Here is a 133,955-nt window from a genome sequence, read left to right as displayed (position 1 = left end):
CGTAGGAGCATCTGCTGGACTGGCACTCATTTTACTGCTCAGTATTGCATAGAGACCTTGTTGAGTTCTCCAAATCCTTTTTTCAATGTGTTTTATAAGTGAAGAACATCAAGGTTGTTAGATTATCTGCTTGTTTTGAATTGAGTTTATTTTAAATCAGCGTAATATGAAATATCATTAATGCAAAGTTGTCATGAAAATGATTAGCTGCATTGCACTGGTTACCAGACCTCTACAGAGTGTGGGAGGGTAGGGTGAGGGTCTGATGAGTGGGGCCAGAGCTTTGCCAGGTTGGGGGAAATAATGAAATAATCAACAATCTCTCTTAGGAATGCCAAAAAATCACTCTCGTTGGCAAGGGATGAACAGAGAGATTGCCTGGGACTGTTGCAATAAGAGACGCTGATGCTATGAGAAAAAACATTCTTGCAAATTGACAGGAAGAAAAGATCTTCCTGAGCTCAGGAAAGGAAAAACAAAACAAAACAAAACAAAACAGCAGGCTGATGTGGCTGAGCAAGCTTAAAAAAAACAAAAAAGGCACCAAAAATCCCTAAAACCCCACCAAGGTGCTAAAACCTCAGCCAAGTGAGGTGTTGACAAGGGATCCAAGTTGATAAATAAACAGAAAGGAGCTCTCCCTTGCAAAGTCTGAATGACAAAGAGAGAAAACGAGGAGCTGGAGAGTGTCTCCTACCATTTTCATCACAAAAGCTGATGGTGGGGGGGAGGTTTTAACACGGCAACAAGTCTGACTTTCTCTCTCTTTCTCCCTCCTTTCTTTTTTTCCTCTCTCTTATAAACAGAGAGGACAAGAGGTCATATCCCCAGGGTTTAAAGAGACACTTCTTCCCCTTCGAGGGAGGGTGGATGTTCTTTCAGCCTGTTTACAAATTAGTCAAAGTTATGATGTCTTAATGTAGTTGCTGGGTGGCCACCTGTCCTGAACTGTCTCTTGGTGCGTTTACTCCATGTGCAGGAGTGACACCTGCAGATGGCTTCTTGCTCAAAGTCCAAGGCTACCTATCAGTATAAGGCAAAGTGCCAGGAGTTGGAGCTGTGGTGAGATGCTTGCTCTCATTTTGTTCTGGCGTAAGCATTAGTGAAGATTGGAGATTGGTGTATAGCTCTGCAAAGCCCATGGGATGCTTTAGGTGAGGAAGGGCTGTGGTCGTGGCTGGGGTGGTGGTGTGCTGGGAGCTGTATGGACCCCAGGAGCAAAACAGGTGGGAATTTCTGCAGGGCGATGTGCAGGAGTAAAAGCAGGGACTGCATCACTCTGTTTTGCTCTCAGCATCTTGTTTGCAGGATGAGGAGCAAGCCTGGATCCTCCCATTCTTCACACCACTCTAAAATGTTGTTTCCAAACCCTGGACATGAAGCAACCAGTATTTCAGTGGGGAATGGTCCTAGTGATGCTTGGTGTTTGCTGAGCCTTCCCACTTCCTATGTGGGCTTTTGGGTGGCTAATAAAGGTTGAGCTCTCATTGCAGCCCGTTTCTCCCAGGGGGAAAGGAGGGGAAACACAGTAATAAGGTCTTTCTTCCCTACCTGTACACTTATTTTCATACAACTTAATCTCCCTGAAACTTTTATCTTTCTGCCAAATTTGACTGGGATTGGCCGAGGGGTTCAGAAGTTGGAGGGGAGGAAATGAGCGGATAGAGACATACAACATAATCAGTTAAACCAAGTTTCCCAAGGAAACCAGACTTCAAATGCATTGCAGCCCTTTGCAAGTCTTGCAGGAGCACTTACAAACCCCAGTCATGAGCCAGAACCCCCCAGTGCCAGGCACTGTATGAACATATTCCTCAACACAATCCTTTCCCCAGGCCAGTGCTCAGGAGTTTAAAACAAGGAGTTGAAGGCACGTAAGGTTGGCAAGCAACAGCTTTTCAATATGAATGTAGAGCAACTCCCTTAATGTGGGTTGTATTTGGCTGGATTCAGCAAGAGCAGAGACGGGCCCTGCTGGAGTTGTTTTTTTCATGGGAATGGCAAGGAAATCACAGGGCTTGAAGAACTTTGCCTCCTAACAGCCCTCCTTGGCTTCAATCCCTACCCAGAAATACCATTGGCTCTATGGAGTAAGAATGGTGTAAAAACTGCAGGGCTTGGCCCTATTGGCAGCTGTGCAATTTTTTTTTTTATTATTATTTTTATTTTCCCTCCAAGAAAAAGGGTTTATATTCCTTCTCTGCAGCCACATCAGGTAGAAAAAGTGGCTAGGTCTCCACAGGGTGCTGGGTCACCCAAGTGCCATTGTCCTGCTGGAGTCACAGTAGGAACGAGCTGGTAATGCATCAGGAAAAATGCCCTTACTTATAAACATGTACTAAAATCTGGGACCTACTCTGGTTCCACTATACATCATTTCTCTTTTTAGGGAGCTGTAGAGCTCCCACTGGTTCCTCATGGCCCCGACTTATTGGCTTCAGGTGGGACTTCACAGGGACCAGTGGACAGAAGGGAGAGGTACTTTTTGTTTGTGTTCCCGTGGTAAGTGAGGCCTGTACTTTTTTGGTGAGATTTGGGTCAGTTTAGAAGTCCCATTTTCCTGGAAGCATTTGGCCTATAATTTCCCAACCCTACAGTTCCCAGAAAAGAGAATGTTCTGCTCCCAGCCCCGAGACATGGAGGCAATACTGCCTTCGTCAGAATCTTCCTGGAAAAGCACTGGAGAGGTCTGAGATCTTCAGCTACCACTTACGAAAGTCCTGCAGATGGTTCATGTCTGCCAAGTCCTCTCCTGAGGTACTTTCTCATCCTCTCCTCACCTTCCCTTAGTGGACTCCTCAGAGCTAAAGCCACACAAGTCTGAGCCTGCAAATTCAGAAGACATCGAGCAATAAACCATTGACACTTCAGACATCAGGAGTCAGCTCTTTCTGCCTCTGTTTCCTCCTCCCAAACCCCATAAGGTTTAAAGGAATCAAAGGCATTTGGAGTCATGATTTATTTATTTATTTTTCTAGTTTCTGAACTTTCAAAAAAGGTGGGAAAGATGGTTTGTGAAATATTTTGCACATCATGAAACTTAGTGCATGTTTGCACAAAATGACATGGCTCCAGAAGCCAGTTGATTGAGAAGAAAATTAATAAATAAAAAAATCCCCACTAAGGGTTGAGATATTTGCTAACTTAACTTAGAGATGTAGATATTTGGAGAAGTAGTGCAAGAGATGGAGAAAGTCACAACTATATTTGGAAGAGGTAGGCAGGACTGGTCATAAAGAAAATAAAATTTTGGAAGTATTTTCATTTTTGAAGAAAATTCTATCTGCCTACAGCTCCTATAATTTCTTTGCAATTTTAAGTGATGTTTTTGTGCAGATCTGGGGGAGGGAGGAAACTAGAATAAGCCCCCACTGGCTAGCTCAGTGTAGCCAGTTAAGGAAAGGTGGGGAGGGAGCTGCTGGTGGGAGAGGACAAGCAGCGTCCAAACTGGCTTTCAGCCATACCACTGGTCCAAAAAGCTGGCACTTTATGCACTGTCTTGAAACATGACAAACTCTGGAGCTCCCTCGGATACAAGGGACAGTGAGTTTTAGGATGGTTGACACAACGATGTTCTCATCTCAGCTAAGCAGCTGGAAAATGGCCTGAAGCAAAGGACCCACTGACCTTGTTTAAAGCTACTGAGGGCATTTCCCAGTATAAGGTTACAGCTGAAGAATGGGCACAGGTAGCTTCTTAAGTGAGAGTTAGGTGGCAAAAGCTTAACACCTTCCTCCTTTACCAGTATAGAGGTTGCAGGAAAGGAGAGGTCTCTTGGATTTGTGTGGGCTTGGAAATGTGTCATTGCTTTGGATGGTTGGATGAAATATGCTCTCATGAGCTTTGCACCATCAGACACCACAGCTCTTCATTTGAACCTACTCAAATGAACCTACTTTAAATTCCTGCTTTTAGAGTTTGATTGATAACCTTAATGCTGCTGTCCATCATGGACAGCATGATGGAGGGGACCAACATTGCTCAATTCCTGCAGTTATTCAGTGGTGGCGTCCTTGAACAGATGCAACACCACATCAGCCAACATGGGATAAAAGAAAAAAAAAAATCATTTTCAGGCTTTCTGCATCATCCTGGATGTAAAGTAGTGGCCTGTCACCTCCTTTGGACTGGGGGTTACTACAACATCATGGACCATGAAATGTGGAATAGATTTCTCAGAATCCAGGAGGAGCATTGCTCATGGAGAAACTATGTAGCAGCCCAGCCTGGAAGAAAAATCTAGTAAAATCAGAAAGAAAATGCTGAAAATGCTGAGGGAGATGGAAAATGAAGACAGGAAGAACAAGAAAGAGGAAAGAGAAAAACATCTGGGCAGGGGAGAAAACACTATTTGCTGTTAAAGGAGAAGAAGGAGGAGGAACTATCCAAGTCAAACATTTTTATTAAAATATAGGTTATGGATGTGGCAAGAAAGTATTAAAAATCTACTGATGGTTTAGTCTAAATGGGGTTAGATGGACATTGAGAAAGAGAGGCAATTAGCTTGCAGGCTGGTGAATAGCATCCAAAGCAAGAAGCAGGTGATGCTGCCTTTTAGGAACCTAGACTCGTGGCCACCACAAAGGTTGTCGCCATGGACTATCACCGCTCTGAAAAAAGCTGTTGTCCTATATGGTTAGATGCAGGAAAGATTTAAAAAATACAAAAAAATAAAGAAAAAATAAAGAAACAATAGAAAAACAGAGAAAGGGAATAAGAATATATCTAGGAAGAAAGCAAAAATGATGTTTGGAGTACTCATGTTCTAGTCACCCTCTGTCAAAATTTAAAAAAAGAGTGAAAGAGAGAAAAAGAGGTTCAGATTAAAAATATCAGGGTTTCATTGCCAAGAGGTTGTGAGTAAGAGATGTACAACATAATGAACAGGATAGGAATCAGTCAAGAAGCTATAATTTGTTCTGACTCATGATACCAACCCAATGGAATTAAAAGCAACAAAATTAAAACCAGTAAATGCAGACGCATTTATATGCATAGCTAATGACTAAACTAAGGAACTCACTGCCACAAGACAGCACAGGTATTTAACAGGATTAAAATAAAATTAAAAAAAAAAATCATTTACCAGCAGAAATGAAAAAGCTGCTTTATACTCTGATAAATCAAATAATTCTAGATTAATTTTTGGAGAAATGTATTATCATTCTTAGCATGGCTCAGAGTCTCTGTTTTGGGCCTTGCTAGAGCCTTCACAAGGATTTTTAGTTGTGGCTTGCATTGGATGCAGTTTCTTGCAACTGTGAGGTTTATTTGTAGTTCCCAAAGTGATGGCACAGACACAGACTAAATGGAGATGAGTTTGCAAATAAATTTCTCTTTCTTCCTCCTACACTCACCAGAACATGGACATTCACTGAATACATGGGATAATTGTAGAATATTAATGGATGTTATGTCCAAAATTAAAAATTCCCATTGTAGATGAGCTCCCATTGTCCTATGTCCATCTGGAATGTCAAAGTTTTAATCAGCTAAAAAATTAAAGCCAAATCAATCGATCCCATTTGTGTTTGTTTTTAAGAATTTTATTCCTTGGTCAAATTTGGAGAAGAAAATGTGCCACTGTCTTGAGAACCACAGTGAGACACATCTTGTGAAGCAATTTTTCTTATTATTAGAGTAGGCCCCTAAAGTTACAGCCACAATGACAGCCTTACTCTGTGGGACACCTAACGTGTTTTTGTAATAATTATTTGTATTCTGATGACTTTGTAAAACTTGGATTGTTTCATGTTTCTCAAGAACAAATGGAGAATGAAATATATTTTCCTCAACCATCCAAAAAGCCTACTCTGAAGATGTACTTTTCATTCCCCAGTGTTGTCTGTATGGCACTGACCCCCTCCGTGGGCTCATGGTGCTCATGTGGTCCCCTGGAAGAGTAGAGGGCAGTGCCCTCAAATGGGGAGCAGACTCCTTCTTCCTCAACTCCTCTTCATCTGTCAGTGCCCTTTAGACAACACTATGGACAACATTTTCTGTCCTCCTGGCCCCTTGCTCCATCACGGGCATGGTTACGTCCACATGAGGTCACTAAAGAAAGCCACCCCTTGTAGAGAAGGAAAAACCTGTGATGACCACCAGGCTGAGGACTTAGCTGGGTAGGGACATGCATCTCCACCCATGCTCTTTCAAACAGAAAGGCAAAACATCGTGTTCAGATGTGGCTTCAACATCTCAGAGCCAGCTCTTCAGAGATGTCAGAGTGGTGGTTAACCAAGGCGAGATAGGTTCCTCTGTGTCCTGAGGCCCAGATTCTCAAAGGTTTCCTTCTATCATCCAAGGCTTTTCTACCTCAGGAGATAAATATAAGTGGTGAGAATGCAAGCATTGGGCCAACCATAATTGATCAGATTAGTTGCCTACTTCATTTAATAGCTAACTACAAACTGTGCCCAATTAAGTGCTCTCCTTGGGAATGATCTTGTGGGAGATCACTCAGACACAGAAGTAACGGGTTGCTTTCTGCCCTGGAACGAGAATGCTTTTCTCCTTGTCATAATGCTGGTTTTTATTTATTATTTATTTTATTTTATTTTATTTTATTTTATTTTATTTTATTTTATTTTATTTTATTTTATTTTATTTTATTTTATTTATTTTATTTTATTTTATTTTATTTTATTTTATTTTATTTTATTTTATTTTATTTTATTTTATTTTAAATTGAATTGCTTTGCAATGCATTTGCATTTGCTGTTACATACCCCTATGCTTTTATAATATGCAGAAATCTGTAATCCATTTTGGTATTGGAATAAATTATTGGCTGTCGTCTTGCCTCAGTATCTTGCAGTGCTGACTTCCACTGGTGAAAAAAATCACTTATAGTCTTCAGAAATGTAGGTGTATTTTACAGAGTGCCTGGATCAGCATTGCAGGCTTTTAGCCAATGATTCCCAAACTGTTAGCTATAACCATGGCCAGAATGTGCCTATAATGTGGGATTTATGGAGGGAAAGAAGGGTCACCAGCAAAATACTCTGCTCAATCCTGGTAAAACAAGGACCGAGGGATTCCCAACATGGTTTTTGGGCAGTACCAGCAGTTGGGACGCTGACCCAAATTTGCTCTTAGCCTCTGAAGGAGCTTTGCTGCCTCGCTGAGTAGGTTTGATTAGGTTTTCACGGTGCGTTGCCAGTCATCGTCCGTCCCCGCAGCCCACCGAAATGTCCTCGCTGAGAAGGGTTTCTCCAAACTGTTATTTCTTCTCACTCTCAGATGCCCCTCAGAGCTCAAGTTTTGCTAAATGTGAACAGTCACTGCCATCTAGTGACCGCCAGGGAGCTCACAGCCTCTGGTAATCTGGCTTCTTTAGTGTCAATTGCAAGAGACATGGGAAGGGAGGAGACCATTCAGCCTCAAAGACCCTAATCCAAAATACTTTAGGGTTGCATCTGGAGCAAGTGCTTCGCTGTCTATTGGCTTGCCTTCTTTTTGGGCAGGTAGAAAGGGAACAGGAGCTTCACTGAAGCATCCTTAATGGGTCCAGTCTATCAGGGTTTGCACTAGTAGCCCAGATACTTAGGAAAAGCTGGGCTGAGATTCAACTCTTCAGATTCAGGTGTGACAGAATATGTGAGCACATCCGAATAGCCCCTGCAAGACCCTTTGTAGGAAGCAATGTGCATTTTTGAGCTGAGATTTGTCTCACTGCTTGTAGTTGTCTGCCTCTGGGTGACTGAATCGTGCCCTGACTTCAGCAGCAGCACGGACTCGCTTTCTACCAATGCTCAGAAATAAGTCTGGATGCTTACACAGTTGATATCTACACCCGGCTGGAGGTGTCTTATCCATAGAGAGGGTGTTTTAGTAGATGTGGGCACCTATTGCCTGTTCAGCTCCTACAGTTGTCCTTGAGCTATGGGTGAGTCACATAGGTTGCATCCAATGGTTTCAATTAGTAGACTGTTAAAGTCATTAAATTAATTAATAGCTCTGACTTCTGCAGCATAAGCTGGACCCACTGCTAGGAAGGAATGTGATTTGAAGGGGCTGTTTCCCAGTTGTTCATTCTCAGCATCCCGTGAGATGAGTTCCTTTAGGATGGTCCCAAGCCTCTTCCCAGAACCAAATTTCTGACTCATTCTCAAAACCCTGTGGGACACTGGATTAGCAAAATGGGACCAAAATTGCTACCACATCCTGGCTCATTCACGGTGAAAGCTGAAGTAAGTCTATGTTAATCTGTCTCCATTGCACTGTCTTTGAGAAGCCCCAAACTGAGCTAGTATCTCATGGTATAATCACATAATACTGCACAGATGAGGAAAAGGGGTGGATTTCCAGCTTTTCTGGGCAGGGACGAGCTTTTGTTCTACACAAATTAGCTTTAAAAATTGGTGTCCTGCATTGACCATCAGGCAATGTCCAGGCAGAGTGCTGCCTGCCTGCTGGAGCTGGGCTGGGAAAGGTCCCTTCTGCCAGAAGATGGCACTGGTTCTCCATGGAGCATGGAGTGGGAACAGGTGCATCTCCGTCCCGGCAGCTTGTGCTCCTCAGCTTGGGGTAAAGCCCCTCTTCAAGGTGGTCCCGAGTACCTTGTGGGTTGCTGCTTGTTAGAAACGTAAGTGTAGCTTTGTCTCCACCTGACTGGAGCCCAGGTTTTGGAGATACAAATCTGCAACATGAGAAATGCCTTGCACCCCAGATTCCCTCTTTGCAGACACAGTCCCAAATCTAGACAGATTAAAGGACAATTATGTTGGGGTGAGCATGAGAAAAGCAGGAGACTAAGGACTGTTATCCAGTGATAGTTGAGCATTTCAGTTTGGTTTCAATGGTCTGTGTGCTTGGGATCTGTTCTGTGGCCAATAGATGGGGCCATTTCCAAACCTACCACCTTCAGGTCCACCAGAGAAGGTTCTCCCAGTTCTCACAGATGTGGTTCCTTGGTGCCTGGCAAGAAGGCTTCCCATGTATAAGGTTGTGAAGTGCTGTCATGGGGGAAGGTCTGTGCCTGGGTGAAGGATAGGATGGAAGGAAGGAAGGGATGAAGGAGACCTTCATCCCTTTGCAAAAGGCCAGAAGACAGACAGGAGCAAGTCTCCTGTTACTCCACTTCTTTTCCATTGTAAAAGCCTATCAGATCTCCTCCCAGTATAGCCTGGAGCTACCTGAGGGCAGCACTGGTTGCTCAGGGGAGAAATTAGGCTGTCCTATGTCCCCAGGAATGAACAGCACTGAGCTTTCCCCAGCGCTTTCCACACCCACCAGTGCCAAGGGTGACCCATCCATTTCCCTGAACTCTTCACCTTCAGAGATACTACAGGTCTGGTCTGTGCCCCGAGAAAATTGAGCTATTAATAATTTGGTGACTCAGGGCACTTGGAAGAGGTCATCAGCTGCTCTTCCTCTCTGTACTGGTGAATCACAGGACTCCCAGAGCAGCATCTGGGAGCAGCAGTGGATCCGCTAGAATGGTGTAAAATCCCAGTTCTCCCACTTCTGGGGGAAACAGAGAAACACTCGTTGGAGAGGAAGACAAGAACTCCTCTTTTCTTCCAGTTTCAGTAGTTGTTTTCACTCCCACGGACACTAAAACCTCAACACATAGAAAACTGAAATAAAGACACCCACAGCAGATTTTTCCTGCTGATTAACTGCCCTTAGACATGATGAAGTGGCCAAGTTAAAAAGAATGGTGCTCTGACTTGCTTCGGCCCGCTAGCTAGCATTTGGTGAGTGGATTTAATTGTCTGAACTTTTGAATTATTGCCTATGTCCTATGAAAAAAAGACATCAAAGAATACCCTTGTCAGCCTCACTTTTAATCCAGGGCATGTCTGAGCCACCAACCATAATTCAGCACAGGTGACCACTTGCCCTATAATTTTACAAGGCTACAGCCAGTCGCATTTGTGGAAGTGCTTCTGTTTCCAGCCCTGTGTCCACTAACAGCATCACTCTTGGTCAGAAATCATCACAAGACAGGGACAAATGGCCTTGGTGTCCATCAGAAAGGAAAGTTCAGAAGGACAAGATGGCCCAGGACATCTCCATTGGCTACAGAGTGATGGGGTGGTGTTGCCTGAGAGCTAACACGAGGCTTCCATTCATCAAGTGCAGGACTCTAAAATGATTTTGAATCACTCAATACTTGCAGTTTAACTCTCACTAATAACATTTTCGACATGATATTGCTCCGACCTGAACAGATACCAATCCTGCCCCAAAGCATCCAGACACATACAACCAAGAGGAGAAAAGATTTACACCATTTGGGAATACATCATTCATATCCATGCCATATGCACCTATTAGACCAGGCATCCCATCAGTGCCCTATGTCTCTGTGAACTTATGCACACTGCAGATTTAGTTAAATGCTCAGCTGAGAGATCCTCCTTTCCTAGAGGATTGCACCGCATTCGTTTCTCCAGAACAGGGAAAGGTGAAGTTTCAATAAGCCCTTTCCACCATCTGGAGATAAAAGTCTTCCTGGCTGCCAAAAAATAAGAAGAAACCTCTCCTCAAGCGAGGTTGAAAGTCTTGGGTTTCTCAGGGTAAAAATACCCAAATTTTTCACTGCAATGAATTCTGTTCTATCCTAGTTCTTCTCTTCCATGTCCTGCATCCTCTCTCAGGGCCAGTTAGTTCATCCTGAAGCCTCTTCCCAGGCTTTAGACTCCTGTTGTCCAAGACTACAAGACCAGATACTTTCAGCACGAAGGCTGCCCTCAGCAGCTAAACCTTCATTCCTTGTAACAGCTGGGCCTGCCAGTCCCAGATTTGCTGTAACTTGCAATTGCATGAGCCCTTACACATTTCAGGATGGCTTTGCTTCAAGACAGGACCTGAAAGAAGGATGGACTAGGTCCAGCCTGTGCGAAAAGTGCCAGCAAACCTTGGCCAACTCGTGCATACTTCTGAGGATTTGAGGCAGGTGGGTAAAACAGAAGAGAATTGCTTTTATCTGCCCAGCAGCAAAGGCCGGCAGAAACATGCTTTTGGAGGCTGCACATGCCTTTGGCTTTTTAAAATGCCATGGTGAAGGGAACTAAAGGCAGACATTTTTTTTATTTTTTATTTTTTTGGCAGGAAGCCTGACTGCTGCACCCTCTCCTGAACATGGGGTAGCAAAGACCTAGCAGGCCACCCATTACAGCCCTTTTCTGCCACCATTGTGGTGGAAACTCTATCACAGCCCTGTTCAAATGGGGCCAAGCTCCGTATTAATTGTAGGATGACAGAATAATTCGGATTGGGAAGGATCTCAGGAGGTTTCTGGTCGAGTGAGGGGTGAGGACAGATGTGAGGAGATGGCTGGGAGGCACTTGTTTGTCATGAAGGTGGGATGCAGAAAGAATGTAGGGCTGGAGAAAAGAATACCTGGGCTGATAAAAAGGTTAAGAAGGGGATTAAGAGAAGCTTATGCAAGCTGATTACGGTGATTTTTGTGTTTTCCATCCACATTGCTGTTTGCCTGGCTCCAGCTGACATTAACCATCAACATTGCGCTTAGGAACCACAAAATCTCTCAGCAGATAACCCGGAGGAGACTCTTGGCACACGGCCGATGGACTGCGGTGTTCTGAGCCTTGCCACGGCTCACCCACACTAATCACAAGCGTGAAAGTATGGTCACGGAGTGGCCAAATGCTCGAGTGGGTGCTGACAACCAATTTGGCCTCACCCTTTGTTGATGTTATAGGTGTGCTCTGTCACTTTGGTCACCGGTGAAATCAGCATCGTCCACGTGCAAGGCACCCCAACGTGACAAGGCTACATTTCAACGCAAAGGTTTAATTCCCCACAGCCTGACACCCCTCTGAGCATGAGGAACCGCCCCAGGAGTGCTGTGCTGGGGCTGCTGGTAAATCAGGGGTGCAATGGCATGTTTGGGAGTGGATGCTTCATTGGTTAGTCCCTGAACTATGGCCTAATATGTGTGAATGCTGACAATGATTTACAGGCCAGGAGCGCTTTGCATGCTCACACACACACTCACAGGTGCTGAAATGCCCCATGTGTGTTGACAGCTCTCTGTCCTGGCATGGGACACACAGGCTTTGCCTCTTCAGTGCCACCAGCTGTGCAGGGCAAGGGGGATGAGCAGATTGCTTCCCTCTTGCTCTGCTTTGAGGTTTGTCAGCAGGGTAGGGATGAGGATAGCAGGCAGGTATTGGGGAGCAGGCTGCAGAATGGACATGGGGTGAGCCCTGCACCCCTGAGAGAGGCCACCACATCACATATGAACTCCCATAGTCAGAAATGCCATGTCCCATTCTGAATTCATTGGGCAGGATGGCTGGGTGTGCAGTTTTTTGCTCCCAAACCTGAGGCCAGCTCCAGAGCCCTGTGGCAAAATTCCTGCCACTAAGTATTACGAGCTGGATCAGGTTGTCTTCATCTGAAGGCAAGCAGAGTGGCACAAAGCACAGCCTGATACCTGTGTGGCATCCCTTCCAAACAGGGTGGCTGCCCCAAGCTGATCAGACCTAAAGGTGGCTCCCAGGGAAACTGCATTTCCCCCCCAAATGGGCTGGAAGTTAAAAATCCCAAGCAATTGCATACTGGTATACATACACATGTATTCTATGATCCTTTTTCATACACTTGCACTGCTTTCTTGCAAAAATGAAAATCTTGGGCAAATGTTTCTGGGCAAAGCACCTGACCTGTGACTCGTACACAGGGTCCCGTGTTGTGGTGTGACTATTTCTGAGCAACACACAGAAACAGGACTGAATGTTCAGAGCACACCACTGAACATTTTCCTAATAGCTCATCCTTGGAAATCCGGCACTGGTCCACAAAAGATGGACAGGAAAAGTAAACTGGAGATAAACTGGAAATTAGTGATCAGGGCTCCCATAACCTCCCTGGCAGGAAGGATGCAAATGTAGAACCACAGGGAGGCTGTTTTGTGGCTTCTTCCAAGGTCAAAATTTGCTTCTCACACCAGGTCAAAGATGAGGATATTAGACAGTGATGTGCAAGTTACCTGCCACTTGTGGAAAAAAGCATCCCCAAAAAAGGCAGTGATGAATCCAATGAATTGAAGTGGTATTTCCATGCATTCAGGCAATTCCACTCGGCTCCATCGAGTCCGGCACGTGAATAGAAGATAAGCAGTCGCTGTGTGTTTGCCCAGATCAGCTGGCTGATTGCCCATGTCCTTCATGACGGTGGCAAATGCCATGGTAGCTGAGTCCCTGTGCTGACATCAATCCCTGGCAGGAGCAAGAGACCCAGAGACACCAGCACGTGGATGGCTAAGGCACTCCACAGTCCCCAGTGGCCAGGTCTCCACTGGTTATAATGGGAGCTCAGATGTTCACTCAGATGGAGACCCCAAAGCTGGATTCAGTTGCCTTGATGAAGGAATCTAGTGCTATATGAGGCACCCTGGGGCAATCAGGACACCTTGAGCCTGGCCTGCAGTACACAGGGATTTTCAGATACCTGCACTCAGATGGAGTGGCAGCTGGAGGCTGGTGGGACGTGCTGGAGAGCATTTTAGGTGGTAGCACATACTTAAACAATTGAACTGTGCCTCCAGATGCACATAGCAAAATTCAGGCTCCTTTGTGCATAACCAAATCCAGCCTCTACTGCTCCTGCAAGGTAGAGGTTAATCCAAAGGCATCCTATTGTCAGCAGAACCTTACCTGCAAGTGGCAATTGTCAGAAACCAACCAAGCTGGTGAATATCTGGTAACTGGGGGCTGGGGGCAGGTCTCCAATGTTGGCATCATTTTGTTAGCTATGAGCTCTCTGACCAGCAGTCTGCTATGAATGAGCTGCACTGGGCTGTAGCCAGCCTTGCCTCTGGCCATACAGCTCCAGAGCTCACATGGAGCACTTAGGGAGAAAGTATAATATAAAATCGTTTGCTATGGGAAAGTAAGTGGCTGATATTCAGAAGGGGAATCACCGAAAACCAGCATCCAGGTAGTTTTACCCACAAGCTTTTTTTACAGCAATGACATTGTAAAGAGAAATCACCCTGTGAAGAAATGGAAGTTTGAACAGTATTTATTTATTTATTTATTTATTTTAGCAAACAATTACTGTGACAAACACATTACATCTGTAGGAAAGAGGAGTGTGGTTGAGAAGAGACCTGGTTATTTGCATTGAATTGCAATGCTTTGTGCTGGGTACTTTTGGGAGGAATACCAGCCTCTATCATCCCTGGCCTATCCAAGAATTTCAGTTCCTGCCCTTTTCTAACAATGTGAAGACGAGAACAAGCTTTGAAAGAATGAGACAGGGGAGCTGCTGACTGGCTGCAAGAAGCAGCAGTGAAATCTGAAGGCAGGTATGGTGTTATAAATGACCAAGGCTGTCTCCATTTAATATTTTTTCTGTACACTGCAGACTTCTTTGACAGAAAATGAGGTGGAATTTGAATTTGTGTTGGATTTTAAGAATTGCTACTTCTGCCTTTTCTCCCTTGGGTAAAATATTGTTTGTTGAACAGATTTATTCACTTTGGTTAAAGGGGGAGTTTTAGCTCCCTGGGCTAAACATTTTGCTGAACATTTTGCTGAATGTCCTCAGGTCCCTAGGGCGGGAGGCCCAATCTGCTGTTTTATGAGTGACCCCTTCACACTTGAGCCCGGTCTGTGCTGGTCAGCCTGCAGACGGGTCACACTAATGTTTAACTCCAACCTGTGTCACTGCATTCAGAGTTTTCTCCCCTCCAGATGAGCAAGCAGTTTATTCCCTCACTTTCCCAGCAGTGCACGTGGACACACTGACCCCATCTCCCCTCGGTCTCCCCTGTACCCAACAAGTCTATTGCCCTTCACTGGTCCTTTTTTTTTGAGCTCTTTTTTCCTCTTGGTTGCTTTCTCCTCTCTAGAGGATCCACATGAGACAATGGAAAGCCTGAGGCAGGTCAAGGCTTATTTTTGCCAGGAAGCACATGAGGATTCCTGCCTTGGGATGAGTAAAGGGTCCTGAGTTTTTGTATGTGCTAATAGGCCAAATCTGGGACTACAGGGTGAGAGGGCTCTGCTTCATGCAAGAGGGAGGTTAATGTCCTTGTAGTGTTTGATCCACAGTGCGGTTAGTTATTTTGGCCAAGGCAGTGGGCTCACCTGAGAGAAGCAAGGCTCCATCCCACAGGCTCCTCTGTAAGTGCTGAAACCTCTGGCACAAGGACAAGGGGAGGAACTCATGTCTCAAACCAGGGCATAAAGATCCATGCCAGCTCAGGCCGTAAGTGTTATCTCAACCTGCTTCCTTGCGGAGCAACTATAGCCTGCCTCATTCCCCCCGTTTTTAGGATGTGAGTTAAGCACATCTTGTCTCTGGAGACAGGAACTGTTACTGCTGATCCTCCTCTTTATCCTCATGGCCATGACCTCTCCCCATCATCCATCAAAATGTTCACTGCTTGGCGACAAAAAAAGTTGGCGAGGCTGAGGTGTCGGTGTGCCTCTCAGGATAGGAAGGGGACCTTTACTTCAAAGGTTACCCATCTGTGACCTGGAAGGCTTGAAGTACTTCCCAAGTGAAAAGTGTCCCCTGGGAAGGAACAAACACTGCAAGTGTTTGTAGACCGCTCTCCTATTGCCTCTTACCACCCTGGATGATGACATGAAGTCAAGGCTGTTGTTCCTAAGTGGGCTTGAAGTGTGTTGACTGTATTGGGTCACGAGCATTTCGAGACTGCTGTGGGGAGCCCTTTGTCTGGCCTGTAAGGTGTTATTGTCTGAGAGGTGTCTTTTTCATCTAGGTTAAGTGCCATTTCCCCCAGCCTCAGGTTGCCAGGCTGTGTGATTTACCAGACAGGGAAGTCACCACATCCTATTGACAGAGACGGGAACGTGTTGTTGGCAGTTGTAAAGGATGTCTCCCTGGCATGCTGGTCATTGATGATTCCTTCCATCGCCTCCTAGAGACACCCTGGGCAGACACATGTCGTGCTCTGGAAGTGACCATCTGGAGAAAGTGGGGCTAAGATGCTCAGCTTAGGCTGCTGTCAAATTAGGGGAGCTTGGAGTGAAATCTCCATTGCCTTCAGCCAGATAAAGACAGAGACTTGTAGGTCAAGACATAATTATACACTTTAATTGCCTGAATACAGTAGATCAGAATATTGAACCCAGTGACTCCCGCCTTGACTTTGGTAACCTCTAAATTCTCATCTGGATGACTCCAGGTGCTCCCAGGACTTGAAGCAGCTGTGTAGTTACTGTTTTAGAGATGTCCAAACAAAAGAAGCTTCCAAAATGACACCAGGAAATCAGGGACAACTAGATCACCTGAAACTGAGGTCCAAAACATCTTTGCTGGGTCTATGCAGACAACGCAGGACCTAGGGGTAGGATTTATGAATTTGGGATCCAGGAGTTGTATGATTTTTAAACAACCAGGAGGAGAGGTATTACTGAGACTTTGAAGTCCTAAGTGGTGATGGCTCTCAAACTGAGCTGGTGTTTAAGAAATGTGAGAGTGAATTCTGCATGTCAGCTTGCAGCCATTTACATTGTGTCTGATAGTCATAAAGTGCTGTGGGGCTGACACATTCATTTCATGTGAATCAGTGTCTGTTCATACACACATTGCTGCATGTGCAAAAACATGTTTTTGTATGGACACACCTATGTATTCATGTGCTATTGCTCCAGATGTTTCCACTAAGCTGGAATCAGAGCCCCACAGCCCCACATTTCTCCTCTCTCCCATTCTCCCAGTGTTGAATACTTTCCCTGCTCACAGCTGGGAAGTTGGCCTGTCGCATGCGCTGGAGGCAAGGAGCACTATCTGCGCGGGTTTACTCGTTGAACAATGTGAGTAGATGATTAACCATTAAAGCAACAGAGTTTGCTGACCCATTAACCACATAGGAAGGCCCTCTGATTTGCCAAACAATGGGTCCCATACAGAAAGCACCCCGACTTGCCCATCTTGCCAGCACCACTGCTGACAGAGCCATGAGGATATTGCCATGTAATGGCTCGTTTTGGGCTCCCACGCAACAAATCATGTGCCACAGGCCGGTGCTCCCCACGTTTTCATGGGCACTATGTTGACCTTGGAAATTAATCCTGCCAGAATCCATGCTCTGTATGTAAGCCCCAGGAGGCTTAGTAGCTGCCGTTTGTTTTGCACCTTCACTTCTGTTGCTTTGCAGGGGATGCAGAAATGCTGTGGCTGAGGTCAGCAGCATTGTAGCACAAGGTTTACTCATCAGGTTCATCACAGGTGAAACATAATCAGTTCTTGCATGGGGCAGAATTAATCACTCCTTTCTAACTTATCATTAATAATTAATCCCCGCATTGTGTGCCATCATTGCCATATTTTTAGATGCATCTCCAGTCCAACTGTCCCATCTGTATTTTTGCTCTATGAATGCTCAGTTATCCAGTACTAATTACCTGTCATTCTTCTTGGTGTGTGCTGCTGGAAATTCAGGGAATTGAATTTTCCACCTCTCTAATTTCTAATGAGAAGGAAAATTTGTGATGTAATAATATGATGGGAGAATCTGTTTGATCAGGATGTTATCAAAGTCATGATGAGACAAAACACCTGATACTGTCACAGAAAGATACCTTTTTTTCTTCAGGCTAGTACATGGATGTAGACTGGATGGGTGTTCTGCAAGCTGTAAGTCTGTTATATGGGATACCTGGGTTCCTGGGAATAGTGAAAGAGGAAGTTCCCCAAATACAGAACTAAGTCTGGGATCATCAAAAGTGTCTGAGAGCTGGATTGCTAAGGTTGTTTAGTATAATAAAGGAGAAAACAAAAGACAGAAGACAAAAGATCTGTTTTAAGACAAGGAAGAAAGAGAAAAAACATGGAAGTCCAACATTTGAACAGAAATTTCAAAATTAAACAGATATTTGAAACAAATAAGGGGAAACACTTCAACCTATTGAGCTTAAATTCTACTTCCTTTTTCCCCAAAATGGCTTTATAAATAAAACAAAACCTTCATTTCCAGAAACCCCTAGAAACCTTGCCCAGCTGTTTCAAACTGATGCACCTATACTTTTCAAAGGCATGGACAGTTAGAGTTAAGCACATCTTCAGCTCAGCTCAGGCAGCAGATGCTCTGCATGCACACAATATTACATCTTTGGATGCTAAAGGAACATTTTGCAAGATACTTTAAATCCCCAGTGTGCTCAATATGCCAGTGTCAGGCAGGGTGTGGGTTATTTTGCTTTCTCATGTGCTCCTGGGTCTACTTGCCAATACTCTGCCTGGGTTGCTCAGTAAGAGACTCAGTGTATTTTGGCTCTCGAGCCCTAGTCTTCAGGGCTATGGCTCTGGAGATGTTGTCTCAGTCAGTCTTGCGTGGACTACAACTGCTGATCCAGGAGGGCCTGAGTCATATCTGCCAGCTACATGCTGGTGTCTTGGATATCCTAGGTTCTCTCACATGGCCTAAGATGCTTGTATTAAGACAACTGATTGCCACGAATGGATTGTACTGACTAGAATGAGGCCTTAGGTGCTTAAAGGGAGAAGAATTACCATCTAGGTCCCATGACGCATATTATGTAGATCTCCAATAGCTATAGTGGAAGCCTGCCGTGGGTGTCTAACTCAGATGGAGTCATCTACATGCAACTCAGTGAACCTCATGTAAGGATTGGGTGGAAGTTGGATTACCCAGACATATACCGACTGCTGGATTTTGGGATAGATCTGGAGAGACCCAGCTGGTACCTCCAGGATGAGGATTCTACCCTATAGACTGCACTCAGATGGCAATGAGCTGTGGAGAGGGAAAACAACATAAGGAAACAGTGAGATGAGATTGCTCAGCAAGCACTTACACTGGATCAAGCAGTATGTGCTATTATCATCCTTGTTCATTGCGATGGTCTCCCACCATCAGTGATATCCGAATGCCTAAATATGAAGGCATCACTCTCAATTCAGCCCTGAGTCATTGCAATGGCTGTATTTGGAGACCACCCCAGCTGCACCAGCTAGCTCAGCAGTGATATTCAGATTTTCCCCAGAAATGAGTTCCCTATTGAGATCTGCATTTTTATTCTGCCTCTTAGGTGGAAAGAAGTGGTAAAGGATTTCAGTGGTGGGCTGGGATAAGGTTTGCAAGAGCCTGAGCAGCAGCTGGCACATTGCAAAATGATTATTTCATCACCCTGGCTGTGCAGGGAGGAATTAAACACTGAACAAGCAGGCAGAGAACAGGACTAGCAGCTGACAGGTAGCATAGCACACATGATCCTGTACTCTCTGCTCAGGCAGTCATAACCCTAAAAACATTTAAGTCTTTACAAGCAACCTGGGTGTCCAAGCTCCATTTACAGCCAATGGAGACACTAAGTGTAACCAATGAGGTGGGATTCAAGGGTCCAGACACGGTCATCTGGTATTGTTTGAGATGCCCCAGAGTGTCTTGGTGTCCTTCAGCTGCTGTTGCAGGAGACAGATGGATCTGGGTCCCACTGATGGTTCTGTGTTTTGCCCAATATCCATCCAAGAGTATCACTGCTGACCAACACAATGACTGTGATGCTGACTTCTGAGCTTGAGGGCTTTATTTATTTTATTTTATTTTATTTTATTTTATTTTATTTTATTTTATTTTATTTTATTTTATTTTATTTTATTTTATTTTATTTTATTTTATTTTATTTTATTTTATTTTATTTTATTTATTTTCAAAAAGCTCACTTTGCTCATGGGAGTTGAGACTCTCTCATGGGAAACTTCTGCCCTCTGGGAGCTCATAAGCCAAGATCTGTCAGCCTACTCACACCTTAACACAGGTAAAAACACCCAACTCCTAGACTCTCTGGCCAAAGACCAGAGAGAGGGCAACCTTTAAGACAATGACATTGGAGTTGCAGCCATAAATCCTAAACCTGCTTTACTAGACTTTAAAAGAAAACTAAACACCATGAAATAAAACCCTTTTATTTGCAAGAATTTCCCCCCTCCCCCCAAAAAAAAAAAAAAAAAAAAAAAAAAAAAAAAAAAAAAAGAAATAACATGACCAAAAGCACCCTTAGTCTAAAAATAAAAGCTAAGAGAGAGAGTTTCAGTGGTGCTGGAAAATACCTGATGCACGGTCAATGGGTGGGCTTGATATTGTGACTACAAAAATATTTTCCCTCAGCTTGTTTCTGGCTGTTTTGCAGCTGATGGTTTGCCAGATCTCTTGGCTGGATCCAGTCTGCTTCAGCATTCAATAAGATGGGTTTGCTAGCTAACCTGCCTGGCGTGAACGGACAGTGGCGTGGCAGGACTTGGGAAATGACTCCCTGGTATATATCCTAGAAATATTGCCCCGTTCTGAGCCCCCACAACTGCCAACAGTTTGAGAGAAACTGCCCAGAGCTGCTTGAAAGACAACCCATGGCTTCTTGGTCCTGCTTCAATAATGCAAACGGGGCATAGCAGGACTAAGGAGCAACAGGTTTTTCCCTTGGTTTAAGTGTGCCTGCTTGCAGGATGGAGCAAGGCAGGAGAAGTCTCTGGGAACACGCCTGCCATCCATGCACCGGCAGTGAAAAGGTTTGGATCCTGTTTTTGCCTCATCTCTGCAAAACTCTAGCAGCCCCAGCATAGGTGAAGAGAGCTGGTTCTGAGTGAGAGCCAAAGGGAGGCTGAGCCCCAAATGGGGCTGGAAAGTGGGGACAGAAACAAACACAGCTAGATTGGAAAGACCAGAGGTGTTTTTTATTTTATTTTATTTTTTCTCCCCAGGTTTTTCAGAAAGAAAAGTGAAATTGGAGAACAACAAAAGTCCTTTTGGCTCAGTTCGTAACTGTGCTTTTGAGCTCAGTTACTGATTTTGTTTCTTTCTGAGGGCATTTTGCTCCCCTCTTTGCTGCCTTTGGTTTGCATATAGGGATTTTTTTATTTTATATTTTATTTTATTATTATTTTTTAAGACAGTGTATCATTTAAAAAAAAAAAGGTCACATTTGGAAATATCCCAGGAAATCTGTTGGCATTTTGGACCTGCCTTGAGACCATGGCAAGGAATTTTTTTTTTCCCCAGAAAATTTCTTCCACCTTTTCTCCAGCCCAAACCATTTCAACAGGAATTTGTATCTTCTGTCACTTCCAAATGTCCATTTCCAGAAAACTCATTATCCAAATAGAATATACTATCCAAATCTGCTCCTCATCCCCTGTTATTATGTCTTGTTCTTTGCCATGTTCAGAGTTGACCAAACATCCCATATCCTTTTACAGTGAAACCAGTGGAAGGAACTGGATCCAAGATGAGCTTCTCCAGCCCCATGCACCCACACTTTTTCCTTCCTTCCTTCCCCTGACCACTCACTGACATTCAACACACACCAGCCCATCTCAGCCTCATCTGGCCTCATGCTGCAAACCACGTGCACAAAGACACTTTGGGAAAAGCTGATGCCATGACTTGTCCATTACCAGCAAGGAGAAACCTGAAATTGATAGTGGCAAGAAACTAGGAGTCAGTAAAAGGATGGTGATGGTTTTTATTTTTAAATGAGAACAGCAGTTCTTCAGAGGAACTTAAAAAAACTTGTGCATGGCCACATCTGGAGACAGGGATGGCTAGAAAATCACAATCAATTAAAAAACTTCAACTTAAGATTTATTTCCATGAATTTGATGGGATTTCTTCTTGGGAGGGCTTGCACATTTCTGTGCACTTCCCTCTGAGGGGACAGCAGCGATCACAGCCAGGGCACACAAACAGGGTCCTGCTGGGCTGCAGAAATCAGCCTCTTCTACCTGCTCTCTATCTCTCTCTCTCTCTGTCTGCTCCTTTCCCCTTTTTCCCACATTATCGTATCTCCCCTTTTCCCTCCCTGGGCCCTTGCATGGTTAATATATGTTCAAAGTCAAAGACCCTTGACTTGGGCATATCCCTGGTCATTGCCATCCATCCCTAAGATACAGAGGCAAGGTGTGTGACCTTAAAGATAGAGGAATAGGTTACCCCAGGGCACCTGTCACCCTAAGGATGAGGTAAACAAGAGGTTTTATGAGAACAGAGCTAATGAGGTCTCCTATGGATCTGCAGGCAGTGTCCTGATATCTGTCCGTGCAGTAACCCTGACTTTCAGCTCCCCTAAAGCCTCCCACACACATGTACTACTTCAGTTTCCTGATTTCCCCATCTCTGCTTGTTTCCCTACCACCTGCAGCATCCCCCAGCAGCACAGCCAGGGGCTGGCACCACACTCGTGGCATTATCAGCAAGCTAAAAAGGGCTTCTGAGCTCACCCAGGGCCTCACAGTGCACAGATCCAGGTCTCTCTCTTCTATCTGGCTGCTGATTTTCCCAAGGAAGCAAACTATCAGTAAACACCCTCGAATACTGGCTGGTCAATCACTGCATTTTACAGCACAGGCTCAGGCAGATTGTGAAAAGAGTCCAAGCTTGCTTGGCACTATTCCTTCAGACCTAAAAAACACCTCCTGCAGCTCTGTCTAACAAAAACATATTCATTCCTAACATGCCTGATTGTCATAAAGACAATAAGGACCTTATTTTGTACTGGGACTAGTTACATTAAAAAAGTCACTTTGGTCCATGCTATGAAGTCCCTGATTCTCCATGAAATCATGAGAGGTGTCCATGCTAAGGACAACCTGTCTAGGTTTACTTGAAGGGGCTATTCTGATGGTACTTAAGCAGAAAAACCTTTGAAAGTGCGGAGCACAACTCAGGAATGATACACGTGGAAGCAGGAGGAAAAAAATCAAATTTTTAGGTTGCTTTAAAGTCATTTTGCCAGCTCTTGGGAAGATCAGCAAACAGAGATGCTCTTTGTTGCCAGAGAGGAATGCCTGGGCCTTCAGAAAAACATTTGCTGGGCTTTCCAAGAAGATGAGATAATTTATGGTTCCTTTTTTTTTTTTTTTTTTTTTTTTTTTTTTTTTCAATGATGAAGAAAAAATTAAAAGTAAAACAATTGAAAACAGTTTGGTTAACACACATACATATAATATTAGCAAGCCCTGAGACTTGGGGCACCCCTGTGGGGGTGCTTTCCTGTGGCTCAGGTCCATCAAAGCTATTTGGGGAATACCCACCAAGTCATCCTATTTTCTCCATATCACTGAAAGTCCCTGTTGCCCACATGAATTAATCTCATCAATGGATAAAGAGTCCTGCCAAAGCATCATTCTTCACCCCCATGGGGACCTTGAAGCCTAGCTGATATTTTTTTTTTTAAAGAAAATAAATAAAGGAGCTGCTCCTGCTGGGGAGCAGGGCCTGGACCAGATGACCTCCTGAGGCCCCTTGTAAACATATTTTATGAGATTGCCTGATTATACCAAGAGCTGGCAATGCTGAGAAAGGATCTGCATGAGCCTGTTACCGCAGGCCAGGAGTAAGGTGCTTGCTAAAGCTTAATAAGATTTAGCTGCTGCTGTGTAACAGATGCCTATTGGGACCTGTTGGGTAAGTCTCTTTCAAAGTATTTTAATATGGGTCCTGTAATTAGTTAAGAGAGGGGACTTCTGATGTCAGGGAGGGTTAGAGAAACCCACTGCTTGTAGGGATTTGGTGCGAGGGGCCCTGCCAGGGGTCTGGCCCATGGCAGCCCTGTGCCCTGGCCTGGTTCTGATTGTTTTCATCAGATCAGCTCATTCTGGGGTAGAATCACAGAGGAACAAACAAAAACTTAGTAGGCATAGCCCTATGGGCTATGGCTCAGTCTGGTAATCCTCTATCTTCTGTAATTGGGGTGGGCACCCAACACGCCCATGTCCCTGCATCTCTGTCCTTGATGGAAGGGGAAATGTGGTGGATAACTACACACAGACCATCGCGACATGACAGGCTCTCCTTTTTGCCTTGAATAGCCCCAAATAACAGACTGGTGAAGGTTTTGGGGCCTCTTCTTCATTTGGAGAGGTGGGAACACACGGGATGGGGGCAATCAGGGCCAGGATGCTCCTCGCTTGCAGTGATTTGCCCTCCCCAGAGCCCTGGGAAAAGGGGGATGCTCTCAGGCTGGTTTCCAGCAGCCCAGCTGGAAGCAATGGGCATATTTTGGGCACATCTTTGCCCCCAGAAATGTTAGTCCTGGAGGGCTGGGCACCAGCAGGTCCAACACAACACAACACAACTCAACACAACACAACTCAATACAACATAACACAACACTACACAACATAACACCGCAGTCCTGAATTTCAGAGCTGTCCCCAGGGTGACTCCGGCTGCCTGCTGGAAAAGAAGCACGAAGCTGGCTCTGAGCCCATGTGTGATCACTGGGAGGGAGGGAACACCCTGGAAGTCCCCATGACGGCAAAAAAAGAGTAACTGGAAACGAAGGCGGTGGCGGCTGGAGGAACTTGCACGGTGTGGTCCCTGAGATGGTGGAATAACCAACCACCCGTGGGCAGGCAGCGCTCCTGGGTCTTGTCTGTTATTTCAGACCGTATCCGGAGGGCAGATAAATGCCAGGCCCACTTCTAATTAAGGAAACTGAGGAAAGGAAATGTGAATGGCTCGTCTCGGAGGTGATCCGCCGGGAGGAAACGCAGCTGGAGGCTTCTCACCAAGGTCCCCACCTCTCGCTGCCTTGCTGGAGTTACTCCCGTCTGGGGAGTGAGTGCCAAGGATCTGGTGGGGAACCCATGCAGAACTGGCAGCCAGGGATGAGCCAGATGACTTCATGGGTATTTTCCTTCCCTCTTGCACTCCTGTGACTCAGCTGCCCCGTTGAGCTGGTGAGCTTTGGGTCGTGCAGCGAGACCTGGGTGAGCTCGGAGGGCAGATGGCTCTGCAGGGAAAAAGATGCGGAACAGAGGCATAAAGAGGGAAGGGGAGCCCCAAGGGAAAATAAAAATAAAAAAGCCAAGCTTCCTTCTAAAATCCTAGCAAGGATGGTGGCAAAGTCTCCTCTGGGGTAGGGAAGCCTCTGGAGCACTGGGCACAGGCTGAGCACTGGGAACCACTTGAGAGCCAAGTCACAGAACAGGAAAACTCGAAGCCACCTTCCAGATTACCCTGTGCCCTAATGTGCCCGGGGAGCCTGGTGGGGTGGCCACGGCTGGATTTGCTGCCCGAGGATGTCCTGGTGGCTGTCAGGGGTCAGAGTCACCCCTAGGGCAAGGCGGGCAGTGGGTGCGGGATGCTGGGGCCCTTTGCAGGACCCCAGGTTTGCTGCTGCTCCCCAAGCTCCCCAACCTCCTAGTCCCTCATTCGCATTGTGACCTGATGTCTTGCTTCTGTCCTGAAGAAGACCTTGCCATGCCAGCAGCAGCACTGTTTTCTGATGTGACATTGCCACTGAAAACCCTAAATTTGGTTGTTTCCCTTCATCCTGTAAATAAAACGCCTGCTTAAAGTGCCGAGCGCTTCCACGCCTGTGCCGATGTGCCACTGCCCTCTGCTGTCGGTGGTTCCAGGGACACCGGCCAAGGCCACCTTGCTGAGCAGAAACACCTGGCTTCTGTGTCACCCCAGCAACTGCTGAAGAACCTGGAAAGCCTCAAAGCTGCCTGGGGAGGATGCTACATCCAGGACCGGTGCACCGTCCCCCAGCACCACAAGCAGCATCAACGGCGAAGTCAGCATCTGCTTAGGCTTCCCCTTCCCCTGACCAAAAAGCAGAAGCGCTGACTATTTTCAGTGCTGTCTCACTTTGGAAAGAGTCACGCACACCCCAGCACATCTCCCTATCTGTGGCACCCTGCTGCAGGCAGAGGAAATGAGTAAGGGTGAGGGCTATGCTGCCTTCCCAGGAACCAGCCTCGCACCCCTGCACAGGGATGCTCGGAGCAAGCTGGGTTTCCTTCCACTCTCCCCTTGCTGAGCACACCAGCTTCTTGGAGATGTGCACGAAGGATTATTCTTGCATTTTTTCCAGCAGGGAAACATGCAGGCAAAGCCTCCTGTTGAGATATATTTACTCCTGTTTGTCCTCCCCTTCATTCGCAGTCCGGTGTTGTTTTTATTTAAGCTGGAGGAGCTCAGGTGGGAGCATGAGGACACCCAACGTGACCCCAGAGCCGGTCCCTGCCTCCCAAAGTCTCCTCGGTGAAAGGCCTCTAGATGGGGCTTTAATGCAACGTTGCTGCCGGCTGCCCGCGGAGCCCAGGAGCCGGTCACCTTCCAGCACCCCACGAAGACGCTGGGATGGAGCTGTGTTGCTTTGACCTGACCATCAAAATAAAGGGACTGAAATACTGCAGGGCCCTGGGGGGTCATGTCTGTCTGATTAATTTATTTATCTCATTGAAATTGATCCACTGACCCCCTCTCATGTTTTGCACCCACTGATGCTGAGTGTCCTCGGGACCACCCGTGCACGGATGCTCAAAGTTTGGCAGGGTGCAAACCAGAGTGACATTCTATGGGGCCACTTGGCAAAGGTTGGGGCCAGGAATGGCTGAGATGTTTTATGGGATCCTGGAAATTTAAACAGCCTTCCCTCTCCCTCTCTTTTCCCCCTCCCCATAATTTTATTCTGAAAATAAGCAAAACCTAAATAGTTTGTGCAGTGTCAGTAAGGCTGGAAATGGCACAGTGCACGGTGAGCAGAGAGAATAAATTCTTGATGCTGTTCCAGAGCCTGTTCTGAGGGTTATCTGAGGGTCCTGCTGCCTCATCCTGCACCCCTTGGGCACAGCTCTGCAGAGATGAGAGTTTTAAACCTCTGGGGATGCTGGCTGACAGGTGAGGGGCCGGTGCCAAGTACCCACGCCCCCTCCTGTGCCAGTCCCCGTGGGACATGCGGCCATTGCCACAGCGTGACACATGCACACACGCCTGGGAGGAAAACCTTTTTGTTCTCGGCCCGTGGCAGGTGCAGAAGTTGCTTTGAGCGTGACGGCGAGAGTGACGTGGAGAGCAACGCTGCCACCAAGCGTGGATCCAAAGGCTGACTTTTAGGGCATTAACTGCTTCCCAGCCACGTCCTGGTCCTCCTGCCCGTGCACCGGGGGCTCTGCGCTCCCCTCTGTTGCATGCCACCTTGCACGCTGGATCAGCCCCCGTTCCTCTTGCCTTTACAGGGCTGAATAGGCTGAACATAACTTAGTTCTTGTACGAGGGATCAGCACTTGTCTTGTGTGCCTTGCCTAGCCTCTGCACACCAGTGCTTGTGTGCAGCCATGGGCACCCGCATGCCTGGTCTGTGCACGGCTTGCGAGCCCTCGCACAGCTCCTCACCCTTGGCATGCCCCTTAACCCTGGTGCGTGGACAATCTTCGCAGGGTTGCCTAGCCCTTGTATTTATAGCTCCTGCATGCCTTGCCTGTGTAAGCCTGCTTAGCCCTTACACAAATGTCCAGAGCTTGCAAGAGCATCTGGCCTTTGCACAGCTGGCCAGCCTTGCACGCTTACCCCTTGCACAGCCTTTTGGTGTTTGCATGACAACCTAGCCCTTGCACAGCTGGTCAGCCCTTGCACGTCTAGCCTTTGTGGCACTGCTGCTCCTCGTGATGCTCTCTGATCGCAGCACATTCTGTGCTTGCACACCAATGCACTCCTTGCACCACCGTCTGGCTGTGGCATGTCCAAACCTTGCCCTGCCACATCCAGCCTTCACACACCTAACCCTTGCACAAATGCCCAGCCCTTGCACACCCGTCCAGCCCTGGTGCATCCAATTCTTGCACAGCCAGCTCTGGCCTGCCTGCCTGTGTCCCAGCTCTGGGACACCCATCCTTGTCCATCTCCCTGTCACATCCCTGTCCTGTCCCCATCCCCATCCTGTGCCCATCTCGTCCCTGTCTCTTTCCTGTCCACAGCCCTGTCTCATCCATGTCCCCATCTCTGCCCTGTCCCCATCCCTGTCCCCATCCTGTCTCCATCCCATCCCTGTCACTTTCCCTGTCCTGTCCTGGTCCCCGTTCCCACCCTCATCCCTGTCCTCATCCCCATTCCATCCCCGTCCCTTTCCCATCCCTGTCCCTGTCCTATCCCCATCCATGTCCCGTCCATATCTCCGTCCCATCCCTGTCCCCGTTCCATCCCCATCCCTTTCCCTGTCCCTTTCCCATATCATCCCATCCCTGCCCCTGTCCCCATCCCATCCCGCCCCTGTCCCCATCCCCATCCCCGTCCTGTCCTTATCCCCTTCCCCGTCCTATTCCTGTCCCCATCCAGTCCCTGCCCCTGTCCAGTCCCAGTCCCTGTCCCTGTCCCTATCCTTATCCCTGTCCCCGTTCCTGTCTCTGTCCTGTCCCTGTCCGGTCCCCATCCCTGTGCCTATCCCATCCTTGTCCCCTTCCCTGTCCCCTTCCCCGTCCCCATCTCCATCCCCGTCCCGTCCCCGTCCCTGTCCTGTTCCCATCCTTGTCCTTGTCCCTATCCCGTCCCCATCCCGTCCCCGTCCCCGTCCCGTCCCGTCCCGTCCCGTCCCGTCCCGTCCCTCCCCGCCCTTCCCCTCTCCGCCCGCCTCCCGGAGGAGGGGGAGGACGGACCTCAGGGCGTGCCCACCCCTCCCCTTCCCCTCCCCTCCCTTTCACCCCTCCCCTCCCCTCTCCGTAACCCCTCCCCCGGCCCCGTGGCCCCTCCCCGGGCCGGCCGGGCGCTATAAGAGGCGGCGCGGGGCGGCCGGGGCGCAGCGGGCGCGGCGGGGGAACGAGATGAGCAGCGCCGGCGCCGCTGCAAGATGCTGGATGGACACGTCCTGCTGGGATGGCTCTCCTCCTGCGCGCTCCTAGGGCTGCTCGCCTGCGCCCCGCGGCCCTCCGCCGCCTACTTTGGGTAGGTGCCGGCTCCTCCGCTTTTTCCCTTTTCTTTTTTTTTTTTTTTATTTTTTTTTTATATTTTTTATTTTTTGGGGAAAAATGAGGTTTTGCGCCTCGCTCGCCCCGAGGAAGGGATGCTGTGCATGCCTGCTGTCTCCTCTCGCTGGAAGGTGCTGGGCATCCCCTGCTGACAGCCGGCACTCGCTCTGTGCTGTCCCGGAGCCGGATCCCCCTATCCTACCCTCGGCTTGCAGGGAAGGGTTTGGGTCCGTCCTGCCCCGACAGGACGGGTGGCTCTGCCCTGCACAGAAGGAACCGGGATATTTTTTAGGGGTGCTGCCAGCACGGGGCACCCCAAACCCTCTCCTTCCCCCTACTTTACGCACAGGTGCTGTCAGCATCCCCACAGCGGGATTATTTCCCATAGCAGGGAGTGCATCTCGCTGTCCCCAGCCTGAGCAGGACTTGCACCCCAAAAAGCCGAGGATCTCCCTGTCCCCTCCCGGGGCTGCCCCGCATCCCGGTGCCCCCGGTGCTCACCTGAGCGCTGCGCAGCGGCCGGCAGGGGGCGGCACCGGCCCGCACCCGCTCCGCACCCCGCAGGTGGATCCGAGCCCCCTGCCCCTGTCCCGGCGGAGAGCAGAGCCCCACGAACCCACCCAACCCCCTTAAACCCACCCCATAACCGCAACCCCTTTGCAAAACCCTTTCCCGCACGGAGAGTCCGCTGATTTTTCTTCGCTTGCTGTCCCTGCTTTGATTTTTTGGGGACTCGCGTTTTGTTGTCGGGAAGACCCTACCCAAATAATAGGGTCGGGAGTGGGGCGTGAGCACCTGGCTCAGCTGGAGGAGCGCTGGTTCTCGCTTAGCTTTGGGCTGGTGTGCTCTGGCCGCTGGTAGGAGCCACTGGACCAGCCCCGAGGAAGCCGGAGCGGAGTTGAGGTTTCCCCCCCCCTCTTTCCAGTAAAACAAATCCCGGTGTCGAGGCTTGTCCATTGCCTGTGGTCTGGCAAAGCTCTCCGAGCAGCGCTACTTACATCTTCTCTTTCCAACTCGAGAGCTGTTTAACTTCCTGCTGCTGGGGCTGCTTTAGCGAGGAAACCGCCTGTCCTGTGCGTGCAGGTTTGGGGGAAAAAAAATCCTTTTTCTCCTGCCGCAGCTGCACTGAGCCCAGGAGCTCGTGTATCCGCTGAAGACCACCAGCACTGAGCAGTTGTAGTGTGCCTGGGGGACTGATGGGGCTTGTAAGGAGCTTGGCTGTAATTTTGCTGTTAATCCATGTGGTGCTGGTATCTGCTGCAGAGCAGCAGGTAACTCCTTCTCCTCTCTGGCTTCTGGGATTTTGCTTCTGGCCTCATGGGGCTGGTGTAGGCTTAAATTCAGGGTGAAGGTGTTGAGCTGAGGGCAGTGTGCTGATGGTCTGGTGTCCTGACCGTCCTGGGTGCCTCGGGACAGCTGCTGCTTCTGATTTAAGGCTCCCTCCCTGGCAAAGAGAGGGGAGAGGAGATGCTGCCAGATGTGTGCCCGCTCCGATGTGCTCTCCAGCGCTCTGAGGCTGCTGCGGTACGCAGGGAAGTTTGCTTATGCAAAGCATCCTGCTCGCCCCTTAGCAGCATCTGCTGCTAATCTCCTCTTTGTTCTTCCCAGGGGCCTGCAGCGGAGCCTGCACTTGCTGGGCTGCTGGGGACTGGGGGAATAGTCAGTGTGGAGGTCCTTGGTCCCCACTGATCCCACTGATGTGTGATCCCACGAGGGTGTGGGAGAGGTGAGCTCTGCTCGCTGCTGGCTTCCTTACCCCTGATAAAGGAGCTTGCTCTTCCTGGAGGTCTCACCTGGAAAAACCTGTGTTCCTGCAGGGCTCTTGATGCTTCAGGTACCCTGTGATGGCTGGTGTTGATCCTTCTTGCTATGCTGCTGCTTATAAAGGTAGCTGTGTGCCTGGGGGATCTGCCCCAAGTATTATTTGAATGTGAATCCATCCCCCAAAAAATGTGATTCTTTACCCCCTGCTTTGGGACAGAGCTGAAATGCCAAAGTGGGCTCAGCTAATGTGACACCTTGTCTAGGCAGGGGAAGGGATGCTCCTTCCTGCTCCAAGGTGCCATCAGAGCCACCGTGACACCTTCGGTGGCCTGCTAGCACCTCTGCTCCAGGTGCTGACATCCCTGCTGGAGTGGGTGCACGAAGCAGATGTCGTGCTGCAGCTTTGCTGCTCCCTTCTGCAGGCTGCTGGGGGATAGGGACAGCTGTGGGTGATCCCTTCCCTCCCCCCCATCCCCAAAGTCTTATTTCAGGGAAAGAATTTGGTGTCTCCAAATGTGTGGCCTGCCAGGGAATTAGTGCGGGGGGGTACAGAAATGGGGCATGGTTACACGATAACGAGATTGTGTCAGCATGTAGTTATGTCTGTGCCTGCCCCGTGGGGCGGGGGTGATGCTGGGCTAAGGAGGCCACAGCTGGAGGCTGCTGCCTTCTCCATCCCCGGGCTGCCTGGTTAGGATATGGGCTGAAAGTGACAGGGAGGGGTTTGTCCTTTGCTTGGGGTTACGCTGGCAGCCTCAGCGCTGCTTGCTGGGTGTTGCTGACCTCCTCCCTGGTGCAGGAGGGGAGAAGCTGCCAGCTTGACCTGGCCCAGCAAAGGCAGGGGCTGCAGGGATGCTGGTGCTTTCCCTAGTGAGCAGGGCTGTGTCCCTGTAGACCCATAGGGTCAGAAGGGGCTTGTTGGTCTTAGTCACAGATAGCAGCTGGTGGAGGCTGGCCTTGGGGATGCGGTGATGGAGCATCTCCCCAGCCCTGTCTGATGGGATTTCCTGATATTATGGAGGGGACAGCATGCTTGTGACACCGCCCAGGAGCTGGTGGCTTATGGCAGGTTCAACGTCACCCGTTGGGATGCCTGCTGGTGAGGGTGCATGTTAGGATAGGGGTATGTTTGGGAGATGTGAACCCAGAAGGGGATGCATTGCCCTGCGATAAGCCTGGTGAGATGCACGGGCTGTGCCCCAAGCCAGCCTGCTTTTAAGTTCAGCCCTTTCCTTTGCAACTGGGCTGTCTTAAAACTAATCTTCACTGTATTAGAGCTGGCTGATGGGGGATTGCTTGGAGCAGCCCCAGGCTGCTGGGATCCCTGAGAAGGCATTGCGTTTCACTTGCCTCCCCTTCCTGCTTCTCTTGTGCTTTTCAGCCTTGGGTGTGGGCACCTCCCCTCCCTCCCTTTCCTCCCACAAAATTGGGGGTGGTGGAAATGCCGCAGCAGCATCTGGGAGCTGTGTTGGGCCCTGCACTGCTGGGCTTTGGAGGTGGCAGACGACAAGATCAGCTGTGCTGGGGTGATTAACTCCGGCCCTGCAGTGCCCTAGGATGGGGAGCTGGCCCACAGGAGCTTGCTCCTTTCCTGAGCCGCCTGCTCTGAGCTCGCATCATGTCAGGGCCATAAATCAAAACCCTTCTGTTTCTTTCTGGGTGCTCTGATTTATGGCCTGACTCTGTTTTGATACGCCCCTAACTTTTTGCCGAGGGAAGTGTTCCTCTCTGTGGCTCAGCGTTTGCTCTGCTCTCCTCCCTCTGCAGAAGGAGCTGAGGAGCCGAGCAGCTCTGCCCCCCTCTGCAAACACTTGTCAAGACAGTAGTAATGTTACAAGTGGCTCATGCTCACATAGTGTTTATATTGACAGATTGCAATGTTCTTCGTAAATGTAACCGATCCGTACCCTGCACGCAGGCAACAGGAACCCTGAAATGCTTGCGTGGGGGAGAGGGAGGGAGGGGAGCATAGCTTACCCTAATTTACCAACATGCTGCTACTGGGAGCAGGTGCTGGATTGCACAGCGGGGTTTTTGGTGCAGGAAGTGCAGAATGGCTTTGCTGCCCATGGCAGGTGCAGGATAGGTGCCTGAGCTATGCTTCGAGTGCTGCTGGGGTGGAAGTGCAATGTGCCCTGCCTTCTGAGGCATTTTTGGCAAAACAATGCAGAAAATTGCTGTGAGCACTGGACTGGCGTGGATGTCCAGGTGATGATGACCACCCAGATGGGGTGGGTTTGTGGGGGGAGTCTGAGTTAGCATGACCTTCTGTATGGATTTGCTACAAGCGCAGTACCAGCTTGAACATCCCTTCCAATAAAAGCAAACCCCATGGGTGCTGGCCCTCTGCTGACCACCTCTTGCAGCCTGTGGACGTGCTAGTTGCTCACCCAGCTGCTGCACATCCAAGCTCTCTGTACCTGTCACTTGATGGTGGTGTGGGGCCACGCACCCGACTGGCGGCTCCCACCCGCCGCCTGTGAACTCCCCGCAGCCAGGCCGCCCTGGGTTTGCTTTCCAGACACGCTGGCCGTCCCCGGCGTGTGTGTGAGATGGAGCAGCTGGTTCTCGGCACAACCCGAAAACAAAACCTGGGCTCGGGTGGTGAGGGAGGAATGCAGTGCACAGTTGAGCGCAGCTGGAGTGCCGGGAGGTGGCTCTGCCATCCTGCCCCGCTGCCGGGAGCTTCTCTGCCTTTCCCCCAGATGGTGAGGCTGGAGTTTAAGGTGCTGGATTTCTGGGTTTGCTTGGAATAGAAAGGGTGGGCCTGGCTGCTTTCCCTGCTCCTTTTCAGCTGGGTGAGTTGTCACGTAGAGGCTCTGCCTGCTTTGATGGGCTGCTCTCACTCGTTTAGCCTCTCCAGGCCAGCTGAAAGCAGCATTTAACCCCTGTTCTTTTGCAAAGGGGACCCCCATGTCCAGATAATGCACTTGCTTTGTGGTTGATTGAAGGTGGTACTGGAACTGATGAAGTGCCCTAAGGATCATGACAAACCTGGGAGCATTGGAGAAGTAGCTCTGGGTGTGCATGAGATCCCCCAGACCTGCGTTGTCAGGCTGGGGGGTGCCTGGCAGCTCCCTCCACCTGTGGTGTGGTGTTGGAGCAGAGCTTCATTCATGCAGGTTTGTGTCTTAGACTCATGCCCTGGATTGACTGCATTGCTTGAGACCTGAGGACAGTTGCCTCGTGCCTCAGTTTCCCTTAGCTGCCAGCTCAGCAGCTAAACTGAGCTTGTTAATGGGGAGTGCTGTGCATACCCTATGTCCAAATACTGTTCCCTTTTTTTGGGATGGACACCAATGCTACAGATGACTCCTGGGGGAGAGGGTGGCTCGTTATGAGACCATTAAGTGAATACCTGGCAAAGCAGGAGGCAGCCAGTGACTTCCTTTAATGTGACTGGTGATGCAGAACTGGAGGCCGGGGATCTATAGGACTCTGGTCTCCTGGTGAAAGGCTTGGTCAATGATTAACTTGCTTTCTGGAAGCTGCTAACAACAATAAAAGGGAGTCCAGCCCCACAACCCCAACACAAAAAGCCCATGAGTGTTTAATTATTAAAGGCCTTGTGCTTTATTGAAGGGTAATGAGAATTGCCTTAAGGCTTATTCAGTGGTGGGTAATTGAATTAGGCTGTGGGATTTTAAGGGGGGAAGGTCTGGGAGGCTGCATGGAGAATCCAGTGTGATGCTCCTTGGTCTGAATCATCCCAGCTTGACTGTTTTTTTTTCAGTCTTTTGCTTTCTTTTTTTTTGTTTGCTTAATGCTCTCTGCTGGTGGTGTAATTGCTTCTTGGAAATGTTCCTGCCCCAAGGATGCTCCCTTCATCTTGTTTAGGTGGATACTGACAACTTTCATTCCTGGTGTCTTCCTTTGAAGTGTTGATATTTATTTATTCCTTGAGATTTTTTGGTGGGAGAGCCAAGCCAGAAGACACTCAACTAAGCCATCTGTATTCATGGAGCAGTCAGAGAGACAGAGGTGGTACAGAACTGGTGGGCATCCCCTTTGTTTCCAGTGCATGAGGTGGTTTCTGCTGCAGAGTTGCATGGGGCCTAGAAAGCTCAGAAGAGGTGAAGACATCTGTCTGTGCCGTCTTCTGCTCATGTCCCTGTTCATCCCTCTTAATTCAAGAGAGGGATTTGGGTTGGATGGAAGTTTTACAGCTTTTTTTTTTTTTTTTTTTTTGGAGGCTGTTGAGCTTTCCTGTTGGAATATGAGGGAAGCATTTTGAACACTGACCCTTAGGTCAGGTTACCAGAGGTGTAAAGACTTCTACTGCCAGAAGCTCCACATAGATCCTCAGCTCCAGTTACATGGAGCAGTGACATCTTCAGCATGTGGCTGAATCTCTGGTCACTTGGTCTGTGGTACTGATGGACAAGTCCATCCCAGATTTCAGCAGAGGTATTTAAGCAGAGAGGGCTCAAAGCATTAAAACTGTTTTGCTCTGCTGTATGTTAAAGCTCTGATTTTTGTCTATGTAGCTACAGCTGTGTCCTGTGGACAGTACTCCTGAGTGGGATGGCACTTTCTATACTAAAGCATATGTTAAAATTCATCCCAAGCTCCCTGACCCTCCAGGTAGGAACCTGCCAGGTTCCCAGTGTTTTCCTGAGGGGGTGTGGTGTTGAAGCAATCCCAAAAGTTTTGCATACCTGGCTCTCTGGACTGCAACCACACAGAGCCCCTGGCTTCTCTCCATAAGGAAGCAGTCTTGCTCTGTGCAGACAGAAAAGCGCTCTAGTGGCTTGTGGCGTGTTAATGCAGCTGGTTCCTCAGTCTGAGCAGCCCTCAGCCACCGGGTCCGGGGGGAACGCTGTCCCTCCTGCAGGATGTGGTTGCGTGAGGCTGCTGCAGGTCCTGGAGCAGCACGCCAGGCAGGGCACATGTTCCTGAAAGACTGGACCCAGAGCTGGGAATAGGAGCTAGAAGTTATGATGCTGGATGGGAAGGGTTAACCCTTTTGGAACTAGATGTCAAAAATCCTAGTTTTTCTTTTCTTTCCCACCCCCCCACCCCCCCCCCCCCGTTTAACTGTGCTTTTTAAGGTTCCCTCGGATCATGGCTGTAAGTGCTAATGAGCCTTATCTCTCGAGATATGGTCATAAAATACACTTATGAAGTTTATCAGCTTGGTAAGCTTTACATTTCATTGTAATGTGTGTTTGCAGTGCGCTAAGTGGAACAGGGAGTATTTTGTGACTACATGGATAAACACAGCAGGTATGGGATTTGCTTTAGCTGATAGAGTTCTTTGCAACAGCTACGGGTAGAAAAACATCAGAATAGATTTTTCTATTTCCAATGGATCAAACAGCTCCTGTATGTGCCGCATGGTCTTCCAGTCTGCTTGTGACCTGAAATCCTCCTCCTGCAAGGTGGGGGGGGGAATATTTTGTTGGTTCAGTTGCTGAAGGGCTTCTTTTGGGGGAAGGGGAAATGACAGGTTAAAAAAACTTGAACTCTTCCTTTGGAAAGAACATGGAGCAGAACAGCGCTCCTATACACCCGCTGCAGAACATGCAAACTCAACAGTATCTGACATTAATGCTGAGTCTGTGCTGGCTTGGAAGGTAGCATGGAGCGTGCAGTTCATGTTGATGGGATGCCATGAAGTATGGGAGTTGGCAGGCATTTTATGAGCATATTCATTTGGCCTAGCTCATTAAAATAGCATTAATTGGATAGCCAGACGCTTGTGGAGCTTGGGAGGAAAAAAATAGGTTGCTCTAACTTCTGCATTTTTCTTACACTAGGTGGACATGTTTCACAACAGCAGCAAGAGTTTCCTTTCTTGGAAAAACTGTTCAGAGTGCTCCAGAGACTGAAGGAGCACAACTGGTCCTTTAATGTGCATGGTAGGAGGTAGCTGCTTGCGCTCTGGAGCAACAAGTGGTTTTGTCTGGAGGTGAATAATGAAGTACTGAGATGCACATAGGAATATCTGAGCTTAAAAACATGTCGACTGGCTGTCTTCTGGCTATGGAGGCACTGGGAGGAATGGGCAGAAGTTTAGCCAAGGCCTTGGTCTACTGTTGGGAAACCTCTGTGGGACCAAACTGTAGAGCAGCTTCCCAAAGTAAGCTAGGGTCTAACAAACTCTGGATTCTAGACAAAGTCCTTCTGGAAGAAGCCCAGGAGTAAAAGAACAAGCTTCCATATCCTCTTGGTCTATTTTCAATCTTCTTTCATACTCACAGTACAATGAAATTGAATTTGAGATATGAGGATGTGTCCTGAGTGACCTCTGGGTGGTGCATTCATACCTAACAGGTAATTAGGTGGGACAGGTTGCCAAGATGAATTATTTTGGTGCACAGAGCCTGTGGTTTGACACTGGATTTCCAGCTTTTGTATCTTTTGTACTCTTCAACATGTCAGCATAAGCTGGTCACAGCTTTGCTCTGAAAGGATCAGCATTACCAGGTGAGCACTGATAGAGGTGGGTTCTCCCACACCTTCAATAAAGCCTCTTCTAAACCCCAGTCAGAGCAAGTTATTACCCTTTATATTCCACCTCCAAGTGCTCTATTTCTGTTCCCTGCTGCCACCACTCAGCTGTAGGTGCCAGCTCCCCCAGCCCTGCATGTGGGCACGAGCTTGTGCTGCTGACCCCCTATGGGCTCAGCTGTGGGATCACCAAGGGCTTGTGTTAGAGGAGTGCCCACTTCCAGGCTCTAATATGTGTGGCCTGGCAGGTTGCTCTCATGACATGCTTGCTTCAATCTTTGTAGCCTCCTCACCTTGTTACTGGACAGGGATGGTGCAGAAGACCTGCCTGTGGCTAATTCCCAGTGTAGACCTTGCTCTGTGAACTCCTCCTGAGCTGAGTGCATTGACAGGCTGTCAATGCTATGGTGAGGTCAGACCTTTAGATATCAGCATTGAAATGTTTTCTCTCTGCAGGTTGATTTTTTTATTTTTTTTGACTTGATATTGTGCTTGGTGTTGCAATAAAACAAAACTTACACTGGGCTGCCTACAACACTTACTAGAGATTGTAGGTGGAGCTGGTTCTGCTGTGCAGGTGGACCTGTTGCAGAGGACTTCTTGCGGAGCTTTCCAGCTCTGTCTTCAAGGATTACTGCTGGCAAACACCTTGGTCTGAACTCTGAAGCTGCCAAGTGTTCACTCTTTTGCATGCTCAAATAGTGCTCCTGGGCTGTGCTGTAGCTGAGCTTAGAGGGTCTGCATTTTAGCCTGGTAAGCAACATGAGTGCTTCATTTTGGATCTGTGCTAAGACTTCTGTCAGCAGCCCCTGGCAGGATGTGTTTTTTGGGGATCAGTTCTATGCCCAACCCTACCACTGAAGCTCCCCAATACCTGCAGGAGGTCTGCCACATCCTTTTCCTAGTTGCTTTCCCGTCAAAACCTGCTTTCAATGGAATCATGAGACACAAATTGAAAGACAGTGGGAAGCACCAGTCCTGCCTCTTATGGACCTCAGCCTCTTCCAGGGTAGTGCCTTTCAGTGCTGGGGAGCTTGTCATGTTATGCCATTTAGGATGAGGACCCAACCTTTTGCACTGGCTCCATTGGTATTGGTTTTGGGGACCTCTTTCAGAGAAGCTGGCTTCAGCTGGGCTTGTCCAGCTTAGCTCAGCTTGCAGGCTGCTGTGAGCCCTGCAGTGCCACAGCTCCTGGGGGCTGCCCATCTCCTCTGACCAGAAACCCTACCCTGGAGCCCAAACCCCTCTGGGGACAGTTCACCACAACTGATACTTTATTTAACAGAACTGGCTTGTTTTGCTTAATCTTGACAAAATTCTTTCCTAGCCCTAATCCTCTTCCAGAGTAAGGTGAGATCCTGAAATACCTGGCAAACTAATAGCACAGCTCTTTCTGCATCTCTGGGCCTCTCTGTAATCAAAAGTGGGAGGGGGGGCAGGGGTGTTTTCAGCCCCTGCCAAAGATAAATCTGCTGGGAGCTAGCAGGGAGTTATTTCCCAGTCTGTGGTTAGCAAGCTGATCTGACAGGCCAGAGGTGAAACAGCCACTTGAGCTGAATTACAGGGTCTAACCAAAGATCCAACACTTCCTTTGGCTCATTAGTGCTCTGTGTTGCATCCCTGGTGACTATTTCTATCTTCTGGCTTGTCCCATGTTGACTCTGGAAAATCCAGAGGCTTAGCATGAGTTTGAAGAGAAGACCAAAGAGCTGCTCTCGGGGGAGAGAAAACTGGACGAAATGAGGCTTTAAGCAGTCCCTGCTGTCAGTGTTACATGCCTTTTTTCCTCCTGTTTTGCGTATTTGAAGCCAAAACCTCCATGCTGGCTTCTGTAGCTGATGCAACGTGTTTATATACAGATGTGTCTATGCAAGATGTAGGACTGACATTGCTTCGAAGAGCTGGCATCAGGAGGGGAGTGGAACCATGTATAGCCTTGCATTTGTTTCCTGGGCTTACAAAAGGATCGGGAGCTGTGCAGAAACAAATCTCACTTGAGGTAGTGGCGATGCCTTCAAATGAACTGCATTTTGGCTGTGGTGAGCTTGTGATGGGTTAGGTTCCCTGTGTGCTGTCCCAGAGGCTGCCTTGCAGATGTAGTGGGGAAGAGAAGGACATCTTTGCTCAGCATTGTATCCCCTGCAGCATTGTTTGGATTGCTGCAAGGCTTATGGAAAGCCTGAGCTGGAGTTGGGAGAGGGGAGCTTAAAGACTTGGCCTTCTCTCTCATCAGAATTTGAGACTGCCCCAGGCTTGATGGCCTCATGCAGTGACACTGGCACTGTTTTACCATGTCCCTAAGCAGCTGGCAGTGGCTGAGCCTCCTCCCTTGCAGACCAAGCTGTAGGTAGGGGAGCACCTTGTGGTGGGGAGCTGGGTGTTGACCCTGTCTGCTGGCAGGGGTTGATGGCTCCTGTGGTGGGTGCCATATGAGGCTGGTGAGCTGCTCTCCATGATGCTGTACTTCACCTGCTGTTGGACAGCTCAGCAGCAGTGGGACAGAGGTGGGGAGCAGAGGGACTGCCACAGCTATCCGCATGGGTTTGATCTTGGGCATAAGCCTCAGGGTGCCTCAGCTTGTAAAACCAGTCTGTTACTGGGGGAGCAGGCTGTGAGCAGAGTGGGGGACTCAGTTCATGTCTGTTAGGTGGCTGGGATTTTCTCAGGAACCTTCTGATGAGACAGGAGTTACTGCTCCCCTTGCATCAATAAAGGGGGTGTCAGGACAAATTTATGCACTGATTGCTTTAACTCTGAAATGCCCAGTAAGGAGGAATCCCTGGCTTCACCCTGCAAAGTCTGCTGGTGAAGCTAGCCATGTAGTGGGAGCTTTTACTTTAGGGGTGCGGTGTTGCACCACTATCTTCCTCCAGAGCCCTGCTGGGAAAGTACGGCTGGATTTTCAGTGCAGCTGCTGCTCTTGCATAGAGCACTGGCCATGCATTGCTCTTGCTACTGTCAGCTGCCTGAGCGCCTCTGTTTATGTATCTAAAGCTTGAAGGCTGGAGAAGGAAGAAATCTGACCAGTGCAATGGAAACCTTCAATTCCCTGCAGTCCCAGGAGGAGACGAGTAGCTTCAGGCTGAGGCTAGGAATGAACTCCATTTGTACACTGCCTCGCCTCTCCAGGAGGAGCAGCCAGGAAAAATATCAACAGTTCCATTAAAAAGTCTGCTGGTTTGCTAAAGTAGTGAAATAAACATACCTGGAGGCATAACAGCCTGAACCACACAGGAAACATTAACTAGAACGAACACACGCAGGCTTGCTCCCTCTCCCCCTGTATATGTACCAGATAAAAACACTCTGCGTCCATGGTAATGTGGAAATCAAACAGCAGCTGGGGGGATTATTCTTAGCTGGGGAAGAACAGCCTGGGATCAAACAGGGGCTCGGTGCTTTCCTAGAAAGGCAAAACCTGTGCGGAGCCTGCTCTGTGCTGCTGCCAGCTTGGTCTGGGGGGGACCTGCTGTAGGAGCTGGGGTGAGCTGGGGATGCTTGTCCTCCCCTTGATATGTTGCCCATTCTTTGCTTCCCCTTCCCTAGTTCTGTGGGAACTGGCTGGGGCTGGACTGTTTTTCTCCAACCAGTTGAAAATCTGTGGTGGGAACCAGTGGGAAGCGTTTAGCACCTGGGAGCACAGAGGAGTGGGGTGGATATTATAGCACTGAATAATAAATGAATAAATTAATGCCAGGTGGAGATGGGCCCTTCAGTCCTCCCCTAAAGCATCTCTGTGGCAGGGAGAGGGCAGACCAGTGAACTTCTTGGTGGCATTTAAGTATGGCCTGAAGGAGAGATGGTGCCAATACTTTTTGGAGCAGTGACCCTGGTCCCTTAGCTGCCCGTAAAAACAGCATCCCCTTGGCCATAGCCAGTGTATGTGGCACGCAGAGAAAATACATGTGGAAAATGCCTTTGCTTGCAACCAGATGGCACCTGTCAAGCACAAGTAGACATTTCTATTACAGTAGTCTTATTTGAGTGTCTTGGACCACTCCCAGCTTTGCAAAGCAAAATAGCCCTGCTCTAGCTGTCCTCCCAAAGCAGCCCCGGAGGCAGATTGATGTGATCCTTGCATGCTAGAGACAGTCCCTGTGCTCCCGGGCCTCATCTGCACAGCCACTTAGCACAACTAATCTGAGCTGACTTTTAAAGTGGATTAGTTCAATTACTCTTAACTAGCCCTGGTGGAAACGCTCTCCCTGGGGATTAAAGAGCCTTAATTCACTTTAACATACTTGATTTCAGTGCAAATCAGGCTAAACTGAATTAAGAACACTTTAGAGCCCTGTGTGAAGGCAGCCCTTCAAACTGATGTGGTTTAACCAACCCACTTTGCATTCCTGTGCTCGATTCATTCCTGTTAGCATTGCTGGAGTGTCTTCTTACAGATGGCTAATATAAGCAGCCTCTCAGATATAAAGCTGCAAACACGTTACCAGGCTAATGTGTGAACCAGCTCCTGTGCAGAGCTGCATCTGATGATTCAGTGCTCAAAAGTGCCTGGCCTGAGTGTTTTAGAGGTGTTTGCTGTCCTTTTCCTCTGTATTTCTTACTCTGCATTTTCTTTTCCAGATTTTGCTTTTTTTTTTTTTTTTTTTTTTTTTTTTTTAACTGAACTCTTTGCTTTTTCACTTAAAGTCAGGACAGTGAGTCACACGCTAGTTTTTCTCTGCTGTCCTTAACCCCCTGGATAAAATGACAGTACTTCACTAATAGCATGTTTCCAGTTGAAGAGGAGCTGTGGTTGTAAAAGAGCATGGCCTCTGTTTCCCTGAAGCTTGACTGAAAAATTGTCTTTACGCCTGTGATGTGTGAAGCAAGATAATTCTTGCTTTGGAGACAGCTGGGCAGGACAGGGGGTGTCTCAGGGGTTTTACACATCAGGTGACGTGCTGGGGAGAAGAGGGGAATCCTACCAGTACCAAGTGGGGAGAAGATTCCTGAACAGGGGGGAAAAATGTTGTCACATTTTTTTTCCCCTTTATTCTGACGCTAGATGTCTTGTCTCTGCTTTTCTAAGGGAGAGGGATGCTGCAACCCCCCTTGCAGCTGAAGCTTTCCATCTTTCTAGTCCATTAACCCATTTAATACCATTCTGGCCCCCTCAGGCTTCACTTGGGACCATGGTTTTGCTGCTCTGCACCCTAATTTATCACCTGTTGAGTGAGTCCAAGAAGGCTGGGATGGAATAGTTATGTGGTACAGATTTGCCATCTTTCACAGGGAAGGGAGAAGGAAGGGTTAAACCCCATAACTGTGCTGAGCATCAACACTGTTCCTGGTCCTGCTGCTTCAGCCTGCCAGGGTGAAAGTTTCTTTTGCTAATCACCCTGTGTAATTTCTCTCCTCTGTTTGTGATATTTCAGCTCCTCTACTTAGTTCAGCATCGTTTAAGAAATAGGTGAGCAGTTTGGGTGGTCAAAGGAGCATCTGGGCAGCTATGTGGGCTTTTTTTTTTTTTTTTTGGGGGGGGGGCGGGAACAAACCTGGGTTTCTTTAGCTTGTGTGTGTGTTTTTTTTTTTTTTTTTTGTTTCTGCTCTTCTGAAGAGTCCCTGTGCTGCACGCTGCACAGGAGATGAGTGCATACAAGTGGGGCATGGATGCTGCTGCCCTGCTGTGAGCCTGCTCTGTGCTGTGAGGCAGCGGCAGTGAACCTGTTCCAAAATCCCTCAAAGGACATGCTATGCAGCCCTGCAAGGCCTACGTCTCACTTACAGCCTTGGAGAGGCATGCACGAAGCTCCCAGCTTCCCTTCTAACCAGGCAGCTGGAGGTGTTCTGGGCCTGCTGAATTTTATTTGGGAGAGCAGAGGTGGAAGGATAAAGCAGGCCACCACGGTTTGATTGTAAAATGGGTCAGGAAAGCCCCTGTGTGGAAGCATCTGAATGGTCCCTGGCAGACGCTTTTCCACACCAGCCTTTCAAATATTCAGTGAAACGTGGTCCACAGTGAAACCAGCCACTTTCATTGGTGCTTCACCTCCCAGCAATTAAGGCTTTCCTCTAATTGGTGATGGCAGTTCCTCTGGCTGAACCATAAGCTGATTATTTTCATGCTGTTGAGGAACTCCTCCTTCCCACCCTTGTAGCAGCATGTGCATTGCTGAACACCATTGCTGTGGGCTCCTCAGTTCTCTGCCTCCTGCAGGCATGGTCACAAGATAAGCACAAATGATGATGTGTATATTTACTAATATAATCAGGTGTTAAACTCGATTTCTCTGGTTAATTTCCTGTAGCAGAATTGTAAATCTGGTCCTCTGTCTTGCTAGATTTTGGTGGCAAGCTCTGATGCAGTCAGCAGCACAAAGTGTTGATGTTTTTTTTTTGTTGTTGTTGTTTAAGATACAAGGCCATTTACCTCACTTAGGAGGCTATTCCTCTGGGCAGTACTGAAGAAAATGACTACCGGGTAGCCATCACATTTTGTGTGAGCAGCAAACTTGTTAACCTCACTCCTGAGAAAATGCCAAGGCCTTGCTGAATGGGGATGCTAATTTTTTACTTGGGGATGGTGCAGCCTTCCAGCATTATGATCCACGAAGAGGCATATCAAACATCCTGCCATGCTGTGTCATCTGCAAAACCTCCTCCTCATCTCCTAGGGATGCTGGGGCAGTCTGGGGGGATCTTTGAGGTAGCTCTTTGAAGGCCTCTCTGATGAAGCAATGCTTTTAAGAAGTAGGCTTTTCAGCAGAAGGCAATAAATAGGGTTGCAGGTGCTGGGAAAAATGGTATCGCATTAGACAAGGGGCCGGATCCCCTGAGGCACTGCTGTCCTTCCGTGCAGCAAGTTGGAGATGAAGATCTGCACTGGCTAATTAGTCTCGGGCCTCTATCTCAGGGGCATCACCCTTATGCAGAGCTTGCAGCCAAAAGGCCTCGGACTCCAGTGGCTGAAGGCAGCTGGCCTTTAATTGAGTTTGTAACCACCATCTAAAGGAGGGAGGCTAATGAGCTGCTTTTGTGAAGTGGAAGCTGATCACATCAAAGAGCAGCCCTATATTGTGCCCTCCCCTGGGGTCTCCCAGGATGGTGGTGGGGAGCTCCAGGGCTGCTCTTGTGTTGAGGAGTGCTGGAAACCTAAATGTGAGACCCTTGGAGACTTGTGAGTGGCATTTTGGCCCCAAGTTAAATGATTCTGCTTGAGATGTGACTTCCACTGTGTATTGCTACCACCACTGGGCAAATGTCAAAGTAGCTGCAGGAACTGGCCCTTAAAATTGGTTTTCAGTAGGCAGAAGAAATCTGACAAGGCCTGAACTGAAGTCTCCCTTCTATCAGCCTGTAGTCTGAGGGATACTGCTCTGTGGTATTTGTGGGGTTTCCATGCTTTGGTTGCAGGCTGTGGGAATGGACCACTTTTTTATACTGCAACTTGTCAAAAGTAACAGCTGTAGAAAATGCCCAACTTCAGACAAGAGGTAAATGGTGTCAGAACTGGGAGCAGTGCTCGAGTGAGTTGTTGGTGAGAGGGTTTTGTGGCTTTTTGTGGTTTCATGTTGTTAAGTATGAGCTTCAGAAGCTGAGTTCTTGCTGTGATCAAGTGAGGAGGTGAAGGAGTGGATGGAGGAGCTGAACAACAGATCCAAATCTAATGTAGCATTTAGGCTGCTGTCAGGTCCTGTTGCTGGCTACAGGGACTGGTTTATAGGATACCAAAAAGACAATTATTTGTAGACTAAGCTGATTAATCTCTAGTCCAGTTAGACAACAAGGGCAGCATCTTCTTGAGTACTTGTATGTATATGCTTAGCAGAAAGATGGTGCTCTCTAAAAGTCCCTAAAAATTGCTGTCCCCTGTTGTGGGATTTTTGTACGTCCTGCTTAATGGATTTGGACTGGAACACCTCCTGATCTCTTGCTGCCCTGTTTTCAGTAGCCTCTGGATGCCCTGGGGGCTGTTGCATTTAGATGCTGGTATAATTTTGTAAGGATTTGCCCTTTCTAATGGTTTCTTTCCCACCTCACTTTTTAAAGCTGTTCTAATTCCAAATTGCCCTAATTGTGATATGCAAATTTTAAAAGGAAAACCGCAGCCAATGTATTTTAAGATTCTTATGGGCCAGCAGCCCCCTGCTTAACATGATAAGTTCGGATAGCTTTTCTCAGTAAGGAAAATAAAAAGCCTTCCAAATCAAGAAAATTATGTAAGCAAATCCGATGAGCGTGCTCTAAAATTAAACCTGCCTTGCAAGCTCTGAGGCCTTCAGTGTGAAACCAACAAAGACTATTTTGAGGAGGCTGTAAAACCTTGTCTGGGGCACGCCCAATGATGTCCTGAAATTCTCCCTCTCCATTGATCCTCTGTGATGCACCCAGATGTGTAGGAACCTGAAACCGATAGGGACCATCCTTGTCCTGTGACCACCTCCCCAGCTGCTCCTGCTGTGCAGCATCCCACTCTGAGGTGTGACGTTGAGTGCAGTTGTAGGTTGGGGTGGCTGTGCTGTGGTGGAGCAAAGCAACGTCTCACTTGTGATGCCTTGCATGAGCTTCCTATGCCTGGAGTTTGCAAGCTGTTATATGCACTCTGCAAATGATAATTATTTTAAGATGAAGTTGGCAAATGGCATTAGAGAGGTTTTTACTTGTATTTTTGCCATACACCAATGTCCTTCTACCACTTCCCACACCTTTATGTGCATTGTGAGGATCCCTCTTGTCTTACTGCTGTTTTCACCCTCCCTCTTGTTGTATTTTTTTTTTTTCCTTTTCTCCTTTTTTTGCAGTCTCATAAAGCATCCTGTTAGTATTGTCCTCCAGGGATTTGTGTCTCCATGAAGTTTCCCCATGGGCATTCTGGTACCAAATTCCCTTCCAGCTTGGAGCAGGAGAAGGGGAGACCTTTGTCTTTGCATGCAGTTGCTAGCACAGTAACTCCAGCCACAGCAGGAGCTATTTGACCTCCTTTTGAGCATTTGTGCTGAGATAGCATTGAGCTTTTGATAGGCTGGGGTGATCTCAAGAGGTTCATGGCACTTCTAGCTGAAGCCAGATATAAACACCTGGAAAGTTTTAGCAGGGAGCAACCCTCACGTTATGCTTAGTTCTCGTTACGCCCAATAGATCTGTCAACTCAGCCGCAAAAGGTATTTCCATCTGGGGAAAAATCTCCCCTAATTTTGTTTTACTCTCTTATTTGCAGACTGATGACAGGTTTCTAGCAAACACACAAAGCACTTGTTAACGTTGCTCTCCTTCCCCTTTTGCCTGAGTCATTCTCTTTCTTTCTTGGCCTGTGGTCCCCCTGAGTTCTTGCAGCCAGGAGACACTGAAATCATAAATGTGCAAAATACAAGATGGATAAACATCTTAATCTCACGGATACTTCAATCTAAATGTTTTCCGAGGCCCTCCTTCAAGAGGGATTAGCCAGTAACCACGTCTGAAAGGTCGCAGCCTTGCTTCTCCTTGCTCTGCTGCTCAGGATGCTAAATGCGTATGAGAGCTTCAGCAAAAGGCTTGAGATGCCATCACCATTCTCTGAGGCTACATGGAGCATCTGTGTGTCCTCTTAGGCTTTGGACATTCATCTTGGAGCTCTGCCTGCCTCTATTAGCCATTGTGATAGCGTTGCCTGGAGCACCCAAATGTGACATGTATCAACTGGCATTTTGGCTGCACTAAGTGTAAGATTTTTCCAGTGTTGGTTTATATCTTTTTTTTTTCCCCTCAAGTGTGTGCATATTACTGTTATGATTTATTTTCAGGCTATAACTTTGATTTTATCGCTTGAAATACTTTGGAAACTTGGAGGGCCTTTTTAATTAGTTGCAAACCCTCTTTTAACGTGGAGGAAAATTCCAATGTGAAGAATGCTTTTGATTCACAAAGAAATTAAGTTGCAGAGCTCAGGTCGAAAGGTTTCCTATCATCTCTGCATTATTTGGGCCTAACTTTCCTCCCTAAAGCTGCTGTTTACATTGATAAACTTGTCTTTGCTTCTTGCTAGCTCCAGATTAGATCAGAGTTTGTTACTGAAATGTCAAGACTATCCATGTGGATGACCTTTGGTGAATAGCTGGGTTGGAAGTCATGAGCATACAAAACTGATGTCTACTTAAACTCTCAGAGGATGGATGAAAGGAATTGGTATAAGCTTACAAAAATAGTGGTTTTGATGTGGTAGTGATCATTTTGTGCTAGGACAGGTTACGCCTTCTCCCTTCTGCTTTGAAACCTGTTGGTAGCCTGTAATGCAAAAAAAAAAAAAAAAAGTGACTGTCTTCTGATGATTCCTTTGCTGTAAAATAAAATGTCTGTCCCAGATTTTAGTTTCAGTATTTCTTGTTGCTTCAGCTGCATAAGCAATATGCTGTTGGGGCACTTTCAACCACTGCTATTTTGGGGCTGGAGAGGGGTAAACTAGAGGGATTCCCTTCTCCACCACTCAGAAAACAAATGTCACTCAGGGGCTCGTGGTGGAGAGAAAGCTGGCAAAGCAAGCGGGATCCTGCCACTCTTGTTCCTGTGGTTCAGCCTGCAGATCTGCAAGTGCAAACCACCCTCGTGGGGCTGCAAGGAAGTGAGGTGTGAGACTTGTGGGTTTGTGTCCCTTGGGGTTGGGGAGCAGGTGTGGGAATGCTGGATGCTTCCATAATCTCAGGGAGGGCAGGGGAAGGCTTGGCACAAGACGTGTGCTCTTGCGGGGATGAGGGATGAAGCCTGGGGGTGGGATGGTTTTCTTGATAATGGGCCAACTGGAAAGTCTCAAGTGCAAATGAAGAAAAGGGAAGGGGAATCTAATACTGTCTACCAGGGCAGGACGTACAATCTCAGAGAAGGATGTAGCCGCGTTTCATTGCAGTGCTATGGGGTTTCAGTTTGGGATTAAATAGCAGTGCTGTTTCCCAGTGATTTGCTTAAATTTGCTAGGAAATCTTCATGTTTGTAGAGAAGACCAAAGGCATGTCTTGTCTTGGTGCTTGCACCTTTTCAAGATGAAATATCCTTGAGTCTCCTAAGTATCAGCTTGCATTCATAGCCCTCCTTTCAAGTGTGCTTTGCCACAGGTTTTGAAGGCAAACATAACTCACTCTCTAAACTGGAGTGCAAAGCATTGCTGGTGGTTCAGCTGGCTTTGGATTTCTTTTGTCCTGACTTTCATCTTCTATGTGTTACCTAGTATTGAGTGGACAGCTCACATCTTGCTTTCCCTGTCCTTTAAGAAAGCTTGGTGGGGAGACTCCTTCATAGGGAAATTGTTTCTTTTCATGAACAAACATCAGAATTTGCTCATGCTTCGGGAACACTCTTTAGTTTTTGAGTTTTGGCTGTATAGCTGCGTGCCTTTACAACACTTGGAAATTAAGTTAGATTCTACCAGCCTGACTTTTTTTTTTTTTCATTGGCTCTAATTCTGATAGGTTCTGTGTAGTAATGTCCTGTATCATCCCGGGGACAATGCTTCAGTCTCCAGACTGAGTGAGGTGGCATGTGGGAATTGTAAAGTGAGCCCACGTGCATTTTGAAGACAGATGGGATCTCCATTTCAGGCTGGAGTTGCTCTGGTTGAGAGTGGCTCTAATGAATATTTGTTGATGGAATAGTCCAGGGAGGGGGTTCTCAGGGTTCATTGCTACAATCACAATAAGATATAAGGGCTTAAACTTGTTCAGCCTGGAGAAAAGGAGGTTCGGGGTGACCTTATCGTTCTTTATTAGTACATTAAAGGAGGGTGTAGAGAGGTGGGGGTTGGTCTATTCTCCCATGTGCCTGGTGACAGAATGAGGGGGAACGGGCTAAAGTTGCTCCAGGGGTGTTTTAGGTTGGATATTAGGAAGAACTTCTTTACTGAGAGGGTTGTGAGGCATTGGAATGGGCTGCCCAGGGAAGTGGTGGAGTCACCATACCTGGAGGTCTTTAAAAGGTGTTTAGATGTTGAACTTAGCAATATGGTTTAGTGGGGGACTTGTTAGTATTGAGTCAGAGGTTGGACTTGATGATCTTGAGGTCTCTTCCAACCTAGACAATTCTGTGATTCTGTGAAAAATGCATTTGGTTCATTGTGGGTGTTTTAAAGATGTTGAGACAGAGCTCAGACAATGCTATTGAGAATCCACATAAGCATCCTGTCAGATTCTTGAAGTCAGCTTTTATTTCATTATTGCTGATTCCTTAAAATTTTTATTATAGTTTATTCCACGATTAGTTGCTGTCATTAGAGTAACCCAAAACCTCAGTACTCAGGAAAATAAGGTGTGCTAACGACTTGTGAAAGGCTATAGAAACTGACTGAATTTGCCTTGTGTAGTTCCTTGCTTGAATGGGTTTTAACTTTCCAGCATGTTACTCGTCACATTTGGTGCTTCCCTGCCTTCTTTCTGGAGGGAATGAAGACCAGACAGGAGTGTGGAAGAGAATATCTATCTAACACAGTGCTCCTTTGTAGGATGTTTTCACATGGCCTTTTGAGATAGAAACTGATTTCCTAAGGTGTGAACATAGCTATGCTGATGTTTCCTGACCCTTGAATAGATGAATTACAAGTGAACACATAAAATTTTCTTAATTTCTACTTCTAGTTCTCAAAACAGTTGACAAGGAATAATTTAAATGCAAGACTTTCAAATCTCCATCTCTGTTTCACAGATGAACTCAAAAGCATACTGAATTCAAGAGAAGTTTAGGATTATAAATCATAGTTACTTTAAATGAGACGTTAGCTAAATGTCTTTGTGAATGTGGGCAAAACCAATCATCCAGTTCTGGGCTGGGAGATGGATCATGTGATTTCAGAACTTAAACAATTTATTCTGTAAGATGGAGTATCAACTTAGGTCATTTTAGTAGAGGTGACTGCAGAAAGTGCACTGGTTGGATTTTGTTCTTCCCTGTTGGATATTTCCCTGATGTGTAGATTCATGGAGCATCTCTCAGAGCTGCTGACCTTACTACAGTTTCTCATAGTCAGCTGAAATCTCATGCCATTTGTTCAGATGGATCTTGATAAAATTTCTATGGGAAAAGGTTCAAATCCTGCTCTGTAGGCTTGTGTAAGAGAGTGGATCCAAAGAACTTTGGGGGATTTAAGGAGTATAACTATTAAGACAAAGGGAAATGGGCTGTACTTCCTTTCTACCCCAAGCACACTGGGGCTGTGTGCTGCATCAAGTTTGCATGCTGGGATAATTCCAAGTGTGTGGATCCCCTTCCCAGGAGAAATGTTGTGTTTCTTCTTCTCCTTGAGATGCTTTCTAGCTGCTTGTCTTGCACTTTTTACTTCAGTATTGAAAATGTTTCTACCTTCAGATGCCTGCAGGCAATGGGAAGTAGTGGGGTACCGTAGCTCTGCATTTGCTGGGACTTCTGTGTCAAGCACACTCAACTTGCAAATCAAGTTACTTCCTCTCCTGGTTTGCTGTTCCTGAAGTCATCTTTTGCAGGCAGTGATTATACCTCAAGGCCTGCTCTGAGCTGCTTCTTGGGAGAGAGATGGAACAGTCCCAGCTTCATGAAACACGCATCTCACGGAGCTGGGAAACAGTTCTCTGCAACACGAGCTAAATGAATATGAATGCGGCTGTGGCATCCCACAGTGCTGTGACTTTATGTCCAGTCTTAAAGTGAGGCTCTATTCCCCCCCCTAAATTCGCTTGAAATCTGTCAAAATGCGGTGAAGAACAGCTTTCGTGTTTGGTGAGGATTGGGTGGCGAGGCGCAGTGTGACATAAAGTGTCTTTGCCCTCTGTAATCTTTTACCCCTTCCAACATCCAGGAACACAAGAGCCGATTCAATTCTTAATCTTGGTGTAACGAAACCACCTCGTGGTTTCTGTATTTGGGTTGATCTAAATTGGGATGGCAGCAGTTCTGAATCCAACAGCTTTGGGCTATTTTAGGTGGTGAAAATCTGCCATTGGCACTATGTAAGGCATTTATAATTAACAAGCTAATTATGTAAAATGCACACTGTCCACTTGTTAAGATCTTCTTAAAGTTTCATAATCTAATCAGAGTTTGCTATGTATAACACTTGGCTTGTTGTCCTTCTCCCTGCCTTTTCAATGCAACGTGGATGGATGGATGATCAATACAGGAAGGAAATACTTTCCTTAATGCTGGTTCAGGGAGTGTGCCCCACATACTTTTTTAATACAATGGATAAAGGATTTCTTTTTAATTCTGGAGTGCAAACACATTGCTCTGGTGGACAATATTGTCCCTTCTGCTAAGCAGCAATCATAGAATAAAACTTTGGGCCTCCCTAGGTTTTTTTACTTTGGTTAATTTGACTTCTGTTTGTGTAAATTCTACATAGTGTAACAAAAATGTGCTCACTGCAGTCACCAAGCATCCTGAGGTTAATTACCGGAATTGTTGGCCAATGTAGGTCTGGCTGAGGTTCATGCTGATATTCAGTAGTTCAGTAGTTCAAAAGGTGAGGATCCTGCCAGCAGCACAGGTTTGTTAAAGTCATCTTGGCTATTAATTTATTCATCATGTGTGATTGGCCACTGTTGCAGTGTCTGCATCTCTTCCACAAAACTGTGCATGGATTTGAGGAAGGGTTGCAATGTTCCTACAGTCGTGTTGGGTCTGGGTCTTTCTTAGTGGTGGGGGATGGTTGTTGGGAAGTTGATAGCTGGTGTTCACATTGTTGGTTCTTTCCTTTTTCGTCTCATTGGGATAAATTCTGGATTGGATGAGAGGCGTTTTGGGGTGCAGGGGAAATCAAGAGAGGGAGATCAATGTTGTTCAATGGATGGCAGTGAGGGAAGGCCCTCGCATCTGGAGTGGAAGACAACAAGGATTATGGTGTTGGTTGGCTTCAAGGCATCCTGTTCTGCAGCTTGGGACATCTCACAATAATGCTGTCTCCTGCACTGTTGACTTATCTTTAATAAGTCTGAAACCTTTGCCAGAGCTAGTTTGTTTGGCTGGAGACCTGACCCTTAGATCTTCATTGGAGCTTGTAAAACCCCAGGATTTCAAAGCTTCTTCAGAAAGATATTCATAGACACCTTTTGTCACAGAATGGCCTTAATATGAGAACCTTTCAATGTGTTCCTGACTAGTTTTGTAAGGAACCAGCCTCTGCTCACAGTTGATTCCTACAGTCTCTGTTGGGGATGAAAACGAGGATAAACCTATACCATCCCATCAGCATAACATGTCACATGCATCCTGCTCTCTCCAGTGCCCAGAAAGTTTGTTTTTTTCACCTGTTTAGTTTTTAAACCTTCCACGAGGATAATGTGACATTAGAGTGGAAAAGCTATCGCTGCTGTGCAGGGGAGGAATTGCAGAGCCGTAAACTGCTCCTAAAATAGATCAGATGATGTGTCAAACCGCCCAACCATCTAAATACTCCACGAGCTGACCTCCGTGTGATATCAAATAGGGGCTGGGCGAAATGTTTTGAGGGGAGGGGGAGGTGAAAACCCCCCTCCAGCCTGAACCTACACACTTGTTGCTAGAAGTTGTCATTAGTCCATGAGTTGATTAGGAAAATGTTGAGCCAGTCTCTGTGGCTGGGACCTTCAGGTCCTGAGAGTTATAGCTGGGGGTGGGGAGGGAGGAGAAAACTTCTCCAGTTGTTTTTCTGTCCTGAGGAGTCCTGCATTCACTTTGCATTCCCCAAAGGGTTAATTCCAGCCTTTTAGCCCCCCAGTCTTTGGGGTTTGTGTTGCCTGTAAACTTTATTTTTGCTGTTACTTCTGTGCTGTTGGAGTGGGTGCGTGCACATAGGGCTATCTGCAGGCAGTGAGGGAAGCTGCTGGGCTGGCTACGAGGAGTTTCTTCCCTTGCTGCCAATCTCTGTGGTCTGGGCAAGGGCAGCTCCATAACTGTGGCATCTGCTGAGAACAGACCGGGCAGTGTTTTGGACGGACAGCACGATTTATATGACAGACGGACCAGGGAGGGGGGGGGGAAGGAAGAAGCCGAGTCCTGTGGCATGATGCATGCTGTGGAGCTGTTACATTTGGGAGATAAGGCTTAACAAAGGGCTGGCCGAGGTGTTAGGGAGACAAATGGGCGATTCATTACAAAGTCAGATGCGTTCCCTGGCAGGGGCGGGTGGGAGAGACTGACACTGACACATGGCTGGCCGTGCTGGCACTGGAGCCGTGCGAGGCATGCCCACGTCCCGGTGTGCTGGGGGCTGCCGTGGGTGGGAGGCGGCTTGCTGGGGACGTGGTGGGGTGCTGGAGCTGCAGAGCTGGGGTGGACAAAGCGAGCACAGCAGCAGGAACCACTCCGAGAAAAGAGAGGGGTGCTATGATTGTGTGAATCCATCTGCATGGTGTTGCTGGTGTGTGCTTGAGGTCGCTGGGATGGTTCGTGCTTCCATCCTGAGTGCAGGTGGGTTAAATGCTGCACCCAAGGCAAGGTCCTGCAGCACATCTTGAGCCAGGTTTCTGGCTCAAGTGCTGAGAATGTAATGGAATCACAGGCCAGGTGAGATTGGCAGGACCTCTGGGTCTATCAGGTCCAACCCCTGCTTCAGCAGGGCCACCAAGAGCAGGGTGCCCAGGACCACGGCCAGGCCATCTTTTGAAGGTCCCCAAGGAGCTTTCAAGGAGACGTAATTCTGCCATCCAGGGCCAAACTGAAGGTGTCTTCACCTAGACATAGACATCTAAGGACTCCAAGGAGAAATGGGAATAATGATGTGTCTCATGGCTTATCCAGCCTGCTTCAGGCAGTCAGTGCTGTCCTGCACCTAATATTATTATTATTTTTTTTAATGTTGCACCTCACCAGAGCGAGCAGGTCTGATCCCTGAATTACCCTGAGCAAAACTGTCCAGCCCTGGGCAGGTCTGCAGGGCTTTGGTGGGCTTCATGCAGAAGCTTGAGTGGTAGAGAGCCAGAAGCATGGACAGAAATTGCTTTGGGCACCTTGTGAAGGAGTGCCCTTACCCCACGTGGGATGCTTTCCTTTGCCTTCTTTGTGAACTTAATGGAACTCCAGTACAAAAAGCACAGTTAGCAGACATCTACAGGGTTTATTTTTAGTCTTCACTGTTTATGTTTCAAATTCTAAATATCCTTTGCTTAAGGGCAACTCTTCCCAGACAAGGGCATGTACCAAGAAAGACCATGAACTTGGATTTCCTTTGCTTAGAACAGGAAAGCAAAGCTGTTGCTGTAGGTTTATATCACAGATGACTTTCTGCCTTTTGGGAATTTGGTCTTCATCGTAGGAGCAGACGTAACAATTTGATGCGGTTTAACCCTTTGTTGCAAGAAAATTGTGCAACTGCTGTGTTCCCTTGGGTGATCTGTTACATATGTGGTCTTCTGGTCCTCAGCATCACCAGAAATTATTCAAAAACAAAGGGAGGGATGGTTATGTAAATTACTGTAAAGGTGATCTAGAAATGTTCCTTGTTTTTATGTTGTGGAGAGCTGTTAGGCCCGTTTCTGGATTAAAGTGAGCTGCTGTAATCCCCCTGTCAGGGAGGGAGCAGAGTTGCTGTGTGTTTTTTAACTGCAGCAGGGATCTGAGGTCCTGGGATGGGGGGGATGTCTGCCAATGTAAACAACAAAAAAAATGCCCCTTCCTTCCAACAAACAAACAAAAAACAAGCCAAAAAAAAGCCACCACAAGGTGGTTATTTTCCTGCAAGGAGGGGAAGTTTGGTGTTACTATGGGGCATAAACGTGTGTATGATCATCTTGCACCATTTCATCCCATCACAGAAAATATTCTGAAAACCTCTTTCCTCCTTCCACCCCACGTAGCACTAAAAGGGTTAAAACAAACCTTTTATTCTCTTTTCCAGGCTCATTTCTTCATCTTCTCTCATCGCATTGCTCCCCTCTTTCCCTTTCCCTGCACCAAAACTCCCAGCTATGGGTTGCCTACGGTCTAGTAGGACACGTGCCAACTAACTTTTTTTTTTTTTTAAGCCAAAAAAAAAAAAAAAGAAAAAGCAAGCAGTGGCCAGAACAGCAGGCAGGCGGGGGGCCAGGAGCTGTCCAGCTGGGGAGGGGGCACTGGCAGGGGGCTGATTCCTGGCACCGTCTGAGGAGGGTGAAGCTTAAAGCTGTCTTAAATCAGGAGCGAAAGCCCCTGCTGCCGCCTAGCCCATGCATTCCACTGGCACCGCAGTTCACCGGCTGGTTTTAAGTTGGGTTAAAAATCCCCCATAAATCTGGCTGATTGTTGCTTCATTCTTTAGAGGATGAAGGGGAGAGGAAACAACTTTCCCCTCCTCTTCTCCCCCCGCCTCCCTCCTCCAGCTCTGCCCACTTGCAGGCACAGGCAGCTCTTGGGCTTGAGGGACCTGGGAGCTCCCAGCTGATGGCCACTGGGTTGCAAAAACACCACCTGAAGGTGTTTAGTTTAGTGACACTTCTGAAGGTCATTTGGGAGCTGTTCATCCCCTTCTGGCATGAGCCTTGCAAATTACAGGGGAATATTGCAAAGGCTCTCAGAGATGGTCCTATATCTGCCCTCACCCCGTGCCATTTCCATGCCGGTGAATCTCAGCTCTGCCACTTGCCGAAAATAAGATGCCCCTTGCTCTCGTGGACTGGAAACTTGCTGAATACGGTTAGTTGTAAGGAGAGGGAGGAAGGGGGAGCAGTAGCTTAGCCTTGTGGTTTGGACACAACCCATGGGCTGAAAGACCAGAGCTTGGTTCCTTCCTCTGCTGTCAGGTTTCTCTGATTGCTCATGTCCTCCTCACTGGGGAAGGGGAGGGAGAAGGGAAGGCACACTTCCTTCAGGGAGTGCTGTCATTCATAACCTGCACGGCTCTCCTGCCCTGCATGGGTGGGAAATGCTGCAGCCAAAGTATTTGCTTGTGGTGTTTCTGGTTGCCACAGGGCAAAAATAGCTGTTGCTCATGGCACCTTGGTCCCATAGGTTGTACACAGGAATGTGCCTTCCCAAGAACGTCTCCATATCTGAACAGAGTCACGTATTCCCTGCTCTGTCTTTGAACTATTTTGCCTTCAGTAGCTAAACCTTCATATGCTGTGTGCCAATTTTTTATTATTTTTTTTGGTAATTTGTGCAGAAGTTAAGGGCATGCTTTGGCATGAGGTTATATGGAAGCTTATTTATACATGCAGCAAGCATTTTGTATCTGGGAGGCAACCCTCCCTGTCTTGCCCCATTCACAGAAAAATCCCTTCTTATCTGCTGTGTTAACTTCTCTGTCGGACTGGTGGGGCCAGGTCTCTTCTCGGGTAGGACAGCTGGCCTGGGGAGTGGATTTCTCTTGCTTGGACCACTGCATTCAGCAGCCTGGGAGAAGTCCTCTGACTCCTGGGTGAACTTCAGCTAAGGCTAAAGTGGGAAACTTGGACGTAAATGACTTCTGTGGTAACACCTGGGTCTGAAAAGAGCTTAGTAATTTGGGATCAAAGAGTGGTGAATGCTAGAAGCATTGCTCCAACATTGCCCGTGTGAGTGTGAGAAGTATTCAGGGGAGCTGTGTGGGACAGGAAAAGCTAGAGACTTGCAGCAAAAAAAAATATCTTACTTCCAAATGCAGGCATTCTCTCTACTTTCCCTGGATGCTAGAAATGACTCTTTCTATGCAAGAGAGCCTGGCAGGGTTGTGTGGCAGCTCCTTCCAGGCCTGCTCCTCTATCACCTTAGCCAGGATGATGAGAGCCTGGAGGGAACTGCTCTGTAGGTCTATCCAGGAAGAGGAGTGATTCATGACAGGTTAAATGACCAAAGCTTACCAGAATCTATACCTTTCATCTCCTTAAAAAGAAAATCTGAGCATACTTGCTGAGTCTGATGGAGACCGATGCTTTCTTCAGTAAATGAGGTCTATTGGTTTGGAAATTCCCCCAGGCTGTAGTTTGTCTCCTCTTTATCCTCCTGATTCCCACCTCATAAGCAGAACCAGGACACTGAAGACATTTCCCATCCTTTATTTGCAAGGATCATGAGCATAGGGTATGGCTTCTTTCCATCTGCTCCTGCCATGTGCTGCTGGAAGCGTGTCACGTTGTAGTGGTCTACCTGGTGGGGGCTGCTGCTTGCTTCTTTGCAACCAGAAGCTGCAGCTGAGTTGTGTGTGCTCTTGGCTAAAGAGGAGGCCCATGTCTGAGGGGTTTCCATCTAGAGAAAAGCTCTGGGGTTGTGCACCATGGTACTGAGGAGGAGATAAGGATCAAAATAGCAGTAGGGACATAGGTGTCTTGAGAATCACAGCATGTGTAACTTGGGTTTCCAAATGTTTGTTTGTTTTGTTTAAAGTTTCCAACATCAAGGCACTATTGTTTGTGGAGAATGTCATAGAGAGCAAAAACAGGTGTGCACAAAACAGCAAGGTGGTTAGGATTGACCTTAAATGACATACACAAAGGGCAGTGCTCTATGGGTGATGGCAAGAAGAAGAAACCAAATACCCTAGAGTTATCTTCATGGAGGAACTTAATTTATGCTGAGATTGCAGGATATTGTAGAAGCTCAAAAATCTTTGCTGAGGCTTAGAGAATACCTTGCATTATTTTATTTTTTTTTAAAGGGTATTCCATTGGACATGGGATATTTATTTATTTATTTATTTATTTAGGCATATGTGTTCATTAGCCAAGGTAGGAAATTTTTGATTTTGTTGCTTGGAGGATTGCAATGGATTTTGAAACCATTATGTGACACTGGGTTTTGTTATCTTAGTGAGGCGGCAATAGATGCCAATATCTGAATGCTGGGGGTGAGCACTGTGTGTTGGAGCAAAAATGCTTAGCTCTGACTTTGAGGTACTGAAAGAAAACTAGGGAACTATGTTTTAGTATCACAGGGGAAAAAGCATTCTCTGACTTTAAATGCTTTGAGGCCCACCTGTGCTTTGCAAGCTCTGGCAAGAACAGAGCTGAGTTTTTGGTGGGTGATCTCCTGATAGCTTTGTCCAAAGGATGTTGAGTTACCGTGTGGGCACAACGGTGGCATCTGTATCTGTGAATGAGATGGTTGGCTATTGAAGAATCTACTCTTATACCAAATATCTATTCCTGGTTTTCTTGGACTTTTGACCTTTTATACTTCAAATAGCAATTACCTTTTTTGGGATGGGGAGGGAGCATGGTAGATCAATGTAGGAAAGCCTCTTTGTAACACTGCAGTGGGGGAGAGGGAGAGCAGCTGTAGGTTGTTGGATGCAAGAAGCAATATGTATGTCTGGTGGTCCAGCATAACTCTGGTTCTTGAGTTATGGAGTCATTAGTGTAGGTATCACAGTGACAAGGATTAGTGTGTACTGCTTGTCAACTTCTCAAAACCTTTTTTTTATTATTATTAGAAGAAAAGAAAAGTGCTGGCAAGAGAAGAACAAGGATTGGAAAAGTGGCGATACCACAGGAAAAGCATTCAAGTAAAAAGTGAAAATGCAGTCATCTGGGGCCTTGTACAGATGTACCAAAGATAAGACTCCCTGCAGAGGAGGAAGCTCTGGGATAGAAACGTAGTACTTCAGCAGGCTGGCCTTTGGGGGTGCATATAGCAGAGGTGTTTCCTCACAGGAAAGCATCTCACCTTGACTCGTGTCTCAGGTGGCACTTGCAGAGGAAACTCTTGAGCATCTCAAAAATGAGAATGCACTCACAGATTTGTGTCATCCTTCTGTCTTGTCCCCATCAAATTCCTATTTGATGAAAATCCCCAGTTAAATACAGGGATGCTCAGGAAAGAATGAACTGATAAGGCAATAAAAACCCTTGACTTCCAAAATGAGATGAAAATGGGATCCACTTGAAATCACCTCTCTGGAAGGACAATGAGACCATGTTGCTACAGGCATCTCTTGGTGTGGGATGTGCAACATGGGATTTTGCAGTGCACAACCAAGGCAGTTGAATGCCATCAGCAGTGCTTGTGCAAACCTAACAGTTCTTGCTGCTCATGACCAGTGATGATAAACCACCTGGCCTCAAACCAGTGAGGGATTGAACTGGAAGGAGATTTGGAAGGCGAGCAATGCATGTGATGTTGCAAACTTCCTCTGAGCTAGGCGATACGGCACTGAGCAACCAGGTCCTCCCTGAGGGCTGGATCGTGCAAGCATGCTGCTCAGAGCAGAAGTCAGGTGAGGGGCACAGAGAAAGATCCGGACAAGGTCTGAAGCACAGGTTGATTCCCTTGGCTGTGTAGCCCTCAGATTGCCCTCAGTTAAATTTCACAGTTAGAGATTCCTGGGTGGAGTGAAACAAGCTATTTGCTCTCTGTCCAGTTTCCTAGAGGACAATCATCTTTGTCTGAAGTTCAGCCCCACCAATCTGAAATAATACAATAACATGGAGTGCTGGCTGGCACTTTAATCATAATTATGGACTGGATGAACATAAAAAAATATATTAAAAATAGCCAGCCTTCCTTTTCTCCTGTCATGAAAGATTTTTATGGAAGAAACAGCTTGGTCTTTGTGAGGAGCTGAGAAAGCATCCGACTCTGACACCGTTGCCTTACGGGACCTCACTCAGCCTAGGTTGCATAAAAGGGCTTTATGGGATTACAAAGGTTCCATGCAGTGGCAGCTCTGAGGCAGCATTTCAGGTGGGGGCACTGGCTCTCCCTTCCTCTGCCTGTGTGTGCTGGCCCAGTATGTGCACCTTGCTGTGGCATTGTCTAACACACGTTGATAACTGTGTGCCCCAGCTATCAGAGCTGGTGAACGTCTGCCTGAGCCTTTGAAAATGGACATTGATAATTGGCCTATTTAATGCCTCAGTCTCCTATTGTTTCCCAGGGCTTTCCATCTGCTCATCATAAGCAGGTGCTGGAAGCCTGTCCTCTGGTTCTGTGCAGCAACTACATGAACCTGTTTTTCTACCTTCTCCTTGGCCCAGGTTCCTTATTTTGTTTTTATTTAGGAGATTCTTACTAGGATCCCCTTAGAGCTGTGTGCAGTTGAGCTGTGCTCTCAGCAAGTTTTTCCAGGCTGCTCTATGAGAAACCACACACTGAAAAATCTGGAAGCCAAGCGTCCAAGGGGGAGGGTGAGGAAGGGGCTCTAAAGTGCTAAATGCTCCGCAGAAATCGTGGCCATGCGATCAATTCCTGTACTGCTGCTCCCTGCAGTAGCTGATCTGCTACGTGATACTCAGAGCTTCTGTTTTCCAGAGCACGCAGCTGACTGGTACCAGCTCAGCTGGAAAGGTAAACTGGACGAGGGGGAGTTGTGGGAAATGCTCCTACGCTTCCTCCCTCTCCTTTGCCAGCCGAGGGTATCCCTTGCACCAGCTATGGTGCCTGCAGGAATGAACCCTCTGAGAAAAAGTATTGACGAGGGCCAGGAATGAATGTCCTCGAGATTTTGTTACAGGTCATCCCTACTACGAAGCTTGGACCAAGCCACCTTTCTCATAAACAAGCCACAGGGACTGGGTGATGTCCCGTCTCCCTGGGCAGCAGTCGAGCCCGAGGGTTAATATTTGCCCATGTTTCAGGTGAAGTTTACTGCTTGGATGTATTTATCTGTTTTAGGAGCAGAATTTTTTTTTTTTTTTTGGAAATAAAACTATTCTGGGAAATTTACATCGGTCACGCTAGTTTTCCATGTTTCCCACAAATCATTTTGACTCTTCATTTTTTACCATTGCAGCTTTTTTTTTTTTTTTCCTTGAAATCCGTGTACTTTTAAAAGTAACAGAAGGAGAACATTTCCGTGACCATGTCTTTATGAAAAACAAAAACACAAATAACAAAACCCACAAATTTTACTTTTTTTTTTGGTATTTGTTTTTTGGCTCCTTTCTTTTGACCTCAGATGTTAAATCACCTCATTAAACGATTAGTAACAATTGTAGTCTGTCCTGGATGTTGCTTGGCCATGGCTCATGTCAGGATTGTGTACGTGTTGTACATGGGGGTTTGGGAATTCAAGCACCCTAGCTGCATGCCCAGAGGGACCACGCTCCTGGCAGGATGTGTCCCATTGATTGCAGCGAAATCCTCATTTAAAAAAAAGGACAACAAAGTGCTGTTCCTGGGATTTTTTTTTATGTTTTTTTTAAGGGTTTCCAGGCTTGCTCTGTGTTCAGTGAAGTGGGTGAGCTTGTGCTCCACTCCTGTGCCCGCTGCCCCAGTATCTTGGTGACCCTGCAGTGGTGGAGGCTGTGCAATCCTGGCGCATGTCTGCCTGTGCAGGGCTGCGATGTTCCAGAGCATTCTCAATTCCGGCTTTCAGCAATTCTTCCTTTTTGGCTGGGGAAACGTGTCTTTGGGACCTTCGAAACCCTACATAGTGATTCCCATTGACTGCGTGGACTGGCACCTGGCCGGAAGAGGGCAGAGCCAGGAGAGTGGGGTGCGGGCAGCCCGGCCAACAAACCGCTCATGAGCCCAGCAGATGTTCCTGCAGCCTCTCTGCTCCCCGGGGCCGATGCCAGCCTGGTCCTTTTCCAGCAGCTCGTCACTTGACACCGGGAACAGTCCGCTGGCTGCTTTTGTTGCACATTGGAGTCAAGGACCTTGTGCTCGGAGGAGGCAGGGGAGGGGAGAAGGCAGCGGGACACGTATTTCTTCAGGTCGTTTTTTAGTCATTCCTCATTAAAAAGCTTTTGGCAGCATTGCCTCTGAAAGCATATCCAGCTCGCGAGCCTCAGGCTGTGGCTTGCTGGGTTTTACGTTCAGATCTCTTCTGCTGAGGGCAGAGTGGCTGTGCGTGCTTTCTTGGCGTGTCCCTTGGGGTCTGGTGGGACAAGTCACCCTCTCCCCGTTCCCAAGCCAGTTCTGGCTCTGCCTGATGCCCTAAAATGATTTGTGGAGGGCACAGGAGAGTGGCTGCAGTGTTCTTGTCTTGCTGGTTTCCTGAGTTTCTGTGCTTATGTACCTTCTGTCATTTTTTCCCTATTTCAGTTTTAAATGAACTGTCCTGTGGCAGTTTTGAGTTTGGCAGGGAGGTGGCAATTGCCAAGCTCTTACATCCAAGCAAGCTCTGTGAGAGCTGGTGGAGAAAATTAATCCAAATATTGCTTCTTACCCTTCTCCTGCTCCCGCCCTGTGCACACACTGCGGAGAACCTCGCTGCAAAAAACACTTCTCACTCTGGTGCTGGTGAAGCCAGATGGGTGCTCAGATGGGCAGAGTCTGTTCTCATTTCTGCTGCACGCTGTATTTGTCTCCTCACCACCGTGCCCCTCTGTTCCTCCGCAGGCTGACGGGGAACGAACCCCTGACCATCCTCCCTCTGACCTCAGAAATGGAGGAAGCCGCCGTCAAAGCCCACTACAAAGTCTGTGACCGCCTGAAGCTGGAGAAGAAGCAGCGCAGGATGTGCCGGCGGGACCCCGGCGTGGCTGAGACCCTGATGGAGGCCATCAGCATGAGCGCGCTCGAGTGCCAGTACCAGTTCCGCTTTGAGCGCTGGAACTGCACCCTCGAGGGCCGATACCGGGCCAGCTTGCTAAAGAGAGGTGAGTGGGACAGGGGGCTTGTTGGTCTTGCTGGCACCTCCTGCACCAAGTATTTCCCACTGTGGTGTCTGTTGGTACATCCTGTGCCACTGGTGGGTGGTCACCTCCCCAGAGGTCCAACAAAAGTTTGTAGAAGGTAAAGACCGGGATAAAGTCAGGCTCAGCTCTTCTATGAAAGCACATAAGAGACAAAGTGTGAACCGTGTGGCTGCAATTTGTGTGTTTGCCGTGGCAGAGCAACCCCTGTCTGTTTCCCACCTCTGGCACATTGTTAATCTTTCAAGAAAGAAATTGAGAAAAAAGCTTGGTAAGGGAATGAAGAGAAAATGGACCGTTCTGTGCTGGTTTACTGGTGTAATTAGGGGAAACCCAATCATTATACACAGCAAAAACTCTGAATGCTTCTGTGCTCTGCTGCTTTGCCTGGGGAAAAGCTCCCTGGACATGCACGGGGGCAGTTCCCACAGCCCGTCCCAGCTGCACAGGTGGAGGTGACCAGAAGCTGAGGGGCAACAGGTGGTATTTTCCATGTCCTTCCTTGGCACCACCTCATATAGTCCAGTTTTCCTGCAGCCTCCCAATTAAATCCAGTTCTCATTTCTATCCTGAAGCTAATGATGCAGCAGGCCCATGTCACAGGTGGCTTTCCTGTGATTCAGGGGCTTCAGTGACTCCCAGAAAGTCCCAGGCTCAGTGATGGAGCTGGACCTAGAAATCCAGAGTGTGACATGCTCTAAGATAAGGGTGGAGGTCTGCAGTGCCCCCTCTCTTGCTAATAAATGGGAATAAATTCAGAAGCGCTGGGGCTTAACTCATGCACTGTCACTGACGGCGGTGGAAACAAGGAAAGTCCTTATGAAACCCAAGAGGTCCAGCCAGAGCTGCAAGACATTTAAAAATATCTCTGCATGCCAGAGGAGTCCCTGGATTAGTGGCGCCTAGGGAAACCCAAGCACTTTCTCATGCTGACACCTGGAGGCCACAGCTTGTTCCTTCAGACGTGCCTGCCCCCGTGGACAGCCCTCGGCAAGTGGAGAGGGTATTTCAAAGCAGCCTGAAGGTTTTCTGCTGGAAAACACCAGCAAGAACCATCCCCCCCCCTTGTCAGGACCCTGTGTAATGAATGGCAGTGCTGAGGGTTGCAGGGCTCTGTCTGCTGTCTCATTCTTCCGTGTTTTATGCCCCTGCAACATCTCAGCCCTCCACTGATGCTGTAAATCCTTCAGCCGTTGTTCCCGTGGCATAGCACGCTGTCCTGTAAATCTTTCTCCTCCTCTCCAGGAGCTGCTGGTTCCTGGTTCAGCATTGCAACGAGTGATACCCCAGGGCAAAGGGGTGTGTGTGCAGCCCACTAAGGCACAACTATTCAAATAGATCAGTGTGGGCTTGTTTTCTCTCCTCCAGGACAGGACTATTGCAACTTTTTAAAGAGAGGAAAAAAAAGGGAGGGGGAAAAATCACTTAAAGTTTCCCCCTCTATTGTTCCACTTGGTCACCTGAACAGCCTGGCTGCTGGTTTGCAGTTTGGGCTGATGTGGTCTGTTTCTTAAAATAACAGGGGATTGTTTAAGGGACTTGTTATCCTCTTCGGATACTCGCAAACAATTTTGGAAATGGCTGAAATGGGATAGCCACGGATGGCAGGCTGTCGATGCACTGGGGGTTAGAATGCCTGCATTGATTTAAAGCTCATTATCTTGTTACAAAATATCTCAGTGCAATCAAATAGTGCATGGCAGAGATGGCTTTAAATCTGGCCAGAGCCAAATGTCACATGGACTAGCTTGGAAGCTGCCTGTGGGTGAGATGATACCTGTGCTGATGGGCACCGGGAATCTGTGGGGCTTTTGGTGATGGAGAACGGGAGGAGGAGAGCTGAAGCTGATGCAGGGATTGACAGGGGAAAGCCTGGTGAATGAGACATTCCTCCTGGCTTTGTGTCAAACCTGGTATGCAGCGTGGTGGCAGGGCACCGACGTCCCTCGGTGATTTCACATTTTCAGTGCCTCAAACCAAGAGACCTTCCCACAGATTGTAAATTTGTGGTGGCCGCTAAACTGTGCCAAGTCCCAGCTGGCTGCTGCTAATTGCAGTGTCTCAAGCTCTCAGGGGAGAGTGTGCATGCCCTGCTCCATCGTGGACTTTGTTAGCATGCTGGTACCTCTCCATGTCATAGCACAAGTAGTTGTGGTGGCAAGAGGCCAGTTCTACAACTTGGGAGCATGGAGGCTCAGGAGAATCTCTTTAGCATCCCTTACAGTGTGGTGTAGAAAAAAAGTTGAATCAGCCTACAAAAGATGAGAACTGCTAAGAAGGTGTTTAGTGGTCAACGTATCCATGAGTTTTTGTTGTTATGAATTAAATAAATCTGCTCTTCTTCAGGTGAGCAGGAATGGTTGGACAACTCCCAACAATTTGGTTTGAGACAGGCCCAGTGGGAGGACCAAGCCTCTGTCTCCTGGACTGGATTTTCACCTTTTTTTCTGCTGAATTTCTGCACTGTGCACCTGGCAGTGCTATGCGAAGGCAGGCTCTGGGGATGGGCCAGGCTAGCGCCCCATGAGCTCGCTTGGACTACCGTGAACCTCCCAAGGACCAGTTCCAAAAATGACCTGGCAGTGTCTCTGCCTGTCCTTGGTTGACACACCAGTTTACAGATATATCCACTACTGTCACCATCCACTTGTGTTATTTTTGAGTGGGGGATTTCTTGAGTCGCATCCAAAGCTGTTCTGGAATTGCATCTCAAATATGCAGTCGTTTACTGCTTCCATAGCCAGAGAATGGGGAGCTATAAATACTGGCATGTTTGCTTTTTATTTTTGTCTTTTATCATTTGTATTGAAATCATGAATCTCTCTGGGCCTCAGTTTACCTGGGGAGGCGGATGCTGTTGCAACACTGCAGATGCGCATAGAGGAGTTTAACAGTAACAACAGAAAAAAGGGTTGTGCACGGAAGGTTTGAGCTGTAAACAACCTCTTCAGGTATTTGAGGTACTGTCTTGGGTGACAGGCTGGCTATGAAGGGCTTCCAGCCCTCAGGTGCATTTGTTGACAATTTTGTTGGACTGTATTAGGTCCTGGTGATTTTTATTTTTTGGTGTGGGAGAAGGTAGCCCTCATGGTTTCTACCTCAATCACCTGACTGGAAATTGGTGCTGGGCTCTTATTATTTGGTGGCCCCTTGGCAGGAGCAATGTTGTACCGTGATGCTGGTACCTTCACAGCCTGCCCAGATCTTGCTCACCTTTTTCTATTCTCAGGCAGAGACTGCAGAATGGCAGCCACAAAGCTGTTTATTCAATTTGGTTTTGTTTCAATCCTGGTTTATGCCACCTCGATCCATCATCCCGTGTTCTCTACCACATCCTCTCCTGCACCATTGGTGTCAGTAGAGCTTGGCGCACTTTGTTGCTCAAACCTTCCCATTATGTTTTCTTTACCTCAGTCTTTGTTTTAAGACTGCTCCACCTGCAATACAAGCTGCCTCCTCTCTCCCTCAGGCTTTAAGGAGACAGCCTTCCTGTACGCCATTTCCTCGGCGGGGCTGACGCACGCCATGGCCAAGGCGTGCAGTGCGGGACGGATGGAGCGCTGCACCTGCGACGAGGCCCCCGACCTGGAGAACCGTGAAGCCTGGCAGTGGGGTGGCTGCGGTGACAACCTGAAATACAGCAACAAGTTTGTCAAGGAGTTCCTGGGGAGGAAGCCCAACAAGGACCTGCGAGCCAGGGTGGACTTCCACAACAACCTCGTGGGCATGAAGGTGAGCGGCGGGTGGGTGCAAGGCCTGTAAAGAGGGGAGCTGAGGGTTTCTTGGTGGTGATGGGGTTTGTGAGGGAAATAAATAAGGTTGTGAGGGAAATAAGGTGCTGTTCTGCTTGGAAATGGGATGCAAAATGTGTGGAGTCATCCTTTTTTTTTTTTTTTTTTTTTTTTTTTCCTGGAGGGGTGAATTCTTATTAGGGACCATGTTATGGTCACCGTACTCTAAGAATTGTACAAAGCCACTGGAGAGAAACCACAGGGAAAGAAAAAGGACTCTCCAGAAAACACAAGCTGTGTGAAAGGTCCCTGGCTTTTCCCAAGGAGGAGAGGGTCTTACACTGCAAAGGGACAGCAAGACAGGTTATCCAGTCTTACATGAGTTACAACAAGGAGGAAAGGATTTGCTCTGGAGCATCACAGGTTGAGGTTGAAGGATGCTCTTCTTGAAGCAACTCTGCAGAGTGTAGGCAGCGTAGCATCTCTGTAGCCAAGTTACTTTAAAACTGGCTGGCCAAATATTTGGAGGGGAACGAGGACAGACCTATTCCTCTTTGACTGCACTTAATCCTAAAAGTCCCTAAAAAACCTTCCACCCTTACCAGAGTTGTTGTGTTCACAGCTAAGAGTGTGTGGGTATGCAGACCCTCATTATTTTTTTTAATTTTTTTTTCATTTTTTCTTCTCCCACTCTCCTCCTGGAGGACTTGGAGGGCTTCTAGCACCTTACTCCATGCTCCTCCCCATGAGGCTTTACTCTCCCACCTGGGACCTCCACCAGGAGTGTGTAAAGAACAAATTGCACCTGCTGGCTCATCCCAGCAAGAGATGGGAAAGGAAAGGGCTTTCCACCTTCTCCCATCAACTGCTGGGATGTACCTACCCTAGAGCTGCTCGATCACTAAAATCCCCCAGATTGGCCAGCACAGGTGCCTAGGATCAGTGTTTCATTGCGCCAACCTCGAAGGGGGACATACTGTAAGGCTATAAATAGCCTTCGAGCCTTGTTATTGTCCTTGTGATTGGATGGAGGGTTGGGGCAGGGATGGGGACCTGGGTCTCCAGTTTCCCAGGCAAATGCTGCTGAGCCAGTTGTGCATTCTAGGAATCACCACCCCAGCTCAGTTGTTCCTGTGCGTATGCATAAAATGTCATTCCTCGCAACAGAGCTGGGGCATCAGAGAAAGCCACCAGTGAGTGCTGGCCAGAAGAAAGTTTCCCCCTCTCCCCACCACCAGATGCTCCTCGACAGCACTGAGATCAGGATTAGAAATATCCTGGATTTAGCTGGTGTCTGGCTTTGGCTGACAGCTTTTCTGCCTCTGGATTAAAAGGCTCAGTGCCTCTGAACTCCTGTTGCAGCTCTCTGGCGTGTGAAACAGGCTCTGCAGAGTGATGAAATCTGTTTTAATCCTTGTGGTTGATCGTTCCCGAGGGCCTGTCCTATAGTTCTTTGGAGTTGGCTGTGTAGCAAATGGAACAGAAAATGGGAAAGGTGGTCCATGAAGGCGGTTTTTTCATGCTGTAGAGAGCTGTGAGATGTCCCTGCTGTACTCCTTTTCCAGAGTTACATAATGCAGTCTTCTCAGAACCCAGATGGCTGTGGCTTTAGGTGTCATTGACATGTTCTTGTAAATCCATATACATCTCCCCTCCAGCACTGATGGGGCTAAAACACTTGCCCAAGAGATTTGACCTAATTCCCATTGCTTTCCATCCCAGTAGCTGCAGGCAGGATGCCCATATGGCTGAGAGCCAGTCCCATATGGCTGAGACCCAGTCTTGGATTTTGGTTAGGTGGCCGTATTTTTTCAGCTCTGCTCTCCACTGTCTGTGTGGTTTTGAGCTAAATGAACTTCAAGGATAAATTGGAGGGAGTGAATCTCTCCATTCTGTCTGCGCTTTCTTGTCCTGATCCTACTGTGAGTTAGGTCCTGGGGCAATGGGAGATCTCATGGACTCTCTTGCATCCTCTGCCTCCACTTTACTTGGCACAATCAGGCCCTGGTCATTGGCAGTGGTTTCTGAGTGCTAGTGTAATATCTGCAGCTAAACAGCTGAGTAACAGTTGTGACGGTTGTCCAGACACCGAGAGCCCTCATGGCAATCCAAGTCAGAGACCTTTGCTGCAGGTCAGTGAGCCGGTGTTCCTATTTTTGTCCACCCACGCCGTGCCTGTCGAGTTGGTATTGCTGTCTGACAGCTTTGCCTTGGCTGTTTGCGGCAGCGGTTGAAATGATTTCTCTGTTTATGCTCCTAGAATAATTGTACCTTACTGTTGTTGAAAGGCAAGCCAGGCAGCCCACCAGATTCACAGCAGCACCACAAAGCTAGGCAGCGAACAAGAGAGCTGCATGTTAAGAGGAAGCTTTTATGAGGATGGTGGTTAATAATAAGGGGAACATATATCTATGTAGTCAGGATGCGTGGATCTAATCCATTGGCACAATATTGTGTCATTAAGATGACGATTAGAGATTTTTGAGTCAGAGATGAGGATCCAGGTTGGCTTTGTAACTGCAAGGTCAAAACCTGCAACACTTGCTTCAGGCTTCAAAACGTTGAAACTGATTTGAAGCCTGAGCCTTCTTGGTGGGGTGGTTGGATTGTCTCAGGCACTGCTAATGCTTGGGTCTAGAGTACTAGTATCAGGTTTAATCTGCTTGCTTCCTGCCAGCCCTGATCTTCACCTATGCTGCTAGTGCAGCATTGGTGGGGGATGAGAGTAGTCCAGCATATAGTACCAGGCTCCCTCACTGAGTTACAAATATCTTCCTTGACAAAGGCAGTGGGTGAAATATGAAATGATTCTATGGAACTCGATGTGCATCCTTTACTTTTTTTTTTCTCCTCTGGCTAGCTTCCCATCAACTAACTGTTGTCTTATAGACTTTCCAACCATTGCATAGCAGGAGATGCTAACCTGGTGGCCGTGAAGATCTAAAACTGCTTTGAATTAACCTAGTTTATTTATTTGGATAAATTTATTTTGGATCACATATTTGATGTGAATGAAAAGTCATATAGAATGAGTTCAGATAGCCTTGATTTGTGACGTTTTGGAACAGAGCAATTTTGAAATGGTTTCTTAAATAACTAAGTTGCTCTTACAGACCCTAATGCATGAAATATCCCCATGAGCTACATAAGGATGATTTTGGTGATTTTTGAGCAGGACCTGAGATGCAAACTGAGTGCCTTTTCCGAGGTTATGCAGCTTTCTGAGGATGGAGCAGGAGACTGAGGCCAGTTCTCCCGAATTCCTGCTCAGCACCCGTTGTTTTTCCTCTAACCAAACCACAGATTTTATGTCTATTAGTGAAGCCATACAGGCATGAACCGAAACCCTAGCTGTGCTACAGACTGTTTTGGACTGTGCTGGGAATGGACAAGGAGACTTTCTTTTCCAGTACTTCGCTTTGCTGCAGGAGCTTGCTGCAGTGCCTGTCCACGTTGGTGTAGGTACAGCCTATGTGTGGAGGTGTGTGTGTTCACTGGGGAGTGGAGGAATATCTATCAAAGATATAGCACAAGCTTGGTGGTCTCTCACTGATTCTTAGCAACATATAATCCTTCCCGTCTAATTACTCCCAACCATGGCTAAATGTATAAATAGTCCCTTGAGACCCAGCAAAAATAGGACCTGTGCTTAATTGACTGAATTGGCAACAAACACTATTCCCTCCTGGTCGGCACGGCAGTTTCTCCATGGTGTCATGCTAGCAAACAATCCACATATTTCTGGGAGAGTGACATTATCCTATCCCACCTAGTTTTAGTGTCTCTTGGTAGAAGTTCTCGTTTAATTATTATTTTGCTTCTGCTTTTTACAACCTTGATGGGCAGACTATAATTTTGCCGCCACCAATGAAATAATCACTGAGCATGTTGTGCCCGTGATGGCTCACAAAGTTATATGATATGACCTCAATCGCTAATGAAAGGGTGAGCTTGTCTAGCGTGAGGATGAGGTAATTAGACCAGGACTTCTCCAGCCTTCTCTTTATTGAGAAGCAGGAGCTCTGAATAGACCACTTATTAAAAAAGCAATTTCCCTTCCTTTGCCAAATCTACTCTCGCTCATTCAGCTATTCTTTCAGAGAGGTCTTGGGTGGAGAGGGTGTGTGATGGGGGGAGCTGCCTACGTGTCAAGGGGATGGGGGGTGGCGGTGGTGAGAGAAGTCAACTGTATTAAAGCTCTGTTACCAGCAGTGAAGTTTCTTGGTTATATTAAATGAAGTACATGCAGCCTTGCTAAGGCTCTCTTCTTCTTTATATCCTCCCCCTTTTCCCCCCCTTGTACACACAAGTGCAGCCCTCTTTTGTAACCCATTAATGAAAAGTCGGAATATTAGAGCACTCAATTAGTTCCACTGGGCTTGAGTAAGTGATGTTTTAATTAAATTTGCCCGGTTTCTCAGTAAAGTATCATTAAACATGACTTTCCAACTCTCTCTCTGGAGCGTTGCTAAGTTTCTTAATCCCAGGAGTGCTGACCTCTTCCAGAGGTATGTCTGGTCAAGCATGTCTTGCAGATCCAAGGGGCACTATTAAAGGGGGCTGCTATTACCCAAGGAAAAAAAAGAAAAAAAAAAGTCATGTTCTCATTCCCTTTTTCCTTTATACTTCCAGAAGGAGGGACACAAGCAAGCCTTTGCCTTCAGGACCCTGAAGTCAGGGGTTTAACCACAGGCTGCCTGAGATCCAACAGTGCAAAAATCTGGGAAGACAGTAAAGGAGAACAAGAAAATTCTCCTCTAAAAAATTCTCATCAGGCAGTATTCCCCTTTGAAATGGGTTCTTTTCACGAGGGAACCATTCTTTAATTATTTTCACACAATATCATCCCATGTATTTTGGTCTGTGCAGGCTATCTGCACACTTCTGAAGGATCCTTGTTACCTTGTTGCTGCAGGGTTCAAGTCTAGACCTACCCCAAGACACGGTACGCCTGCATCCCTGAGACTGTTTGGGATGCTCTGAAGGTCTGTGGGAGGTGCGTGGACTTTTTCTGCTGCTGGATTGCTTGTTTTGGAAGTCCATGCAAGGATTGGCTTTTCCCCTTAGGCGGTCCTGGCAGGGATCTCAAGGGCTGAGCCTGCTGCCTGCTCTGGAGATGGCCTCTCCATATCAGGTAGATGTTTGCCCAGCTATCATCTGTCTGAGAAACTTCACGAGGTATCACGTAACGTGTTTTCAGAGCACGCCACCCTCTTCGTTGCTGTATCTCCATTTTACAGAGGCGAAATTGAGACCCAGAAAGATTAAGTGACTTGCTAAAGGTCACACACCAGCGCCGCAAAGCAGAGACTTGCACCCTGGTCTCCTGTTGCAGAGTCGGTGTTTGCAAGTACTGCCAATCCCATCTCATGTGGTTCCCACTAGAAAACATGCCACCAGCCAACCTCCAGAGTTTGTTGAACAGGCACCTTTAGTATGAATCTCTGTTTCTTCAACACCCCCCAAAAAATGTCTAATAATTGCTTATTTCGATAAGGCAAATCCATATGAACTTACTGATTCATTTGGTGCGTTTAAAAAAAGGACACAAAATGCATCCTTTATGTGGTTTCTTCAGAGGTTCATCTGCAGTGTGAAATCTAGCATCACTCTTTAATTGAGGTACAAATCAAACCTAGCAAATAGCCTCTCTGAGACCAGCTCCTGACTTTGTACATACAGATCAGTTTGCAGGGCCAGCACTAGTGTTAATTGCTCCAGGTTATGACAGGTAGGAATGCACAGGCATGCTGTCTGGATTTTCCCCTCCTTCCTTCAGGCTGAGATTGGCTCAGCCAAAGTCTTTCTAAGGCCTGGAAGTCAACATGATGGAGGAAAGTGTTTGCTCTGTCCCATAAGTAATTGCAGTTAGTTGTTTTTGCAGAACTTTCTCAGCATGTGAAGTGCACTAGGAATACAGAAGGGGAGAAAATTATGTTAATGTTCTCAACTTAAAGTAGGGTTATGATATTCTATGTTTCTTAAGTGTTTGTATTTTAAAGCATATTTTGCTAAAATAGTAGCAGTGGTTGTGGTAAGGGAAAAGTGAAAAAAAGTTTGAGAAAGGCTCAAAAGAAGAGCTTTTTAGAACAAGATAAAGAGAAAGGAAGAGAAGAAAACAGAAAGGAAAAGAAAATTTCTAGTAATCTGTGAAGCTCTTATACTTCAGCCAATGGCAGTGGCCAGTGTTAAGGCACAAGCCTTCGAGTGGTTTGGGCACTGTGAAGAAATGGCTGTTGTCCAAACCAAACATTAATATTTGAGCTGAGACAATATCTAAGCCTACTTAAATTGAAGGAGGATCTATATGCCGAGGATGGAAGCATCTCAAAGCCCCGTCTGAAGCCAGGCTAGGCAAGGGCAGGCTTTTCCTGGATGCACTAAGGTTCATCTGCTCCCTCCTCTCCCCTGAACCATGGCGAATGGTTTGAAGCCTTGGAGCCGCAGACCAGCCATGACGACAGCGGAGCTCAAACCGAGGAATTCCCACGGCTGCGTCCCCGCTTCGGACTGCTGCTGCCCAGACGAGAGTTGTCTGAAAACCACCGCCGGAGCCCCGTGACCCAGCTGGGAATGAATGGGAATCTGTCCTCAGCGTTTCAGCTAAAACACTGAGAAATTGTGTGTTGCAGCATGTCTGAGACTGATCATTACGGGGGCACTTAGTCTGAGCTTCGTAGCAAACCATTGTTGTGAGGAAGGATTACATGTTGCATAGCAATGCTCTGCTGTGATCCCTTTTCCCTATGGCTCTTATAAAGCCATTTGGGCAGGCGGTCCTGCAGTGCTATCTAATTTCCTCAGAGCAGCAAGCACCAATAAAGACGGTTCAGTCTTGCTGTATCATAATTGTTTTCCTCGTTGTGCTTTTGTCAGTATTTGCTATTCTCATGACAAGATCAATGGGGGGCTTTGTTCCTAAGTCAAACGAACTAATTTGCTTACAGAGCTTTATTTTCCTCCCAAACTGCTGTCCTATTAGTGAGACTACCAGAGCAGGTGGTTAATCAGAGGGGAGTGGGAGGACGTATTTTCAATGTGTGATGCTCCCCCTGACCCAGTGCTTGTCTTTGTTCAACTTCTCTTTCATGGTTTTCTACAGCATGTAGTGCACTGAGGATTCAAATGCACTGCTCTGTTGGTGCTCCTCTGAGTTACTATCACTCTACTGATGTGTGGTAGCTGCGGTGTTCAAGACACAAGGGAGCATGGAATATTTTGCACTTCAGATTTAAGTTAATACGTACATGTGGCAAGATAAAAGCATACACGTTGCCACTTAGCATGGTGTGGATGAAATATGGTTATTAAGTGATGGTGTGAGCATGCAAGAAGTCTGTGTAGGATGGAGCCAGACCAGGATCTGAGCTGCGTGATGTGCCTCAAACAGAAAGAGGAGCTAGCTGCCTATGGCTCTTGAAATAGCTGCTGTTAAAGTCTTGTTCTGCGTCGTGCATACTAGGCTTTTTTTTTTTTTTTGTAACAAAAGCTAAGTTATTCTAGCCTGGAAGTCCCTCCAGGTCTAAAAGCATGATGTAGACATCTTCCCATTTGTCCCAGGGCTTGGCCAGGAAAAGGCTTCTCCAAGCAATGTGCTGGCATTTCATTGGGATAAGCCTGAGTATTCTGGAAGGATGAGATGGATTTAAGCGTCTCTGACAGGACCATTCAACAAGAGGAGGAAAGTCTTTGTGGAAGCTGAGGAATGAGACAGGAAACAGAGGCTTTGCCAAGATTCATCTTGGCTGGTGGGTGTTGAGGGGGCCCATAGGCAGCAGTGCTCCATCACACGTCGCCTTGAGTAGCTGCATCATGACTGACAGCGGCAGGGGAGGCTGTCTGGGGAAGAAATTTTTCTAGGATTTTCACCATCGCTGCCTCATAACATTCTTGCGCCCTTCCCTGCCCTTCAAGGAGGTTTATGGGGTGGCAGGGATGCACCGCACTTGCACAGTGGCCATATGAAAATCCACATGCTGGATTTTATGAACTGGTTTGTTCTTAACAATGGAAACTTCTTGTGTTTTGGTTCACCAGTGCACAAGTCCTAAGATCTTCCAGCCACTGGTCAACAAGGAGCTAGAAGTGGGTCAGGAAAAACAAAATGAAAAGCGACAATAACAAAACCACAACAGCAGATTGGGATTAATTAGGGGATTTGTTCTTCACTACCTAAGTCCAGGTAAAGAGAATAGGATTCGTCTTCTTAGGGGCACCTGTACAATTTGAGATGTCCTGGCAGTTAGGACACAGCATGTATGAGAGACCTTTATGCTTCTGGAGAGGCAACTGGTGGCAAAGTGCAATGTTTCAGTTTTACAGTGCCTAAAGTAATGTTAGATGCTAATTTTTAGACACCTGAATTGTGCCCAGAGGGTAGGATTGTGCTCACAGGTTCACCTCTATAAATTTAGGTGTCTCCATGTGAGCAGGGTCCCTAAGCTCCTGTTAGCGAGTGGAGATGTGGCCAGCACAGTCAGGGAAAACTGGCGAGCTGTTCAGCCGAGCCTGTGCAGGTGTCTGCAACGCTGCAGGATCCCCTGCCTGCCTTGGCTCCAGCCAGTCAGATGGGAGTTTAGAGGTGTTTTTCAAATGTAGGCATTTAAAGTCATTTTTAATGTCTGCCTCGGTGAGGTCAGCCCTGGCTGGATAGTGTGCTTCAGGTGCCTAAACCTACATGTCTGTTCCTACTTGAAGGTCTCCTGCCATCTGCTAGCTGCCAATCCATCAGGATGTGGATTTCCAGCACATATTGTGCCGCATGTACCAGCCCCGTGTGGGTGCTTTGGATACACTGCACCTGCAGCGTCAGCCCTCCCCCTGGGCTCTGGAGAGGTGGTTCCTGACAAGAACAACCCCCTGCTGAAGTTCCCTTTCTGCATTTCATGACTGTGCCTTGTTCAACCAGCTCTAAATCCAGCCAAAGCTATGCACGGGAGTGTGTGTACCAGCCGAGCCAACTCCTGCTGGTTGCTTGCTTTCCCATCCTGTACAATGGTGGTTGTCTCCTTTTCCAGGTGGAGCAGATGCAAATGGGTGTTGGGGGAGGTGGAAGGGTTGAGAAAAGCCCAAATGGATGAATGACTGCAGTGTGTAGCCCTTCTGCAAGTATCTCAGCAATTTCGCCCAGTTTGCTGATGGTCTGGGCGTGAAATCAGGTATGGGAGCTTTGTTTCACATGAGCTCAGTTCTCACTTCTAGACAACCAGTGAAATGTGACATTATACGAGGGAGAGCATGGGTGAGTTTTTTTTTTTTTTTTTTTTTTTCCTCAGTGTTGAAATGTGTTCTGTACGCTCTTGTCTAACATTGTGGGATTTCTTGCAGAGTTGGCTAGACACTTTGGCACGCAAAGCGTGACAGCCCCTAACCAAGCCGGCCCAGCTGAGTACTATAAGCAGTAACACATCTCTCTCTGTAACCCGTCACTTGTTTGAATGCTACTGTGTATTATTGGATTGCATTTGAAAAGGTCTTGGCTGTCACAGGAATGAAGTGTGACCATTGGCCAGGCTTTGCTGAAGGCCGTATTATGCATAGTGCCTTTCTAAAAATGTCTCTGTAATATCAGGATTGGGCCAGACACCAATTCTGAGTCCATGACCTATTGCACATTTGTACATGGTGCTCAGCAGGACTCATGTAGCCAAATAATTAAGAACCGGATGGTCAGGAAATGGATTGGAGCCAGTCCTCTGCTGTCATGAGGCCATAATGTAGGCAGATGCCATAATGGGCAGAAGGGGGAGATTTTTTTTCTTTTTTAGGTACCGTAGATGCCCAAAGGAAGGACACTTCTCAGCAGTACCTTGTCAGGAGGCAGCTCTATAAAACACACTCTGTTCTACCTTGCTATTTTAAGGGGTGGTTATACCTCACCCATTTAAAGTCAAAATGTAAACTATTTTAGGGGGAGGGAGAACTAGAGCTATAAATATCTGTTTATAATCTGTGGGCAAAATGCAGGTTATCTGTCACTGACCAAACAACGTGTCTGCTCTCATGTTGCCCACGGAGGAGTCCCAGTAGTAAACTCCTCTGGAGAAGGTGGGGGAGAACATTCAGATGCCATTTAAAAGAAGATGGATATGCTTTTGTGCCAAGGAGCATCTTTATTGCTACTTCTCTTGAAAAAGATGAGGTCCTTTTTTAGCATCATTCAGCTTATGGGCATGGGGTCCCTTACAGCACCTAGGGCGTTGATACCACCTTTGTCTCTCTCTGAGATGAGTAACTGTTGAATAACTGTGTTTTCATCTCTTCCCTTCCTGGTACTGCATCTACTTCCCATGTTACTTTTTCTGTTTAAAGTAACCTTGTATTTCCATCTTCTCCATCTCCTGTGTGAGCACCATGGTTCCACTGGCTCTGCTCTTCCTTCTGTATTTACACTTTGTGGTTCTCAATCAAACCTTGCCCTTGATATTTGTAGTCAGGAGGTATTGTACTGGGTCTGGCTACCTTGACTTGCTGAACCTTTCACGCAGGTGTCTGTTTTCCATTCCTTCACATCTTAAATTTTTGGGGAAAGAGAAGGCACAGAGGAGACTGAGATAGCCTTGGTTTTCACTCTGTAAGAAAATGTACATTGTTAAGTGCATGTTTGGCCAGTGAGCAATGGCACTCTAAGACATGTGCAGGCTTCTTCAATGCTAGCAGGAAAAAAATTGTCAGCTCCTTTAGGATGTGCTGCCACACTGCAGAGTAGGATCTATAGGTGGATATATAGGATAACAGGTGTAAAACTGTGTGTTTCTGGAGCTGCTGGTTTTGGCGGAGGCAATTCAAGCTCTTGTTCTCGACAGCTTATATGCTTTTCAGCTACATAAATGCTTTTCCTCAGATGCAAAGTGAACTGGGGGATGCTATGCCTAGCTGATACTGTTGGAAACAGTACAGCTTTAACTGCATTTCCACTGAGCCTGTGCTATTAATTTGGAGCTACATGCGTTTAAGGTGGCAACCTGTGTATTGGGAAGATGGTTTCTGCTGTTCATGCTCATGTTCTGGAACACGTGCCACCACCTGTTTGTGTGGGTTGCAGCAGCATCTCCTCATTAGCTACACTAACTTTTGTTTGTGTGTTTTCTGTTTTCCAAATGACAGTTTTTGTGTTGTTATCAAATCTGTGATTGAGGAGTGTTCTTCTAGCAAATGCTTTTTTTTTTTTTTTTTTTTTTTTTTTTTTTCTATGCCTTGCTTTGTTCCCCCACAACTGATTTTCTTCTGGGGCTGTGTGTGTCCACAGGTCATCAAAGCTGGAGTGGAGACAACCTGTAAGTGCCATGGTGTATCTGGATCCTGCACTGTCCGAACGTGCTGGAGGCAGCTCTCTCCATTCCATGAAATAGGGAAGCAGCTGAAGCAGAAGTATGAGACGTCGCTCAAAGTGGGCAGCACTACCAACGAGGCCACAGGGGAAGGAGACATTTCCCCACCCAAGAAATCCATCCCTGGTCACAGTGATCAAATCCCAAGGACTACGGATCTTGTCTACATTGACGATTCCCCGAGCTTCTGTCTGATGAGCAGATACTCACCTGGGACTTCGGGAAGGAAATGTTACAAAGACAAGAACTGTGACAGCATCTGCTGTGGGAGAGGGCACAACACACAGAGCCGGGTGGTCACCCGCCCGTGCCAGTGCCAGGTCCGTTGGTGCTGCTATGTGGAATGCAAGCAGTGCACCCAGAGAGAAGAGGTTTACACCTGCAAAGACTGACGCGTCTTCTGCCTGATGGCAACCCTCAGTGATGGGCGATGGTGATCTATGAGAACTACATATGGAGACAAACAGGGTTTGATTGACCTTCTGGGATCTGAAAGCTATGTCGAGACATAAGCACTTTGTAGGGTACAGGTGACCCAGCTGTGTTGCTGTTTTGTTTTTTTGTTTTGTTTTGTTTTCCTGTAGACTGAATTTTAATGAGGTCCAACCATGTGGAAATAAGTGCCTGTCACACTGGGGTTAGACACCAGTTGACCTTCAGCTTAGTCGTCCACACAGTTTGACGGATCATTTATCCTCGGAACATCTTGATCGTTTCACCAATCCTCCATGAACTTCTGCGCTAATATATTGTCTGGAATAAATAACCTATATTACTTTATTCCTGAAGCTTACCCAACAACTTAGAGAGCTGAACAGATAAGAAAAATATTTCTGCTTTGAAGGCAGTGGTACAGGAAGTGTTCATTTTTCCCTTCTGAAACTGGAGAGAGGTGTGGGGTAAGCAGGAACAGCCCTGATCATTCCTCTAGAGGAATTTCTGCACATCCAGCAAACAAGGCTCTCACAAAGAGACTCACTTGGAGGGTAAGCTTTTTAACGACAGCTCCGTATCCACATGCTTTGATCACCAAATACAGTTCCAAAAATGTCGGGTCCACCATGTTGCGGATGGCAGTATATCCAAGAAAGAGGCTGGGAAGACAGTAGAAAACCAGACGTGCCTGTCCCCTTCAGTTGTGTTATTTTTTTCATACAATTTCTTCAAATACAGTTCCTATAGCACTGTTTTAAATTTTATTTAAAAACAAACAAACCACTAGATACTTTCGTTTTATTTTCAATTTTGTGCATGACATTTTTCTGTCCTCTTCCCACCTCTTGTTGATTGAATTCACCCTGTGGAAACTGCTTCAGAAATCTGAACTGGAACTATTTTGTTTTATGTCAGCTGAATTTGGACATGTGCTTTTGAGGAGGACAAGAGAAATTCCAGTGCATCTTGGAAGGCAGTGATGTCTTGCATTGTATAGCAGCCGTTTTGGACTGGATTGGACCTTTGGAGGATTCAACTTTTCTTTACTAGGTCATCATTCCATTTAGCCTAAACCATGGCAGTGGTACAAGACACAAGCTGTATGTAGTGAACCCAATGACCTTAAGATTTTTTTAACCACTAGATTGAGAACTGTATTTTAAAACTAGAACTGCTAAATGGTAACCAACTATTGGATTTGGAACAGCTAACTGACACAGAGACAAACCATCAAGTGGCCAGAGAAGCCAGAAATCAACTGCAGTGGTAGATATAGCTCTAACGCTGTGAAATAGATGACGATCTTCAGCATTTCTTTTCCCTTTGAAGAGGATACTTGCAATCCAGGACTTGATGTGGCAATACCCTTTAATCATATAAAAGTGCTTCTGGGACTGGAAGCAGCCAGTGAATGCCTCAACGAAGCTTTCTAAGGAGACACTGGAGAGTGGAGGGCATTGTATTTTATTTTTGATAACAGTTTTTGATTGTCCAGTAGTAGCAATTTCCACCAATTTTCTATAAACCATTGATCTGGTTCTTAATGGAGGAAAGCTGGCTGGACTTTTTCAAGTAGTAGTAGATGCTGGCCAAGCAAAAAGAGGAGAGCAGTTTTCCAAAATGGACCATTATTTTTCCTTTTTTTTTTTTTTTTTTTTTTAACTTTTTCTTTCCCCAAATAGTAGCCACTAATATTTAAGCTGTTTATGTGCATCTACTGGGAGGAGAAAATATTTTTTTTTCTTGGTAACAAATAACTGCAGCCCAGCCTGGCTTGTTGGCATCAAATTTGGAGGTAGAGTACTGGGGATGAACTTTTAGGATATTACTTTTAGTAGTGCTATGGTCCTGCAAAGTAAAGCATACTGGCTCTACTCACAGTATTTGTCCCTTTCCATCATGGTGGAAGCATGGTGGAGCGTCCGATGCAGAGGGTTTGCAGGAAGGTCTCACGGCTTCTGGGAGATGTGCCGCTTTGAAAGTCACCCACAAGCAGTTTATCTAATGGTTTAAAAAATAAACTGACTAGAAACCTATTATTCAGTGTGTGCATGTGTGTATATATATACACATACGCAGACACATAAATATATATATATATATAAATATTGAACAAACATTTATTTATTGTAAAGCCCTTCAGAAGGACCTTCTTATGGTTTCAATGTGGTATTATGTTAAATTCTTTCTCCCTCTCTTTTTCTCCCACACATGTGTGCAAGCTCACTGTTACATTTGTGTGTGTGTGCTAGAATAGCTCTTCCCCTCCAAAGTAAGGCTGGATCCAAACCTGCTCAAAACATGAGGATTTTTGGGTCTGAATTACTATTTCTGGCCCCATTCTTTTTTTAAATATGTGTTCTTAATTAAAGAATGGGCTGCAATTTATGTGCATTATTATTATTAATTATTATTATTGTTATATTTAAACCATGGGCCTCATTTTCCTTCTTTTCACTGGTGTCTCTGTCTCCGTTGACCTCGCTGGAGTAACTCCACATTGCACTGGTGTGAGAGGAGAATGAGTCCCTAGATGCAGAAGAGAGGGCAGTGCTGGCATGGATATTGTTGCAGAGAAAATGCCTGTGTCGGATGGGATAGGATAGCTTGGTGTGTTTGTGGAGAGAGAGGGGTGGGCAATGAGGCAGACTGTTAAGGCTAGACTAGAAGAGGCAAAGAGTGAATGAACTACTGAGTGAAAGAGCTCTTCTGTGTATTATAACTCACGCACTGAAGCCTGGATGCTTTCTGTAAGTATTTAAACAAAAAAGAAAAAGAAAAAAAAAAAGACACAAAAAACAAATTGTATTTATGTTAATGTGGATATATTACTTGCCTGTTATATATTGTAAATAGCAAGGTTTATTCTCCTGTGGTTAAAAAAAAAAATATAAATAACTAAATAGTAGCAAGGCACATGTGTTAAATGTATAGGCAGTGTATAAAATATACTAACACTCTGAAATCAGGAGAACTTGTCTTCTTGGCCTTTAGACCTAGGGTGGTAAAACATATGTGGGTTATTTCTATTCTCCCTCCACCTTGTTGTGTGTGGTTTTTGGGGGGCACAGGGAGATGTTTAGGTCCAGCATTTTCCAATATTTGCCTTATCTTTGAATTAAGAATGGGGAAAAAAAGCCTCATTTTGGAAAAAAAAAATTGAGCTTGAGTAGTGTGATGCAAGTAGCACCTGGTAGAAATGTTGTTAAACCCTCTCAAAAGTCTTTTGAGTGCTTGATCTGGGTTTTCTGTTTATGAAGGTTGTGTTTTGGAATTTAATTGATCTGTGGAGCTGTACAGGAGCTTTTGCTTGTGCTGTTCCATATGCACCTTCAGAAAACCCTGAGTAAGAAAGTTGAAGTCCTCTGCAGACACTGAGCAGTGTCCCGTAAAACCCTTTTGCTTCCAGCTGCTTGAAATTGGATTTTTCCAGAGAGGCTAATTCTGCTGCCACACCATTGGATCTCCAGTGCAATTGACTGAAATTGCTCATTTTTGTAAAAAAAAAAAAAAAAAAAAAAAAAAAAAAGAGTTCATTTAGGCTCTGAATCTTTCATGGTGCCATTTCAATAAAAAATAAAAAAACAATGAAACAAAAACCAAGTGTGAAACAACTTCCCCCCCCCCAACACGCTCACACCCCGAGAAAGTGGTTTTTTTTTTTTTTTTTTTTTTTTTTTTTTTTTGTGGCAGATATAACTGGAGAAGGATGGATTGGTGAAGGGGAAGTCTCTGGTTTCTGATTATTCCCTTTTAGCCCCTGTCCCCCCAAAATGTCAAAGTGTTGGTTCTCCTAAGCTGATCCAGCAAGACTTGCAAGATCAGTTTTGGGGTGGAGGGGGTGCAACCATTATTTATATAACTTTTTTTATTAATTTTTTAAAAGAGAAGTTAGCTGATGGAAGAATATTTTTATTGAATAGTGCATTTAGTTATGTCAGAAATATAAAAAAATATATATAATATTTTTGTAAACAAGGCAAACTGAAAATGTTTGCTGTTTTATATTAGAATTTTCTATTAAAAAAAAATAAAACCCCACACAAATAATTGTTGCACCCGTCATCTGTTTTTTAACAAGCTTCTATTCTGTGTGACTGACTCATATATACCGGATGTGGAGATGTGCAAAACAAGTCCTAAATGTTACGTTCTCATTGTCTTCCAGCTCACAAATGACTCCAGTTGGTGAAATGTGGGGCTTTTTTTTTTCCCCCTCCAAATTTTATTTTTATTCCTGACACAAAAAATGATTTGTGGAGAGTGACAGGCTTCAAGCTTACACTTCTAGTTTTGTTTACTGGTCCTGGAATGCCTTTGAAGGGAGAAAAACCTAAATCTATTCACAATAACTATAGATACTTGCCATTGATCTCAGTTGGCCTGGGAAAAAGACTCTTAAAAGTTAAAGTTAGCTGGAAAAAAGGAAAATCTGAGTGCGTGGGAAGGTTAAATGAAGAGGACCAAATTCCAGGCTTGATCTAACTGAAGTAATTTTTATCATTTTGAATGGGGCATTGTAAAACTGGGGAGCTGGAACTTGGTTTGCTGCAGTTCAGGAAGGCTGTTGTTCACCTTTGGAAGCTATGATGAGCTATGAACCAACTGTTTTCAAGAGAACTGCTGTGGAGAACTGGGCAGGGGAGAAACAATTTCTGTTGATTTTTCATGGTTGGCCAGCTCATATGCATCTGCCTTCCTTCAGACCAGGTCTTGAATTTCTTTGTTAGTGACTTTTCAGCTGGCCTACTTAAGCCAATATATGAGAAGAAATTAAGTTGCTTTGGCCCATAGTAGGGTTGGATGAGAATCCAGATGAAGGGACAGATTTCTCAAGGGTACTTTCATGGTGTAGATGCTGCTTAAGGTAATTTTCTGGTGGATTATAGTGCCTGTGAAAAACTCCTCAGTTGCTGCTGCAGTAAAATTAAGTCTATACTGTTCTTGCTAAAACAGGTGCAGCAAAGCTCTGCATTCCCAGTCTTTTTGGCTCTGCATGCACATCTGGTGGGGTGAGTCTTGCTTCCATGGTCAGCTTGTCCTGGTCGTCTTTTTTAAGGATGCTAACTAGATGATGACTTTTGGAGGGCAATATTTTTGTGCAAAATGACCAGTGTGTTTTATGACCATTACTGTCCATGTAACTTAAAGGAGGCTCAGTGTGGCACAGGACCAGCCCTGTTGAAATCTAGTTATTGCTAAAGCAGTCATGCTTATGGCCATGATTATCAATTATGATTATGATTATCAATCTTTTCAATACAGTTGTCACTGATAAAACTGGATTTGGCCAAACTATTTTAGAGGTTCCAGAAAACAGAATATGGAATGAATGGAAAAATTCTGAATGGAAAAATACTGAATGGAAAAAAAAAAAAAAAAAGGAAAAAAAAAAAAGATGAATAATATTTGTGGAAGGGGAAGGAAAGACAATGGATATCTCAAGCACATCTTAGCTCTGGCATCGTGGCAGGCTTCCTGTAACTACATTTCTTCAGGGGCAGGGTACGAGAAGAGTATAAGACCATAAATGATTTAGACACATGAAAGTTCATTAGGGTAGCAGGGGATGTGCCTGAACAACATATTTTTCTCAGTTGTTGCTGAATCTTTTCAGAAATGGGAAATCTGTGCTCAGCAATATTTGACAAGGTGATCCGAAGGGACAGTAGATTCCGCTCCTTCATCCAGTTCTGTCTGCACCGTGGAGTTGCTCAGGAAAGCCAAGAAGTGCTGACATGCTTGGTGTTGTGGGCCATTTGCAATGGGATTGGAGTCATACTCCTTTTATCTAAGGAAAGCATTAAAATCTTGCTTGCCCAGGCTCTTGTCTGCAGTTGGTATAAGCAACTCTACAGGTGTTTCGGTCAATGTGGAGGTGCCAGTTTCTCCTAACTGATAACAATAGGAGATAAAGCTTAGGTGAGAGAGGTGGAGATGCATTGAGACCTAACCAAGGTCATCGTGGAAACTCTGCCAAGATCCCCTTAGGCATGAACCCATCCCAAAACACAATCATCAAACTAGCATGGGAATTTTTCCTTGTTCCACCCACCCCACTGCAGTCTCTAACAGTGACCTTTGCGACCTGAATGTAAAGTCTAGGATTTGTTTTGCACACTTGGAATGGCATTTCCTTTTAAAGGGAGGTGGGAATACTAACATGAAGGATTAGTGTTTTTCTTTTTTTTTTTTTTTTTTTTTTTCCAATGTCTTATGGGAGCCTAAGTTATTTTTCTCTACCTCATATGTACAGCTTGTAGGTATAAATCTGATTCTGAGTGACTGTTGAGAATGTATTTAAGTTATTTAACATCTTTGTATAACAAAAAAGCCAGAACAAATGAAACAATAAATGTATTTTAAATTATACTTGAAGTGTGCTCCTCGTTCTTCACATCTGTTGAAAAAGGTTTAATTTCAATGGTTGTGGGAGCCCCTGCACCTCCTGCAGCATTACTCCTCACCTCTGGTCCTGTAGCCAGCCTGTATCTGTGGCTAATGCAAGCCTTAAAAGGCTGGAAAGGCTATCAAGAAGGCATGCTGCCCTAGATTCCAGTCTGAGGTCCCATATCCTCATTTATTTGGGCTCATTGCAAGCTGCCCCTCTTTAAAAGCTCTCAGGATTTCAGGAGAAGGGGTGCTCATGACCCTCATAGAAGCAAGCATTGCCATTTTCTCTCAGGAAAGAAATCCTTATCAAGCCCAGCCTTGGGGACACTTAACCTATGTCACCTCTGAGGTCTATCCATCGTAGGTCCTTGAGCTTGGCCTCCAAGCATGGCCAACCTAGTGCCTCACAAATCAAAATGTAATTGTCCTCATAATATAACCATCAGTTAAAGAAGTGTCTCTATCCCAATTTTGAATGATGATGGAGTGACCCACAGCTAGGACAAAACTCCATGCTTCCTTCTCTCCCCACTCAGATCTTCTACTCTGCGTGAAACACCACCACACAAAGTATGATCAGGTTCAGGACTGCTACAGGTTGTTCTGGCTGGGGCCAGCTGCTGTCCCAGTGTCTTGACCAATACAGTGTTAAGTGCAGGGGGTTGATGAGCTCTGCCAGCTTTTCATAGGATTGCCTTCTCATCATATTGATCTGGAGAAGCCACGGTACCTTGGCAGAATGTTACTGTCATGCAGAATGTCACTGTCATGCAGTGTCTGCAGTTCCTCTGACTGAGTATCTGACTGGAGCTCCGAATGAGGACACTGCCAAGTGTAACCTGTCTGAATCACAGAATCACAGAATCACAGAATTTCTAGGTTGGAAGAGACCTCAAGGTCATCGAGTCCAACCTCCAACCTAACGCTAACAGCCCTCCACAATTCTCTAAAATTCATTTCAGTTGGGCTTTAAATATCTAGAGACTGTTGCTGTTCATCTCACAACCTACTGACATGAGCATGGTTTATTTGGCTTTGCAAAGCCTCTCAGAAACAATCCCATGCCTGTATGTATATGCATGCAATGAAATGCTGCCTTCCCTTGCTACAGCTGTGCAGAGGTTCATAGATGTTGCTTTTTCATGAGGATGAGGAGAAAGATGAGAAATCTACCAGTAGCAGCCTGAAGTCTAACTTATCAAGATGTTTAAAAAAATCAACTGGACAAAAACAAACCAAACCAATCCGAAAAAAAAAAAAAAACAAAAACAAAGCCCTGGAATAGACGACGTGTGGCTGAGCTGTTGGGAGAATATGTGGTGGGCTGTTAAGAAGCTATTTAGCTTACTGGGCTGCTGTTTTTTGAGTCAGGCAACCAGGCACCAACACCCTTGTTAGCTCATTTCCACTGTGGTGCAGCAGTCACACCCAGGCCTTTAACCAAACCTTTAATAAATGGCTCCTGTGTACTTTTCACACTCAACATTGCCTGTCCTCAGAGATGATGATTCTTTCATTCAGTATTTTGCTCATGTCAGTGCATTATGCACACTATTGCACTCCTTCTCACAGCTTATTATCTACAGCATCCACCTAAGGAAAAGTGCATTAAATTAGTGAGAACTCTGTACAACCAATGAGCCTTCCACTTCTTGTTTGCTTTGTTTTTCTTTTTTAAAGTTTCAGTTGAAAGCTTCCAGTGCATCAACATCTGTAATAAACAACATCTGTAATAAACAAGTCCTGTAGGAAGTGTGATGTCCCCCTCACAGAGCACCAAACTGTGAAATCCTGGTGGTTTTGCATGCATTAGCATCCTAGGGTCCTCACAATTCTATACAATGATCTGGTGAAGGGGCTGCATACACTGAACAATGTTTTCTACTTTAAACCTGATGTCTGAGGGTGAATAGAAGATTCATCTGCTTAAATGCAGGTATTTACACTGCAGATGGATGCACATGAGATGGTCACCTCCTGTGCCTTTTATAGCCAGTGGATAGCCAGTCAATGAAGCTACTGGAGTTGGGACCACAATTCCTCTTTTCATATAAACCATTGGACACCTTGCTTTGATCTTCACCATCTCCACTCATTGATGGAGAGCTGGAGTGTCAAAACTCGCGCTTAGCCACATATATCCCTATCCAGAGGAATGCCTTTACAAACACCTGAAAATCCACCCTTGTGAGCAACCTCCACAGATCATCTGAGCTAATGTGGTGCAGGCGAGTTGTACACAGAGCTGTTAGCTCCAGGGAGACCACCTGGAGGGGTTGTATGGTAACAGCATTGAGCAAGGACCGTATCCATGAAGAAAGAGTTGAGGTAGGCAAAGGATAGTTAGTCTACATGAGGTAAGGGACAGAAGGATGGACTTACACTCGATATACTTGCATGAATCAAATCATTTGGTCACAGACAGAAATGAAAGGAGAAGGAGTTTCTAGGACTCACTTTCTGTTGGTCTTACAAAACTTGCACAGTGGGTGTTCCTCAGTTGGCAGTAGACCAAACCCAACAGGCAAGCATGACTCTTGTCATGATGAGAATGATCAGCACGAGGCCCTGAGGAACCTGGCTGATATTTTGTTTGATGTTTGGCCCAGGCAGTTTTAAGCAATAAGAGTGGATGACTGGGGGTGAAAGGGTTGGACATGGGGGATCCGGGGGGCTATGTTTGGTCTACATCCCATCAAACCCTGCAATGTACCTCCCTGGCTTCTTCAGCTTCCCATCTGACCTTGCATTACACTTCCTGCCAGTTGGGTAATGAGAAATCGCAGGCTAGAAACCTCACAGCCAGCCTCCGCCAGACCCTTAAAGAGCTGCTAATGTGAGTCGTAAAGCCGCAGTAGCCTAGGATGTAACAGCGTTTTGACAGCTGTTCCCACAGAGGAAGTGGGTGAAGCTAGAATGCGTATTGTAAGAATATGGGATTAAAAAAAAAAAAAAAAAAAAAAGTATCAAATGAGAGTCTACACCTCCAAAAAAATAAAATGGGTTTTCTTTTGCCTTCTCTCCCATTGCTTTCCTTAAGGCCAATGCTAGGTCTTCGCAAGAAAGTGGTTTCAGCCTGCATCTGTGGATGTGCTGAGCAGCAGGGAAGCATGAGAACAAATTAAATTCATCAAACAACAGAAATGTCTTTAGCTTAGAAAGAAATAAAGACTTGCCTGAGCCTCTTACTAGTACTGAGTGCAGCCTTGCTGAACTGAAAGTAATCCTGGCAAGAAGGGCTTGGGGGTATCGGTGGATGAAAAATTGAGCATGAGCCAGCAATGTGTGCTTGCAGCCCAAAAAGCCAACCGTGTCCTGGGCTGCACCAAAAGCAGCGTGGGCAGCAGGGGAAGGAGGGGATTGTCCCCCTCTGTTCTGCTCCTGTTTGACCCCACCTGGAGCCCTGTGCTCAGCTATGGCCCCCAGCACACAGACAGAGACCTGTTGGAATGAGTCCAGAGATGGGCCATGAAGGTCATCTAAGGGTTTGGAGCTCCTCTGCTGTGGAGCCAGGCTGAGGGAGTTGAGGTTGCTCTGCCTGGAGAGGAGAAGGCTCCAGGTAGACCTCACAGTGGCCTGCCAGGGCCTAAAGGGGGCTGCAGGAGAGCTGGGGAGGGACTCTTGGTCAGGGGTGTAGGGATAGGAAAAGGGGGAATGGATTTAAGCTAAAAGAGGGTATATTTAGAGATTAGTTATGAGGAAGAAATCCTTCACGCAGAGGGTGGTGAGGCCCTGGCCCAGGCTGCCCTGAGGAGCTGTGGCTGCCCCATCCCTGGCAGTCCCCAAGGCCAGGCTGGATGGGGCTGGGAGCAGCCTGGGCTGGGGGAAATGAGAATTATAATAACGGGGGGACACTTTCTATACAGAGCGTCCCATGAAGCAAGCAAACAAGATGAAAATCTGACTGTTACAAGGACAACAAAAACAAAAAATCTAATCACTGAGAGAATAGTTGGCTGAATCAGGTCCTAAGTATTGATTCACCATCACCATTAGTACAGCTGAAGGTCCATAGGTGCTTTTGAATCATAGAGGTCCTACCTGAGTTATTTAAGATGCTGATGTCATGTCTACCCTCTTTTAGTTCAAGTAGAAGTATAGACACAGGGTTTGAAAGGTGGAAGAGGCCTAGAAAGATGTGACATGACCAAACTTATGTCTTGGTTGTCTTGAGAAGTAGGTCAGAACCGTGTAGTGGTTAGGGCCATCAACTTTGTTTGAGATGTGGAGGTACCACCAGTGGCCAGGACAAATATACATGCCACACTTTGGTGTTTATAATCTGCCTTTCTGCAATGGGAAGCAGGCAGGCAACGACAGCATGGTTCATGTGTTTCACTACGGATTTTCTTCAAGCCTCACTCTCCAGACTTATGCTCGAGGCTGTCTCCTCCACTTCTGCCAATTGCCAGTCTTGCAGGGGGAATCAAAGCTGGCTGGAGATGATGCTAAACATATGACTCCCTCATGTGCTGCTGGCTACAGTACTGGTGTGCTGTAGCCAGGCTAATAAAGTGTATAGCTGTCAAATGCAAAATGGAGCATTTCCCTCAGGACCTGGGATATAGAGATAGTGGCTGGAGATGCTGCCAGCTGCTCAGAAAAGCAAAGGAGCCATTTCATTTTCTACATCCTCTCCCAGGTCATTTATGCTGCTACTTCCAGGGGTTATGTTGTTAGTACAGGGAATTCTGGCTACATCACTACTAGTTAATTAAACATAGCTCTGATGCTGATGCCACCTGGCATAAAGCAGACCACATCTAGCCTATTAAATGCTCTGACCTTCCAGAACAAAGTGGTTCTATTCAAAATGCCTTTTGGGAATGGCCCTTCGTATATGCTAACACTTGATCCATGCCCATAAATTGCTTGGGAATGTGCTTTTAACTGACTTAAAAGCAAGCTGGAGAATTCCTAGTATTTTCACAATATTAATGCCTCATATATGCGACTGTGTGTGTGTGTGTGCATGCACCTGTGCTTGCACGCATATATTTACATTCACATATCCTCCAATGTCATAGCTGGCAGCAGTGACTATAAGAATGCCAAACCCCAGCACTGACACAAACAGAAAAATCCTGAGGAGTTTTGATCAGTCTGAAATCCCACTTCCACATAACTGGCATTTAGATGAGGTAGGGAATACTGGATTTCTAGTCCAGAACTTGTATTGAATCCATTCTCCATCTCTTTTGATGATGAACTACCAGTACAAAGTCTCTGATAGACGCCCCAGTTTGCTAAGTGCACACAGTTCCTGCCTTAAAGAGCCTGTCCCAGCAATACTTTCATTTATATCCTTCTCATCTTCCCCAAGCAGCTTCATTTCCAAGGTGCTAATTGCAAGGGCATTCATCATAAATTATCACTCATTTCTCCCCCCTCACTTTCATGGAAGTATCCCTCAAGGGATTATTCTCATTAAAACAGGACCAAGCTCTATGTGAGCAATGCCGCAGGACAGCTAGGCAGCCTGCTGGGAGGGCTGAGGGAATAGAAAGAAAACAAAGGTGGTTGGGTACTGAGGTGTAAATATGAGAGAGCTCCAGCCCTTGGGAATCCTCCAACATCTGCTGGGAAAATCTGTCAGCTAACCCTACTTGATTCACTCAGAAGGACAGAAAGCTATGTGTGTCTGAGATTTCCCTATTTTTGTAAGGATCAAAGATGAAAAAAATGGGGTTAGTTACTTCCAGCAAGGTAGCACTTAAATTGAAGTATTTGACACATTTAAAAAAAAAAAAAAAAAAGCATAAGTAGGACTTTTGAGTAACTATCGGATGGTCTTTACCAGATTTCGTTGATCTTACAGACCAACAAAATATCCCAAGCCTCTTTTTCTTCTGTCTGTCACCCCCTGAAGCAAGGAACCCTCAACAAAATCACCATTTTCCCTTCCTCAGGTGTGAATGACCTCAGTTGTGCCTGTTAGTGTTTCTTTATGCCTTGTGACAAAGCACTGGGATATGAATCCACCTCAGAAGCACAGAGCAGCTGTACAATGCCACAGCAAGAAGGTGATTTGTTTATATAACTCAGTTTTATTTCTGGGTTGCACTGGCTATTAACTTTAATTTTGGTCTTTTAGAAAGTTACTTCTATCAGCTGACATTTACAGAATGAAGAAATGAAGAAGCCATCCTTTCATCCTTTTTTTCTTTTTCTTTTCCTTTTTTTTTTTTTTTTTTTTTGATTCTCTATCAAAATCTTTGAGATGGGCAGCCCATCTCAAAGCCCTGCTGATTATTGTCTTGCCCACATCATGCTCATTTGAGTCTTTCGCAATTTCTTCTCTCTGCTGGGCTGGCGCATCTCAGTTACTACAGCTGTGACTGAAATGCTATTAGTCAGTTACCATCAAGAGAAATTACCTTATAGACAATTGAATCATTTGATTCCCAATTTCCAGGTCAGCAAAGTATGCATGGAGGTCACACACGGCATATTAACAGCACACATGATGGACTTGGCTCGAAAATATTTGTCCTAAATTGCCTTTCCTTCATGGGTTGCCATATTAGTGGTGGTGGAAATGTTCAGCCAAGCAAGCCTTTGAACTCCATTGGATCTCTTATGTTGTTGCTTCCCTCAAGGATAGTTAGTGGTGCCTCTGAGTAAAGTGGAAACTGTGGAAAAAATGCATATTTGAAAGGAAACGGAGCAAATGGCTGTTTTGTGTAAATCAGATTGGTTCCATACAGTGAGGTTTCCCTTATATATTGGCCTCCTGGTTAGTCCAAACTCCCCTGATGCACAACATGTACCTCCCTGGGGGCAGTGTGGGAAGTGAATTGGCTGGCAAGCTTAGTCTACACTTCAGAGTAGTGACAGGAGGCATTTGAGATATAATTCTCATAGAATCATCATAGAATCATAGAGTGGTTTGGGTTGGAAGAGACCTTAAAGATCATCTAATTCGAACCCCACTGCCATGGGCAAGGACACCTCCCACCAGACCAGGTTGCCCAAAGCTCCATCCAACACTTTCAGGGATGAGGCAAAGCTAGCATGGGAAAAAAAAAAAAAAAAAAAAAAAAAAAAAAAGTATTTTCAGTGCATGGAAGTACAAGGAAAGGGACAGCAGGGAAGATATTGGATGAAAATAGAAATGTTGTCCATTGAAATCAGAGCATATTTTGTAACAGAAAAAAGGTAACTGAGCTGAAACCAACATTTTCCTATCAAAGTAAGTATTTATGGGAATATTCAAACCACTTGCAGGTAAGAGGGTCCTCAGAGAAGATCATCATTATAATATTGACGTCTCCTAATTCTATCTCCTGGCTCCTGCTTCCAAGACCCACCCTAGGTTAACCTTACTCACACTATCTCAGTTTTATATGTAGCTCTCACCTGATATTACCTGACATATGGGATGTGACAGAGCACTGTCAGAAAGGGAAAGTTATTTACAAATGTATCCACATTCCAGTTTTACTTTGACATCCTTTATTATTGATCCTTGGCAGAAATCCCAATCCTATCATATCAGGTTATACTCACTCAAAATGCAAAGCAAACATAGATAGACCTTACAATTTATCTGTTTAAGAGTTTAGAAGTGAAGATATTTGGGGAATTGTTTCTTTTTAATCAGATATTCAATTGGCTTAACAAGTGTCATCATTTTTTTTTCCTGTTCTTCTCTTTCTAAATAAGCATTTGGGGACATTCTTGCTTTTCACAGGGCTGCTAGTTCACTATTTAAAAGCATCTGCCTGATACATTTTCTGTAGGTGTCACTAGAGGAAGAAAACATATGCTGTGATATACAGCTATTCCTAATCACTTTGAAGAAAAAATACTGCACTTGTGAAAAGCATAAAATCTGAGTAAACAACACATGAAAGCTTTTTGCTAAATACTCCCCACTAAACGCTCTGTCAAGCCTGTCACTCACCTGAATTTTAATTCAGCTGGAGTTATGGGAGTGATTATGACCAGTGTCAAAAATGCTTTGGAATTAATGAGCAATTACTGACTTCACCTTGGTCATTTCCAAGCATATGGACTAATTCCAGCATGAAGGGAGACAACTCTTGCACTGCCTCTTTTGGCTGGAAATGCCATCGGCACTGTCCTCTACCCCACAAAAGAGCGAAACACAGTGTTCATGTTGTGTCCTCAGGACCTCACTGCTGCTCACATTGGCACCTCTCCCTTCCCAAAGGGATCTGCTAGAGTGGGTGGAGGACATGGAGCCACAGCGAGCTGCCCTGGAGATCCTGCTGGGCGGGGGTTAGATGAGGACATCTGCTTTGCTGCTCTCCATTCCGCTTTAGCTTAATATATATTTGGGCAGAGTAAGTGGGATTCCAGTAGGATGTAGTCTGTTTTGGAAGGGTCAGCAGCATGGCTTTCCCTCCCTCCCCCAACACTTTATTAATTTTAATTTTAATTTTAATTTTAATTGTTTATATTTTTATTTTATTTTATTTTTATTTTTGTTTATTTTTTCCCTGCTTTGTGCTGTTATTTTCTCTCTACAGCTTCATCAGAATGCTCCCAAACCCAGCATTAGCCCTCTATAGCTTCTATAATTTCCTACAAAGGCTTCATGTCTCACACCCTGATGTTTCTCATTGCAGTGACCTCAGCTCCTAGCATGTGCAAGCCAGACCTGGTACTTATAAGCTGGGGAAAGATATCTGAAGGAAACAAGGAGCCTTTCTGAGTCTTTTCAGCAAGAATTTATCACAGTAATAGTATCTGTAATCACCTTCATGTTAAAAGTCAAAATATAACCTGCCTGGGTCTGTCGCATCTTAATTAGCAATCAGCCAGTATCAGGACTTTTCGCCACTTGACTATTTTTGATGTTTAGATATCAGATGTTTAATATTTAAATAAATAAATAAATAAATAAAAGATTTATTCATAATTTTTTCTTCCCTGTTTTCTCAGGAAATATATTTTGTTGTATTTTTTAAAATATCGAGTTTCTAGCATTTCAAGAAGAGATGAAATTAATTTCCTGCACCCAGAGGAGGGATGGAATGGAGCTCCATTTGGAATGGAGCTACTGGGATTTTCTTCTCCTTCTCACATTCCTTCTCTCTCTTTACTCGCTCTCTTTTCCCCTCTCTTTTTTTCCCTCACTTTCTTGTTCTCTTTTTCTTGCCATCTTTTGGAAGGTAACATAGCTCAAAAACAAACCAGTGGTGCTGCAATTGCTGTTCTTATTGGTGTAGCTGGAGAAATTTGTAGTAAGGCCTCCATGAGCTGTATTTTGGAAAAGAAGGTGGCCAAATCCTGTAGCTGCCTTGGTCAAGATTGGCATCTGACTCATTGAAAGGCTTAAGGCTTTGAAGGGTTGTGGACTAGTATCATGCTATCTGGGGATGTCTATACCAGTGTATTGTCTTTCTACAATCCCTTGTTGTTTTGGTGATTCCAAATACACCGAGAGAGCTGAGGTATCTGCACCGGCATGAGGTAGCAGTGCTACCTTCATGCCAAAAGGGAAGCAGTCCAGGTGAGACACTGTAGGTCACCTCAAAGGACACAGAATGCCTATGTCTGGGCAACTGTGTTCAACCTTGGACCTCCTAAATGTCGAGCAAGAAGGTTTTCCTGCTCTAACCACCCTCAGAGAAGACTCTTGACTGTCCTCTATGATCTTCGTCCATCAGAAGTGCCTCAGACTCAGGCCAAATACTGCAGACAGCTGTGGGCTCTGCCTGGCTGCCAGCACAAGGCTCCCTTTGCTTTGGTAATAAGAGCCTTCCTCCCAGCTGGGATGCCCCCACCACACCATAATCACCGCACACACTTGCATGAGACTGAGTTTTTGTCCCTACAGAGAGATGGGCTTTGCCCACCTTGCGGGAGGAGGCAAGCCAATGCCACAAGGAAGAGAGAGGGTCACGAAGGCAAAATGGCAGCAGCACAAACTGACCCCCCCGTGCCTTGAAGCCCGGCCGGGTGCCCACAGCAAGAAGCCCAAATGCCCTTTTTACCACCAGGTGGAGCTGGGAGAGAGCTCCTTGGGCCAGGCCAGCTGACGACACCCTGGGACGATTGCACAATCCTTGTGGCTAACTGAAAAGAGGATTTTTAGTTTGGTTGTTTGTGTGTTATTTTACCCAACTCACAGCCCAGGAATTTCATGTCTCTTCCACTGAGAAATTCCCTCCTGAAAATCAAGGGAGGGAGTATCGTGTGTCATTTTGTTTTCAAAAAATAAAAATAAAAAGGATGTAAATCTGACCGGTCACCAGACCTTGCAATGGCTGACTGTTGGCTGGGAGGAAAATTTAATGCAACGCTGTTGTTGGGATTTATATTTCATGCACAACTACTAAGTTGGCCCCATGCTTCTGCCAGTGGCCACCTCCCAGCTCAGGACTGCCCACCCAAGCTTGCCTGGAGGAAGTTTGGGTTCAGGTTGTCCCTGTGAAGCTTTTACCCACTTTCCTGGGTAAATGCTTGGGTAACGCCAGCAGCACTGCTGACCACTTCTGTTATTTCAGCCCTGAGCGGAGGTGCGTGGAAATGCCCTGCTGACGCACTTCTCCCATCTTCAAGAGGCTCTTAAGCACAGTAGGCACCGAGACAGCTTCTCCCACTTAACAGCTTATAGGAGCCACTTAAAGTCCCCTGCTGTGCCTCTCCTTTCTTTAGGCTGTATATTTTGCCTTTCTTCCACCACCACAGTGCCGGGTGTTAAGACACCGCTGCTTTGTGCTTTTGGTGTTGAGGAACCTTAACAAGACTTACATTAATGTGCATTATCAGCAGTGGAGATCTGTTGCATGAGGCTTGCCAGGTCTCCACAGATGAAGTCAGCTCACTGCTGCCTGCCCCAGCAACACGCTGGGGAGGTCAAATGGTGACAGGCTGTGAGCTCAAAGCCATTCTACCAGGGGAACATAGTGCTGTATCTGTGCTACTATCTACTGCTGCTGAACAAGGCTCATCAGATGAATCAGAATTACTGAGGGCCCAGAAAGGACCTGACTCACCTGCAGCAGGTTGGAGCATGTGTCCATTGCTTGCATGTGCCTTTAGGGGTTTGCTGGGCGGATAAAAGCAGCCCAGGAGGCTGGACCAGTATTTGCAGTCAGGAATGTGGTGCTGCAGTCAAGGCCCTTCATGGCTGAAACCAAACAGGTTCAGGGCAGGAAGGTGAGTGTCTTGTTAAACTAAGCCTCTAGAAATGAGGGAAGGAGAAAGTAAATGGGAAGACAGAGAAAAAAGCATTGTTCTGGTACAGAACAAAGGTCAGGAAATAAATCACACAGGACCTGACAATGAAAGAAGCATGGCTGAGGCAAGGTCGGGTGTTGGAGGTCATTCAAAGAACCATTCTTCTCTTATCCACATTCTGCCCAGCCAAACCTCTGCTCCTGTCTTGGTAGAGCTGTGGTGGGCTCATCAACTGATGAAGAAGTGATGTACAAGTAATTTGGTGGCTTGTTTTCAGACAGGGGTGACCTCAAATACCATTTGTATCTTCCACACAGGGTCCAACAGCCCACCTGCTAATAATTTGCTTATGTGTTTACTTTGAGCCCAATATGGGATAACAGTGTAGGTGATTTGTTGTCTGAACTGGTTCCTGTGTGATCTTTGCTCCAAGAGCAGGTGGAGTCTCTGCTCTTGTAACATATGGGATGAAAAAAATGACTTGTTAGACTGTTTTTATTTTTTTTTAAACTGGACTGACCCTGAGTACTCTTGCCTTCACCTTATAATAAATGTTTCCCCTCCCTGTTTTTTTATTTCCTTTTCTTTTCTTCCTTCCTTCCTTCCTTCCTTCCTTCCTTCCTTCCTTCCTTCCTTCCTTCCTTCCTTCCTTCCTTCCTTCCTTCCTTCCTTCCTTCCTTCCTTCCTTCCTTCCTTCCTTCCTTCCTTCCTTCCTTCTTTCTTTCCTTCTTTCTTTCTTATTGCTATTTTTATTCCAGCAGGATTTGCTTTCCTTTTGTTGTATTTTTTAGTGCTGTTGAACTTTAATGCTCAATTCACAGGCTCATTTGCTTCCTTCCAGCTCACAGATACTCTTAGTACAACAAGCTGTAAAAGGAGACCTCTGAGGTAGAGTTGGGCTCTAAGAGATGGCTTCTGGGGCTTCCTGGGAGTTGTCTCTGGGCTGCAGACCACCAGTTTTCCTGCTTCTTGTATTATGACCGTATCTCAAGGCCACAGTCAAGGGTCCAAATTTTGCAGTAATAAAAAAGCCCAATTTTGATTTCAACTAAACTGTGTTTTTGGACTTTCTTCTCTGTTTGCATATAAAGTGGTATGTCCTTCACCAAAAATAACAAGCTTTACTTCATGTGAGCTGGCAGTCAGGCCTTTGTGTCACATTTTCAGCACAGTGCAATGGCCAAACCCCCATTTTTGTGCTCACACCAAGCAAGGCTGGTTGGCCTCACACGTACTCAGTACTGGCTGGGTCCAGCATGGTTGCTCCCGGAGCAGGAGCTGTGCTGCAGGCAGAAACTGAGCCCCCAGAGGAACCTCTCCAATAGGACCTTCTCACCCTGCAGCTTGGTCCAGGCCCCTTCCTATTAATGCAACTTCTCCACCTGTCAGTGCTAAGCGTGTCCATGGCACTTGCATTGCATGGAGGAGATTTGAGCTAGCACCAAAGCTTGCACCTCCAGTTGCTGGTACAATAACCCTCACTGGGGAGCTGACATTTTGGCAGAGGAGAGAATTGTCTTCTCCAGTTTTACTCACACCCAACCAATGAGTTTCTGTGCTGTATTTTTTGTTTCACCCAGCCATGCCGTTCCTTCCTCGGGCTGGTTTATTTCTTTTCCATATGCTCTGCATCCTTCACAAGGCTGCTGGAAAGGCTTTGCAAGCTAGCATGGAGGTAGCATAGGTAATAAAATACACGTTACCGAATGCTATGCAAACAAGTGAGGTCACTGTGTTTAGTAAATCTGTTTTTCCCCCTACTGAGGATAAAACCTTGTTCTCTCAAAAAGCTGGAAAGTCTAACGCTTTCCTTTCCCCCCCACCCTTCTTCTTTTACTCATTTTTAATTCCCTTGTTGGTTCCCTGTGCGAGTATCCCACCTATTTACCCAATGCTTATTATTGTTGTTAGGTAACCACCAAAGATCGACATCTTGCTGAGCAGTCTCACCCACAATACTGCCTTTTTCTTAGCCCCAGAAAAGAAGCTGAGGACCACTAATATTAGCTTTATTTTCATTGGCACTACCCAGAGCTGGAGCCACCCAGTCTTTCCTTGCAGAATGCTCCTTAATCAATAATAAACAACTGATAGTGCAAACAGCTTCCCTCTGCAAACAATTATTAATCAACGCTGGGGGGCTTTGGTGGAAAAGAATATGCAGTAAGGCTTTAGGCTGGAAGCAAAAGGGAGGCTGGATGATTGGGATTTGGCAGAGAGGAGATATGCTTATAATTAGATATATTCCTATGTGATCTTGAGAGCAGAGGGATGATATCGAGGACCTGACTCCAGTTCTACCAGTGTTCCTTGAGGAAGACTCTGATTTTTTTGTCCTGTATTTTTCAAGTCATATCAAGCCTGGACCTAATTTTAAGTTCAAGAACGGCTTGAGTTGTGTATTGAAACTTTGTTAAATGTAAGGAACACCTATGTTCTTAAGTAGATCAACATGTCTGGAAAATCCAAGGGTACAGGAACTGAAGTTATGAGAAAAGAAAAAGAACCATCTCTACATAAGGACCATTTGAATTTGGCCTGAACTGTTCCTGAATACACCAATTGAAATAATGAAACTCATTCAATTTAAAAGGAATCCTTCTACTGTGTTATAATCATCTTCTGTGAAATGCAACTTCTGAGAAAAAAATAAATGAGCAGTTCAAATTCTTGGACAGCAGAAATCAAAAGTATTCCTTTTGACCTTGATATTACATAGACCTGTGTGAGAGCCAGTGGGAAATTTTCTGAAGGAATGTTGTCCTGTTGGATGAAGCCAATTTGATAACACTGAAATGGTTTGCAAATGTTAATTCTGATGAACTGTAATTAAAAAAAAAAAAAAGTTGTTTTTTGAATTTCATACTGCATTTTCATTTCCATTTTTAATTTTAGATGCTGTAGCATATTAGTTGTATACAAAAACTAAAACTTGAACTCAGCGTGAAAATTTCTCTTTATTGAGATGAGCATTTTTATCAGAAAGTGTCGTTTTCTCTCAAAGTTGTCTTTAGTAGGAAATTTTGAAAATATTTTGATTTCCTTTGGATTCAGACTGGAAAGTTATTTGAAAACAAGGGGTTTACCACAGAATGGAAAATTCAAGTCCTCTCCAGCTATGGTGCTTGCAGGTTACAGGCACTTTATGGTGCTTTTTTAGAAAGGATATGGGAACAGATTGTGGAATAGACTTTCCAGGAACATGGTAGAACCCCCCATTGCTTGAGGAATGCTAAAACTGATTTGACAAAGCCCTGGAGAATATGTTCTTGAGGGCAATTTGGTATTGGCAGGCAAGTGGATGAGTTGACTTAAGACATTCTTTATGCTTCCATGAAGGGAGGACAAAATGTTTATTTTGGTTTCAGGGTTTAATAGGTTTGGAGATATTTCAAGCTACTGGAGGCTTCAAAATTAAACCATTCAGCCCAGAGACTTCTCCATTTATTTATTAATTTATTTATTTTCAGGAGGACCAAGACCAATCTGGGCAGTAACAGAGCTGCAGTTATCTACACAAAGCGTATCTCATGTTACACGTTGACTTTGGGCTACAAAACACTTTTCCACCTGAAGAATGAGCATTTATAGAATGTTTCCCCCTCCAGAACCCCATTATTGAATACCCTCCAATCTTCAGTTGAATTGACATGGGAAAAGTTTAATCAGGGTAAAATAAAATTCCTCAAATGAATATTAATTTATTGGTTGTTTTCTACAGTAGGGATAGTGTCTCATGGCTTCCTCTTCTTCATTTCCGTTGGCTGTTGACATTTCCCCAGGGCTTTGCAAGCAGCCGTGTTTTCTTCAGAATGTGAAGACTTTCTTGCCTTTTAATTTTCCAACTGCATGTCAGAAAGCCAAAGTCCTTGGAAATGTCGACTCAAAGGGGAAACAGGTGATGTGAACTCGCCATGAGTAAGGCTGGAGGGTGGTTGCAGAAGTACGGTGTTCCAAGAGATTTATATATATATGCCGATCTGCAGGAGCATGAAATGACCCTGCTGTGTTTTTTTTCTCCCTCTCCCCCCCAACTTTTTTTTTTTTTTTTTTTTTTTTTAATTCTTTTCCTGCCTCCTTTAATTGTGTGTGTCCTTTTTGTTGCCCAGTGGGTTGTATGTTTTGGATGATGAGGCACCTTCTGCTCTCTCATGTGACAGGATTCAAGGACGGGTCCACCAACAGCATTAGGAGAGCAGATAAAACCTCGGGAAATCTCTGAATCCAAGTGTGAGTCATCAGAAGAGTTGATTTGAAAGGACAGCTGTACTAACATTGACTAAGATGCCTATTAAAAATATTGGCAGTCAAAGAAGGATCACTCTGTATTTGATCATCCATTTTGGAAATTAGCAAAACAATCCACAGAGATTCTGAATAATATTTTCATGTCAAGATAAGGACTTTTCATTTGTGGGTGTTTTTTTGCATTTTATGATTTCCTCTCAATTTTATTCAGGAAATTGTAGAAACACAAAATATTCCTTCTTTGGTGGTACTGATATTTGAAACAAAACACGAAGTCTAGGGTACATTTTGTAAGTCTAATTATGACTTTCTCCCATGATCAGTTATTCTTTTTATTAGCCTGTGACAAACTGCCTGAGGGTTCTGGGAAACGAGCAGTTAATTCCATATCCTCTGGGGCTCAGTTTGTGGGTGGTTTAATGCCTGGGTAATGCACAGGGCTTTTGGAATAGTTGTAGCCTTTCTGGGAAAATCCTTGGTGTAGAAGAGCTCTTTCCCATGGTACCTAATAGGAACTGCAAACTATGCTTCATCTCCAAGATCCTCATGTTCAAGTGTGGTTTTGGGACCAGCTTGCAAGATTTGTGCCCATACAAGTTGGTCCTCAGCCTATGTGAATTCTACAGGCTAATTAAGTCCAGTAAAGTATCCAGTCATTTGGAACATTACTGTAACTCAGGTGGGGGGTAACACGGGATCTCAAATAGCTCTTGAAAACAGGAGGAGCTGGATGTTTTTCTGTGCTCATTCCAGGGTGGGATGAGCCTGGTCCCTGTTGTTCCCCAAAACAGATTAAAATGCAGGGAAGAGTGTTAAGATGAATTTGATGAAGAAGAACCCACAGCTAGATGCCTGGGACTAGGATGAGCTTCAGGTGAGAGATTTTCCTAGAGTTTCTTTGCATGATGTCTTCACCTTCACTCCCTGTTGATCTATCCTTTCCACTTTCCCCCTTAATTCATCACCCCTACCAGAGCTGGGATGCAGCAGTGGGGAGGCTTTGCTGGGTGTCCTCTTATTCTGAAGATACGAGAGTGTCATGACTAGATTTGGTGTAGAAACCAGGTCTTGGGACATACAGATGTACGTATTTGCCCACATTTCCTCACCCATCTGCTCTGTTCAGGGCTTGTTGTGTTTAAGGGTTGCTGTTTGTTTGAATACAAATGATCTTTTTGACCAGAACAAAATATTTTGATGCGGAAATCATCTTTAATTGAAATTTTAACCAAAGAGATAAAAAGGTATTGCCAAAGTAGGTGCAAAACCTCCACTTTTGTTTTTGTAAAAACCAGTCCCAACATTTCTTTAATTGAAAGAATTGAAAAAATGAATGTGTGTATTTATCCTGACTGCATAGCTCATTTTTGGCATTAAAACAAACAATTAAATGTTTAATAAAGTAGTTAGACTCATCTTCTTATCACAGCTAGGTGTGCTTATGCTCCATCAGTGATATATACAGTAGCTCAGCTTTCTGGTGTAAAAATAATTTGATACAGACTGAACTCTGCTCAGTGCACAGAAAACTCAGCAGAAATAGTGCCATAGGCACAACCTTTCTTCCAGCTTTGTGTCGTCAAGACCTGGCCTGAATGTCTTGTGTGATTCTGTGTCTAAATGAAAACAGAGACAAAATATAAATAGTTGTGTAAAAAATGTAAAAAGTGTAAAAATGTAAAAAAAGTAAAACTGTTTTTCCTTCAAGTACCATACATATGCTACTGGCTTTTGAGCTTTCATATATTTTCTTACTCTGCATTAAGACAAATGTGAACTCCCTGAGCATTTGTCACAAAATACCAAAGAAATGGAGGAACATGCCAGAACATTTGTAGCCTTTGAGGAACATGGGAAGAGCTGAATGAAGAAAGCATCAATAGAGAACCAGGATGAAAATCTACTAGCAAAGATTATTAGGTACCATCCAGAAAGCCTGTGGTACTTTCACCTAATCCAAGGGAATCAAACAAAAGCCTATCTCCTCCTCAGCCAGAGCCCACCCAGTAAGAAGCAGACTTGTGGGTTGTCTAAATTCAGATTGTTTTGTCCAGAAGACTACACACTTAACGGATTACACATCTCTGTGTTTTGTGGTCGTCTTCTAAGAAAGAGCATCATTAAAAGAAGAAAATTTTGAACTAGTGAATATTTTCATCTTTTGATTCAGAGTAATTTTTCTTTCCTTTCTCTCCCCCAGCCTTCCATCTCTCCCTCTTTTCTGAGTATAGAGAAGTAAATTTTGTCTCTGTGATATTTCTTTGGCTGAACATGATTCAGCACCACTGGCGCTCTAAATCAAGTTAATCAAAATAATCATGTCTTTTTAATCCATCCACTGGTCCCAACCCTGTGTACTACATACATATTTTTTTCCTAAGGTTTGGCTCTGACATCACTGAAATACTTCAGCAAAATATCAGGACTAATGTCAGGAATAAACCAGCATTGTTAGTTCCTCCTTTCATCCGAAGCCAAACACCTGCAGCTCTCTGCAGGACTCAAAGAAGACCTCGCTGCCTAGAAATGCCCAAACAGGACTCCTTCTCCAATGCTGTGCTGTTGCAGGAAATGGATTCATTAATGGGAAAAGCTCAAGTTACAGACTCCAGCAAAACTGCAAAGAAAAGAAAAAAGAGGCAGGCCAGATCCTCAGCTGATGTCAATTAGCAGAGCTCTGTCAATGTCAAAAACTATCCTGGTTTACAGCAGCTGAAGATTTGGCTTGGGAGCTTCCAGCTTTTTGAAGCTCCCATTTGTTATGCAAGGATGTGTTGTTAGTGCTGCTCTTTCTCGTGTAGACCTATAAATGGGCTCCTGGGCTTGTTTTCTCCACGTCTACCAGGTTGTTTCACTGAGCTCTGCTGGTCTGCTCAGGAGAAAGCAATGTGCTGGCCTCTGCCAGGCCACCCAGGCTGCTATACGTTGCTTCCATGGGTGGAGATGGCAGTGGTGCAAGGGATTTGTCTCTTGAGAGACTGCGAGCTGATAAGGAGTATGGGAACTCCACCAGAAAGGCGGGAAATATCAGATATCCACAGCTTCGGTGAGGCCCAAGAAAATGTGTTTATGCTTTAAAGCTGCTGTTTGCTGTCTGAGTAGTCTTTTTTTATTGCTTCCACAGCTTTGCACCAGCTAAACCTACTTGAAGATAGAGTTTTTCAGCTAACATACAATATTTAATTCCATATACATGCACTATTATGTTGAAAGGACTAACCTGGTATCTCCATGTGGTTCCAGACTGCATTATATCAGACCAGCTGGAAGTTAGTATTAGTGCAGAGATTTGCACCATATCTTACTGCTCAGTCTAAATGTTCTTTACCTTTGATATTCCCATACAGAAAATAATAACGAAAAAAAAAGCGCTTACCTCTATGTGACTATTTCAGGTTGTTACCACAGTTAAGAATAGAGGGGTTGGTGTCTAAGTCTTCCTATCCTGGAAATGATATATATGGATGCACGTAAAAATACCTGTTGCTTTTTAAAAGCCTTTGCACACATTTTCTGCTTATGTGTAGCTAGAAAAAAAATGACATCTGGGAGTCAGCATGAACAGTTAAATTTTACACTCAGTCCCTGTATGCTGATATCAGGGAGATTGCATCAATTCCTCATTGAAAATTTGGCTTTGGTAAATCACTAAAAGTTCCTGGGAAGTAACCAGCTTGAAGTTTCAAGGAATCTCACGGAGCAGCTATGACTAACTGAAAAAAACAAAGGCCAAAATTGGCTTTCTAGGTAACCATTTATTTTCCCAGAGAAGTCCCTTATTAATTTTTATGGTGCATAAATACCAGAAAACCAGACACCATTAATTACTGACTGGTTTTGGTCTTCGTATTCAACTCAGTTTAATCCAAGCCAAAAGCTTTTTTTTTTTTTTTTTTTTTTTTTTTTTTTTTTTTTCAAGGTTTAGAGAAAAATACATATGTGGATAGGTTAATTTTGTTGTTTCTTTATTTTTTCCCTATGCCGTTGACACATTTCTTTATTATTTTTTTAAATTATTATTATTATTTTTAATGATGAATATTCTATGCTCACTGGGACCTCATCTTACAAGATATTACTCTTCATGTGTACCCCATTCATCCTTGTGGTAGCCAACACATGCCATATTGCTTTATGGATAGACACACAGAATGGCTGAGGTTGGAAGGGACCTCCAGAGATCATTTGGTCCAAGCCCCCTGCCCACATTGCACATTGCACAGGATGGCATCCAGGTGGGTTTTGAATATCTTCAAAGAAGGAGACTCCGCAACCTCTCTGGGCAGCCTGTTCCATTTCTCTGGATCTTGAAGTCCATTTATTTTATATCTTGATTTCTATTGATGCAACAGATGCCATCCCACTGACTTTGGCAGGGATCTCTAGGGTAGCAGGTGAGACCTCTTTTGAGAAGTGTCTTGCTTAGACAGCCACAAGACTTTGTGTGCAGTCTCTCTCAGCCAGTTCTCCTACTCCAGAAATAACAGATCCCCATCCTGTGTGTGCACAGAGGGCTCTAGCAACTGTAAGCATTTTGGCTGCCAGAGAAGGGTACATTAAAAAAAATAAAATAAAAATGCACCAAGAAACTGATCTCTGAAATTCTTGGATCTGAGAGGATTTGAATGCAATGAGTTATTGGCCATTGGACTGAGAAAGGTTGAAATTTCTTTGAGCACCACATCTGCCAGTAAATCACACAGAAGTTCCAACTTTTAATTACTTTGAATGTTGAAAGCATGCCTTAGGTATTGTGTTAACCTTTCTGTTGTCACACTGTGTTTCAGCACTGTATGTAGAGCTGGACTCTAGCTATCTTGAGAGCACAGAAGTAGAAACATAGGGTTTCCAAAGTCCCACAAGAGGCCTATAAAGGGCTTTCATTAAAAGTTGAGTGCCCAGCTCTCCTTGGTCTCAAGACAAAAAATCAATCCCAAGATTGATCCCAAAAGACCCAAGCACAATTTCAAACTTAAAGACCTAAGCACAATTTGTTTTGAAAGCCCTGGAGATTGGATCTTGTTAGCAGGATCACACACCAGGGGTATGGCTATACGTATTTTCTGTATCCTCTACTCTCAGGTTTGATGACAGTTTGATGTGGGTTCCTTCTGATGGCAGAAGGAATTTATGATATGTGGCTGGTTCCAGCTGAGATAAGAACCTGATATGCTGCTCACTGTGTGTACATTGGCTAATGACTGTCCATAGCCTACTTGCATATTTATCTCCCAAATAATTAATTCCTCCTCCTTTTCTTGGGATGAGTGATCTCTCTGGCAATGCCTGCCTACTTCTTTTGACTGAAAGAGTGTGTATGGTTAACTTAGAGAAATGGGTAAGGCTAGGGCTTAAGGTTGCAAATTCTTCACCCACAAACAAAGGAGGCAAAGAGGCAGGAGGGAGGTGAACAGTGACAGATTTGCTGTGGTATCTCTCATCTGCAGGTCTCGGTGTCACAGCTCATTCTCACTCCCAAATGCGCAATGAAACCATGAACCAATCTGTTGATCAGTCCATTCATCTAGATTTTCTTTTCTTTTCTTTTCTTTTCTTTTCTTTTCTTTTCTTTTCTTTTCTTTTCTTTTCTTTTCTTTTCTTTTCTTTTCTTTTCTTTTCTTTTCTTTTCTTTTCTTTTCTTTTCTTTTCTTTTCTTTTCTTTTCTTTTCTTTCCTTTTCTTTCCTTTTCTTTCCTTTTCTTTCCTTTTCTTTCCTTTTCTTTCCTTTTCTTTCCTTTTCTTTCCTTTTCTTTCCTTTTCTTTCCTTTTCTTTCCTTTTCTCTTCTCTTCTCTTCTCTTCTCTTCTCTTCTCTTCTCTTCTCTTCTCTTCTCTTCTCTTCTCTTCTCTTCTCTTCTCTTCTCTTCTCTTCTCTTCTCTTCTCTTCTCTTCTCTTCTCTTCTCTTCTCTTCTCTTCTCTTCTCTTCTCTTCTCTTCTCTTCTCTTCTCTTTCTTTTCTTCTGTTTTTTGTTTTTTGTTTTTTGTTTGTTTGTTTGTTTGTTTGTTTTGTTTTGTTTTTGTTTGTTTGTTTTTCCCATCTTTTCTTAATGAATTAATTTTTCAATAGGGGAGCCAATTCCAGAAGCCAATGTAAATCAGATCAGCAAAATGCAGTGGACTGAAAGTGTTTTGCGAATGGGCACTGCCAGCTCTTTTGAACAAGAAAACGAAGTGAAAATTGGAGATTTGTGTGTTTAGACCACAGAGCTGGGAAAAATGGAGTTGACTGAATGTAGGTTGGTGAGAAATGGTGTGAAAATTACATGTCTTCCAGACTCAAGCACAGCTGTAGAGCACCCAAGGGTATGCACTGCTCTGGGTTTCTGCTATTCTTGGCACCCTTAGTACCTCTTAAGTGGCAAATGACATCTTGAGAGTCTCCATACGTGACATGATCCGTGTGCTCTGTAAAAACTCCATGCAAGATTAACATGCTGTTTGCTTAGGAGAAAATCTTTAGGTTTTGGAGAGGCTGAAACTCACTGTCATTCAGGGGAATTCACTCACAGAAGTTGCCCGAGTGGAGCACGCAGGAATTTCAGAGCCTTGGGAATGGCTTGTGCCTGTTCAGCTTGACCTTATGTACATAGCACGTGTGATATTATACACAGCAGATGAGCAGATTGCGCAAGGAGTGCTGCATTCACTTTTAGTGGGTTGGTTATTACAGGGGGATAACAGGGGTAAATGGTCTCTGTGGGAACAGCCTGCCTTGCTTTTCTGTTATTTGCCAGTGATGAATAGTACGTGTGTGGGCATGGAGATCTCTGAAGAGGCTGGTTTATAACCTGACGTCTCTGCCGGTAATACTGCACTCATTTTTCGATGTTTGCCTGAAATCTCTGTTGACATTGCAGTTTAAATGAAGGCAGACTGGCTTGTGGCTTAGAAGATCTAGGTGCAAGTCCCAAGTGAGTTTCTGGACAAGCCACTTTAACCTACCCATGCCTTGGCTTTCCTCTTAGAAGTAAAATGTTTTGGTTTTAAACAAAACATTTTTCCCCTAAATGGTTTTTCCCTCTAGATTTTATGTTTTCAGATGGAAAATTTCTTTAATTTTTTTTTTTTTGTTTTTTTTTTCCTGGTTCCAGTTCCTGTTGGAAAACATTTTTTGTGGAAAACACAACTTTTCCCATAAAGTGTTCTGAACTCTACTAAAGGAAAGTGCAACGTAAGATCTATTATTCTTGTGGTGCGTTTGGGGTCAGGATGCATTCATTGATCACGTAGCCTTACCCAGAGTGCTTTTCTGGAATGGGAGTACTGATGGGAGAGAAACCCTCAAGGACATGTTTTTTTTTTTTCTCCTATTTGTTTTGTTTTGTTTTGTTTTTAAACATTTCTAACCTTTTCTTAAATGTTGTGTTCTGCTCCTTTTTTCAACTATTTCCAAAGGAAGGAATCCCAAACCCGTCTTCAAGATGTTTTTTTTTTTTTTTTTTTTTTTTTTTCTATGTGGAAGTACCACACACAGCTCTTATTACCCTCCTTTACCTCTCCCCCTCCCCGTGCTTCATCCTCTCTCCCAGATCCCTCCCAAACACTTGGGTTTGGCTTGCTCCTGAAGCCAGTTTGGTTTTCCTTCAAGAACCCTTTCCGCAGCTGTTATTGCAGACCACAGATTAGCAAGGCAATGAGCTTCTCCAGCCCTTCTTTGCTCCTTACTGGCCATTGTGAATCCAGGGGGAAAAAAAATAAAAAGAAAAATAAATTAAAATATAACCCTACCCTCTGGAATAACAAACATGTTTTTTCTGCCTTGGTTAAAAAGTAGAATGCTCGGATCCTGAACAAGAAGTCCATCAGGTCAAGATCTCTAAAAGTCCATAGGGTGACAATGATTTGCACCAGCTAAGGAGCTGTTCATCCCAGTCCCACGACACTGAACTCTTTTATCTACCCTTTGATGGATTCACTGTACGGTTTGGAGCAGAACCCACAACCTGGATGGGAGCTTTTAGTTTAAAAGGGAACCTGGAGTCTAATCATTCTTTGGTTTTGGCTATGCTGTAAGAAAAGCCCTGGTGTGTGTCTTGCAGAGAGGGAGTGAACCCAAAGCTAGTCAGGGCTGATTTGCTTTGGTTTATTTTGTTTAATTCGCGTGAATGTAAACCAAGGGAAAAACAGTTTAAGAGTGAGTTTTCTGTGCTGAGAAGCAAGAATGTGATCAAGGAATGTGAATGCAGAGTAATTTTACAGCAGTTGGTGGTAGATCACTGTGTAGGTGATCATATCCAGCTCTCAGATCTCAAGCCAGGACCTCCGTTTTCTCACTTGCCATCAGATTTAATGGGGTGTTGGGACTCTAAGTGAGAAGAAGCTTCTTGAAACTTCTGTCAGACTACAGAAGTCCCATTGCTCCCCCTGTGCCAAAAGACTTTCCCCTTCCACCAAGCAGCTCTATCACTGCCCCTCATTGCCAGGCCCTCCCTGGCTCAGGTGGGGACAGCTATTGCCCTGAACCAGGATATCTATTGTCCTGACCCCACAGCCTGGGTGACAAATGCTTGATAACAGTAGTGACAGACTGCTGGAAGGGTCTGGGGAGTGGTGTGTAGCCAAAGAGAGGGTCTGAAATTATCATCTTGATAAATCATTCCAGAACCCCTCTGCTCTTTAGTAATTTCTAGATATGCCCAGAAAAATACACTCAAATCTATTTTGGCTTCTTTTTCATCCTATTTACCTCCCTTGCAATGACCTCTGTTTCCTTTGGAGTGAATGCGTTTAGCACAGTGGGTGATATTTTCTCTTCTACTCATCCTTTCCTCATTTTTCAGCCTGCCCTGGAATGCAGGATTAGAGCTTGTAATGCAGCATTAGGAGCCTAAAAGGTTAATATCCTGCCTCCCAAAGTCACTTTTAGGCTCACAGGCTTTAATGAAAGACCCCCATACCCCTCCCCTGCTCCCCCACACCCCCAAAAATAAAGGATTTAGGAAACAGGTCAGGGTCTTGTCAAGGGTGAGAAAGAGGGAGGAAAATAATGATAAATAAAGTAAATAAAGGCCAAGCCCTGTTTTTCTATACATAGGATTCAGGACCCTTTTTGCATTTGAGACATCCAGCAATTATTAGTTAATCCATTTGGCAAATGCAAGATGGTGCATAGATCAATTCTTCCCAGCACATTTTTGTATGTGTGTGTGTGCGGGGAATGTTTGCTGACTGAATTAAGGGACAAGCAAAGAAAATACCCTCCTTGTTTCCCTCAAGACAGCAGAGTAGCCTGACAAAGCCACTGCCTGCAGCTTTGGGAGATGGAAGCTGCTGGGCCTCTGGGTGTCTGGGAAGGCTGGAGGAGTAGTGGTGCTGCTGGGGAGAATGCCTGTCTGCACCTTGGTCCCACCTTGGCCACCTCAGTGTCCGACAAAGACAATTTCTTGCCATTTCATCCACCACTGGGCACAGCTCTAGGCATGCTTAAGCAGAAAGCAAGGGGAGAAAGGGGACTGTGTTGTAAAGGAGGAGGGTGGAAAAGCACGAGAGGAGCTGCTGAAGCCACCTTGAATGGTAACTTATGGACTTGATTCTGGAGTGCTTTGGACTGGCAAGGATAGCTATTACATGGAAAGGTGAATCTACACAGGTGAGATTTCTTTTCCTGTTCCCTGGGGGTCCTGGGAAGGCCCATGCTACCCAGAGCACCCAGGAGGGACGGGCAGTATCAGATTCCCTGCTGCTGCTGCATCTTATTGCTCTGAGGTGTGGGGTGGCTCCTCCACCCTGCTTTGCTTCTTCTTTCTGTAAAGGAGCCCTCACTCAGGACCTAGGACTACAGTTGTACCTGTCTTTTCGAAAGCACATTTCACACACTGTTCTGAGCCATATGTTAAAATGAAACATTGAATTTGGAGCTGGCATGCTGGTCTGAATCATAGGAAATACAGCCCTGAGTTCTCTCTCTCTCTCTCTCTCTCTTTTTTTTTTTTTTTTTTTTTTTTTTTTTTCCCCATCCTATATAGATGCTTTTAGTGTGGTTTTGTGTAAAATCAAGAAATTGAATATTTCATTGTCTAAGGAGCTAGTCAGATGAGCCTTGCAGGAAGCCGAGGAGCTGTACAGACCATAAGGTATGAAGGAGAGAGAGGGATATGGAATACAATTCTGCTCCATGGAAAATATCACAGATGGGTTGCTGACTCTTGTTTTTTCATTCAACCTGTTTCCCCAGGCACTAACACACAGCAAACTTACTGGGAAATTTTTTCAGACTCTGATGGGGAATTTTACTGTGAATTTAGCAGACACTTAGACAGTAGCTGCCTGGAAATGTAAAAGTTTTTCTGGAATAAAATGACATTTTCTCATTAAAAGCAAACAATCAAGCAGCACTATGAAAGGAGAATGTGTCCCACCAGCAAATTCTCAAACAGTCCTGAGTGGAGGGCAGGAAAAAGCATTTTGTGTAGGTTTTATATGGTCTACTGGGAAGTTATGATTCTGCCAAATCAGACACAGATTAAGGGGAAAATCTCCAGTAAGTGATAGTATCTCCAATGCATAATAATTCCATAATAATAATTCAGATGGCTGTGACTATTTCATGAGCAATTTCATAAAATAAGGAGTGTCCTTTCTCCTCCTCTGGACTAGATAGCCTTTGTGCCTGTTTTAGTATTTGAATTCCTATACTATTCTCAGAAAGATGGATCTAAATGATCAACATCTATCTGAATATGTCCAGTAAAGTTTAACACTAAGTAAGAGTTGGTGTTTGGAAAAATCTTAAGCTGATATTTCAGGCTCTTTTTTTTTTCTCTCTTCTTGGTACAATATTTTAACATGGAGAATATCCTCTGGCATAATACCTAAATTAAGCACTGATGTCTAGAGCTTTATAAGTGATGGATAAATTAGTAGATAGACAAATCAGTAGATAGACAAATCAGTATACTTAGAAGTGCCTGAGATGTTAGATCCATGTCCCACAGACTGACATTTATCATTGCCCTGGGTTTTTATGTAGCTTGCATTTCTCCATAAGAATGGTCCACAGTCACATTTAGTTATCTGAGTTATATGTCAGCAGGTACTGAAACAGTTAGTTTTACACTAATTCTAGATTGACTTGCAATATTCAGAGTTGGTCAGGGCTTTTTTTTATTTTTTTTGTTTATTTCATTTTCTTTCATTCTCAGATTTCCACAGTCCTCATTAGGTATCTGCTGGAGGCACCCCGCTGGGTATTAAAAATAACTTAGCACCCAGCTCAGCAACTTCAGTAAGCTGCAGTGATCTGGTGGGAGTGACAGCGTTTCTCCTACCCAGCCATGGGAAGTGCCATAAAAAGTAGGGAGAGTTTGAAATGAAAATCCATGATTGATGGTGCTCATGAGGGCCATATACCTAGAATTACTCCAGTGTTCATAAACTTAGGACATTCCACTCAACAGCTCAGAGGAAAGGTGTCCCTTTGACACCTTGGCTGTCCTCCAGCTTAAACTCCAGAAAGACCTCACACAGGGCCACAAAGAAGGCAAATGAACATGAAATAACCTGAGCCCGAGGCCGTGGCATGTCAAGACCCAAAGGAATGACAGAATAGTTATTAGTCTTGGAGAATTACTTTTTTCCATGAATGTTGTATACAGTGTACATTTGTGAGTTCTATGCTATTTGTAATGTGAGATTATAGTCTTGGATTGAAGGTTTGGAGACCTTATACCCTCTGATTAGCCACAAGACTAATAGACCATAACAAGAGCAAAGAAGCTCTCCCCTATCCTCCTCCACTGTGGGCGATTCAGTTCTGCTGCAGGGGGCCTGAACTGCAGGCAAAATTCTTGTTATTCTTAGTTTCTTCTGCCATTGCCTGTCAGCTTGGATTTCCTGGCAAGAGCACTAGTAAAATCTGGTCAGAGTTACTAATTGGGCTAGTAATAACTAAAAAATTACTACTTATCTATTGGGAGCATAAGTTTTCCCCATATATTTTGTCCCTCTAGGTCCTGGATTTAACTTACAACCTGTTGTGGTTTATTTACTTTTTCTCATTGGGAATTTACTAGCTCATTTAGTAGAAACTTCTGAATACACTTACAAATAGCCCAGATGTGATGGACAAAGGTGAGACCTTGAGTGGCTTTCCAGAAGCAGGCAGGGTAGGTTAATGATAGTTCTTTGCACAGGTTCACCTTTCTCTGCTCATCTTTTGTTCAGCATGAGCCTAACATGCCAAGCAGTCTCCTCTCCTGATGCTCTATGTTGAATAAGGAAGTATTTCTGCAAATAGGAAATAACAGTGGGAGAAAGAGAGAAAAAAGAAAACACTATGTTGTGTCTTCACAATAAATAAATAAATAAATAAATAAATTTGCAGGATTTTTTCCTGAACTTTTCAGACAATGCTCATGCATTTTTGTAACATTAGTGAATCTTGCATTGGTTCCAATAAAACTGCAGTGTATAAGAATTGTATAGAGGTGTGCAGATGATGAGAGGGTATATTGAATGTGTTGGCCCAGACTGTAAAGGTCAGCATTTGCTGTTATCCCACCTATAGAGTTCCTGAGAAAGGGTCCCAATATTGACATCAAGCCCTACCATCTAAGAAGTTAGATCCACTTGTCCTATGGAAAATATCATGCAAAATACACTGCTTCTATTTCTTCTAGGTATCTAGTTTGAGAGAAGCCTATTTTGACTGTGGTGGTCAAAGGCTTTAGTGTGCTAAGGGTGACTGATGTGAGATGAATTTGTGGTCTCAGCCCATTTCCCAGTACACACAAGGGCTGTGTCATCCTTAAGAGCTGGCACTAATTGTCAGGATATTCGGTAGAGAAGCCAAACCCTGCTCTGTGTAGGGGGTTAATTAATGGTCTGTGCAAAGGAAGATGCAGTGGTTGGGAAGTGGGAAGAGGTAAGATTCTCTGACCCTGATTAAGTGTGGGTTTGTGGATAAAGCCATCTCCATTTCTGAACCTCTAGGAAAACCAAATCAAACCAAATAAAACAAAGCAAACATGGGGAAAGCCACTATTTATTTATTTATTTTTAATCTTTACAAGAGAAATTTGTAGAATTCAGAATTTGCCATCATAATCTAAAAAAAAGTATTCCAAGGTCAGGCAGTAACTAACCCAGAACCATCAGAAACTGAATGTCTGTTTGGCTGTTAGTCCTCAACACAGCCTGTGTGTTACCTGTGGACACAGGATTTTTAGTCTTAGATGAAGCTTGGTGAAGTTGATGAATGGTTCTCCAGTGACTTCAAAGGACACAGAGGTAGACAGCTATCCATGGCCTAGGATTCCCATGAAAGAAAATCTCCTTAGGAATGTGCTCTGTGAGGCTTTAATAAGACTTGAGTGTCAACTCAGAGAGAATAGAGGAAGATGTATATTATCTTGTGCTGTTTTTTTACACCTACATTGATGACAAGGTACTTTTCCTTTCCCCTTCTCCCATGCCTCCTCACCAAGCATCTGACATTTTTTGAAGTTTAACTGAAGAAAGAGAGGGCCAAAATCTTTTCTTGAAAAAATGCTTCAAAATGCCCCTCTCATCTAGCAGATGATATAGTAAAAGTGCCATTGGCTAAATTAAACACTGGAAATGGGAGGATGGAGCAGAGCAATACCCATCTAGATGCTTGACAGGATACAGCCAGCAGCATGTCTTTCCTTTCTTGACTCTTCCACTGATCTTGGATTTCTATCACATCCCTTTTCTGCCACATTCGAAATGCTTCAGAAAAGGCCAGTTTGGGATTAACATTTCACAAAGAACAGGTGAGATCCTTATTTTCAAACTTATTGTTTTGGCCATGCCTATTTGTGTTAAGTTGTCTACGTTTTGGTCAGAGCAAAAGCTATTTCCTAGGACTTTTTTCAATGATTAGTCAAGGCATAATGTGTCTGAGTGTTGCCCCATATGGTTGTAAGCTGTGGTGGTTGGGTAAAGGTAGAACGTAGCTGTTGAAGACTACTTTTGGTTCTCAACCCAGACTAGGGTGAGTTTTTCGTCATTGACAAGAGTTGTCCTAGATTTACCCCCAAGACAGATGAGATTGGATTTTAGCCTGTTGCTCTTTGGATAGGTGATGTAGTTCATAGCTGATGAGCTCAGGCCATTATGAGGTCATGGTTGGTTATTAGGGCAACCACAAGACTTATATGACCTGTCTGCATTACATTTATTTTGGAGGGCTTTGTACTGCTCAAACTACTGCCTTGTAAAGGCAACATCCTTTATCTGGCTCAGATTTTCCCAGGGCCTCTTCTAATGGTGAAATTAAAGAAGGTAAAGGTTAGCAATAGCCCCTCTAATACATTTGATCATTTAACTTATAGCGAAGCTGGAGAATGTGGTGGAGAGATTTTTAGTCTCTCAGTAGGTATCATACCTGTCTGATAAATCAGTTGTCTTGCCTCATCTTCGTCAACACACGCAGATAATAATAATAATAATAATAAAGGCAAGTGTTTTTACCCATATTTTGTAATATTGTCCATGGTTTTAAAGGTCTTTATTGTCCTTAGCAACCTGCATGATGTGGCAGATAACACTGAGTGCTTTAGCACCTCTGCAGTATACCATCTCTCCACACTTCATGGTGACAAACACATCTAGCAAGTTGGGCTAGAGCACTAAAATGCCAGAAATTTCATTGATTCCTGTCCCAGCATTTCAGATTTCAGGAATTATTAGTCTGCTGCTTAGTATGTTTATTATAACCCTGCTGCACTGGATGCCAAAGGCTTCCAGCCAGTGATTTCCAGTGGAATGGAAGGAGACAGCTTGACTAGGAAGATCAAACTCAAACCTGGGAGCTGATCCAATATGGAATCATATCTATTTTGAGAATTTGATTTCTAGCTTTAATTAAGGAAATCTTTGGATCATCCAACAGCCCTGTGGCTTTGTGGCAGGCACAGGAAGCTCTTGATTCATGGGTCAGAGACCTGACCCCCCACCTCCCTGGTGCGGTGGTGGGATGGGGATTCTTTTGGAGAAGCATCATCTACATGTTCCGGGGGAGCTGTTTTTGCAGAATGGTTCTGACCACCAGCTGCTGATTGAGGGGTGAAGGCTTTCTCCTATGGTGTCGGAAGGGGGAAGTTGGCAAAGCCGTTGTGACTTGCATGAGCAAAGACAGTGATTTATCAGAGCTTTAGTGGAAAGGGTAGCTGATAGGGATTCTTTGTGCGGTCAAATACCAGCTGGGCTTTGCCTTAAAGGGGTGGTATTCCACTCGAGAGGGAACCCAACAGCATTAGTAATGTCGTATGACAGTATGCACAAATCATCCTCTGCTGGTATGAATGGTCCTGCAACCCTTGACAGCAACTTGCTGCTGTATTTGGAAATGATCTTACTCATGCCTCTGGGATGCAAATGATCCAACTCCTGGCTCCCCCTCACCCCGTGTCCTTACGCCACATAGGGCCAGAGGCCAGGCTCACACTGTGCCCCTGCCATGTGGGGCTGGTCTAAATGGCAAGCAGCATTTGGAGTGGCCGAGGATGTGATGCGAGAGCTATAGCATGTGTAAGTGGTGCCGGCAGCGCGAAGCTGTGCCTGTGCCAGCTGTGGCTGGGGTGGATGCATGGGGCAGCCAGCTGTGGCTCCACTCAGGAACGCACCCTCCTTCCCCTCCAGATGTTCCTGCTCACCAGCACGGACAAACCCACTCCCTACCCTCCAAACGGATCGATATTCCCCCGACACCAGTGCCCAGTTCCCAGGGCCCCTGTGCCAGGGTGGCAATGGGGAACAGAACAGGGTGTATGTTTTATTTAATAATTTATATGTATGTATATAATAACATGATCAGGTCTCAAATAATGAGCTCAGATTTTTTCCCCCTTATTCCTGCTTTCCAGGGAATGCTGGCAGGTTTGGCTCTGTGCATCATACCACAAAAATCTCACTCCTCCAGAAGAGGGCTAATACATGAAGGAGCTTTCTACCAGGCTGATGTATCACACATGCTTTATGTATCAGCGTGGATTTCTTTGGTTGAGACAAATGGATCAAAGACATAAGGCAGGGCGTGGGTTTCAGGGAGTTTTAGTTCTTGCAGACATGGAGAGCTGGGCAGCATATCATGACTAGAAAGGCACAGGCACAGCCAAATGTAGGAAATGGTATTTATGAGCTGTGCTTAGAAACTGCCTCTGGAGCTTTCAGAGCAGCTGGTGTCACTTTCAGCTGACATTTGTGCAACTGAAATGCTTACAGTGCAGACAGGAGCAGGAAACACAAACTATAGACAAAGGATTGATGGATGCAGGACCAAGAAATATGTGTCGTGTGGTCCAGTTCCCCTGCTTGCAGATTTCTGTCATTTTATCTTCTTGAAATTGTGGTAGGGATTAATTCCAGGGTTGAAATGCTGCTGGAGACAAGAGTAAATTTAAACATCTTCAACTAATCTACTCCACAAAGACAATCTATTATAGATTGTGCTGAATGTTTCCAACTTCCAACAGGTGAACATTTGAGATCCTGACATCATTCTTACTCTCTGAGGGTGTCCCCACAGTCACACCCTTGACATGGAGATGTTACTTGCGGAGGAAAATGAGAGGTGTATCTTTAACAGCAATGAAAAGGAGGATGTCTATAGAAGGAGATAGCTAATTACAGTAATTTCAGAACTAATTGCAAGTCTCAAATATGTTTATTTTCCAAACATGTTTTACTATGGTGTTCTATGCATATTAAATGCTTGTTAAGGAACTGCAAAGTGCCTTGACTTTGAGTTTTGAGTAGGAATTATGAACACCCACTCAGTGAGGTTTCACATACCTGGATTTTATGTCAGTTTAATACCTTCAGGAAAGTCTGGGAAAAAACAGGTATGTAACCTGCTGCCAGCTAAACTGATGAGAAATGGAGACTTTTCCATTTAAAACATGCCCACCTCCTGTAATTGTCCTTCAGTGTGGAAAGTCTTCTTCCTAGCCTCTCAGAAAACTGAATAAATAGCTTTTTCTTTTTCTTTTCTTTTTTTTTTCATGTTAGAATATGGTGTGGAGATGAAAGACCCAGCAATGTGCAGGGGTGCTCTCAAGCTAGCAGTGATGTGACATCAGCAGGATTTGGAAGAAGATACCTCATTTGTTTCAGTGTGATTGATAGCAGTTCCCAAACTAACCATAAAATGGCCAGTAGGATTTTAGACTGGACTCAATAAATTTGCATATCTTTGCATAGCAAAGGGCAGTATTGCATGGACATACTGGTTCACCTCAGTGATCGCTCAGGCCCCTCTGGACTGTTCCTCACTGTGTAGACACCCCCAGCTCCAAAACTGCCACCAAAATCAACCATGACTGAGTGTCTCAAAAGGGTAAGCCTGAGCTAAGCCATGGCCAGCCTTCAGGGCTGCTTGCCCTCTCATAGGTTGAGCAGTGCTGAAGAACACCCTCCAGAAGGTCACGGGGCTTCTGTGGGGCCCTTGCTTTCAGGACCTATTCATTCCCTGTCCCTGAGAGCAGTAGAGTCCTTCCATGCCAAATCCTGTATTCCCCCTTGCTGGGTCACCCCCTGGTTAAGACAGAATACGAAACAACAGCACACATCTGGAAAAATCCTGCGGGTCTCTTGACCTGTTGGCTGTAGAAATTGCTGCTGGCTTCTGCTGAAGAACTGCCTCTTCCTCCCCATCCTTTTGCACAGTACTACATTTGTCAAGCTTTCACTGGGGACATGAGGCTCACTGGTGAACAAATAAGTTTTGCCAAGGCCAAGAAGACAAAGACAGACTTGTGTTAGTGTTATGGAAAGAGGGGTGGTAGGTCCTGTTCCACCCCATCCCCATCAAACCAATGCAAGTTTTTCTGTTCCTTGATGATATATTTTCACTGCAGGAATAGCTGGAGAGCATGGCACATATTTTTGTTCACTCTGCCACTGCCTGGATTGGCAGGAGATGTTGCTAGGCAGTCATTGTGAGTGTTTGTATACACAACACCAGGTTACTGTGAAAATTTGGGAAAGTCCCATCCCAGAGGTGATGCTCTCACCACCACGTGAGAGCGGTTTTCCACGGGTACAGGGAAATGGTCACTCTCCACAATCACTGATCTATTTTTTTTTTTAAATAGTGCCAAGATTTTTGTTGCTCCTATAGCTCACCGTACAGTGGAAAGCTGATGTGATGTCCACAGCCCTGCTTGGAGTAAAAGAGGGAAGGAGCTGTGCCATCAAGTGCTACAACATTGTCATGATGGATGCATTAACAACATCACCCAGGGAAAGGGAGTGTGCTTGGGATAACATTATTCCCACCATTGGTAAAAAATTAGGAGAGAATACAAATATATCACTTCTCTTGGGTGCTTTCAAGATGGGAGGAACTGGGCCCCCCAAACCTGAGTCAGTTTCGAAGGGGTATCTCCCCAGATCATGAAATGGTCAGGTGTCTACTGAGTTTGGAACAGGAGATATCAGGATGGGAAGGGATTCTTAAACCAGAGGCTGCTGGACTCGTGGCATAACAACTGAGTGTGAGAGTGGTTCAAGGGAAGTCTTAACCAGTGGGAGGCCAGAACGACAGGCCTGGTGCTGTATCCTGATCTTGCTTCAGTGGATTTACAGCTGGTTCCTTTCCTGGAATGAAAAGATTAGAATCACTGGAGCTGTGTGTGTGTCTTCCAGCGAGGAGAACTAGGTATGCAGCAGCTGTAAAAATAAAGAGCCCTTGCAGGCCATCGTAGTAACAAGGTTTGGAAACTGTTGAAAGTGGGGTGGGGTGGGAAATCCTCAAATTTCCTACTTTTTTTTATTGTCAGTGTTGTTCTGAATTTCAGCTTGTCAGTTTGGAACCTGATTTGAAAGAAATGAGAGTTTTACATGACATTTTTGTTTGGGGAAGCCTTAGAAAAAAAAAAAAAGTCTCAACACTTCCTTGAAATCTCTAAAAAATTCTTATTGGTTCTTTCTAGTTTGTCCCATCACTGCCTTTCCCAGGAACACTGCTGATTTTGGAGCTCCTAGCTAAAAGAAATCAGTGATGTAAAGCCTGATGAGAATTTCAGAGCGACTTGACAATGTTAAACTGTGTGCTTAATTATGATGTTAGCTCATTGCATTTTCATGCCTTAGGACTTCAGCTGAAGCTCCATCTACATGCGGGTGACCACATATGACACCAGACTTGTGATTTCCACTTACTCATCAGTTGCTGAAGGAAACAGAGTAGAAGGACAGACAAATAAGAAAAATAGTCACTTAACAGAGTCTAGGAAAAGGCTGTATTAGGAACTGGAAAAGTAAAATGTCATTTGCTTCTTCTGATAAAATGTTGTGTAAATAGGATTGATCAGAATAGCAAATTGCCATTCTGCCTATCAAGATATGTTGCTGCAAAACTTCCTATTTGCTTCACTAACTTAAAGATCTCATGAAAGCTGAAGTTTAACACAAAGCTAGGGTGAAACTAAAGTAGGAAATATCTCTTTTCCTCTTTCTTTGCTCTGAACTTGACTGGGGACCTGTTCAGAGGAGCTTTTATCTCATACTGATGACAGCAGTGACATCAGTGGGAGTTATGAGACCCCTTTGCCTTTCCCTTTGAGTTGGGCCTGTAAAACTGCTAACCCAGCACTAACCCCTCCACCACAGATGTCCTTCCTAGCCCTGGACTGACTGAGATACTCTCTTTGGGCACTCTGGTGGGCAGGGGAAGGAGAGGTGCAGTCTGGAAAGGTTCACAGCCCATAGCAAAGGAATCATTAGCTCAGGAGAATGGGATGATGTTAAGTATTGCTAAGCAATATAGGTCCACTTAGAATAACTAAAGAATTATGTTCTCATATTCCTTTGCTAGTCATGTAGGGGTGTCTGATTTGTCTGGTGTAGAAAGGCTTGACATTGCTGCATGTGGGAACCTGACTATACATGCTTAAATCTCAGCTTCTGAGTTTGATCATCTGTCTATGTTGGAAACAAAAGCCAGGCTGAAACTGCAGACAAAATTGTAAGGAATGAAAATGTCGACTTCCCAGAGATGATTTTATTGTGGAATTATGTCCCTTGCCTATTAATAAATAAAATACGTTAATATCTTTACTCACTGAACTGAAATTATTAATTGCAATCTCAATAGCTCATTCCTTCTGACTATTTTTGGGCTTCTTGACCTTTGCTTTATCTACTTCTTTGTTTAATTCCAGGTATGCCCCCTTAGTTTGGGTGGCTGTGGTCTGTCCTTCCAGAAAGGTGCTCTTCAGCTCTGAGCCCTGTCAGGCTTCTTGTGGGCAGGAGGGCATGTTACCCACTTGTTTTTTTTTCATCTTAGTTCTATTTGTTTTCTGGTCACAGAGGCTGCTACCCTGGCCCAAACTAATGATCCAGAACTTGTTCTGAATCTCAAGCAATGGCAAGCACCATCTACTCCTGAAAATAAATAAATAAATAAACAAATAAATAAATAAAATAAAAAATAAAGGCACAAGAAACTTCCAATAAGCAATTAAGAAAAGCTGTCCTTGGAAAGTTTCTTCTTGACTTGCATTAGTAAGAGATCAGTTTATTCTCTATAGCATGAGAGTTTCCATGCCCTCCCCAAAGTACATTTTAAAATTCCTTATTAATCCAGTTACAAGGTCATTATTGATCAACATATATTTTAATTATGTAAAGACAACACTAGGATTTGCAGAATTATTTGTTGTGGAAAGATGTTTTTTCCCTTAATATCTTTCCACAGTCCCTCAAAGAATTTGTTGAGCAACCCTTGAGATTAGAGGCTGTTCTGGACTTGGTCCTAGAAAACAAGCCAAGTATGATAAATAAAATAAAACATCTGGAGGTCTAGCCATCAGAATATCATCAGATATCCACTGGTTCTGAGGGAATGTTATGTATGAAAGGTAATAATCTGAAGTATTGTGCTTTTCATAAAACATAACTCTCTGAAAGAATGTAGAAAGAGACAAAAAATAATGTTGATCAGAGCTGATTGTCTAGAAAATTTACTATGGAAAATCATGAGGTCTGTAATGAATAGTTGGATAGCTTTAACAAGTGTCTGTGCCAATAAAATCTAAACATATATTTAAAAAACAAAGATAACAGAAGTCAATCTTGCTAAGCAGAGATGCAAGGAACAATGCGAAGGATAAACACTGTTTAAAGGGGAAAAAAGGCAAATAAGGTTCTAATTAGTGGGAGGGAACAGATTACACAAAGAAGATAAAAGCAAGGAAACCTAATTGGAAACACAGCACTGTAGTATCAAACAATCCGAAGTATGTTATCTAGCACAAATGACTTTTCAGCTCTTTTCACAAGCAAGTGGTGAATAAAAAGGTTGATGCTCTTGAGGTTAAGAGACAGGAAGCAAAAGAAGAAAAAATATTAGTCACTATTAAAATGCCCATTGCCCAAATCAAGTAAGAGACATATGAACCACAGTGGAGACTGCAGTTTCTGTTTCATCCCTCATGGAAATATATGAACACAGACTGATGTCAAATGTTTGAGTTCACCAAATTCCTGCTGTCTCTTCATGGGTTCCAGTACTGGTAGAAGTACTGCAACTTAGAACTTAGCAGAGATCTAAGTTCAGTCTGAGCATTGCTACCTTGTCATATTACTGTGGTGGCCCAAGTAGTTATTTCTCTGATTTTGGCCCTCCCACTGTAGATATCAACTGTAGACTTTGAAGTTTGGAATCAGAAAGCATTGGTGAGTCTTCTCACTCCCTAGCCAGAAAATGGAGAGCTGGGTGCTTCTTACAGTGTTGAAATGGTTGCAGAAATACCATATGATCACCTTGTAATGGATTTTCTGAAGAGATATCTAATCAAGGCCTTTGACGTTATTTTGGGGAGTCATTTGAAATCCAAATTCTAAGCATGATGGAGAACTAAAAGGGCAGAAAATCACTCTCCTGAGTTTATGATGGCTATGTCTACATTATATGCTGTAGCTGAGGGCTGGTATATGACCTTTGGTTCTTAATGTACAAACATACTCACTGAAAAAGAGCAATCCTCATCTGTTTGTAGAACTGCCATCCTTCATGTCCTTGTTGTTAGACTCAGAAATACATGCACAAGAGGAGTGGCACTTCTTTCTTTCTTTCTTTATTTTTTCCAATCTCCACCTCTTTGTATATAAAGACAAGGCCAGAGAAGATCTAGGAAAACACTTTGTGGTGAATAACCTACTGGCTACCTTTCATTACTTTCTCTCTTCAGGGATTATGATTTTCTTGAATTGATGCCCTCTCTCAGTACAGTTCTGTGAGTACTTATTATATGGGGTTCAACAATCCTGACAGAAGAACTGCTTTGTTTGGGTGCCTGGGTCACACAGCAGTGGTTTATATTTGTTGGAGTGACATGCACACCTTTTGCAAGTGGCTTTCTGGAAGGAAGATCACATTTTCAAATGTCTTTCTGCAGTATTTAATGGATGCAAGGAGATGACTGGCAAATTCACCCCTTTACAGAGAGCACAAGGGTGCCTCACTGCAATTGTATAGATTTGGCTGTTCTTTTCCAAGCAGTATACAGCCAGGCAATGCCAACTCATTTAGATTTCAAAATGCCGGCATATTTGTGGTCATTGTTTCTTCTTATTTTGTAGAGTTTTGCTCAGCATTATTTGGAACACATTAGCCTCATGAGTTTCTGGCAGAAGATGATAGTGCTGTGATCCTTTCTGTAAACAGAGTGTCTGTCTATCTATCTGTCTCTCTGTCTTCTCCTCTTGTAGTTTGAACCCTTAATCATGAAGCAAGTTCACTGCTTAACCATGATAGTGAACCCAGACAATTCCTTATTGGTGACAAAGGGAAGCTGTCTGCAGGACCACACATTTGTAGGAATGATGATTAATGACATTTTTATTTTTATTTTTTTGTTAAAACATTATGATATTTTAAGGTGAAATAAATACAATCATTCCTGTCTGGTTGACAAATTGGTGCAAGAATGCCAGGAAATATGCTGAGGACAAAGGAAAAAAGTTGCCTTAAATGAACCCTTAATGGATGAGGGAAAAGAACTGGATAAACAGAAGTGAAGCGAGAATATTCAGTGAGAATATTTTACATTTATAAATTTATATTTATATTTATATATTTTATTTTATATTTATATATTTTATTTTATATTTATATTATATATATATGTTAAAGAGTATATATATTTATATTTCAGGGGTTTTAAGAGGGTATATTTGGTTTCTGTAGTGTCTGTAAAGAGCTGAGATACTGCTAAGGCCACTGTGAATAGCAGAAATGAGTCTCTCATGGGAACTATAGCACGACCCTTTGTTGGCCAGAGGTGGCCGTGTCTTTTTTTTTTTTTTTTTTTTTTTCATAATAAATACACCAGAAACCTCGAGTTTTGATCTCTGGAGTTTATTGGACTTTAAACTGGAACAAAACTGGAACTGAGTTTCTGGAATGGAGAATTTCAGATCTGCCAGTAGATGTTTTTCTTTTACAAACAGGGGTTCACAGAGAGATCACCTGTCCCCCATGTCTTTGCAGGAAAAATCCTTTCTTCTGGGTTATTCACAGTCCAGACATTTCTAAAGGGTCTTTAGGTTGCAGTCACATCCACACAGTCCCCGAGACTTTAGGAAAAATCTCCTTCTTCCTGTTCCGTTTGAGTTTTTAAGGGTCAGTGCAAAACTAAAATTTGCCAGCACCATTCACAGCACCTTTGGTTCTATAAAGAGATCGAGCATCTCTGATTGACAACATGCAAATAGTTTTACAGCCAGGGGAAATAGATGGGTGCCTGACTGCTTGCAGTATGAGCCTGATGGTGTAAGTGACCTGATCACTCAAGTGCTGACCAAGAAAGCAAACAGCCAACTGCAAAATATAGCTCTCTAAATAAGGACAGGAAAGATGGTTTCAGAAAATGAGTGCTGTCTCATGTTAACATGTGGTAAAGTTTTGAGGTTATTGCTGGTGGCCAAATATATATATATAAAACAGGTCTACCATATGTTCTCTTGATAAATTTTAAGCAGGGGACCATGCTGTGGTTGAGGTTTGCATCTCAGATATGGAGTGATAGAGTACAGGAAAAATTTTGACACAGTGAAGGTCAGGAATGGTGGTGCAGACACAACTGGAAAGCTTTGAGGCTGAACTAGGGTTATAAAGTTAGAGGTGGGATCAGATGGTCACAGCACCACGGCTCAAGTGCTGAGCGGACTGACATTCATGCACAGTTGTCCCTTGCAGGAATCATGGTGGAGTTTGTTCCCTCAGGGTTCAGTCTAGCCAAGCTGAGCTTTGCTGTAATGCTTGTGGGAGCTTGCTCCTTTTGTCAGGCTCCCTGACAAATCATTACATGTGGGGCGCTCTGTCTGCTATGGTGGTGGAAATGTGCTCTTCACCTTTCCTCTCCATTTCCAAGACAAACCTTCCCCTGAAAGCCATACCAGATCACAGGAAAATTCAGGTCATAAGGGATTGTATATTATCTTCTCCAACCTCTTGTTTAAAGTGGTGATGGGGAAAACTCACTGCTAATGAGGGGGGTGAGATGAGCTTTCACCACAATCTCCATGGTTAACAAAAGGCAATGAACTATCTTTAACATCTCTCATGAAGGACAACCTTTCATGAATCAAACAGGACGGCATTTTGGTTTTCTTCTCCAACCCTGTGACAAATGATAACATCAATGTGACAGTGTTCCTTTTCTGGCTAGCAGACCCATTCAACCACCGAAAAAGCCACTGGTTTCAAAAAGACCCAATGCTCTAAAGAACAGCCCTTGTTCCTCTGAATTTAGGCTTTCATTTGAATGGGGTATTATTCCCTATATAGACAGAATGAAATAAAGGATGGACCTCTGTAAGCAGAATGATCTAAAGCTAAATCAGGCTCCAAGCTCAAAGAGAAAGCACAGAAGACAACACTGCTTAAGCCTGGCTGCTATAAAAAAGTATTTTCGAGGTCTCCACTGGCACTGCATTATTTTTATGGCTTGCACCCTTTCAGTACACCATCTTAAGTGTGCCTAGGATGGGAACTGAAGAGTGATAGAAAGGAAAGACTAGGGCTCATTTCAACCAACATTAGCAATCTAAAATTTGATATCTTGTCAAAATTGGACATTTCAATTTTTTTATTTATTTATATTTTTTTTGTATAGCTGACACTAAATAAGCATGTTTAGAGGGCAAATCATCCAAATGATTTCACAAGAACCTATAACACTTAAGATGGGGTGAATCTTTGTCAGACTTTTTCAAATGATTATTCTGATGATTAAAGATGAAATGGAAGATAGATGATAGAAAGTGAGTTATATCCTTTATTTTAAAATATTGCCTCTGATTTGAAAGACCTGTTTTGCACAGAAAGCCTATTTTAACATTGAAGAAATAACTACAATAAATAATTAAATATCAATTAAAGTATATTAATTAAATAAATAATAAAGTAATAATTACATTAAACTCCAAAGTATTTAATTAGTCTTTGGACACTCTAGATTCTGATATAAACCAATTTTCCAATGATAAACTTTGAAGTGTATGATTTCCCTTTTCCTGATCATAGGCTTTTCTCAGGGGACAGATCAGCATATAGAACTCTTTACTGGACTTAGTGTGATGTGTGCCCTTAATGACTGTTACTCAGTGATTTTTCTAACTTCCCTGACTCAACTTGACATCCTGACCTTCTTGTACCAGAGCTACAAGGCTGCCACATCTTCAGGATGACTTTGCAGATGACTCCTTTAGGGGTTTCTTTTAAGCTGGATGTTCAGCTGTTTCTCATCTGATCTAGCTTTATTGTTGTTATTATTCCTTTACTTTTTTTTCCCCCTCTGATTTTGCTTACATCCATAAAATCAACAAATAATCCAGCAAAAAGCATTCCTGGAAGGTTAGGGTACATGCAGCCACATTAGCCATTAAAAGTGTCTGCAGGGCACAGTTCCCAGTCAGTAGACGTGGGGGTGAGATTTCTCTCATCTTAATATCAGATGTCTGAAAATTATTTAAGTCTGTGCTAGTTATTCAGTTCTCCCTTTAAAGTGAAGGCAGCCTACACACACCCATTCACTCCCTGGCCTCCAGGATCAATTTCATTAAATGCCTCTATAATCCTGTTCAAAGGAAAAAGAGCAAATCAAACAAATAAACAAACAAACAAACAAAAAACAGGCAAATGGGGCCTCCTTTACATCAGGAAAGGTAGAATTTGGAGACTCTCAGATATTAGTGTTTCTGAATATCTCAGGGATTTTATAAGTCCATTTTTACCTCCAGCTGCTCTCTCCTCTTCTCACCAGAGACTCTGTTAACCCTAATCCATTGCAGCTGATCTACAAACCCTGCAAGTTAAATAAAGAGCAGCTACATTTTCAGCAAAGTAGAGGTTGTTATGGTTTCATTCAAAATGCAAAGCCAGGTGCTTTAAATACAATTTACAATAGAGGGTTAAGTTACAATAACAAACTTACTCACATTGGTGTTAACTCACACAGAAGAAGAAAAAAGAAAAATTATGCTCATCCAATTCTATACAGCTTGGCAAGAGATGGGAAAAGCAGTGCAGGGTTTCTAGGAAAGCACAAGGAAAGTCACTGCTTAGAAAGCTGAACTGGTGATTTTTTTTTTTATTATTATTTTTTTTTTTTTCCTGGATTCACACAAAACCACACAGGCCAGGAGGGATTTACTTCAGTGTCTGCCACAGTGCACAGTAATGAGCACTGGTCCAAAAAGAAGCTCTTTGCAGATGATCTTATATGTGCTGCGCATTTCTGTGGCTCTGTTCCATTAGATGAGAAAGAAAGACCTGAAGTGCAAAGAACGCCAGACATGTTGTTCTGAAGTATCAGCCATGCAGAAAGCTAGATGGTTAAACACATATTTAAATTGTGACCTGAAAATCAGTGTCAAGCCTCTACACAACTCCTGTAAATTTAGTCTCATTTTATTACTAAGTCTCATATTACTACTAACTTATCTACTAATTACTACTTATTTATCTATCTATCCACTGCCCATATCTATCAGGCATATTTACTGCTAAAATAACATTCTCTTATTTAACATAATCATAGAATCGTAGAATATCCTGAGTTGGAAGGGACCCATAAGAATCATCGAGTCCAACTCCTGGCACCACATAGGTCTACCCAAAATTTTAGACCACATGGCTAAGTGAACAGTCCAGACGCTTCTTAAACTCTAACAGGCTTGGTGAAGTGACCACCTCACCATATGCCAGATAAAACATATACCTCTTTGCTGCTTTGAACAAGATGGCTTTCTGATCTCTGCCACAGGAATATTCACTTCCCATCTTCACCAGAGATATATTTGTGAGTGATTATTTAGTTCATTTAATTTAATCACTACATCCAACCACAGTTTCTCTGCTTAGAATCTTATGGTTTACGTAATTGTCTAACACAGCTATATTGGCAGCAGCTGGGGAAAGCTCCCAGATTTGATTGGTAGCATTTTCACAACAAGAGAGGCACATCTCCTTTGTTTTGATATATGGGAGAGAGAGAGACAGTTCTGCTGCAGAAGTTTCACAGATTTAAATAGAGATGATTATTTAGCCAAAACACCACTCCAGCAATCACATTTTTCTGGAGACATTGGGCAAAGACATTGGATTGCAAATGGTTTAGTATGCCATCAGCCAAATTGTGATGACTTGACCAGAAATTAATTGTAATGCGAAGTACTAATTTGGTTAAGCCATCTTCAGAGACATTTCATGGTCCTCTCTGCACTGGAGCAAGGACACAAAGTTCTCTAAATATAAATGTCTAGTGTCATTTGAGCCTCTCAGAAGAAAGACATCCACATGAACCTCATAGATAATAGAAATGTTAGTAGAATACTTATGGTTCTCTAAATGCTGGAGATCAGCTGGAATCCCCGAGAGCATCTCAAAGAGCATTGGATGCCTATGTTTAGGCAAATGAATTAAGGTCCATAATCATCATGGCCAACTTGGATGAAGGCAGAATGACTCCTTCTGGAAAGACTGAAAGCCTTCAAATTGCTCCAGCATACACTTATGAGGGTAAGACCGTGACCTCAATCTGACTGCCATCCCAGCTGGGAAGAGGAAGCAGTAATCACCGTATTTGCTTACTTGCATATTCCAAATAATGAAGGAAAACCAGCTAAGACCAAATGAGCTCAACTGAAATCTGCAAATCCAAGCATTGTATGTGCTTTTGTCTCAGACTTTGCTGTATCTGGAGGGTTTTTTTATGCATCCCTCACACTGAAAGACCAGTAATTATGAAGAAATTCAGGTTTGTTTTAAAAAGAAAATAAAGTAATAATCCTCAGAAGTGCAGAAAGAAACCTTAAAAAGTCAAAATGGAAAATTTTCCAGTACTAGAAGGCAAATGAGCCTACATTTATTTTTGTAAAAGTCTGATGGATTTTAATTCGATAATATGCCTGGGATGGGAGGGAAAAGGCAGAGGGCTGACTCATGTTTTTTGAATGTTTGGGGTTAGCACCAGTGTGTTTGGCAAATTCTTATGTGTACTTAATATGTGTGAAGGAAATTATAATTGGTCCATAGATGATTTGTTAGCTAAAAATAGGGCTAAAGCTGTAAAAATATTTGTAACATAAAATTTCACCAACTCTTCATCATTCTTTAGCACTTTTTTCAAAACACATTGCTAACTATGGGGTCTCTAAACACCTCTCCATGGTAATTTATTTGAAGGTTGATGGCAAAGCTGAAGATGCATTTCAGCACGTTGGGTGAGATCTGCAAAGGCCGTTAAATGAGATGAGGACCTACCAAGCTAATGGAGCAACTCCTTCTCAATCACAACATTGAACTGCCTCACTGATTTCAGTGCCTATATCCTTCCAGTGCCCCTTGATTGCTTTGGTTCTGTATTCATAAATGAAGGTGCAGTGACTCAGAGGTTTGGCTGTCTGAGCTGTCTGTCCTTGATGGCTGAAAACATCTCCAAAGCAGGTAACTGATCTCAGCTTTTGCTAACCCCCGTATTACTTTTCCAGCCCTAATTCTGCATGTTGTCTTCATATTTTGAACTCTTCATGCCATTGAGCTTCTCCTGGCCACTTTTTCTTCTAAGACAACAGAAACCTGCTAGAAGATGCATTTTGCATTCTCCCTACATGAATGTTCCCAGGTGAATTTAGCAAACTTGACATTAGAGAGGAATCCCAAGCAAGCCCATGAGGTGGTCCCACTAATTACACGGCATGTCACCTTATTTTCTTAAGTGTATGCAGGGAAAGTCTCAGTCTGTACATAGAACAGATTGAAAGTCCAGTTGAAGTCGGTGGAAATAATCCTCTCTTGACCTTCGTGAGCTTTGGCTCCTCTCCAGACTCATGATGTTCACACCTCCTTAATGTAACCTCCGGCACTTGAGTAATGCAAAGCTGGGTTGGGGAAAACGTCAGGTAATGCAGTGCAAGCAGCCACCCCGGAGGAGACGGACTGGTTGGATTTTCCCAGCTCTGCCGTGGTTGAGTGCAGAGTTTATGAAGTGCTCCTTCTTTGAGTGCATCCAAGCTGAGCAGTGGCATTTGCTGTGCCTGTGAGAAGAGGCCACAGAACATGAGCTGCTGCTGACACCTTACCGGTGACCTCAGTGCTGCTCGCCTCTCTCTCCTCTCCGCAAGCTCTGCCCGCTCCCAGTCACCCCCCTCCTCTTCCTCTCCCCACCCCCATGACAGCACTGCAGCTGGCTCCAAAAATCTGTCAGCTTTGAGTTTCTACCCCCTGAAATTATAGGTGACGTTTTGCAAAATGGTGGAGGCCTGCTCAGTGTTATCTCCCTGTCACTCCGCGTTTGCCCTTGTTTAATATGTGGATGAACTTGGACAAATCCCACAAATTCCTCTGCTTTCCTCTTTTTGCTTTCCCATCTCATCTTTCTTCTTCAGCCCAAGTTTAACAGCAAGCGTAAAAACTGTCCTTTCCCCAGGCTGTTAACCAGTCATTTAATCTTATGCTTTGTTCACAGCATGAATCTAGAAATGACATGCATACATATATGACATACATGTGCAAACACATGTGTATGCATGTGAAGATATTGCTCTTTCACATCAAGATTTTCATCTTGATATGGAAGGAGCGGAGAACCTGGAAGGAATGGGAATGAAGTGCAAGCTTTCAGTTCTTTTTTTTTTTTTTTTATTATTATTTTTTATTTTTTTTTATTTCAATCTTTAGCCCATCTCTCGTCATTCAGTTATGTACTTTCTCCTCAGTGAACAGTTCTGCTCTTGACAGGCACTAGCCAGCCCTCTGACTAGCCATTCCCCCCTTTTTTTTGGGTAATCATTTGTCACTTCCCTACTCATACCACTGGAAGATGCCAGAGGATGTGTAGCATGGTCTGGTTTGAATAGGCTTAGGCCACTAATGTCAAAGACGGGATGCACAGTTTGGAGAAGAGAAACCAGGATGATATTTGAACCAGATACTCATTGCCCCATGGAATGATTATCACAGCAGTGAGGGGATAGCATGGGAAGCCAGTATCTGTCAGTGATGGACCATATGTCAGAGTCACTGTTTTCTTTAATTTGGATATCACAGTAAGAAGCGAAGTCTTCCTTAGACAGACCCAGGAAAAGCTTTGTCATGACCTTTTGGGCTACATCAGTGCTTATACTCTAGCATAGGTAGTGAATGTAAAGTAAAGGTAAAACTTTGAAGTAGTAGCTCCCTTCATGAAAGTTGTGTCTTATTAGTTACTAGTATTCAGTGCTAATTAAATAGACTTGAAGCTAATGTTTTAAACTGAGAATAAATGAATAGTTTATTAAATTAAAAATGTCACCTGGGGCTCTCTGACATTGAAATCTTACATTTGACCTATTTTTTCAAGAAGAAAGATTACCATTGGCTGTGCTTTGTGTGTTACACCTCCACAAAATAAGTTTTTTCCTTTTTGTTTAGGAAAGAAATATCACCCAGCCATCAGCAGCAACAATTTCAAGTTTGTCTCAGTGGAGGCAGGTCAGTGGTCTATACTCTTTCCTCTACATAATGGTTAGGCAGAGATGGGTTTATTTTTATACTTCTGTGACTGGAGCTGAAAGGACAAGTTTAACTGGAAGTGATCAATGGTGTTGTTGGTATTTCCCATTGGAGGTGCTTTGCCTCCCGGTATGACAATGAGATTCACCCAGACTTTGAACATCAGGGTTCTCCTGGATTGCTGGTGGATGGTTGGATTAAAAATAAATATTGCACTGGCTTTTTGGAGATGGTCCCTGGAGGGAGACGCTGATCTCTCCTAGTAGACCACTACAAATCAAGGGCCAGGGGATTAATAGACAGTCCTAGGGGATTAATAGACAAGCTACTGTCAGCTGCACTACTGGAATGCAGGAGTGATGTTTTTCTCTGGAAAGGAAACACACAGCAAGCACCCTGCATATTTTTTTCCTCTTTCCTTCCAACTTTGTCAGCGTGTGAATGCAGAGTTTGTGCAAATTCAGGTCACTGCACACAGCACAGCAGAAAAAAAAAAACAAAAACCCTAGGGAACTCAGCATGGCAGAGCAGTCCAGGCTCCAGTAGCTGCCACAGCAGGTGGGCAGAGTGAACTGGGCTTGGCTGTCTTCAGCTGTTTTGAACATTTGCTAGTAGAAGGAGATGATCAGAGGTCATGTCTGTGTTATACGGCAGCACTGTTTCCGGTTGGGGATATTAGTCATTAATTAAGAGCAGGTGTTGGTTGTCTAGACAACTATTTGGGATAGCCAGAAAGAAGTGGGTTTTCAGGCGCTTATTGGTAAAAAGTTGGAAATTAATCACTTAATAATCTTCATTTTATTTACTTATTTATTAACTTACTATGTTTAACCATGGATTTTTTTATTGTTATTATTTTGTTTTTAATAGTGAGTCGATGAATTATTTTATAAGTACAAAGCATCATCTTTAGGATATGCTGTGATTCTCCTTCATGAAATGCAGATCAGAGCAGTACCTTGTAGGATTTCACTCTGTCTGAACTTTCAGAGAGAAACATTACATCTCAGAATGATCTCATCCTCTCAAACACCTTGTAAGTCCTCACAACTTCTCAGCAGTGATGTGTCTGTGTATATGTGTAAAAGTATAGCTATATCTGGGTAGCTGCATACAAATATGTATACATGTACCTATACTTTGCCCTGGAAGAGACTACTTGGCCTGCTGTTTTGACCATCATAAGGTAGTTTCTGTGTTCCTGCATTTTACTTTGTTGAATCTGTTTGCCTATGTGGTACTTGAAGACAGATTTCTTTGGAATCTGATCCCATTATGTCTTAGTAGGTAACTCGGTAAAAAGAAAAGTGTTAAAAGTATTAGAGACAAAAGAAACAAACAAACAAAAATCCTCAGAAAACAATCCTTGGAGGCATAAGAATATGTTCAACTAGTAATCTTGGAGATATGGTAAGGGGGGTGGATGAAATATCCTTCTGAACCTCCTTCCATTCCTATATCTTTATGGGACCCTGAATCAGCATCTACATGCCTTTTAAGTAGAGGTGCTGATTTGGAAGACATTTTCTCCCTTCTGACCCATTGCTTCACCCACCTTTAAAGATATGCACATGGCTGATGCTCTGGTCACCATATTGCCTGTTATGCATGCTGTGGTATACTCCCTGTGGTTTTTGTTGACACAGACTGAACTTCTCACCTGACTCACAGATAACACAAGTAGAGGAACAAAGCATCACCTGCTTTACACCAAGGAATGGCTCCTATTGCTCCCTATCACTTTCTGATGTAGAAATAAGTTGTAAAATACAATTTCTAATAGGTTATATTAATGATAGTGCTCTGGATTCATCTTCTCTTAAATTCAATTCTCCCTTGGTGGTATTTACATGCTGTCTTCACATCCTCCTTAAATAAATTCATAAGAGATATGTGAATCCTTTGGTATGAAAGGTGGTTTTTGAGTACAGTGCTTGGTTCTGATTTTCTGCTGTTTTAACTTATGCAGGACTTCTATCCCATCAAAGGATCTCACCACTTTCCATATCAGGAGGAAGGGGGAAATGCAGGCCATAAGGTTTTTCCTGCTCGATGAGCTGGAGGTTGTTGTCCTGTTGTCATGAATCTGAGCTCACTGGATGGAGGCGACCAGGAAATCCATTTGATGCTTATTGTTGAATTTATGAGGGGTTAGTAACTCATCTGGGTGGAAACAAAAGCTTACACTATGGTTGGGAGGCACTGGAATCCGCTTGTTTGGATTTTTAGATTTGTGTCTTCTAACCTTAGATGTTTGAAAGACTGATGTCTCAGTTGAGCCTTGCCACTGCAGGTTGCCTTTATACTGCCTAGCTAGAAGACACTTCCCCTGGTGCAATAATACACATTAAAGCTTCTACCAAAGACGAGAAGCTATAATAACATAGTTGTGAGAGAGGAGAGAGCACCAATATTCCAGGACCCTCTACTAAGTTCAAGTTGGGCTCTTCATGGAAGAGGCTGAGGCTTCGAAATATAGTGCTTTCTCAGTGGGAATTACCTTCAGTTTAGACATCCTGGCAGAAATTCTCAGAAGCCTTGGAGACCTCTTTATAGTGGAAGGACATTTTTGAGATGAGTCACTCAAAGCTTTCCCTGTGCTCTGTCACTACAGCTGTTGGTGTCTGATGTGATATCAGGGAAAACCGATACCTGACCTGGGCAGGTATGGCAGATCCTTAGTCAAGTTCCTACTTGTTTTCTTCTGCTATGTATAAATACTATGTAAATATATTTCATTTTCTGAATGTTCAGACTTCTGAACTACACCTCAACTGCATGAAAGCTGACAGAGGATTTAAAAAAAATTCTTAATCGAGACCAACTATTATGACAATTCTTTAGCAACGTGAAATTTTGAATTGTAATTAAGGATTGTGCTCACTTTACTTCTTTTTTTTTTTTTTTCTTTTTTTTTTTTTTCTCCAGAAGGACTTAAGAATGTGTTCAACATGCCATACATTTTTAGATTCTGTGTTGAAAAAGGTCTTTGATCTCTCTTTTTTTTCTTGATTTCCCTTCACCCTCTCTCATCCCTTTTCTCATCTGCTACTTCTAATCTAGGCTTGTGTTGTATAAATAAATCCTAAATTGACGTCATTTGTCTGTGTTATGGAACACTGTTTATGTTGAATCAGTTTTGCTGTTTTGTTAGTACGGAAGGCAACCTGAATAGTCCAGGTGCAGAAGCCTGAAGCTTAGTGGCTTGAAATGAACATGTAGATTGATCCAGTCAAATTCTTACATTAATTAACTGTACTTCTTAACTGTTCTCCTTCTTCTTTCTCTCCCCTCCACCTTCCCTTGCCCCCAGCTCCTTTGTAAATGAAAACATAATCTTGATTCATGTTGCATAGCTTTGTTTTTGGTCTGACACAGAGCTGAAGTGGGTTTTGCTTGGCAAAGCAAGGTATTACAAAGGTTGCTGGAAACACTGTGTGATTGCTAC

The 133,955-nt window shown here is 44.8% G+C and overlaps 1 protein-coding gene across 1 annotated transcript; it reads left to right on the top strand.

Annotated features, from left to right (window-relative positions):
* Positions 1-28,513: 28,513 nt before the first annotated feature.
* Positions 28,514-80,722, top strand: WNT9A (Wnt family member 9A). Its single transcript, XM_084507900.1, has 4 exons — positions 28,514-28,642; positions 61,960-62,219; positions 65,725-65,987; positions 77,235-80,722. The coding sequence occupies exons 1-4, from the start codon at positions 28,548-28,550 to the stop codon at positions 77,706-77,708; spliced, it is 1,092 nt and encodes a 363-aa protein (XP_084364026.1). The 5' UTR covers positions 28,514-28,547; the 3' UTR covers positions 77,709-80,722.
* The last annotated feature ends 53,233 nt before the right edge of the window (positions 80,723-133,955 follow it).

This window comes from Aythya ferina (genome assembly GCF_964211825.1).
Source record: "Aythya ferina genome assembly, chromosome: 2".
Lineage (NCBI taxonomy): Eukaryota > Metazoa > Chordata > Aves > Anseriformes > Anatidae > Aythya > Aythya ferina.
The sequence above is the reverse complement of the archived record's forward strand: the minus strand, read 5'-3'. Positions and strand labels throughout refer to the sequence as shown.

Coding starts and splice junctions, on each gene's coding strand:
- WNT9A (XM_084507900.1), top strand. CDS start 28,548: ATGCTGGATGGACACGTCCTGCTGGGATGGCTCTCCTCCTGCGCGCTC. Junction 62,220..65,724: donor GGCCAGCTTGCTAAAGAGAG/GTGAGTGGGACA, acceptor TCTCTCCCTCAG/GCTTTAAGGAGACAGCCTTC. Junction 65,988..77,234: donor ACAACCTCGTGGGCATGAAG/GTGAGCGGCGGG, acceptor GTGTGTCCACAG/GTCATCAAAGCTGGAGTGGA.